Source organism: Micrasema longulum, unplaced genomic scaffold, assembly GCF_059751315.1.
Source record: "Micrasema longulum isolate JH-2025_06_02 unplaced genomic scaffold, ASM5975131v1 h1tg000348l, whole genome shotgun sequence".
Lineage (NCBI taxonomy): Eukaryota > Metazoa > Arthropoda > Insecta > Trichoptera > Brachycentridae > Micrasema > Micrasema longulum.
Genome location: NW_028277551.1, coordinates 109517 through 222765, shown reverse-complemented (window position 1 = coordinate 222765; position 113249 = coordinate 109517). Strand labels below are relative to the sequence as shown.

Genomic DNA, 113249 nt, shown 5'->3' with positions numbered 1-113249 from the left:
TAGAGTACTCTCGGGTTCTACAAACAGTTCTGGATTTTTAGGCGCTACGCACTTTAAACCCACCAATTGTTTTCTCATTAAAAACTTTTAACTCTAGGAATACATTTTGTTTTAGAATGTTGCTTGGATATAGGACTTTGTATGATATCATGTGCCCAAATTTGATCAAGGTTTTTTTTTCAAGATCATTAATGAATTTCGAATGTTGAAATTGAGCGTCTAATATTATACTGAAATCATTTAAATGAGGATTATTTTGAATTGATCCAATTATTGCAAACACACTTAATTAAATGTAAGTACAGGATCAAATTTGAAAAATAAAGTTCTACTATTATCTAAAGGGTGAGGTAAACTAGGGAGTAATATTTTATCTGTTTGAAACAATTCAAATGCCTTTTTCGTTAATAGCATTATTATCGGATATCAAAGATATTGTGAAGTAGGCCTTGTATACAAACTCCTGACGTCACTGCAACCTGTGAAGATCTATTGTGATGGATTAAATGAATTAAAAACAACTACTGCACAACATCATTATACTTACAGAGGAATATTTTTCTTTAATGAAATGAACAAAGATAATAAAAAGTACAGTCAGGAATACAATATATTTAAGAAAGAAGTAAAAAATTACATCTATAATTCTTCTTTATGTAACACTGATTGAAAACATCGTTAATATCTTTTTTGTAATTTATTTATGTTATTCTAAAATAATCTATTATAAGACGTCACTCCCCATTATGTACACAAGAATTGTTTATTTCTTTTACGTAATGGGAAACGTTAATGTAAATATATGTATTTGATTCATGTAAAAAAATTGTATTTTTATTTGTTATTAATAAATAAAAAATATACATAAAATAATCTATTGCACCTATAACTTTAAGAAATCCTCTCATACAAAATAAGCCGGATATAACTACATTTGTTCTGGACACTGGCTTCATTATAATATAGTCCGGTGTTTTTCATGACAATTGATGTTGATGTTGAAATGGTTTGGTGACTAAATTCGTGTATATCAGCAGAGTCGTCTTGAATCTGGAAGATTTATCAAAAGTTCATATCTATAGGCATTAAATATCTACGTATTTAAAATTGTCAAATGAATCGACAGAAACGATACTTACATATTGCCAAAATTATTATTCATTACATACCTCATTACTACCCCAGTACCGAATAGCAAATAGGCCCTGGAGTTCTACTGGTATTTTTTCATCTCGTTTGTGTCCTTCCAAATCGAGTTTTACTAGAGTAATTATGCGCCTCATATTTTCCTTCGAAAAACAGTATTTCTCCTTGAATTCACTGTCTTAAAAAGAGTTGACTCTTTTTTTAATACAATTTTCGTGCACGAGAAGGTCGCATGCCTTCGAAAATGTTTAAAATTAAATAAAACTGTGACAAACTATTCATAAATAACGACAAATATGACAGATCGCATTCTAGGGCATATTTTTGACAGATAAGCTGCCGTGGCCGCCAGATATGACAACTTTTTCCTAGGAAACCACTCTCTAGTCACCGTTTCGGCGGCCGTTCACCGCATCACCGTTCGTACGGCCGTTAAGATATCGGCACCGTTTTCCTAGGAAACCCAAGCTTTAGTGCTTTGCAAGCTCCTGACGTCACTGCGACCTGTGAAGATCTATTGTGACGGAAACAAACTGCAGCATAAGACAAGGAATATATCAGTCGTCAGTGTTTTTCTCATTCGGTCAATCAGTCAGTTATTAGCAGCGAGCGTGAGTGCACGCTAGTTAAATGACCGGCATATTCGTGATTTTTTATTTATTTTTCTATAAAGGCCTAAATTATATTACATTTTTTATAAATTATGTAAAAGGAAAAGGGAAATATATTTTTTTTACAATAAAAAATTGGACTTATTTATCATCATCATCATTCCCTTACCGCACCTAATGGTGTATAGGGCACTGCATTGGTAGACCAATCAGACCAAGAGAGGTATTTTTTAGTAATTTTATTATTTAAATTACGAATGAAAACATTTTTAATAACATTTAAAGCATTAACTTTGTGGTCAAACATTTTACTAAATGTTATCAATACTTTTCTATGTCTACCGGTTTCGAGATGTACCCGTCTCTTCGTCAGGACACCAATTAAACCAACATGCAAAACCCACTATACACCTTCACTATAGTTGCACAAAAATACACTTAAATAAATAACTCTAAACCTATAAAGCTCACCTTCTCCCTCCATCCCCTCTACCTTTTTTCAACTATTTCTCAAACAACATAGAATTTATTCATAATTTAATCAGTTCATGTTTGTCCTAATCACTGCATGTGCTTATTAAAATGCATGTCGTGTTGGTTTTATATTCATAGAATAGTTTTATCCAAACCATCAGAGTTCCCCTTGGAAATATTAGTAAAATTTTTGATCACAAAGCCAACATCGGATTCTTTTCTCCTCTGCCAAGAATCCTCAGAACAGTGAACAAAGTCTCATTAAACGGTACTGTCGGTGTGTTCCTACAGCAAAGGCAAGCATTCAAGAAGCAAGCGGTGTTGTCACTCCTGACTCGCGATGAAACACTTGCCATGTCTGTCTAGATTATGCCATAATTATACCTTTGTAAATTTAAATAGACTTTAAAATTGTTTAGCTTATGTGTTTTTATAAAATATATAGTCAATAATGCCAATCTGCTGGGGCTTTCATAAGCCCGTTGATTGGCTTACAAAAAAAAATGTCCAAAGAACTGCAGGATTCTTGAAACAAATTGGCAACTCTTGTATATTCAATAGCCATAAAATAAACAATAATAAACGTCAATTTGACAGCTGACAGACGAAATTCGCTTTCTAAACGTCACACAACTGACAACCGAATTGTATCGTGTAACAATAACAAAATTCAAATCTGTCAAAGCGATAAGTAAAGTTATCTTTTCCTACAAATTATATCTGTCATGAAATAACTTTTGATCCCGGATTAAAATATAAACTACAACTCCCGTCAAGATCGGTGACGGTCGTCTGTGAACGTTGTTTCTGTGAGATGTTTTGAATATTTTACAAAATGCGCGTGTTGTCTTTCGTCTGGCAGATGCGCCACCCGGTTTTGTTCATCAACGACCAGGTCAAGAAGCCGCTGAAGTTGTTTATTAAGAAGTATTTGGACAGCTATCGCGATAAAACGTCGAAAAGGGTCGACAGCGTCAGAGAAATATTGTTCAAGAGTGGAGTGGTGGCCCTGACGACTTCTGTGGTCGTGTGGCTCTCCGTGTTTTTGTACGTGGCGTTTTACTACAGCTACATGCCGAACGTGACGCATTCCAGACCGGTGCACCTTCAGTTTAAGTAAGTTTTTAGTTTACAATATTTTGAGCATGTCCAAATGTTTGTAGACAGGCTGGATTTTAGTGACCGACCGAAACAAGATTTTCAGCTGGAACCTCAGAGAAATGATCCGCCAAGCTATAGAGGAGCCCAAACGTAGGAAAGGCATTCTATGACTATTGGGTTTTAAGTTAGCTACAGTTCGCAGCAAAACAATGGGCCGTTCTTAGGTCGAGTAACGCCAAATGGATATTAATTTGCAATATAAATACTTTTCAAAATGTACCTGTGTATTAATTATTGCAGTGTATTAATTATTGCAGTGTTATTCCAATTTATTTTTCTATAATTCGCCTATATTTATTTTATAAAACTGAAAATACATGTGTGTGTTTATTTTTTTCATTTATTTATTCATTTTATTCACAATATACTTATGTTACATTTGTTGAGAAGTAAATCCCAGCTCCATGGAACCAAAGTCTTGTGTTGAGTTTGTTTGTTTGTCTGTCACATCTCCGAAACGGCGAGTCGTAGCGACCTGAAATTTGAACGCGTCATTTTAGATGCGATTTCAAGGTTAACATTGCTATTTTCGAGTAAAATTGGAATCGACCCCTACTCGATAGAGACTCAAACTTTATATGGATGCCTAGTGCGGCCCCGGCATATTGCCCGTAATCAACTGTCATTATCAACAGTGAACATACTTTAATTCACAAATTTATCCCCTAAATTGAAACAGTATCTGAAGTAAATATGTTGATATAAGGAAAGTTTCTAAGCAACATAATACACGTGTCGGGACAATAAATGTCAAAAATCAATGTGAATCATAGGAAAATATTCAAAATTAATTACCAGTGAAAACTGACTCCTTTAACACCTTTGACGCTCCTACTGTTGTAACCAAACATACTGAAATTCACCATTGTCGGTTTTTATTTATTTGAACGTAAATATCCAAGTTATTTACAAACAATGCCAAGCACAGCGACAAAAGCATCCGATAGAACCGTAACGCATATGTTGTCAAACAAAACAAAATGGCCGCCAATTTGTTGGTAACCAACATTGCTTGCGTTGTATGAGACATGGTGATAGGGCTTTTCTATAGGTTAACGCATTATTACTTTTTAAATATTTTTTAACCCTTAGACTGCTAAACAACGATATATCATTGCTAATCCGGGCAATAAAAGTCTAATCAGATTGATTGACATGTGTGATTATTTGTCTGTTTTTCCTATTACCTACTTTGCTTCCGTTTATTTGGCAAGGTTGATTTTAGCGCTCTGTTCACCCTGTGTCCAACACTCCCCCACCCTCAGATATCTTTCAAAAGAAAAGTACTTGCTGTTTCAGATCTTGCGAGGAAAACAAGGGGATATGTTCCTTCCCCTCCGCCCACGTCCAGCTGACCAGAAAGCAGCAACTGCTGATGGTTGGTCAACCGTACCGCCTCAAGTTGGCGCTAGACATGCCGGAATCAGAGGCCAACAAGCAGCTTGGTAATCTATGTATATAAAAGGCAATGTTTGTATGTGTGTCCCCGACAGACAAAATAACTAGTGGACCGAATTACGTGCGGTTTTTTACAAAATGATGGGCTTTGCTCCGGGTATTTTTATGGCTCTTAAAATCTTAATTTAATCTGTAAAAAAAAGTAAGGAGTGTAAATGTTATATTCATCGACCCACCACGGTTGCATTTGACAAAAATGCATTTACAAAAAAATTGGGAGGATGATAATATTTTGATATTAGTCAGATTCTTTCCTTAAATTTCTGCCCATTTATTTATTTTAACTGGATTTTTGGTTATACTAAAATAATATTAACCGACATTTAAAACATTAAAAAAAAAAATCGTAATCCTACATAAAGTGCACCCCTGTTGGTAAAAAGAGCAGAGTTTGACATTTTGTCACTTCAGTTTGTTTTTATCCAACCGACCAAAACGCAAATCTGCAGAAATAGAGCTTTAAAGATTTTTTTTACGGAATAGGCATCAATAATGTCCACAACTTAAGACGAAATTCGTTAAAATACCCCTTGAACAATTTTTCAAAATATTTTTTTTTCTTTGAATTTTATAAATAAAGGCTTTCTCAGGACTCTTGTACACTTAACTCAATTTCGTTAAAAATGGGCTGTTGGACAAATACTAACTAAAGCGACTATTTGAAAAAAGTATTCTGTATTTGAAAATAATTTATTAAGAATTCAATCGTATACAAGTATCTAGATAACTATTTACCAATGAAAAGCTACACCGTCTTTTTTACGTTTATCCCAACGGTTTTTACACACTTTCAGGACACAATCAGGCATTTTGGTTTTGAATCTTTGGAATCAAATGTCAAGCTCACGTCGAAACCCGGCCGGCGGTTAAAGAACGACTAAATACGCGTTGGGCATGAGTTGACTATTTTTAAAAAACCTAAGATGAACCAATAAAGAAAATTTTATTTTGATACTTTGTCTAAGTAAAATAATAAATCGGTTCAGTTTTGAGGAGCGGAAAACGAAATATTGAATTTGTCAAACTAAATACAATAATTAATATTGAACTTTCGATTGTGTTCATTTCATCTTTATACGACCATATACCCGAATCTAGCAATAGCAAAGCATTGCCGGGTTCAGCTGGTATTCTATAAATACACTTGATATTTGGTGCGAAGGTCCCCTGGAAACGGAACGTGTAAACTTGGGCATCCTGACAAATCTGCAATAGCGGAACACTTTATAGACACCGGACATTTTTTCCCCTTCGTACCGAAAATTTTGCATAAACCCAGTAATCACAGTTCACGAATAATAAAAGAGGCAATTGAAATACACAGACACTGCAAATAACATAAACAAAGACGACGGGCTTAAATTAAACTCAACATGGTTCCCGCCACTACATACTACAAAAATGAATAGAAATGTGCCTACTGTCGACTGCGACACGGTACAAATTACTAGTACTTAACACATACTTTTTTTCTACAAAACACTCAGTTTACCCTGAAGATGGCTCCTGCAATGGTAGCCGAAACGTCGGAACAAATCCAACAGACACGGTATCACCCAAAAAAGAAACAAATTGACACTTTATATTTCTTTAATAAATTTGTTAGATTATGTTATCAAAGATAGTTTATGGCCAAAATTACATCTCAACCTCTTATAGAAAGAAGATTTACATTCTTCTCTAATTTCATAAATATTTTAAACATTTTGATTATTTTCCAGGAATGTTTATGTGCTGTGCAGAGTTGCGAGCTCGCGGCGGTATCCTGGTGTCGGCCTCCTGCCGCTCCGGCCTGCTGCCGTACCGCTCCCCCCTTGTCTCCCTCCTCGTCACAGTGGCCTATGCGCCATTCTTCATATCGGGAATCCGGGAGGAGCGGAGGACAGTGGAGCTCGAACTGTTCTCGCATTACGAAGACGACCAGGTTCTTACTATTTTTATCAATGTTTCGAGATGATCCAGAATGATCCAGAATCGACCTCCACTCGATAAAAATTCAAACTTTATATGGATGCCTAGTGCGGCCCCGACATATGACATATTGCCCGTAATCAACTGTCATTATCAACAGTAAACATACTTTAATTCACAAATTTATCTCCTAAATTGAGAAAAAATAGTATCTGAAGTAAACATTTTAATATAAGGAAAGTTTTTAAGCAACATAATACACGTGTTGGGACAATAAATGTCAAAAATCATGGAATCGAAAACTTGTGAATGCGTAAACAAAAATGGCTAAAACTTTGACAGACGTCTAATGACGGATGAAGCATTTTATGATTGGTTCACATTAGTGCACACTAACGCCATCTCTTAGGATTATTCCAAACTTTTTGATTCACCTAGTATATGCCATGTATCAAACAAAAGGAAACAAAAAACTGAAAACCTAGTTACTGCAGTTTTTTGGTTCTTGCAGGATTTCATGGTTCCTGAAGGAAGACTTAAATAAAGATCGTTTCTTTGCGATTCTGAATCTGTATTCAACAAAATGTCATAAAAATGCTAGACTTATAATATAAGAAGTCATACACTGATTTGAGTCTACTGAACACTTTATTTTATTGTTACAAATATAAAAACAAAAATTTCGTGACAATTGTTTCGCCTTGTTAGGGCATTTTCAAACGAATGTGAAGATTAGATAGATGGATGTCCTCATATAGTTATATAATTATAAGTACATTCAATCCATTGAATCTTCACATTCGTTTGAAAATGCCCTAACAAGGCGAAATAATTATCACGAAATTTTGGTTTTTATTATTACTATTAATAATAATACACTAGTACCTATTAAGCTGATGCGTGTAGATGGTTATTAAATATTATAAATTGATGTGTGCATTAGGGTGGGCTGATATTTTTTTTTTCCGAATTTCAAAATGAAAGTGGCCTGAAAAGTTGCCCTTTGGATTACTCGGAATGCAAAAAATATTTAAAAAAATATTTGATACTACTATTGGCCCTCAACCAGAGCTTGAAGTTTTCAAAAAAGTCAAATTTTCGCGCTAAACCGGCTGTCATTTCGTATTTAAGTAAGAAAATCAGTCCATTTAAAATTTATAATGTGCATTGAACCTTATTAAATAAGCGTCCAAGGGCGTGAGTTGCACTTTGTTTTGTAATAAATGGGTAGAATTGTTTTAATGAGCCATTGTTTTCGTCAATATTAGCCAGGCGCTCAACGGAATCAGTCCTGCAGAGTGTAAAATTATTGCGTTTCGGTAGTTCTTAAACGCATTTGAATTTGTTATGTGATTAAGTTATATCTTCACTAACAAAACATAATTTTATCGATATTGATAATTAACAAAATGTTCAGACAGTTATGAATTTCAAACCTCGGTTAAGGGCCAAAAGTAGTATGGAATATTTTTTTAAATAATTTTTACGTTCAATGTGATCCAAAATGCAATTTTTTAGACCCCTTTAACTTTAATGTCTAAAAGAATAAAAAACTTCATACAACATCGGCCTACCCTAGTGTGCATCTAGGCGGTTATTGAACACATTAACTGAACTAACACCAATCACTTTCTCAGGAAGGCCATTCCATTTCTCCACAACTCGGTTTGTCAGGAAGTTCTTCCTGGGGTTGGATGAAAATTTATATTTGTAAAAATAAAATAAAGTGTTTAGCAGACTTAAATCAGTGTTTGATTTCTACAAAATAAACACCAAATCAATAAAAAAAATTGCTAGATACCGCACTCTTTGTAGGGGCGGCAGAAAGATTTAAACACATTAGAAATATTGTCGACAATAATTTATCTCGTTCTAGACCCAGCCTGTGACCGACGTATACGTGGAGATACAGTCTCGCCACATCGAACTCTACTCCGCCATGTTGTATGTGGACGCCCATTTCTCCGGTCTGCGGTACATCATGTTTCACTGGCCGATGCTTTCTGCAATTATTGGTACGTCTTCATTGCTAAAAGATATTTTAATGGAAAACATCTTCATACAGAAGTTTTTGCATTTACAAAACCAGTCTGTGAAACTATTTTACTAGGTATAAGTATTGTAGAGCGTCGTCTTTGTCATTCATATAGATACCGGACTTGCGCGACAGAGATGACACTCCACAAAGCCGGCAGTCTCTTTCTCAAGCCCGTTGTACGTTATTTGCTGACGGGTACTGCATGTTTATTTCTCCCCTCTGCCTAATAGAAGTTGATAACACTCTTTCTAATGTTTTTCTCGGTTTCTTTCTAGGAATCTCAACCAACCTAATGTTCGTGGCGTTCGTGTGTGCCCTCAGCTGGTACCACTTGCAGTCTGACACCGACGAGGCGGAGAGAAAAGCTCTGGACTTGCCGGAAAAGGGAATCGAATCATACATGTATGATGATGACACGCCTGGCTCTTTGAGCGTCAAAGAAGAAATTAAGGAAGAAGGTTCGGAGTGAATATTTTAAATCTCTTTTGAATTCCGCTTAAAATATGTCGATGTAAGGAATAATTTATATAGCGCCATTTTAGTGAAAATCACGTCAAGGGCGCTGTACAATAAGTGAGGGCATTGGAAGAAAAGATAGCAAACTCCCGTCTTGGTGTTTTCGAGAAAAATAACAAAAACTGCTACACTAATACCAATAGAAATGTTATTTTCACTGAACTTAAACTTTGAGATACTAATAAATTAGCTTTAAAAGAAGTACAAATTCAAAAAACTTTCTTAATATTTGCATGGCACGGCCATTTTGAAAATTTAAATCTCAATCCTGTCATTGTTAGAATAAAATGGCTGATGGATATTGCTGTTTGCTTTCAAACATATTTTCAAACCATCAGAAGTATGATTTTAAACTGCATTTGCAACTCAACTCGTGATTTTTATAAAAATAAAGTTGATAAACTACAGAATGACATCATAACAAAAAAAAAAAAAAAAAATTTTGGAGGTTGCTATCTTTGCTTCCAATGCCCTCAAGTATCCCAATACGTCTTGCAGCTACAGGGCGAGTGGATGGTTGGGATTCTACTTTCTCTTTAGTAACATATAGAAGCTAGATTACAGCACGTCTTGCAGCTACAGAGCGCATGGACGATATGAAATCTAGCCCCCATGTCAAAATGTTTGTAGACACATTTAAATATGAAGTGTGTAAAAAGTTTTCTCTATTCTTATCACATTGTGAAAAAATACGAATGCTTATATATCTGAATTTAAAATTTAGATTTAAATTTACTTCAACAGAGAGGAAAAAAACATTTTGAGAAGGGAATATGGAAGTCTGGGCATTTACAGGGCTTATGACCTGTCATTGGCTGGTTTGAGTGGCCACTTTACGCACTGTAACATTCACCATTCTGCCCATGTTTAAACGTCCACATTTCCTCAACTCTTCCATCTGTTGACTTTTGTGAAGTTAAGGAGCTGAAACCTTTATTATGCGGGCTTAAACATGGGCAGAATGGTGAATGTTACACAGTATGTAAAGTGGCCACTTAAACCAGCCAATGACAGGTCATAAGCCCTGTAAATACCTAGAATCCCATATTACCTTCTCAACAATGATTTCCCTCTCTGTTGAAATAAATTTAAATATGAATAGCTCCCTAGGGAGGAAATCCAGCTAGTCTGCAAGCATTTGGACATACTCAAACATTGTTGAAATTTAGAAACTGGTATGTTGTAAGCATTAGTTATAATCATCAATAGTGACAATGTGCAATGCTGATTGGATTAAAAAAACCTTTATCTGGTATAACGAGTAATGCTTACAACAAGCAAATTCGACCGACCGGTCTCGTCTTCCTCGTAATAACCATGTCCAACTGTAGTTAACAAATATTTTCGTAACAAGGACTGTATTATTCACTCTCCTGGACGCGGACAGTATAATAATCAAACGTAGTTATGCAGAAAGCAGCCAGCCATAGAAAAGTGAAACTGAGATAATAGCACCTTTGTGAAAAGAGTGAATAAACAAATCTCCACAACAGTTGGAATGTTTTTGACTTTAACAAATTTGATTATGTATTTGACCAGTTTTAATAATTTTTAAAATTCGTTAAGATTTTTCTAGTGCTGTGGGTATTTTCTGCAAATTGAGAAATGCCGTTGTGATTAAAACAATTTTTTGTATGAAAGCGGTCTGGCTGTTTTTAGCAGAACATAGAATTGACCTTACTGCACCCGACAACAACAATATATCATTTTTTCAAAATTGTGGACTGTTAATAACTACGTTCAATTTACTGTCATTTTTTTATGTTTCAGAGTCCCAATCTTCGGATATCAGTTATTTAGAAGAATCATCTTTTTCCGGAAAAACAAAGAGGCAATTGGAATAGACACAAAATAAAACCCATGTTATAATGCTCGCGCTGTGTTAATTAGCCTAAATTATTTTTAATTGGAGATATATAAGTTTAGTATTTTTTTAATTACGTACTACTTAAAACAATGTAACGACAGCAAAAAGGGAAGTGACTGATGCGATAAAGTGAATTTGAGTTTCAATTAAAGCCCTTTTCAACTTAGCTTCGAGTATGTCCAAATGTTGATTAACTCCCCCTTCCCGGTGATGTGTAGCTGGTACACATTGCATCTAATAACTTTAAGGGCTCGTCCATGGTGCGGGCCTAACGCGGTGGCGACAGCGGGGGCGTTACTTTCAAACATACGAAAACGTATGAAAAACGCCACGCATGGCCATAGTACGAGGCCTGTGGCGGGCGTGACAAATTAATGTTTGAAGCCTAATATCTCCATTAATATAATAAATGATGGGTTGAGATTTTCGGTATTCCTTCGTTATACATTTACGTATCAATAAAAACGTTTTATCGAAAATCGGAGATATCACCAATACAACTGAAAGTTTGCCAATGTGTAGCATGTTGCATTCGTATTAAAAGAGTAATCCTAATATATAATTGTCTCGCACACTCTTAACGTCTCACTCTCGATTATACGGGTATATTTGGGAGCGAGAGAGATAATTTTTATGCGTCACACGCGCGGACGGCAAAGTTTCTTGTACTTCTCCCAGACGCCCGTTAGCTGTGTTAGTATTAGTAGCTGCTCGGTTTTCGTTGGGGGCGGTTCTTTTGCGCGCACTGAGAGCATGAATTAATATTTTTTTTCATGTTTTTAGCAATTAGATTAAAATACCATCACTTTTTACTTCAACTATATATAATTGAAGCAATTGCCAATGAATATTACACTTTTACGATTTAAAATCTCTCATTTTTTGCATGTGTAGTGACCACACAGCACCGTAACGCGTGGATGTTTTTAGGACGGTAAGGTAAAGTTTAAAATAACTGGAATAAGAAGAAGTATAAAAATTGTGATTTTTTTCATGCGTTGCCTAGTGGGTGAATTGGTTCAGCCGGATAAATCTTACCCGCATGATAAAGGTTTCAGCTCTTTTACTTCACAAAAGTCAACAGATTGAAGAGTTGTGAACCGCATCAAGTCTAATAATATGGCAAGCCACTTTAGATAGCTTTAAAAATCTTGAAAGCCTTGAGGGGTATTTCACTATCTCCATGTAAATCCTAATTAACAAAATGGAATTTAAATTAGGTGTCCGATTTAAATGATATTTGCAACCAACCGATTTCACCTTTGAAATAATGCTAAATCAATCTTTCAACTAGCCAATTGAGACATTTGTCTGGCAACACACACAACACAAGGCGAAAAGTCTATGTCTGTAAAAATCTACGCATTCATTGTCAAAAATCGCGCATCTTTCAAATTCCACTTTCCCACGCACACCCAACAACTTCGTCATTCCACAGTTATTACTTTTAATTTTGTATGTTTCCATAAGTCTAAGATATATCGCAGTATTTTATGTTATTGAAAATTAGAATCAATGATTGAGGTTACTTTTTATGGCGTTTAGGTTAATGTATCTATAGTATTTCTTTACAATATTTGAGTTTGTCCAAATGTTCATAGACAAAAGACTGGATTTCACCCCCTCGGGGGTCATTAAGATTAACAAATTACAACCTGTTGTCCTGGATAGAGAATACCTTAAATAAGGGAATATGGAAGTCAAGGCAAATGCCTGTAAATACAGGACTTATGACCTGTCGTTGGCTGGTTTAAGTGGCCACTTTACACACTGTGTAACATTCACCATTTTGCCTATGTTTGAACATCCATATTTCTTCAATCCTTCCATTTGCTGATTTTAGTGAAGTTAAAGAGCTGAAACCTTTATTGTTGTGAAGAGATTCATCTGACTGAATTATTTCACATACTAGGCAACGCCTGAAAACAATTTTTCAATGTTTAAACTTCTTCTTGGACCAGTTGGTTTCATTACAATATTTGAGTTTGTCCAAATGTTCATAGACAAAATACTGGATTTCACCCCCTCGGGGGTCATTAAGATTAACAAATTACAACCTGTTGTCCTGGATAGAGAATACCTTAAATAAGGGAATATGGAAGTCAAGGCAAATGCCTGTAAATACAGGACTTATGACCTGTCATTGGCTGGTTTAAGTGGCCACTTTACACACTGTGTAACATTCACCATTTTGCCTATGACTTCCATATTCCCTTATTTAAGGTATTCTCTATCCCTGTTGTAATTTCTTTCGTAGTTCGCTTTTAGTAAGTTATTATTTTTCTTATCAATGAAACTTCTTGGTTTAGTTTTACTTTTTATTATTTTGACCAACGAGCGCTTTCGCCTAAGTAGGCATCTTCAAGACCGGTGAATTGTTTACAACGTTTACAGTTTTTGTACTATTCTTAACATATTTTGGAGATAAGATCAAATAAGTATTTTAACAGGGAACAGAAACATAAATATTTACAACTAGTTTGCTAAACGGCTCATTTTTGGGAGTTTTTGGACCGAAATTGGGATTAAGCTTTTATTATTTAAAATGTGGAAAAGGAACACATGACAAAATACAACAGAGTGGAAAATACACATTTTAACTTTTTGATAAAGTTAGCACAATACTTCATTTTCGACAGGGAAGTTTACATACCTATAGATAAATGACGAAATATTTTAAGATACATACTTAGATAATACATCAATATTTTGAGTTTGTCCAAATTTTTGTAGACAAGGACTGGATTCAACTCCCCGGGGAGGTATTGACCAGCCATTGACAGGTCATAAGCCCTGTAGATGCCTGGACTTCTATATTACCTTCTCTTAAATGTTCTTCATCTCTGTTGTAATATGTTAATATAAACAGCTCCCCGGGGAGTTGAATCCAGTCCTTGTCTACAAAAATTTGGACAAACTCAAAATATTGTTGATAAATTACCTGGTCCATGAAGAAGTATAGAAATTGAAAAAATAACATTTTCAGGCGTTGCCTAGTATGTAGGTGAAATAATTCAATTAGTTGAATCTCACCTGCATAAATAAAGGTTTCAGCTCTTTAACTTCACAAACATCAACAGATGAAAGAATTGAAGGAATATAGATGTTCAAATAAAGGCAGAATGGTGAATGTTACACAGTGTGTAAAGTGGCCACTTAAACCAGCCATTGACAGGTCATAAGCCCTCTAGATGCCTGGACTTCTATATTACCTTCTCTTAAATGTTCTTCATCTCTGTTGTAATATGTTAGATAATACATTGGTTAATGGAATGAAGTTATTCATTTTGATAGTTAATTTTATGTTAATTATTTTATTTTAGTTGTAAATAATTCAATCAAAAGGAGCGTAGTTAAATATTAAATTAAAGGAGAGTTCGATAATTCCAATTGCTGGTTCATTAATTGGCTAAAGTTTATTTATAATTTTATCATAATCATTAACTATGGAGTTTTATCAAGAAATATCAACAAAAAACATCAATATTATTATTTTTCGATAGACCAGTCGATCGTGACCAACCGATCGGCCACTGCTCACACAATTCCAACAGTCAGATCAGTCGCTAAACCTTTTAATCGTCGTTATTATTAAAACTTTTATATTATTAATGTATAATTTGGTAATGTATCCAAAATAAAACAAGTTTATTGGATTGTAATTCTACTTTATTTTTTATAAAATAAAGGGTATATTGTGACGCGTTTCGGCTTGTTGGGACATTTTCAAACAAAGGATAAGTGACGAAACGCGTCACAATATACCCTTTGTATATTTTATAAAAAATTAAGTAGAATTACAATCCAATAAACTTGTTTTATTTTGGATACATTACCAAATTAAATATGGAATTCTACCAATTGTCTGCATAAACAATAAATTATTAATGTATGTTAAGTTTTTAATTAAAAAGTTATCTATTTTTAGTGCTCTATTTTATATACAATAAGATACCGCTTAGTGTTGTTGTATTTTATAACACGTAATAAATACACATCGAAGCATGTCGTTTTCTTCTGTCATATCCAATTGTGTAGGAGCTCCCTTCCTTCAACAACCTACTCGAATCCTACGGTTTTATAAAACACTGCAAAATAAAACGAATAAATAATTTTGGAGTATTGTTTAATTGACGTACAATAACATTTTAAAATATAAAATTCTCAAATATCACAATTTAAATATCATAATTTTAAAACTTAACTAAAACAAAAATAAAACAAACCGTCACGCCGTTTCCCCCGAGGGGTAGGCAGAGAGGATATAACATCACACCAACCTTTTCCAGTCTTTGCATATAGACGTCGGTCGCTTCCTCTACATTCATACATCTTGTGCACGCACGCTAATTTTTCTACTTTTGACATATCCGTTTTCAAGTATTTCTTGGACTTGGTCATGCCACATTATTCTCGGTCTTGTTCGTTTTCTACATCCATCAACATTCGCATTGTGAATCTTTTTAACTGTTCTTTCGTTGTCCATTCGCTCTACGTCCAAACCAACGCGGCATGCCTCTCTTGATTTTGTCGATAACTCTAGTCAGCATGATTTTGTCTCACGAGTATCCTGTTTTCAAATATGTATTCGAAATTTTTCCATCATCCTCAGAATTTTGTCAAAGCCATGGACGATACTCCCAGTTTCATGTGCCTCAAACAAAAATTCATCATTCCATATCCGCTCCCTATCCGGAGCATATGGTATCCACAAAGAGACTCTATGCATCTCTCCGCAAGTCAGGTCTCGTCCTGAAGTTCTGACTTAAACTGCCGACGAACAGTCAGCAGTGAACATCCAGAACGTCAAGAATCTGATGCCTTGTAAAGTAAGCAAGCGTGGCGCAGGAGGCATCCGCAGCACATGGCCAAGCCAATCGTATCGCCTCCGCTTGATGACAGTTGTCTCCGGAGTTTGCTGCGTCCGTTCTCTGATTACTTCGTTCCGCACAGAGTCAAACCACCGCACACCCGAGATTCTTCCGAGACACCAATTCTCAAAACTCAGTATTTTGCTGTTTTGGGCCCTAGTGAGATGCCGCGATTCGCATCCGTAGAGGAGAATAGGTGTTATGCAGGCGTTATATAGGCAGCATTTGATTTTCACTGAGTAATCCAATTTTCAGACAGCCTTCATACTGTTGAGTGTAGCGCCTGCTATTCCTAGCCGATGCATTTTTTTTTCTACGCAGGTAACACTTACAACTAGGAAAATATAAGCTATACAAAACAAAAATATTCTTCTTTTAGAATTTTTACCTTAGAGTAACTATTCATTCTTGTAGCTCAATCACAAATAACTATCGACGTGATAACAATTTCTCACCATGGTTGTTTATCGTATTAGCGATTATATTTACGTCTCGAGACGTATAATCCTGCTGCGCCATACATATTTAAATTTCACTCTATTTATTATTTATCATGCTATTTATTGCATTTAACCGACAATTGGCAAGCCAAATGTCAAGAAAAGCAGTCGCCATAGTAGTTGTAATTTAATTTTCAGTTTTTTGTATTAGATACTCCTTACTATTTTGCAAATGCAATGTATTGTATTAATTTTTATTGTAAATGCCGATTTTTCGCTAGTGAACTGTATTTATTTACGACTTGGAGATTACACACGTGTTGACTTATGACTGCGATAACTTAAGCATGTTCAATATTGTTCATTGCGATCGCTCAAATGCTTAGCATGTTTTTAAGCACGTCGATAGTTATTTGTGATTGAGCTACAGGGTAGAATTAGACTACATATTTCATACACAGAAGAATAGAGTATATTATCATCACAATCATTGCCTTTTTGCATCTAATAATGCATAGGGCACTGTATTAGTACACCAACCACAGCGCATCTAGATCATTTTTGTTACATGAAGGTAAGTTGATCAGTCTTACGCTTAAAAAAACCTTTTTTAAATAAATATTTTATATTATATTATATTTAGTTACTAGTAGAGAATGCAAATATTTGGGAGTTGCTGACAGACTATTCGAGTATTTATAAGTGTCGGTAGAGGATGTGAATATTTGGGAGTTGCTGACAGACTATTTGAATATTTATAAGTGTCGGTAGAGGATGCGATATTTGGGAGTTGCTGACAGACTATTCGAGTATTTAGAAGTGTCGGTAGAGGATGCGAATATTTGGGAGTTGCTGACAGACTATTCGAGTATTTGGAAGTGTCGGTAGAGGATGCGAATATTTGGGAGTTGCTGACAGACTATTAGAGTATTTGGAAGTGTCGGTAGAGGATGCGAATATTTGGGAGTTGTTGGTCAAAGTCTATCAACTGCCAGTTCCCACAAATCTGGATAATTCCGGAAGGTAGTTCCCAACAGCCTGTAAAAATAAATAAATTTTTAATTATTTGTATTCTGGAAACTAATCAATTAAGGTGCCTGCACAATCTACAGGTATACACATGTTCCTTACAGCATTTAAAAATTTTCACAGCTAATATAAAAGATAAAGTTTGAATATAAAAAATGTACATATCGTCGACGCCAATTTATCACCGCGTAACTCAAATTGGATCAAATCATACTTTGGATTACCTAAATGGTAAAAAAAAAACATAATTTTTGATCTCTTAAGTGGTCCGATTTGAGTTATGCGATGATAGATTGCCGTCGACGATATTATCCTTTTTGAATACCTCATTCTCAAGTATATCCTCGTCTGAATGATCCGTGGAGTCAATCTGACTGCTGGGGTAGCTGTTTTGCCAGTCATCGCTGGAGCTGATGCTGGAGTCATCATCGTCACTTTGAGTTGAACCTGGTGAAATAAAATATTTTAAAAATTAATTTTTAAAGCGTTATTATCATTAAGATCGTTGAAATAAATCCGATCTGTTGCGAAAACACCCTACTGTGTTTTTCTAAGGCAATGTTGTTTTAAATGACACATTGTGTGTTTTTCTGAGGCAATGTTGTCTTAAATGACACATTGTGTGTTTTTCTGAGGCAATGTTGTCTTAAATGACACATTGTGTGTTTGTCTGAGGCAATGTTGTCTTAAATGACACATTGTGTATTTATTTGACAAATTTTTACAGACAATATTTTGATTTTGTCCAACTCCCTGGGGAGCTGTTAATATTAACATATTACGGCAGAGATGAAGAACATTTTAGAGAATGTAATATAGAAAGAAATATAGAGGTAATATATGTGAATGTTACACAGTGTGTAAAGTGGCTACTGAAACCAGCCAATGGCAAGTCATAAACTCTGAAGATGCCTTGACTTTTATATTACCTTCTCTAAAATATTCTTCATCTCTGTTGTAACATTAAATTTTTATGACTCTTTTTTGAAATGTATGTTTTTGAAACAATTATTTAAGGTAAAATTTCACGGCCTGCTGGGAACTGTCATAGCGGTACCAGGGGTGGTATTCTGTATCTTCTCTACAGAGAGTGGATAATTAGTTTGTTTTTTTTTTTAATGAGACGACACTTTATTTCTTAAAATGACCACACTGATGATGTATAAAACTGCTTAAAAAACGTTAAAAAAAACTAATACGGTTTGGTCAATTTAACCTCACCTAGTGTTTTGGGTAATGCTCAAGGTCACAATAAAGGTCTCAATGAGAATGTTCATATTAAGTTTCACATGCTCGTATTTGTTTGAAACTTAATCACCAGTGTGGCCCCTAAATGAAGCAAAGTTTAGGTGCATGCAAAAAATAAAAGACCTCAAATTAACCACTCTCTAGGGGATAGAGAAGATTCAGAATATCACCACTGGTGGCACAGAAAAGGTTAACCCTCCCTCACCGGTGATGTGCAGCTAGTAAACATTGCGTCTAATAACTATAATATCTTTATAAATATAGTAAATATTGGGTTTGGATTTTCAGTATTCCTCCATTACACATTTACGTATCAACTGAAATAATTTGTTGTTAAATAATTGAAAATGAAAATGATTACGGCGCATCTTTGATCAATTTTAATATAGAATCACTACAAAAAAGGCGCCTTACATATGATTTAATTTTTCTTTTCAAAATTCTCAATAATAGTTGATTTGCCGTATCTTTTACAAAATATTGGTTCCCGTTGTCCTCTTCGCTATACCAGATTAAATTCCCTTTTTTATGTACCAACTTGTAAAAACAATTATACCTCGAATTCATTCATTAGACGTACCTGTAGAAATTATAACGGACTCAGTATTGATGTAGACATTTTTAACTGCACGTTGCATTTGTACAGAAAATTTCTTCATGGGGTCGATTATTTGGGATAGTTGCTGAATGTGCATCTTGCTATGTATATGTGCCGCATGTAATGTATATGTTTGTGTATGTTTTATATGTGCGTTCATGTGTGTGCGTGGATGGCTCGGAGTGTACATTCGGTATTTTTATTTATTTTAATTTATTACCTCCATGGAAAACGCAAATGTCAACAATTATTCTTTTCTCACTTAAAATTCTTATTTATTTTTTATTTCTTTGTCACATTTAATGTTTATATATATTTTTAATTTATGAAAACTTAATTGGTCTTTTTATGTTAAAAAATTGTTGTTTTTAATACTAATTTTGTATGACTGTATGTTTTCTGAATAAAATAAAATAAAAAAAATAAGTACTTATTCGGCCCAAAAAAAGCATTTTATCGGAAATCGGGGATAAATTACAAATATCATCAAAAGTGAGGGTGTATTTAGGACAGTAAGGGAGAGGATAATAGCTGCTGGCATATAAAAAAAAAAATTTACATAATTGATTAAATTTTGTATAGCTTCGGCTTACCGGTGTCCCTTTGAATATTGGCATTGTGACCAGACGTTCCCGGTTGGATTTCATTATTCGGCTGTTGGTCCGTCCTCTTCCACTTGTCGTCTAACCTCAACTCCGGAAAGTGCTAGAAAATATAATTATTTATTTATATATACGCCTGATGGGCATTTTTAAAGACATATTTATGCATAGAAAATTATTATAAAAAAAGTAGAAAGACACAGTGGAATATAGTAGACTCGGTGGGAGTGGAAGCGGGAGAGAGGTGTTTATAATTGAATTTGATTCAGTGATCGTTTGAAAGAAGACAACTTGTTATCAAAGAAATCAAGACTGGTATGTTTGTTGGCAGACCTGAGAATTCTGGGCATAGGGGAATGAAAACCATAGTTAGTTCTATGGTTATCGGTATGAAAGAGTAAGTTTTGTCTGAGGTTTCTAGTTTCTAGTAGTTCATGCGCATCAAAGAGTGAGTTGAGGATTTTAAATAGGACTAGACGATCGAATTTATTTCGACGGTCTTGAAGAGAAGATATATTTAAGTTAGTTTCTAACTCATTATACGTATATTGGTCTCTGGATCAAAGGCCCAACCTCCAGCCTATCTTTCTCAAAAATCGATGTTGAACTGATTCAATATTCTTGATGTGAACATCATAATATGGAGACCCGATAACAGAGGAATACTCTAGGTGCGAGCGAACTAGGGAACAGAAGAGAGTTTTATATATAAACGCATTATTTCTAACCTCAGTAATAATTCTCTAGGGAAGCCATTTAGCTCTATTTTATATGCCCTGGGCCTCGATTATGATGGGAAGATAAAGACGTCATAAGTTCACCTTGACGGTATAGTTGAAGATAAATTCCCTCTAGCGACTATAAAGATATACTACCGACCCCCCACCTTCAAGTTTTGGGTAGGTACATCGATATGAAACAAGAAGAAGCGTACGTCACGGTACACATATCTACGCTCTAAAATGACGTAGATTCAGTATGACGTCATAGTTGAAGATAAAAGTCTCCCGACCGACTACAAAGGTATAGTACCGATACCCCCACCATCAAGTTTTGATGTAAGTACATCGGTTTATACCGACGGGTCTAGAACCCCTTGATACGTTTATCTACGTCTAATTCTGTTCCACCGAGCAATTTTTCCTTTAATAATAATTTATTACAAATTTTAATTGTTTCGAGGTTGGCGCTTTTTTTCTTAAAATCCTATAAAAACTATGAGAGAGAAATAAGTAAGTTTCGGAGTTAAATTAAATTCCAACATAACTGTCACTTTAATAAAACAAACGCCTAGATGTGAAAATAATGTCGCTAGGTTCTGTCCTATTCACAAATAAGAGTATCTAGGCGTCAGACACAGATTATATGCGTCAGAAAATTACCACTGTAAAAAAATCATTTGGTTATTATATTTTTTCCAATCAAATCGATTTCAAATCGGCATGTTGGTGTTATACTTTTGTGCAACATGGTGAAGGTGTACAGTGGGTTTTGCGTAGTTTAATCGATGTCCTGACAAAGAGACGGGTACGTCTCGAAACCGGTAGACATAGAAAAGTCCGTAAGCGGTTATATACAAATGTAAATTGACATTTAGTAATATTTACTAACATTAGTTTTGATAATCATTTTTAAAATTTTTTTTGATTAATAAATTTCATAAAAAGTACATGTTTTTTTAAAATTCTATACATATCTACTTTTATACATCTAGTAAATATTATCACTGTAACTCTCCAAAAAAAGAGACTAACTCTTGTGCTTGGAGAGTGACTTACACTGTTTTAGTTGTTTATTGTTTATTATAAGAGTTTATATCATTTTAAATATGAGTACATGAAAAAAAAAAAAAAACATAGGATATATTATAAAGAAAAAACGTAAAATAGTTACCTTGATATTGTCCGTAAAAGACTTGGTATTCACAAAAGGGTTGTCTCTCACATCAACGTAGACTAGTCGCTTGATACAAGATAAGTCGAGCTTATTTTTTCCAGCAAGGGATATATTTTCAATCTGGAAAAAATATTTTTTTTAAATATTTTTTTATATTTATTTACAATTTTAAAAAACCCGTTAGAGTTACATTAGAAATTTAATATTGTCTAGTCATTTTATGTCTCGTCTAGTCTAGTTAGTTCAGTCATCATGTGCTTTTTCAGATTGATTTTAAATTTGTCTCCAGTAAAAGTTTTCAAGTAGTAAGGTAGGTCGTTGTAGTGTTTAAGTCCATTATGTAGTATTTTTGACTGTCCTGTGTTTGTCTTTGCTTTTTCAATATGATAGTGTTGTTGTTGTCTGGTTTTATATTTGTGTATGTCAGCATTTTTGACTAATATTATGTCGTCGTCTTGTATGTTTCCCAGTGTTATTTTGTGCACAATTTTTAAGGTCTCAATTTTAGTCAAGTAGTTTATGTCAAACTGGTGTGTTTTTTTGTACAGTTCAGTCGTAGAGGTCAGGTAGGGTAGGTTGTATGTTAGTTTAAGAATTTTATTTTGTTGTCTTTGTATTCTTGTTATGTCTGTCTTGTTGCCAGTTCCCCAGAAGGCGATCATGTAACTCAATTTACTTTTGACATAGGCTTCGTACATCATAATTTAGAACAATAACAGATTGCCAGTACCACATACTTATTCACTTTAATTAGAATTTATTTATTTATTCATTCATACAAATACATATATATCAAGGTTGGGGAAAAAGTCATTTTGTATTTCGCGCTCTTTTTTTTAACCAAGTACATCTCGTTCATTATTGGTCACATTGGATCATACGATACAGCGTTGTAAAGGTGTGAGTGTATACTATACAAACGCTTCTTGGACTGTATCGCGCTTGGTCGGTTCAGACGTGAATTATTGACCTTTTGAACGACTGAATATCGCTGAACATACATGAGGGTTAAATCGATAGGCGTTGAGGTCCCCTATCGCTCTGCCATCAATGATCCGTCTTCCCAGTTACAGGCTGTATATAAAGATAATTACGACAATATCAAACCTGGTTGTCTCCCAAGAATAGGTACTGGATCCGTCTGCACTTGAAAAGGTTTCTGGGTACATCTGTCAGTTGGTTCCTTTTAACGTTCAAGTGAACAAGGCACTCCAAACGGTTCACATCCGCCGGCAGCTTATTTAACAAATTATTTTCTAAGGTAAGCCACCTGAAAAAGAAATCAAATTTACTGTCATTAAAAAATTATTTTTTTCACTTTACACACTGTGCAACATTCCCCATTCTGCCTTTGTTTAAACATCCACATTTTCTCAACTGTCTGTTGTCTCCATATAATTTACCAAACACACAGTGAAAGTAGCAGAGTTAAAATCAATTAAAATCGCGATACATGAAATTGAAAATTTTAAAAGAGTAACTCGTTTATTGACAAAAACATCGCTTTTTTTGTATGAGTGAAACGGATAGGAAGCACAACGGTCTTTAAAACGGTTTCGGGTACGTGGAGGAAGCACTTTCGCTAAAATTCATTTAAAGCAGCCAAAAAAATAAAAATTTATTTTCAGAAAGAGTGTACAAGTCTGGATTTTGTCTGAGGGAAGAGACCATTGCAGGAGACTGCTGCGAGATATTAATAATAATAATTATGGATAACTTATATAGCTCCATTTTCGTAATATAATACCTCAAGGGCATATTGCATAGATTTATATACTGTTAAGCGTGTGGTCCAGATTTTTATTAAAAAATGTATGTTTATGTAATAATATTTAATTTTCATTTTTGATATTATTTAATAATAGAGTGAGCCAACGATCTATGAAGCTTTTTATTTTTTTAGACATCAAAGTGAAAGGGTTCTAAAAGCATTTTAAATCACATTAAACGTAAAAAATATTCCATACTACTTTTAGCCCTCAACCGAGGTTTGACGTTTATAACTGTCTGAATGTTTTGCAAATTGTCTATATTGACAAAATTATTATTTTTTTAGTGAAGATATAATTTAATCACATTACGAATTCGAATACGTTTTAAAACTACCGAAATGCAAAAAGTTTACAGTTTACACTCTGCGGAACTGACTCCGTTGAGCGCCTGGCTAATATTGACAAAAACAATGGCTCATTAAAACAATGCTACCCATTTATTAAAAAACTAAGTGCAACTCACGCCTTTGGATGCTATTTTAATAAGGTTTAATGCAACAATGTTTGATTATGTCCAAATGCTAGCAGACTGGCTGGATTTCCTCCCTAGGTAGTTGTTCATATTTAAATTTATTTCAACAGAGGGAAAAAAAAAAATGCCTCTCTGTTAAAATAAATTTAAATATGATCAACTCCCTAGGGAGGAAATCCAGCCAGTCTGCAAGCATTTGGACATAATCAAACATTGTTGAATTACTACCTGGTAAAAGAAGAAGTATATAAAAATTGGAAAAATTGTTTTCAGGCGTTGCCTAGTAGGTGATTTGGTTCAGCCGGATGAATCTCACCCGCGTGATAAAGGTTTCAGCTCTTTCACTTCACAAAAGTCAACAGATGGAAGAGTCGAGGAAATGTGGATGTTCAAACATCAGCAGAATGGTTAATGTTAGTGTATAAAGTGGCCACTTAAACCAGCCAATGACAGGTCATAAGCCCTGTAAATGCCTAGACTTCGATATTCCCTTCTCAAAATTTTTTTTCCCTCTCTGTTGAAATAAATTTAAATAAGGTTTAATGCACATTATACAATTTAATTGGACTGATTTTCTTATTTAAATACGAAATGACAGCCGGTTTAGAGCAAAAAATTTACTTTTTGGAAAACTTTAAGCTCTGGTTGAAGGCCAAAAGTAGTATTGAATAATTTTTGCATTCCGAGTAATTCACAAGGCAACTTTTTAGACCCCTTTCATTTTAAAATTCGGAATAAAAAATATCGGCCATCCTATGTTCAAGCTTCCACTTTACATTATGTTTTTTTTTTTTTTTTTAAAAAAAAAGAAATATTTGCGTTCTTATGATTTACCCAAATATTTAATTTTGAGGGCCATTTTCAACGAGTTGTAAATAACTCACTATTAGAAAATGGAATCGAGTTGGGGTAGAGTGGGATTCGAACCACGGACCTTCGGTCCGTGAGTCCGAGACACTAGCCACAGGACCACAACCCGATTTCCCAACTCAACGCAGGGCCCTTGGCCTTTATGAGTTTGAGATACGTGATTATATTTTTTTTGTAATATGTATGTATTTGTATGAATAAATAAATAAAAAATGTAATGACAGGCCTAGGACCTCGATGATCCCTTATTGAAAATGTTTCCCTTCCGTATTGGAAATAATTTCATTTTCATGTAAAATTTCGTCTTGACCATGTCAGGAATCAAACCCGAGACCTCTAGCGCGGCAGGCGAGCGCCCTGACCACCGGTCTACGAGGCAGTTTAATAAAAAGTAGGTCACAATTCGCAAGGCTGACTATCCTAACCTTGTCTGCTACGCTCGAATAATATTTTCGCAATGCGAAGTCAAATTACTATTGAAACATTTTGCATTGCGATATCACTGATGCCATTGCAACAATGATGGAGAACATTTTTGAGAAGGGGATGTGGAAGTACGCGGATTTACGGGGTTTGTGACCTCAGTTTCACTGCTGCAGAACAGCATTTATTTGGTTCCTTTAAAAACATATCTGTACCTTGAAGCTGAAAGGCTGGATTTCCCATTTTTTGCAAAATTGAGTTATGAATGTCATTTTGTTTATATATTCAGATTCTACTGATGCTAAAAACATTGGAGTCCTCCGGTATACCACTACTGAAATAGCTTGTTCTAAAAAACCAGTGGTGCAGTAATAATACTCTGCTTTCATCAAAATTCAACAGTTTGCTGGTATTAAAGCAGTGGATAAACAAATAATAAATAATTACAAACTAATATAACTTTCGGACAAAGGGATTTTGAGTATTATTCAATTAAAATCTATAACCTACTTCCACTATCTATTAAAACAATTAATACCTAACGAGAAAATGTTCAAAAAGGCTATAAAAAGTGGATAGTGGAGCTAAGTAGAAGTAAAATGGATTGTCTCATTCGCCCAATCCAATATTGAATCAACTTCTCCACAAGTGAATAGCTTATGTTAGGTTTTTGTTCTTTCATTGTGCGTTTTGTAATATAAATAATAAAGATGTCCATAAATAAATTATAAACATAAATACGTACTGTTTAAAACTGTATGAACATTTTGTTAATTATTTGTTTGTTTTCTTAGGTTATTCTCAAATGTAAAATTTATTTGTAATATTTATTAAAAAAAAAGTATATTGTTAAATGTCCTCGGCACAGGTAACCCCCAGCGAGGTTACATTATTTTTATTATTAATTATAGTTTATAATGGAGAAAATATGAATAAATAAATAAATACCAAATTAATTCCACAATTTTTATAACAAACTGCCTCTGACGCAGCGAGGGATTTTGCGCAAGATTAAGTCTTATTGTCACAATCAACCATACTTAACCATTATGTCATTTTTTTGCCGCTAATTTCATTATTTTACTTTGCTTTTTTTCACATACCATTTACTTTCAATTGCTGTTTTATTGCTATTAATATCATGTCATTAAATTTATATTTATATTTACCTGTTATTTTCATAAATAGTTAATCTTTTAACGATGTTTGATTATGTCCAAAAGCTTGCAGACTGTCTGGATATCCTCCCTAGGGAGTTGTTCATATTTAAATTTATTTCAACAGAGGGAAAAAAAAAATTGAGAAGGGAATGTGGAAGTCTAGGCATTTACAGGGCTTATGACCTGTCATTGGCTGGTTTAAGTGGCCACTTTACACACTGTGTAACATTCACCATTCTGCCCATGTTTGAACATCCACATTTCCTCAGCCGCTTAAACCAGCCAATGACAGGTCGTAAGCCCTGTAAATGCCTAGACTTCCATATTCCCTTCTCAATTTTTTTTTCCCTCTGTTGAAATAAATTTAAAGTTAATCTTTTAATTAATGGCACATAATTAAATGTTTTTTGCCTAAAGAAAATTTTATATTTTATTTTGTATACATTGTTTTTCATTCAATATTCTACATTACTTTTTATACTGAAGTCTGAGGAAGAATTAGGACGCGGGCCGGGCGTTTAGAACAAAAAACATTGAAGTCCCATAGTTATTTGATAGTCCATATTTTAATATTCTTATCAAAGCCTATACTCTTGTCCGTCTGTGTTGTTCTTGTCCCATAGAAGGGAAATGGTAAATTACAAATCTAAATAGTAGACTAGCTCGAGAGAACCACGCGCCGACCATGCTCTAGGACCCGTTTCGTCTGCTTTAAGGTCTGAGAGATTGTTAGGACGATTAAGGTCTTTGCATAGGATTGTTTCTACTGTTGGTATTAGGAAAATGGTTTTTGCGAGGAATTCAGTACTATGACGAAAAGTAATTTCGCCTGAGTTCGATAGGGATCATGTTAGGATCTATGTTAGGATTTTGCCGGTAGTGTCTTGATGATTTGATGTTCCACTGTGATTTGTTATAGATACGTATTGTTTTTCTTCTGTTGATTGAGTGCATGTTGTATAGGGCAAATTATTCTAATGTTTCTCATATGTATTTGGGTTTCGTGTCGTTTGATTGATTTGTTTGTATTACTACGTTCTTCTTCCTTTCCGATGCGGGATCTGGAGTCTCTCTCTGCGGGGTCTCAATTTGGAACTAACACTGTGTTCCTCCACTGTCATACTGGGAAATTAGAAAAAGGTGATTGTGCTGACCATGTGTATTTGATTGATGCAGTGACGGGTACAATGAAAGTTTTTAAAGTTTATTTGTTTTGTTATTTTCGCGGTTTGATAGTAAAGAAATATTAAATTTTCGCTTAATTAGTTTTAAAAAAAAAAAATTGATATTGATATGCGAATCTGAAGAAAGACTCAAGTCTTTATGAACAGTTTCGGGGAAGGGGTGGATGCTTTCATTGTAATCTATAAAAAAAAGCAACAAATTGTGGTTTTACTTGGAGAGATACATTTGAAACAGTTTTACAACTTCAAACCGCCCTCCTCAACAATTTACCAAATGTGACTTCCATCATTTCAGCTTTAAGGTACAGACATAATATCTGTACATTGTAATAGGCAGTAGTGCTGTATTGTACATTTAAATAAATAAATCAAAGTGATAATTTTAAGCTCACCGTAAGTTTTTGAGGTTCGTAAAGCTGGCGGGGAGCTGCCTGATCTTATTCCCTCGCGCTCCAAAGGTGTCCAGGCAGACGAGATCTCCCAACTCCTCGGGAAGGCTCTCCGCGTCGATGCTGTTACACCACAAGACTTCCAGCCTCCTCAGCAGACCTGAAAACACGCAAAAACATTATTTTTATCCAAAGTAAAATCAAATGCTTGTCTATGAAGTCTTGGACAAAGTCAAAATATTGTTTCTGAAAAGGCAAATACACGGACTCCAATTTCACAAATAAATATAATTGTGAAATTTTCTTTCATTATTGAAGTGTCATACAATTTTGCTCCTTCCGATTGCCGCTTGTTCACAAAAAAACAAACACAGTTACATATACTTATATGTATAAAAAAATGGTATCAACAAATTATTGTTAAAAATAAATAATGAAAATTAGTTGACAGTAAGTATATATAAGATAATAACATAATATCTGGTACACAAAAATATTTGATACATCAATTTCAGAAAAAGATAATAATAAATAATAATACACATCAAAAACAGAGAAAGAATTGTATAAAAAAGAAAGTTTTATTACGACATTAATAATTAGTTTCAAACAGTGCATTTAAGAACGTTTTAAAATGGATAATTGTCGTATTAAAAATGTCTATTTCACAAGTAAATTTGTTGGCTAAGGAATGTAAACGCGGAATATTGTGAAGAAGTGATAGAATGTGAGTGTTTCTTCTATGCCTGATACTGAGCCAGGGTAATCAATTAATAAGATTGAAATTGGATGGGGGGGAGTTTATAACAACCATATTAAACCATTTGAAACTGTTCAGAATGTGTCTGGTTGTAGAAGTCGAGGAAGGCCGAGAAAGACATGGCATGATCAAGTACAACAAATTCTTGAAAGTGGTCATGTGAAAAGTCGGAATAATCGACGTGCGTGCATGAGAAGATGTATGAATGTGAAGGAAGCAAAGGAAGTGTGCCAGGACAGAGTGGTGTGGCGTTCTATCCTCTCTGCCTACCCCTCTGGGGAAATGGCGTGATGGTTAGTTAGTTAGTTAGTTAGTGAAACTGTTCAAAAATTTATCTTAAAAATAATGCTTCACAAAAATTGCACTTTTCCCTCTTAAGCTAAACTTTTAGATATGAGAAAAATATATTGTTTTCGATGTTTCAAATATATATTTAAGAACCAAAATGTATTTACAAGTAATTCAAATAGATTAAGTCGAAGAAGGAATTGTGTGTTAGAAATACAACATTGTAAAACGAGGCTAACCTGTGTCTCTGTAGACATGCATATTTTATAGGCCCAAAAATTTTTAATTATTTTTTTACTGATAATATTTCATTATCATCATCAATCCCTTTCCGTACCTAATGGTGCATAGGGCACTGCATTGGTACACCAATCGCAGCGTATCTTGATCATTTTTGTAACACGAAGGTAAGATGATCAGTCTTACGCATCAGGTACCAGTCCAGAGACTGTAAAATATTCTAGTGTGAAAACACCCTTTTAAATAAATATTTCATATCAACCATGTTGGGAGTCAAACCCTAGACCTCTTGCATGGCAGGCAAACGCTCTGACCATTACACCACAAGGCCGCCTAGATAATATTTTAACATATTACAACAGAGATGAAGAACATTTAAGAAAAGGTAATATAGAAGTCTAGGCATCTACAGGGCTTATGACCTGTCAATGGCTGGTTTAAGTGGCCACTTTACACACTGTGTAACATTCACCATTCTGCCTATATTTGAACATCTATATTCCTTCAATTCTTTCATCTGTTGATGTTTGTGAAGTTGATGATTGTTGATGATTGTTTGTGAAGCTGAAACCTTTATTTATTATATATATAACTTTATATTATATTTATTTACTTCATATTTATATAACTTCACAAACATCAACAGATGAAAGAATTGAAGGAATATAGATGATAATATTTCATTGATCCCAAACTTTCAAAATTTTCTTTCTTTTAAAAAACCCGCACAACTAAAGATATTAACTCTTTTTTTATATGATATATTTTGATGTCCTTAATAATAAGGAATATTTTTATGTTTTTTTTTATTTTCCATTTCCTTTTTTAATTACAATAAAATAAAAAAGAACCTTCAAATCTTTTACATAATATTTTCTTTTCTCTTTCTTAATAATAAAAAATATTATACCTGCCTATTTATTTTTCCCAAAAATTCATAGGCAGGTATAATATTTTATTTCTTGTTTATCTTGATATTTTTATGTTTTTTCACTATGTATTTTTGTATTATTTAATTTAGTACTTACTATTATTTGGCATATTATTTATTAATCCTATTTCTTATATTTCTTACTACAGTGTAGTTTCTAGAAAACATATCTCAATTTTCATTTCAATTATGTTTTCATAAATACATTCTTTTTCTGTTGATTTCAATGCTACTATTATTTTGTTTTTTTAATACTACTATATTTTACTATTATTTTGTTGATTTTAATGATACCATTATTTTGTATATTTGATTGTGTGTGAATCTTAAATTGTATCATTTATATTTTTTTAATTATTTCTGATTATCTTTTTTGCATTGTATTCTTTGGAATTTTATTATATTTACTTATGCCTTTTTTTTCTAGATTCTTATTCTATTGCATCACATGTCATTATAATTTAATCTAATTAATTTTACTATGTATTTTTATTGTTAATTATTATGGCTTGACATGGGCACAGCCTAAAAAGCCTTAATAAGTTAAATAATATTTAAACTAGTGTAATTATGAATAAATAAATACCCATGAACAGGCCAAGCCTTTGTGGGATTTTTTTGTTTGCTATTTTTACTGTTAATATGTATTTCATTGCCATGTAATTATCATTTTTTGTATACTCTGTTTTAACTCTTATGTATATTGTAAAAAAAACAAAAATTTTAAATAAATATAAAAAATAAATTCTATAAGTTATTCACGAATTCAATAAATAATAATAATTTCCACTTACTTATTTCCGGGGGTATTTTCTTCAAAGGATTGTGGCTAACATTTAAATTCTGCAAATTGACCAAATGGCCGATCTCGGGCGGAAGACATGTCAGAGAATTATAGTCTATCGTCAAAGTCGTTATGTTCACAAGCTGCACAAAATCTCCTTCCAACTCTTTGATTTTATTCCGATGCAAATACACCTTCTCGACATGGTGGCAATCGAACAACCCTTTCGGTATTTTATCAATCTCGAAATAGCTAAGGTTGATTCTACGCTTGTGGTTTTCGGCAGCGTCTTCAACGATGGCCAGAATGTGGTTCTTCCGGATATAATTGTACAAAATACTCATGTTGCGAATGTCGAATTCGATTCTTAAATATAATTCCACGCTTGTTTGTATTGGTTATGCATTATATTGTGTGACGGGCGGACCTTTGGCAGGTCTTCGAGGCTAAAATTGGATGACAATCGCTACATTCGTATATTTTTTATTTTGAAATCGCGCCAATTCACACATACGCTTGAATAATTCACTGATATTTTTAACGCACTTCAATATCGGTATTTTTACCATTCAAATCACTTTTACGATAAACACTAGTATTTCTATCACGGGTAACAGTACTGACGCCTGAGGCAAGCGTTGAATTATTTTTAAATATTTAACCTTAACCTGCATTTGACTGTTTTCACTAGTTTTCCGGGGTCGAATCTGTCAGGTGATTCGGTTGAGAAAAATAATTCGAAGACAGCGCAGTAGAGATTTGAGCTTTAAAATTGAGATTGCCATTTGACAATTTTGCCATGAAAATTTTCATTGGTATTGCCATAATAGTAAACATAATAACGCGTTTAAAACGGGATATGTTGTGATATTCCTAGAATTTTTTGTCCATCAGGCATCAGAATTCGAATTCCAAGCACTCTCGGGGCCGTAATATCTCCTGTATTTACATCCAAAATAAAAGAGATAATACGGCCACGACATATGGAATACCAGTCCACGACAGCTTTTTTTGGCTGATATCCGTTTTATTTTTATTTTTCCCAATGCTAAAACCTTGTTATGCACCGTTTTAAAATAATACAATCCAAAAATTAAATAAGCAATAATTTGAAAATGCGAAATACTTAAATAATTTTATGATTCGTTATTAGAATGGCCTGCATTGATCTTTTACTTGGCGAATAACATAATATAGTAATATTGAGTTACATTATGTAACTATTTATGAATGTATTTTATTAACATGCTACATTTAAGTACCACGTTCAGTATTTGGTTCAAAAAGGTCAAGGTACCCAATTACTTCACAACAAACAAAAAAACCATTAAGCCGTTCCCACGCGGGGAAGGCAGAAATGATCAAATGTCATATCACTCTGTCTTTGCACACAGATTTCGCTTCCTCTGCATTTATATATCTTCTCATGCTCGCGCGCCAATTATTATTTAGGCATTTGTTGAATTTGATCACGCCAATTCGTTTTCGATCTTTCTCGCTTCCAAACCAACGAATAACTCCGTGAATATATCGATAATGCTTACTCAGCCTTATGTTAACCGTACGGATCTCAACATTTGTGCACCTAGAGTAGATAATGCATAATTAATAATAAATTATCAAATAGATGCGTAAACATATTTTCAAAATAATAAAAAAAAACTTTATTTCTGATACTTTGATAGTAAATAATAATACTATTAAATGTCCTTATTTTCATTTTTTGTATACTATGGCAACACCAGCTTTGTTTATGACATTTCCAGACATTTCCGAACAATCCCGAATCCCGCCGGTCGAACATTTCCGAATTAATATCGCCGGCATCCTTGTTTACGATGGACGCTTTTTGTCGCTTTTCGTCTGGTTCGCTTGACAGTTGACTGCAGTTGGCCTCGCAACTCCGGGACATGCTCACAAAAACTTATTGAAACAAACGCTACGCAGTTTGGTGATGTTTGAAAAGTGATTTAATACAATATTGGACAGAAAAGTGACAGTGAAAATGATCGCGAAAGCTTGCGTTGCCTGCGCTCTGCTGATTTTTTTCACATGTAAGTCTGGGTCGTGTCTGGCCGTTTTTTCTTTGTTTTTGCCGGCGGGGGCACTTTTGTTTTAATTACAAGTTATTTATAGTTTGTTTGTGTATCTCCAGTGCACGCATTGTACGAAAGGTGCGTATTATTATTCAAATCAACACGCAAGCGTCGCTTCCTGTCGATTCTAGATTCAAGTTTTTGTTTATCTTTCTGTACGGAACACAAACAGAATCTTCTGAGCGTTCACCGACGCTCTAGACTTTTAATAAGCATCTGTGAGTGGGAATGTTTATATTTAAACGTTAATGTTTTCCAGAACTTGCACATTCGGAATGCGTCGGCGGCGCTTTGTGATATTTTTGCAAAAATAAATTCAGTTCAAACTTCAAACCTGTTTGTCGGCAGGAATTCCTGTTTGATTTTAATTACGGCCGCATGTGCAAGTTTTAACATGTAAATATGACTATGGAGAATCGTAAATTTTATATTTATTTATTAATTTACCATTCCCCTTTAGCGCCCAGTGGTGCATAGGGCAGCGTATTTCGACCATCTGTTACAATAGATCCTGTTTACTGCACACCAAAATAAAACAGGGATGAGTTTGAGTATCGTCTATTGTCTTGTTAACCTTAATAATAAGTTAATAAATGCTATCTTTGTTTAGTTTTTTATATATTACTTTTTGTGCTGTTACAGGTTCACTTAATTGCCATACTTACTAGTTCTTTCCTCGATGTATTATTATTGCGTTTTTTAAAATTATTTTATATTATTAACTTTTTAAAATCATTCTTATGTTGTTGAAATTCCATTTGTCAATGCGTTTTGAGAAGCTGCAAGAGTTTTTGTGATGTTAGCTATCATATTATTTTTATCATATTATGTAAATGTTATCAACTATCAAATATCTAAATTTAGTAAATGGGGTCTAGAATTTCAACCGTCCATGCGCTTCAGTAGCTGCAAGACTTGTTGTTATCCAACTTCTAATTTTATAAATTTGCTTTTTATTTCGTTTTTAAAATATAACTGTAACTCTAAACTCCATTGTCAAATAAAAAAATTAAAAATAAAAATGTAAATAGGGGCTAGATTTCTTATTGTCCATGCGCTCTGTAGCTGCAAGACGTTCTGTTATCTTACTCATATATATCATAATTGTAATATAACATAATTGGAGACGAGGAACTAGAATCCCAACCGTCCATGCGCTCTGTAGCTGCAAGACGTGTTGGGATATTTATTTATTGTACAGCGCCCTTTAGGTGATTTTCACAAAAATGGCGCTATATAAATTATCTAAACATTATTATTATTATTAAGATAAGACATGGTTTCTCAAACTATGGGTCGCGAGCGAATATTGATTGGGCCTTGCTACTGCATACATGAATTTAAAAAAATAGGAAGTGACAACTAGGAATCACAAGAGATCACTATAACCATACCGACATGGAACTTTTCCTGAAAATATCCAGTCTCTCACAACGTCGATTTAATGCAGATTTCATTTGCATGCTTATTTGACGGACTTATGCAGTCCATTTTAACGCTGGTAAATACAATTTCTTATAATAAATACAGGCACTTAAAAACTAAAATACAACGAAATAAAATTAAAGCTAAGACAATAAATAAAATAAAATTACTACCTCAAGACAAGCTCCGGTCTATCTTAGTGATTTTTTAAATCTATAAAGACTTTCACCCAAAAAGTCCAGATCTTGTCTCGAGTTTACAATACGACACAACCGGGACATTGGTGCATGCGAGCCATAGTTTGTGCTGTGTTGATCGAGGAACAGCACATTATTATTTCGCAACCGGCGGATCGGAACATTGAATGCCACTTGTTCCAATAACGATGGTACATCAATTAAGCCATTCAGCAAATTAAACAAAAATATGGAGTCAATGTTATTTCTACGTTTTTGTAGACTTGAGATTTTTAACATTGACTCCGTTTAAGATACTCTTAATATTTATTTATTCAATTTCAATTTATTTATTTTAAATATAACATATACATTACAAAAATAAATTCAATACGTACAATTATAAAAAAGAAAAAAAAATACACGAAAGAGACTCATGTCAAAGTAGTCGAAGAATCCTGCTCCGGAAAACCCCTTCGGATACATGGAACAGATCAATATCCAGAGCGATGTTGTTCAGCATAGCAGTAGCCCTTCCAACAGGCATAACCATAGGCAGGTTGGTCCTGAATATCGGAATATGAAACAATCTATGCTGACGCTGTCTTAGGTAATTATCAGGAACATACAAACCAATGCTCATCATAATTTCAGAATTATCGATCATACCGCGCAACAATCGATAAAAATGTGTGGTCAAATACACATTCCTTCTAGTCTCTAAACTGTTGTAGCCGAGCATACCCTGGAGAAACTCGGTCGGGTAGAGCCAAGGATAATACCCGCACTCTCTCATGTAGAGATATCTCAGAAACTTCTTTTGGATTTTCTCTATCATAAGAGAGTACTTCAGTTCATGTGGCCCCCAAATCATCGAGCCACTCTCGAGTCTACTTCGCACCAAGGAGTTGTAAAGAGTTCTCAGTACGCGGGTATTTTCGAAAACCCTGGCAGTACGCAGAACAAATCCTAACATCTTCAATGCATCACCACTGATTGTCTCTATGTGTTCATGAAATGTCAGAGTGCTTACAAATCTAACGCCTCTTACAAATCTAAATATCTCTTAATTTCCTTCACGTAGACTCAGAAATAATGAAATTAATTCTGTTCTTCGGTCATCATGAGACTAATTTTGGTTTCCATGCGCCTCTACACAGAATGATTAGATTTGTAAATGAAAATCAAGATCTAAATTATTTCGATTGTAAATTGAGATTTTTTACAAATAGGCTGAAGAAATTCCCAATAAATTGACTGTATATTTGTAGAATGAACCTGGATTCCATAACGCCTGTCTAATCTATTAACTTGTCTTTGCTTTTCTTTGTGGTATTCCTTTTATTATTTGTTACTGTATTATTATTGTTTTTCGTTACATAATTTGTTAAATTGGACATTGTCCGTGAATTTGTTAAATAAAATAAAATATTCCATTCAGTTGGATTTGTTACCCATTTCAAGACGACTTACCAACTAGAAGTGGTTCTTAACCGGTGCTCCGCGAAACTCCAAGAAGAACAATAAATTACTCTCAACAGTTCGTACTCCAAAAATAAAATTCTCAAAAATAACTCTGGACGAATTTCGGGCTTTGTTCAAGGCACAAGGGCACCGAAAAATTTATTACAATTTTCAGCCTCATATTTGTGGGAGCTAGGTTTCTCGACATTAACCAATATTTAAACGAAGAAACGCGAAAGACTTAGCAATTTGGATGAAGAAAAGAGAGTAGCCATATCAAATATTAGGCCTAATATCGCTGAAAGCCGCAAGCTCAGATGTCACATTAAATAATTTAAGCCGCAAAAAGTTTCGTTGGAGTATTCATGTATTTTTTAACTTGTCTGTAATAAAATAATCAGTTTTATTTTTAATAAAAGTTATCTCTGTATGTTTTTTGAGTCTTTAGTTTTGGTGTACGCAAATTTTCCTTATGATTAAAAGTGCTCCCTGACTTCAAAAAGGTTCAGAACCACTGCTTTGAATTTTAATAATAATAATGTTAACAAATTACAACAGGGATGGAGAATACCTTAAATAAGGGAATATTGAAGTCTAGGCATTTACAGGGCTTATGACCTGTCATTGGATGGTTTAAGTGGCCACTTAACACTTTATACTGTGTAACATTTACCATTTTGCCTATGTTTGAACATCCATATTTCTCCAACTCTTCCATTTGTTGATTTTAGTGAAGTTAAAGAGCTGAAACCTTTATTGTTGTGAAGAAATTCATCTGACTGAATTATTTCACATACTAGGCTACGCCTGAAAACTGTTATAATTTGTTAATCTTAATGATTCCCGAGGGGTTGAAATCCAGTCTTTTGTTTACGAACATTTGGACAAACTCAAATATTGTAATGAAACCATCCGGTCCAAGAAGAAGTTTGAAAATTGTAAAATTGTTTTCAGGCGTTGCCTAGTATGTGAAATAATTCAGTCAGATGAATCTCTTCACAACAATAAAGGTTTCAGCTCTTTAACTTCACTAAAATCAACAAATGGAAGCAAATATTGTAATAATAATGTTGTTTAAAAATAAACGGTTGAGTCGTCTATTGAAATAGACGACTCAAATGTATTTACGCTAACTTGGTTCTAACATACCATATTTTATTTATACAATATAAAATAGTATACCGTACAAAGATATTTACATTCGTGCCATTATAGAATTGTATGTTTACAAAACGTTGGATTATTCGCAAAACATATTGTACATAATCAATTAATTATTTTACATAATTAACTTAATATTTTACATTATTCTTTAAATCTTTTACGTAATTAATTTCATGACGCTATTTTATTTTTAAAATGGTGAGTAAAATATTTTAAATAATTAATTTAATACTTTTCATTGTTAATTTAATATATCACACAAGTAACTTAATCTTTTACATAAAAATTATTTAAATATTTTACGTTATCAATTTAATCTCTTGCATAGTTAATTTGATCTTTTGCACAGTAAATTAAATATATTACTTTTTTTATTTTTATATTTTACTTACTAAATTCAATATTTTACATAAGTATTTTTTTTTGCATAACCAACTTAATCTTTTATATAATAAATTTGATATTTACAAAAGTAATTTGATATTTTACAAAGTAATGTAATTCGTGTTTCACAAAAGTATTTCAATATTTTACAAAAGTAATTTAATATTTTACAAAAGTAATTAAAAATTTTACATAATAAATTTAATAAATAAAACATTAATCGCAGCGTATCTTGATAATTTTTGTTGCATGGTGGTAAGATGGTCAGTCTTACGCTTCAGGTGTCAATCCGAGAACTTTGAAATATTCTAGTGTAAAAACACAATTTTAAATAAATATTTCATATCAACCATGTCGGGAATTGAACCCTAGACCTCTTGATACAATACATTATTTTTATATTCCTGAAAATCGTTCCTTATTTTTTTTTTATAAAAATAAATATTTGCGGTCTTATGATTTACCCAAATATTTAATTTTGAAGGCCATTTTCAACGAGTTGTAAATAACTCACTATTAGAAAATGGGAATCAAGTTGGGGTAGAGTAGGATTCGAACGACGGACCTTTGGTCCGTGAGTCCGAGACACTACCCACAGGACCACGACCCGATTTATTATTATTTTATATTTCTGATATGATATATTATTACGAGTATATTTTTAATCCCAGAAAATGATATTTATATTTTTTTTATGCCCTTGATAAAATATAATAGTCGGCCTCGTGCATTTGTCTACCATGCAAGAGTTCTTGGGTTCGATTCCCGACATGGTTGACATAAAATATTAATTTTAAAAATGTGTTTTTACACTATATCAATTCATAGTACCTGGACTGGCACCTGAAGCGTAAGGCTGATCATCTTAATTTCATGTGACAAAAATGATCAAGACACGCTGCGATCGGTTTACCAATGCAGTGCCCTATGCACCATTAGGTGCGGAAATGGAATGATGATTTTATAATATTATGTTTTTGTGTTCCTTATGTGATGTTGTATTTTCATTATTTATTTATTTATATATACGCCTAATGGGTATTTTTAAGGACACATAAATGCATAGAAAATTATTATTAAAGAAAGTAGAAAGACACAATGGTATATATTTGACTTAGTGGGAGTGGAAGCGGGAGAGAGGTGTTTATAATTGAATTTGATATACTTAATGTTATTAAATATTTGTATATAACCACTTGCTGACTTTTCTTCTTCTTATGGTTTCTCTCCCCGATGGAGGTTGGAAATCATCATTGCGATTCCTACTTTATTGGCAGCTGCCCTGAACAAGGACTGAGTGCTGCAATGGAACCAGTCGCGCAAGTTCTTAAGCCAAGAGATGCGCCTTCTACCTGCACTGCGTCTCCCTTCAATCCTTGTAGAAAGACTCTCATCACATGCCCAAAGTACTCAAGTTTTCTTTTCTTTGTGGTCTTCAGTACCTCTTTATCTTTTTCCATCCGTCGGAGAACATCATCGTTTCGGACTCCATCCACCCAGGAGATTTTTAATATCCTCCTGTAGCACCACATTTCAAAGGCTTCGATCTTTTTTGAAGTGTTTTGGGTGAGTGTCCACGTTTCGACGCCGTAAAAAAGTAAAGCTTTAAAAAATAATGTTCCTTTGATCAATAATCAAACAACCTTTCAATATAGTCCGTTATACGACGTTCCACTGTAATGGTCACCCTAAGCCTATTAAGCTCACCCCCTCCCTCCATCCCCTCTATCTTTTTTTCACTATTTCTCAAACAACACAGAATATTTTCACAATTTAATCAGTGCATGTTTGTCCTAATCAGTGCATGTGCTTATTAAAATGTATGTCGTGTTAGTTTTATATTTTTGTGAAACAACTATGGTGAAGGTGTATAGTGGGTTTTGCATGTTGATTTAATTAGTGTCCAGACGAAACCGATAGACATAGAAAAGTCGGTAAGTGGTTACATACAAATATTCAATAACATTTAGTAAAATGTTTGAACACAAAGTCAATGCTTTGAATATTAAGAATTTGATATAATTTATAATTGATTTTAATCATCCCGATATAAGCAATATTAAATTGTGTCTGTGTGTATTACCCGTATGCAGAGACAAACCTTAAGGTGAGGAAAGTACATTCTATTGTCTTCACCTTCGGGTTATTCTCTGCATTTGAAATTAGAATGAACTTTCCTCACCTTAAGTTTTGTCAAACCTTAAGATGAGGAAAGTACATTCTATTGTTTTCACCTTCGGGTTATTCTCTACATTTGAAATTAGAATGAACTTTCCTCACCTTAAGTTTTGTCAAAAACCTTAAGGTGAGGAAAGTACATTATATTGTCTTCACCTTCGGGTTATTCTCTGAATTTGAAATTAGAAAGAACTTTCCTCACTCAAAGTTTTGTCAAATTAAGGTGAGGAAAGTACATTCTATTGCCTTCACCTTCGGGTTATTCTCTGCATTTGAAATTAGAATGAACTTTCCTCACCTTAAGTTTTGTCTCTGCATACGGGTATATGTCTCTGATTTGATATAATATTATATTTTTATGTTCCCAATATTATATGTTTCTAAGTACTCAGTTGTTACGGCACACCAATCAAAGAGGGAAAAAACGAAATCCTATTTAGGTGTAAGATTTAAGGCACCCAATAGTGGCAAACGAACCCCATTTTTTCGTCGGAAAACGGTTAAGGAAAATTCTAAGAAATACGACTGTGAGTCATGTCTCATATTATGGTAAAACCAAGATTAGTTGATAGAAGGATTCCGCACAAAGAAAATACCCGTACGCCCTTCAATTTTGTGTAATTTATTTATTTATTTCATTTTACTAGTAACACTCGCAACAAATTACTAGTAACACTCGCATAATCACAAACAAAATAAAATACAATATATATACATATTATATTATGTTTGGATAATTTGTATAGCGCCATTTTTGTGAAAATCACCTCATGGGCACTGTACAATAAATATCCCAGCGCGTCTTGCAGCTACAGAGCGCATGGACGGTTGGGATTCTAGTTCCTCGTCTCCAATTATGATATATAGGAGCTAGATAACAGCACGTCTTGCAGCTACAGAGCGCATGGACAGTAAGAAATTAAGGCCCTCATTTACATTTAATTTTTTAAAAATTTTATTTGACAATGAAGTTTAGAGTTTAAGTGATATTTTAAAAACGAAATAAAAAGCAAATTTATAAAATTAGAAGTTAGATAGGAACAATTCTTGCAGCTACAGAGCGCATGGACAGTAAGAAATCTAGCCCCTATTTACATTTTTTAATTTTTTTTATGTAATCCTTTATAGGTATTACGCGAGTTTCAAAATTCATAAGATACTAGCGGACCCGACAGACGTTGTCCTTCTGAACGTTGGCTTGCCTGCTATTAGCTTGGGAAAAGACTTCATTGATTAGTAGATACCTAGGTACTTGTTAATGATTAAATTCCAAAAATAAAAATTGATAAAATTCAAATTTTGAATTTAAGTAGGTACCTATAGTCCTTAAAATATAGCTTGATTAGAATGATAGCAGCTATCAAAGTTTTTTTAAGTATACTTAATGTTCCGGACGCGTAAAAGTCGAATAATTTAAAATAATACAATAACTAGAAAGGATCCCCGGTAAATGTATAGAACTGATGGCTGGGCTCTCAATAAAGATAAAATGGTCACTTTCGAGCCTGGCCTCAGTATTACCGGGGAAAAATAGCTAGGTTAAAATGAATAAAATGTATAAAAATATATTATGTAAATGTCATGTTGCGCGCGTCGCGGCTGCCGACGAAATGGCCCGTACGGGCATTGAGCGCCCGTATTTACGCCACCTGCGGCCGGCGGCATGTAGCGAGTGGCGGGGAAAGATTACCCCCACCACTCCGAGGCAGCCGGCGCGGGTGGGATGGCCGACTCACGGAGCCCGACGCGCACCGCTTTATAAGGCGGTCAATTGGAAATATTAAATCAGTTGAGTTCCTAAAGCTAGGGTTTCCTAGGACAGCGGTGCCCGTGTTTTAACGGCCGTAGTGAACGGTGATGCGGTGGACAGCCGTCGTCGTGGTGACTAGAGAGTGGTTTTATTTTTTAACGGTGTTATCAACACCATTTTTATAGGAAACCACTCTCTAGTCACCGTTACGACGGCTGTCAATCGCATTAATGTTCACTACGGCCGTTAAAATACGGCCACCGCTGTCCTAGGAAACCCGAGCTTAACTCTGAACAGTTCACACGTGTTTTATTCCGTTCTCCGCCCTGTTCGCCTTCCTGCACTTCGCTCTTCGCTCCGCTCTGCCTGCTGACTGCCTTCGCCTCTCTGCACCACTTGGACCGGGTGGAAAGTCCTTTTCAGGGCTATTGAGGTTGACTTGCGGTCGGCGCAGCTGTGCTCCTACCTTCCGACTTTGTCTTTGGCTCTGTCTGGGAGGGCGGCTTCCCACTTACGCCGGGAAGCTTGACTGCGGCAGACGCGGGTGACGAACCGGCGAAACTTTCATCGTGGTAACGCGTACGTTACACTTAATAATGTTTTATTTCAAGAGGAAACGCGGTCTGACTTTTCTTTATACAAACTTATTCCCGTATTTTCTTACTAGATAATGGCACTAGAGCAATGTTTTTTTTATTATACATACTATAGATATTTACCATTAGCGTGTCTCTATCGTTTTGCTTTTTTGATAAATTGTTTCTTATGGGAGTTAGGACTATCCAAAAACCACGAATAGTGCCCAATTTTATATATTTAAAGTGTAAATGAATCAATGAACTTTAAACTTAAAAAATAAAACAAATTTTATTTTACATAAAAAGGATACTTTTAATGTCACGTAAATAATATTTGATGTTTTAAAAATAAAGTGTCAAATGTCCACCACGGCGTTGTTTAATCCGAGAGGTCCAATTTTCGTTAGTAGTCTCATTAGATGAGAAAAACATAAACCACAATTCCACTTAATCAATTAAAACCAATGTTCTTAGTAATAAAAAGTAGTGTAAAAAATGGACCAACCCACCTTGGCAACACTAACAAAATGTCCATTTTGTTTTCTTTGACCATTTGAAAAGTAATACTTTTTTTGAGTGATGCATTTGCTACTTACACATAAAATGTGATCCCATCCTGTTTATTTTTTTATCCCAGCAGCATTTCTACACTTTTAAACGACACAGCACGACATAGTTGAATTCAAATTGGGAGTTGCGTACTAGACGACGTCTACAAAGAAACTAATGGGTCAAAACGTAAAACTACTCCTTTAAGAGTAGTTTAGTCGCCTTCTTTTTGATGCGCGTATGTGGCTTCTTGACTATTCTTGATTCTATGGTTTTCACATTATACGGTCCAGAAGAGACATTTGCGAGAGAGTGACAGAAAAATAAACTGTCTGCCATCGCAGGCAGTCTGATAAAAAGAAAGGTAATGATACGATTTTGCCATTTGAAAACGCCGTCCTTTCAACAAAAAAGATTCCCAGTGAGGAATACATTATAAGCAAATCATGTACGCTTATATTATATTAAATGCTTTTTGTTTCAGCCGTCAGGTGCGATCTTTTGCCCGCGGACACCAAGGCGGCCGCTACTTCTGACGTCACCGTTGGCCAGAAATCAGTGCGGTCCGTGAAAATCACATCGGGAAGAAATGGTAGGAAAAAATATTTACGAAGCAAGAATTGTACTGGTCTTAAATGACAAGTTATAAGCCCTGTAAATGCCTAAACTTTCATATTTATTTATTTATACTTTTACATTGTATTCTTTTTTTTTATACAGAAAAATGTTCCCTCACTGGGGTGTCCCGTGCCGAGGGAAACATTTTACAAAATGTGAAAAATGCCTAAGATTAGCTATTAAACAAAGTTAACATAATAATAACAGCTTGCCCACCACCAGGGGCGAATCGTCAAAGTATGCGATTATGCACAGCTTACCATTATATTTGACTTTAAATAATAATAAATTATAGTAACCATGTTTATGGGAATAAAATCTTTCTACAAAAAAATATCTATGAAGCGCGCCCAGCCCATTCTTACTGAACGATGAAACTAGCCGATTACCTCAGCTTATTCTTCCATACAAAAAAGTACACTGTATTTTTCGTCTTTAACCCAAGACGGCTTTTTTAGTACAAAAACAAACTTGCAGATTACAAATATTTTTAGAAGATTCTCTATTTGGAAACTAGTATTTCGAACATTATTTCCGAAGGACTATTTTTCTTTGATGGGATACCGTTGACATATTATGTATCACATAGGACAGGTGGCGTTCGCAGTGGCCGTTTTAGTCATTATTCATTTTAAAAGAAATCGGCCAGTGCTCAAGTCTTGACAGTACTGTCAATGACAGATCATAATGGAAATATCTGCGGAATATCATTGTGGTATTTGTTAATAAACTTTTATGCAAGTATTGTATTAAAATAGTGTAGAATAAAACTACGTTTATCGCGTGGTTAATAATAATTGTTATTTGAGTTGATTTTCACAGAATTACAAAAAAATAGTCATTTATAATTACATTACTTACATGTTATGTAAGTACTTATATGTAGTGCAAATTAATGAACATTTTTAATAGATTACCTATAAAATAAATCACGGCTCGCCACTGCCCACCACATACCGCTCACCGCATCTGAGGACATAGGTCTCCTTGGGGGTGCCCACATACACGGAAAATTTGCTCGTTGTCAAACGAGAAAAGCTGCCCGAAGGAGCTCTCTGAAATCTGGTAGCCTTAGCATCTTTTTGCTGAAAGAAAGTAATCCAGAAGTACATAATATGTACTTCATTGGATTGAGAAGAGAGGGAAGTGAATTCTTCACTGACTGGGATTAAATTGATTGGACATGATCAATTCGCCGAAATGATTACAAAACTTTTTAAAAGCCTCGAATTTTTTTTAGAAGCCACCAGATCTGTATATCCGACAGGACCTATAACAGGGCCACGGATAGTAGCGAGAAGCTCCATTCGGTAATCATAGAGAAGGGGAAAGGGACAAGACAAGATATCCGCAGCAGCACGAAGGGGAGCCAACAATACTAAAAACAAATAATTTTTGATTAAATTTACCATGACCTGATAAAAACTGCGTAGTCCAGTGATCGGCATAATAATAACAATAAAAAACATTATTAATCCAATGAACCTAATTATAATTAACATAATAAACAATAAAAAACTAAAATAATCATAAAAAACATAACCAATTTATATAGACCAATGACCAAATTTCATAAACAGTACACACATTTTACCTGTCTGGCTTGATCCACTCATCGATCCGTGCGCAACCCACCTCCACTATCCATTTCTTAATAGCAATTTTATATTGTGAGAACTTACTGATTGTCCTTATGGATAATGGAAGTAGATTGCACACTTTAACCGAGTAGTAGGCCAATCCTCTTTGACCGAATGTTTCCTTGTCGAAATAGTCTCAATCTCGAACAAAACAACAACAAACAAACCATCACACCGTTTCCCCCTTGGGGTAAGCAGAGAGGATAGAACGCCATATCACTCTGTCGTTGCATGCAGTCCTCGCTTCCTCTACATTCATACATCTTCTCATGCACGCACGTCGATCATTCCTACCCTTGACATGTCCATCTTCAAGTTTTTGACAAACTCGATCGTGCCATGTCTTTCTCGGTCTTCCTCGTTTTCTGCATCCATCAACATTCGCATCTTAGATCCTCTAAGCCGTTCTTTCGTTGTCCATTCGCTCCACTTGTCCGAACCGACGCAGCACCCCTTTCTTGATTCTGTCGATAATGCGTGTCTCCGCCTTGCGCAGTTCAAGGATCTCGACATTTGTGCACCTATCATACGTCGTTTTACCACACATTCGCCTGAGGGATCGCGTGTCGACAGCATTTAACCTACTTTCATCATTGTTTTTCCAATGCAATACTTTGCTCCCATACATTTGAGTTGGCACTAGAACTCTACTGTGAACTGCTAGTTTTGCCTCCTGCGATAAACATTTGTTTGCCAAAGTAGATTTCAGTGCACCGTTCACCCTGTTCCCGGCACTCACCCCCCTTTCAATATCTCTCTCAGTTTTACCGTACCTAGTAAACATACTTCCCAGATATACAAATTCTTCTACCGGATTCAGAATATCTCCGTTCACACTGATCTCACATTTAGTTATATTTTCATCCCTTTCAAAAACCATCACTTTGGATTTATCAACATTCATAAGCAAGTGGCTTTTCTTGCATACATCGTAGACTTTTGTTACCAAGAATTGCAGGTCTTATTTTTATTATTTATTTATTTAACACTTTATATACATATACAATATATATACTTAAGGCAATTTCTTCCTACCTACCCAAACCGTTCAGCTTCAGAAAATTACAAGCACATGGACTTATTGAATCTTACAATTTCATACAAAAATTAAATACAAAGATTAATAAAATAAAAATATATAAAAAAATAACACTATACTATGAAGAGAGGAAAGGGGATGGGAAGGAAAGAAGAAGGATAAAGGAACAATTTAAATATTTAGATCGTGATCTTGACTTAAATGTAAATAAATAAGGGGTCTCTAACATTAGTGGGTAGATTATTCCACAATCTTTCGGGTTCTACTGTGAAAGAGATGGCCAGAAAATTAGAGCGATGGCAGGGTATTGAAAGGTTTCTCTCGTTACTAGAACGAAGAGATAGTCGTGTTGTGAAAGAAGTTGGATGAGCTCTCTCAGATAAACAGGCGAAGTGGGATATTGTGAAGAAGTGATAGAATGTGAATGTTTCTTCTATGCCTGATACTGAGCCAGTGTAGTTGCGTGCGATACTCGGTTACGTGGTCAAATTCGCTAATAATATAATTGGTACACATATTATTTATATATTATACTATATTATTTATGTTTAAGTAACATGCATTCTTGGCACATATATATACTATATTTATATTTGTATAATAACGATTTTTAATTTCTTACATTTGATTGGCATTTATAATTAAGTAGTTTTAGTTTTTCTTTTTCATGTTATTGTTTTATTAGTATAGGACTACTTATGCTCTAAAGATAAAAAATCTCCATCTTAGAACAGGCAGAGCCATCTTAGATGGAGACTATCATAAACAGAGAACACTCCGTTTTCATTTTACATTAATTGGTTTTATATACGAGTAGATTCCCTGTTATTAAGTATGTATATTATTTTTGCAATAAATTTATAAAATAAAATAAATATCCATATTGATTTTGAAAATACAACTAATTATCTTTAATCCATTTCATATGTTTTTATCTGTATACGTAATATGTTATATTTCCCCATTGTCCATATTGAATGTCTGGCTATTTTTAGTCCCATAAATTTAAAATGTTCAATTTTATGACATTTATTTCTGGATTGAAAATGGATAACATTTTTATGAATCTTCGCCGTACGATTTCATTATCTATTTTTTACCGCGCGTAAGAATACATTCTTCATATACAATTTCCCGTGGGGCTGAAATTCGTCACTCGGCCAGATGAATCTCGCACACTTTAATAATGAATTAACCTCATTGTTTTCCCAGATACTCCGGCCAGTACGGTTCGCTGCCTGCCCAAGCGAGTTAGTGGCAACTCTCACCAGTTGACCATCGCGCTGGAGGGTCGCGAGATGGACCCCGGGGTGGTCGCCTGCGCCGTCGTCGACTTGGAAGATCAGCCGCCGACCACCGCGCTGCCGAAGCCTGCCGACACTTGTAAGTTTGAAATATTTTCCGTGAATTTACAATGTTTTTTCTCAAGTAGTAAAAAAAAGTAAAATTCTTTGACATTTACGTACAACAGACAGCCCGATGATACATTACAGATATGAGCTATTCTCAAATTAATTTGATTTGAAATAGATGACGCGTTGATGTTTATGTAGACATTGTTTATTCATTATATTGTATGGATGGTGCGCGTGAATTGATTTAAGGTTAAATGAGAAAGATGGATAATAATTGAAGTTATTTATTGAACAGATACACTCGAGTTACAACCATACAATTTTGTACAGAAGGAATTGACAATAGCGAACACTGGCGAGGAGCTGGTGGACGGGCGAGACGAAACGCCAAGATGGAATGTGCATATTCTTTCGCTGCACGACGTTTAATTACTTGTCCGAGTTGACGTTGCGTCGGGTTACGCGTTGCGGGCCAAAACGGTGTTCGGCCCTGTCAACTTTACGACTTGATGGTGATGACCTCTACAATATATAGTATATATTATATATAGTGGTGGTATTTGAAAGGATAAGTGAGGTTACTGACTGCATAATAAATGTAAACAACGAATGTCTCGAGCAAGTAGAAGAATTTGTGTATCTGGGAAGCATGTTTTCAAGACATGGAAGAGTAGAGAAAGATGTTGAAATGAGAGTGAATGCGGGCAGCAAAATGAACGACGCACTAAGCACAGTAATTGCTAATAAAAAATATGTCAATCGAAGGTAAACTGGCAGTGCACAACAGAGTTTTAGTCCCAACACTTATGTATGGAAGTGAAACGTGGAACTGGCAGCGGAAGGATGAAAACCAGAACGCGGTTGAAATGCGATCTCTTAGACGAATGTGTGGGAATTAATGTATGACAGGGTTACGAATGATGAAATCAGGCGTAAGTGTAAATCTGAGTATAATTGATAAGATTAAGAAAGGGTCTCTGAAATGGTTTAGTCACGTAGAACGAATGGACGACGAAAGAATGGTTAAACAAGTATATATGGCGAAAATAACGGAAGACGCGGCATGATCAGATAAACCAAAATCTTAAGTCTGGTCATGTCAAAAGCAGACAGAACCGAAGGGCATGCAAGACAAGATGCATGAATGTGGAAGAAGCTAGGAATGTATGCCAGAATAGACGTGTGTGACGGTCCATTCTCTCTGCCTACCCCTACGGGAAATGGCGTGATGGTAGTAGTAGTAGCAGTAGGGACATACATACATACATGAACAATTTTATCGGGATAATTAAAATCAATCATAAATTTTATCAAACTCAATTATAAACACCTCTCTCCCGCTTCGAGGACGACCAAGGAAGACGCGGTATGATCAGATAAACCAAAATCTTAAGTCTGGTCATGTCAAAAGTAGACAGAACCGAAGGGCATGTATGACGAGATGTATGAATGTGGAAGAAGCTATAGTCCTTAAAATATAGCTTGATTAGAATGACAGTTGTCAGAAAAAGTGAGGATATAACTTTGTAGTAACGTCTAAGGAGTGATTTATATTGACACACGAAAAATCATACGTATCTGACATGTTTTATTTTGTTTTATTTTATTTGGGAAATCAACAGTTCTACATACATATTTTTAGTAAACAAACAGATATAGTGTATAAACTCAGAACTAATAACAGATTTCCACATAGTATACAAATTTAGTAAAGAAAATATATTACATATCAAATAAATACATACAATTTATACAAATAAACATGTTATTTTCATGTACTCAATAATCAAAGATTTTTTAAATATTTATTTTAAGAATATTAACTTACTGTAAATTGGGCGGGATAAGGACAAAAATGCTTGAAGAGAGGATAAGGAGGGGAGGAGAGATGTACATATTTATTATTATAATGTCTACTAAGTTACACAATACATTTTTAGTGTAAATTTTAAATCTGACAGAGTTATGTTTGTCTAATCTATATTTTTAAATTTTGTATTGTATATTGAAAAAGTCCTACGAAAAAAAGCATTTTTAACATACGATGTTTTACTTATTGGTACATGAAACAGGTGGTACCGTCCACAAATCCTGATTGGCACATGTATTGTTATTATTGTTGTTAATTTATTTTTTAAATACATAATGTGAAAGGACATATAAATTAACATAAATGTATAAAATCCGCTTTAAAACTAAAATAAACCTAATTATTAACGACGTTCTTACAAGGTTATATCATTGTGCAAAAATGTTAGAGATGGAACTGTAAATTGATCGAATAAAAAAATCATTCATGTGATGAAGTATAAATTCTTATTTTTTTGTGAATAATTGTCTTTAACACACTATAATAGGCTTGTTTTTGCGTTATTATATCAATTTTCGGAAACAGAGCTTTATAGTTGCATGAAAAAAACTGATAAAATCGATTTGATTAGTGATCAGTAATTTCTCATCACTAGTGACATTGGTTTGACAGCTGTCATTTTAATCAAGCTATATTTTAAGGACCATAGGAATATATGCCAGGATAGACGTTCGTGGCGGCCCATTCTCTCTGCCTACCCCTACGGGGAAATTGCGTGATGGTAGTAGTATATAACTAGCTGGCGGCTAACTGGCGGCCTCCGTGGTGTAGTGGTCAAGACGCTTGACTCACGCACGGAAGGTTCCGGGTTCGATTCCCGGTGAGAACACAAAAAAATTAAAAATGTGATTTTTCTCAAGCCTGGTTGTTCTGTAATGTAATTCACCACTGTAATTGGGTCTCCTGGCCTGTTGTGGTGCAAAAAAATATATAAATTTTTTTTTAAAAAATCAATGAACTATGTAGCAAAGACAAACAAGGCTAATAAAATAATGGTATTTTTGCTACATAGTTTTATGTCCGTTTCTTGTTTCTTCATATAACTGTTGTAATTAGCTTAGGCCGTATACTATGCACAATTAATAAATAAACTTATGTCTACAAAAAACATCAACGCGTCATCCCATCGAAATCAAATTAATTCGAGAACAGCTCATTTCTGTAATGTATCATCGGGCTGTCTGTTGTCGGGCATGGGCGTCGCGGCGCTGTGACGTGGCGGGGAGGCGTCGCCTTGGCAACCGGCGTCGTAAAATTTTACGACCCGAGTATCGCCTTTATACTGAAGGGGCGAGCCGCGAGCGTAGCGCGCTCACAGCGCGGCGTTCCGAATTCCGTACAATGTAAATAGGCGAGCGAAGATTACTATGCGCTGCGAGACACTTTCTTTATGAAAATTATTTAGGGAAAAAGATCGTAAAAACTTCGTTCGCAAACGATTTTACGGTCATAAAATCGGCTTTCTTATTTTTACATACTTGAAAATTTTGCCCTTCGGACCGCAATCACACAGCCCTACTGGCCTCATTGTGTTATTTAATCAATTTAATTTATGGTTCTCATTTTCAATTTTAACGTGTATCAAACTCTGAAAAACTTCGTTCGCAAACGATTTTACGGTCATAAAATCGGCTTTCTTATTTTTACATACTTGAAAATTTTGCCCTTCGGACCGCAATCACACACCCCTACAGGCCTCATTGTGTTATTTAATCAATTTAATTTATGGTTCTCATTTTCAATTTTAACGTCTATCAAACTCTGAAAAACTTCGTTCGCAAACGATTTTACGCCAGTAAAATTGGCATTCTTATTTTTTACATACTTGATAATTCTGCCCTTCGGACCGCAATCACACACCCCTACAGGCCTCATTGTCTTATTTAATCAATTTAATTTATGGTTCTCATTTTCAATTTTAACGTCTATCAAACTCTGAAAAACTTCTTTCGCAAACGATTTTACGCCAATAAAATTGGCATTCTTATTTTTTACATACTTAATAATTCTGCCCTTCGGACCGCAACCACACACCCCTACAGGCCTCATTGTGTTATTTAATCAATTTAATTTATGGTTCTCATTTTCAATTTTAACGCGTATCAAACTCTGAAAAACTTCGTTCGCAAACGATTTTACGCCAGTAAAATTGGCATTCTTATTTTTTACATACTTGATAATTCTGCCCTTCGGACTGCAATCACACAGCCCTACTGGCCTCATTGTGTTATTTAATCAATTTAATTTATGGTTCTCATTTTCAATTTTAACGTGTATCAAACTCTGAAAAACTTCGTTCGCAAACGATTTTCGGTCATAAAATCGGCTTTCTTCTTTTTACATACTTGAAAATTTTGCCCTTCGGACCGCAACCACACAGCCCTACAGGCCTCATCGTGTTATTAAATCAATTTAATTTATGGTTCTCATTTTCAATTTTAACGTGTATCAAACTCTGAAAAACTTCGTTCGCAAACGATTTTACCGTCATACAAAAAGTAAACAATGAAAACAGCTGGAAATTTAGCATACTTAAGGGGCATGTATACCAACATAATAAAAAAAAAATTGACAGTCGGACTCTCCAAACCCGCGAAATTTAAATATTCCCGTTATTTTCTTCGTACTAAGGAACCGCCCATAGAATTAAGAATAGTCCAGAAACCGCATACGAGCATCAAACAAAAAGGCGACTAAACTATTCATAAATTAGTAGTTTTATGTTTTGATTCATTAGTTTCTTTGTAGACGGCGCTCAGTACGGAACTCCTGATTTGAATTAAACTATGCCGTGTTGTGTCGTTTTAAAGTGTAGATATACTGCCGGGATCCTAAAGAAACAGCGCGGGATCACATTTCGTGTGTAATTAGAAAATGCATGCGCCAGTAGCAAATGCATTACTTAAAAATTTAATCATTTTTCCGTCTGTCAGATTGTCGAAGAAAACAAAATGGACATTTCGTTAGTGTTGCCAGGGTAGTAATTTTTTTACCCTACTTTGCTCATCTAATGAGAGAGCTAATGAAAATTGGACCTCGGATTAAACAACTCTGTGGTGGACATTTGACCGACATTATCTTAAACATCAAATATTATTTTACATGATATGAAAATACCTGTTTTATGTAAAATAAAATTTGTTTTATATTTTAAATTCAAAGTTCATTAATTCAATTACTCTTATTAAATGACCCTTTACTTATCTACTCTGTTGTGTCAATCAATATTTCCGCGTGCACAATAAAATTTTAGGAAAATTAACAGATTGATTTTTTTTTTTTTTTAACCTTACATTTGTGTTATGATTGTATTTTTTCCCACCGTGCAACATTACGCGGTGACATCACGAATGCGCGCGGCGAAAGTGGGGCATCGTGGGGGCATTTTTGGACACAGTCCGATGTATTCAAATATGATTCTACGCTCCTTCTGGACTATTCTTAATTTTATGGAACCGCCTCTGTTTTAAAGCTCAAAAATTAAACGTGGCCGATTTTTTACTCGGTTTCTCAACTATGATTATTTAGAGGGTTTTATCACTATACCAAAGCGACCATATGCATTTATTTTTATTCCCGAAAATCTCATTTTTGTTAGTACAATAATAAAATGGAATGCGACTAGAAAGATCTTCGCTTTTACGGCTTCGGGATGGATCGTTAAAAGCCGAACTGTTGCGATCTACTTATAAAGCTTTTTATTACTTTTTATATGGCGTTCTAATGCATTTTTGACTGTCCGGATTTATTATTATGGATAACTTATATACCGCCATTTTCGTAATCAAATACCTCAAGGGCGCTTTACATAGTGATTCTATTGTTAAATTAATTTAATTGAAGCTTTTAAATTTGTAATTTAATTAAAACAATTTATTTTGCTGTCACGTGCTACGGATTTATTCAAATGATTTAGAGAACAAGTGGGTTTTAAGTTTTTTCCGAAACATCACTTCACTTTCACAGCCGCGAGGCCAAATCGTATGATTTTGAAAAAAATAGTTTAAAAAATCATACGATTTGGCCATTTTGAAACGCCGCGCGCCGTTCATTCAAAATTGCGCCATTTAAACAATAAATAAAATTAAATTTATTTCAACAGAGAGGGAAAACATTTTTGAACGTTTTCCCTTCTCTGTGAAAATAAATTTAAATATGAATAATTCCTAGGGAGGTAATCCAGCCAGTCTGCAAGCATTTGGACATACTCGAACATTGTTGAAAGAAAATTAACTTTAGAAAAATATAATGATTTTCTAAGGTAGGTATGTCTGATAAAAAAATACACTTAAATTTTTTAAACAGGTTCCTCATTGTGTGTTCTGATAGATTTCCGGTTTCCGGGTAGCCGTGTTTCGCGTGTTTTGAAGGGTACAGGATTACTTTCTCAAATGTCAGGAAAACTCACCGCCTCGAACACGTGACGTCACGGGCGGTGTAATTTAAAAATTACAAAACTGAATAAAAACATAGCGACAATGATACGTTATCATCATCATTCCCTTTCCGCACCTAAAAGTGCATAGGGCACTGCCTTGGTACACCAATCGCAGCGTATCTTGATAATTTTTGTTCATAAATGTAAGATGATCAGTCTTACACTTATACCCGTATGTAGAGACAAAACTTAAGGTGAGGAAAGTACATTCTAATCTCAAATGCAGAGAATAACCCGAAGGTGAAGACAATAGAATGTACTTTCCTCACCTTAAGGTTTGTCTCTGCATACGGACTATGAAATATTCTAGCGTGAAAACACCCTTTTAAATAAATAATTCAAATCAACCATGTCGGGAATCGAACCCGAGACCTCTTGAATGGTAGGCAAACGCGCTGACCATTAATTACGCCACGAGGCCGACAAAATATATCTTCCGTACGCTGGAAAGGGGCTTTAGTCATAAAATGGTTAATTTAAAATTAAATGCAAAATTTTGAAAATCCGAAACGTAAAGGATAATTTTCTAAGTATGTTAAACAAAAAATACTTTAAACAGTTAAATCCTTAGGATTTGGCAGCTTTATTCTCGATTTTAAGACACACTCAAAAACTTTGTTTGGCTACTACTACTCCTACCATAACGCCATTTCCCCGTAGGGGTAGGCAGAGAGAATGGACCGCCACACACGTCTGTCATGGCATACATTCCTAGCTTCCTCCACATTCATACATCTTGTCATACACGCCCTTCGGTTCTGTCTGCTTTTGACATGTCCAGACTTGAGATTTTGGTTTATCTGATCGTGCCACGTTTTCCTTGGTCGTCCTCGTCTCACGTTGCCGTTCATTTTCGCCATATATACTTGTTTTACCATTCTCCTGAAAAACCGACTATTTTGATTTAAGCCTCTTTTCCCGCGTACGGAAGATATAATTATGATGCGATACACCAAAATATATAATTAACTTTATGTTCTTAGTTCGATTGATTGTACGAAAATCTTTTTTGGTTTTTTTTCTTGCAACTAAAAAATCGAATCCGCGACGCCAGATTCACAGTCGGCCGTTTAACCGACTGCGCCACGGCGCCTGTCTGCGTAACTCTAAGCTTAGCAGAGTTTTCTTATTCCACAATTTTAAATTATCTCATTTGAGTTCTTGTTTATGTCGATCTGTCATCGCGCGCAACCAGATGTCGCTGGCGTCGATTGATGAAAGGCACACCATCCGGAATCGGATGCACATTGCACGCCACATCAAAGCGAAAGGGCGGGCGACTCCACAGACCGGCGTAATATCTCTTTCGTAAATAAACTGTTAAGAAAATGCATTAAGAGGATGCGCGGTCTGACTTTTCTTCGTGCGAACGTATTCCTGGATTATGGCACCCGAGCAGTGGTCCTTAACCGTTCCGAGCCCGAACGTGTAAAAAATCCGAAAATCAAAAAATATCCAAATCACCCACACGTATGTTCCACGATTTGGTGTAGTTTTCGAGTTACAGCAGACAAACAGACCAACAAACAAACCATCACGCCGTTTCCCCGTAGGAGTAGGCAGATAGGATATTTATTTATTTATTATATATATACGGCCTAAGCCAATTACAACAGTTACATGAAGAAACGTAAATGCAAGAAACTGAACAAAAAGAACATAAAACTATTTAGCAAAGACAAACAAGGGCAAAACAATAATAGTATACAATATATTAAAAAAAGACGAAACACCAAAAACTTTGAGCTAAACCATGCCAATCCAACTTCATCCCACACTGTTTAGTCGTGAAGAGATCTACGAAAGGCCGGAAGATCTATCCCAAAAATTCCAAGTCGTGTGATGAATTGACTAATCTACACATTCTGGAAATTGGGGCATAAAAACCAAAGTTGCTCTTAGAAGATTTTATAAATAGCAGATTTTGACTTCTGGTGACACGGTTGGGAACATGAAAAGAAATTGAATGCAACAGAGATGGGACATCACTTAAAGCATTAAGTATTTTGAAAATGCATATAAGGTCCATCTCAGTTCTACGTCTCTCCAATGAAGACAGATTAAGTAAGAGATTGCTCTATTTCAAAATAGGAATAATTACCCCTTTGTAATCCGAGCAACCATGCCACTTTTCTTAAAAAACGGTATTGGACAGACTCGATATGGTCAATATGAGTCCTGTAGAACGGAGACCAAATAGGAGAAGCGTATTCTAGATGGGGTCGAGCTAGTGAGCAATAAAGAGTTTTTATGGTATTAATATTTTTGATGTCCGCCGTCACTCTATTGATAAAACCGAGAAGTTTGAGAGATTTGTTTACAATAGTATCAATGTGTTCACGATAGGAGAGTTTACTATCTAAAGTAATGCCTAGATCCTTTATTGATGAAACCATTGAAAGGGAAGTATTTTTTAGTTTGTAGTTGAATTGTAAAGGTTTTTTTCGTCGCGAGAAAGATATTATTTTACAGTGTGTCAGTATTAAGTTGAAGACAATTGATGTCGCACCATTCATTAAAACAATTAATATCGTGTTGAAAAAGAAGACAATCATTGGGAGATTCAATCAGTTTAAGTACCTTGTTGTCATCAGCAAAAAGCCATAATTTTGTATTTCGAAAAACATATATAACGCCATATCACTCTATTTATTCATATTTTTTCTCTTACAAACTATAATTTTTAATAAAAATAATGTGACCCCATCACTGTACCCGTAACAATATACTTTAAAAAAATATATTTTTACATTTGAAAATAAACAAAGAAGACTAACTTAATAAACAGAGATAATTGACAAAATGTTCAGACAGTTTTGAACACTACGTATTTATGTTTATAATTAATGTACGTACATCTATATTATTTATATTACAATGTTTTTTTTTAAAAATATTGTTAAGTGCCCTTGGCACGGGTAACCCGTAAGTGAGGTCACATCTTTAAAAAATATCAATTATAGTTTTTAATGGAAAAAATATGAATAAATAAAAATTAAAAATAAAATAAAATTACAATGAACTTCCATCAAGAATTTTCACCTACAAACTTATTATTATTATTTTTTTTTATTTATTTATTAAGGAAAAACAACAGTTGTTTTATAATTGTGACAGGAATGGTTGACTGTACAGAGCTGCTTGGTTTAATAACAATACATGTGCCAGCCAGGATTTGTAGACGGTACCACCTGTTTCATGTACCAATAAGTAAAACATCGTATGTTAAAAATGCCTTTTTTCGTAGGACTTTTTCAATGTACAATACAAAATTTAAAAATATAGATTATACAAACATCACTCTGTCAGATTTAAAATTTACACTAAAAATGTATTATGTAACTTAGTAGACATTATAATAATAAATATGTACATCTCCCCCCCTCCTTATCCTCTCTTCAAGCATTTTTGTCCTTATCCCGCCCAATTTACAGTAACTTAATGTTCTTAAAATTAATATTTAAAAAATCTTTGATTATTGAGTACCTGAAAATAACATTTTTATATGTATAAATTGTATGTATTTATTTGATATGTAATATTTATTTTCTTCACTAACTTTGTATACTATGTGGAAATCTGTTATTAGTTCTGAGTTTATACACTATATCTGTTTGTTTACTAAAAATATGTAAGTAGAACTGTTGATTTCCCTAATAAAATAAAATAGGAATACACAATATAAAAAAATGGTACATACATCCAGTTAAAGTTTTTCGCAAATGTAATGAGAGAACATGTTACACAGTAAAGAGAAAAATAATATATTATATAAGACATGAGAAAAAAAAAAAGAGCTCTTAAGTAGGTTAAGAGGTGAGGAAATAGAGAGGAGGAGTGGAGGAGAGGGATTTTCATAATATAGTTGACCAATTCTAAATTTTGATATTATAATAAAATAAACATCACTGACAAATGTTTGATTTTACAGTGTTTCAAAACTTCAATATTTTAAGAGATATTTGGCCATATCGGATCTTCTGTAATGTCGCTTGGGAACTTTTTCCTTTCCTTCGTCGATATAATGTATTGTATGTGCCTATCGTTACGAGGAAACTGTTTGTTGTTTTCCGTCTATATATCGATAAAACGCGGCGAGTCTAAATAAATCTTTCTAAGAAGTGTTTTTACTGTCGCGCGGTTGGCTTGGGTCATTTTGCGCGCTGGCGAAAGACATCTTAACAAGATTTTACTCACTGACTTTCATATGTATTACGGTGCCAGGGCCTCGATTATGACGGGAAGATAAAGACGTCATACCTTAGTCTTGACAGTATAGTTGAAGATAAATTCCCTCTAGCGTTTATAAAGACATTTTTTTAAATTTATTAATAACAAATTAAAATACAATATTACAACTAAATACAATTTTTTACATTAATCAAATACATATAATCAAAAACAAATAGATTCAATGTGCAAAAGACTAAGAAAATTATTCCACATATTTTTAAAGCTTAGAGGTATTTTATCGACGGATCAATTAAAGACAGTTTATTATGCTCTAGTACAGTCAATCATTCAATATGCAATAGTTGGATGGGGGGGGGGGGGGCTTATAACGCTCATCTTAGACCCTTAAAAATTCTACAAAAAAATCATCAAAATAATACTTTATAAACCATCCTTGTTCTCAACTACCGAACTGTTCAAAGAATTTAATGTTTTAAGAGTGGAGGATATCTACGGAAAGTGCTGTATGCTCCGGGTGCATAAGGAGAGCCTCCCATCGGACCGTATTACGGGAAGGTTGAGAACAGGATGCCTCTCTCTACCAAGAATCAAAACTACCACGGCCAAACATCATTATACTTACATAGGACGGAAGCTTTTCAATAATTTACCACAAAATCTACGTCAAGAAATAAATTACGAAAAATTTAAGGATAAATTAAAGAAAAGCTTCTTGACATAACTCTTGACATCTTGACATTAACATTAACTGTATTTTTAAAAAAGAGATGTATGTTTAATATGTGCCCGTGTTTACAAATTTTGTGTTTTTATTTAATATATATATTTTTTAATTTTTTTTTTTTTTTTTAGTGTTATATTTTCTCAATTTTTAAAATTGTTTAATTTTTTATTTATTTTATTATTTTGTTTTGCATTTTATGTTTTATTTTTATGTTATTTTGTAAACTTGCCAAACACAAGAGCTAGACTCTTTTTTGGCAAGTTCAACCTTAAGTGTTTCATTTTTCTACTGAATGTATTGTTTATTTATGCTGAAATAAAGGTTTTAAAAAAAAAAATATATACATATAAATATTTACATTAACTTTTCCCATTACGTAAAATAAATAAACCATTCTTGTGTACATAATGGGGAGTGACGTCTTACAATAGATTATTTTATTTTAATCAATGATATTTTTAAAATAGCATATATAAATATATAAAATTCGTATATAAAATTCTTACCCATTAGTACTAAATGCACTCTTGTACAAGCATCACTACTACCCATTCTAGATTACGCTGATGTTTCCATGACTGATTTAAGCTGCGAGCAACTCGATAAACTTGAACGACTTCAGAATACATGCATAAGGTACATTTTTGGTCTTAGGAAAGATGACCACATTTCTGATTATCGTAGGCAACTGAAATGGCTCAAAATTAGACAGCGGAGAGACTATCACTCCCTCTCACTTCTGTTCAATGTACTTCATAGTCCTAACGCTCCTATATACCTGCGTGAAAAATTTCAACGCTTATCAGTTCATGGTTTACCTCTTCGTTCTCATTCTCAAGGCACTCTCTTAATACCCATACACAATTCCTCTTTCTTCTCTAACTCATATAGTGTCCATGCGGCTCGACTGTGGAATCATCTCCCATCCACCATCAAATATGTTACTACAGTATCTCTGTTTAAATCACGTCTGAAGAAACATCTCCTTTCTCTTCCTTAATCTCTTCTCCTTTCCTTTTTCCTCTTTCCTCTTTTTTCCTTTTTCCCATTTAGTAATAGTTTTGATTTAAGGTAATTTATAAACAAATACGTTTATTTCTATTTTTATATATTTTTAACTTTTTAATCTTTTTTTTTTTCCTATTGAATATGTTCTGTAACTTGAATTATAAAAATAAAACTTTTATTTTATTGGTTGGTTGGAAGAAATTGCCATTTGGCAATAAGCCCGCCAATGTACAAATAACATTATGTACAAAAAGTTAAATAAAATAAAATAAAAAATAAATTACAAAAAAGATATTAACGATGTTTTCAATCAGTGTTACATAAAAAAGAATTATAGATGTATTTTTTTACTTCTTTCTTAAATATATTGTATTCCTGACTGTACTTTTTAGTATCTTTGTTCATTTCATTAAATAAAAATATTCCTCTGTAAGTATAATGATGTTGTGCATTAGTTGTTTTTAATTTAGGAATTAAGATATTACCACCATCAAGTTTTGATGTAAGTACATCGGTTTATACCGACGGGTCTAGAACCTATCGATACGTTTATCTACGCATTAAAAGTGTCAAAAATTTTGTTCCACCGAGCAATTTTTCTTTTAATTATGATTTATTACAATTTTTAATCGTTTTGAGGTTGGCACTTTTTTTATTAAAAGTGTATTGAAAATATGAGAGAGAATTAAGTAAAAGTCGAATTAAATTCCAACATAACTGTCACTTTAATCAAACGAACGCCTAGATGTGAAAATAATGTCGCTAGATTCTGTCCTATTAACTAATAAAGAGTATCTAGGCATTAGAAAGTTATCACAATAGTAAACGCTATCTTCATCTATATATATCGAGACGGTATACTTAACTTCTGTACTATCTGTATGTTCTACCTACTTGTCATATCGACATCATATGATCGAATCAAGCCAATGGAATGACCGCAAACAATTAGTCCGCGTTCCTCACGTCATTAACATTTAAAATAGTTCTCATTTATAGTTTAAATAGGCTTCTGTAATAAAAAGTGCTCACTTCAAAGTGATTATAAACTCCAAAAAATCCCAATTCAAGCAAAAAATGCTCGCTTGAACATGAATTTGGTATGACTTTTGGAAATCACCTAGACGGTACGCTTAACAATTGTCTGTATGTATCTACCGATCGACTACAAAGCCGGCTCCTATAACGTCTCGATACATACACTCGGAAAGATAGTAAAACAGATGGAAAAAAATAATAACTATTATATTTTTTTTAGAGTGGTAACTTTCTAACGCCTAGATACTCTCATTTGTTTATAGGACAGAATCAAGCGACATTATTTTCACATCTAGGCGTTCGTTTGATTGAAGTGATAGTTATGTTGGAATTTAATTCGACTTTTATTTATTTCTCTCTCATATTTTTAATAGACTTTTAATAAAAAAAGTGCCAACCTCAAAACGATTTAAAAATTGTATAAATCATAATTAAAGAAAAAAATGCTCGGTGGAACAAAAATTTTGACACTTTTAATGCGTAGATAAACGTATCGAGGGGTTCTAGACCCGACGGTATAAACCGATGTACTTACATCAAAACTTGATGGTGGGGTATCGGTAGTGTACCTTTGTAGTCGGTCGGGAGACCCTTATCTTCAACTATGACGTCATACTGAAGCTATGTTATTTTAGAGCGTAGATATGCATACCGTGACGTACGCTACCCTTTGTTTTCGAAAATACCCGCGTTCTGAGAACTCTTTACAAGTACTCTCTTATGATAGAGATAATCCAAAATAAGTTTTTGGGATATCTCCACATGAGAGAGTGCGGGTATTATCCTCGGCTCTACCCGACCGAGTTTCTCCAGGGTATGCTCGGCTACAACGGTTTAGAGACTAGAAGGAATGTGTATTTGACTACACATTTTTATCGATTGTTGCGCGGTATGATCGATAATTCTGAGATTACGATGAGCATTGATATTTATGTTCCCGATAATTACCTTAGACAGCGTCAGCATAGATTGTTTCATATTCCGATATACAGGACCACCCTGCCGTTGGAAGGGCTACCGCTATGCTGAACAACATCGCTCTGGATATTGATCTGTGCCATGTATCCGAAAGGGTTTTCCGGAGCAGGATTCTCCTACTACTTCGACATGAATCTCTCTTTATGAATCCATGTATTTTTTTCTTTTTTGTTGAATATTGATGTAACCCACCCAAAACTTGAAGGTGGGGGTCGGTAGTATATCTTTATAATCGCTAGAGGGAATTTATCTTCAACTATACCGTCAAGGTGAAGGTTATGACGTCTTTATCTTCCCATCATAATCGAGGCCCTGGACGTCCACCGCTGACTGTTCGCCGGCAGTTCGTGACAGAACTACGGCACGCGAACCGGTCGACAGAGATGTGTCTTCGTGGACACCATATGCTCCAACTGGGGAGCGGACATGGAATGATGTGACGTCAATTTTGGTACATCCGCAACTCTGCGCTATGCGACTAATCGATTATGCGCATAGTCAATTTGATGTACCCGGGAATCGAACGCGGGACGGCCGGTAAACATGCAATATGCACACGGCTCCTTTACAAGTTGAGTTTTTCCGCGGCAGCGTACTCGTACGCTCCATTGTCCGCGCATCGTTTAGTAAACTGCCATTGTTGGAAAATGTTCGCTATTTTTCCGCCATCGCGTCCGCCGTGTTGACTTTTCGATACAAAAATGCCCGCCTCGTCAGAATATTGGCAATTGCCACGTATTGTTCGAAGCCACTGTTGTCTCGTATTATTTTTTAAATATTTTTTTATTTAATTGTTTTTAAAATATCCGTATTTATTTATTTTAAAGAAACAAACAGTCGACAGTGATATAGTAACATAAAAAATACAGTTTAAAGACAGACCAGCAAAGTTTCTAAATAAGTATCATACATATTATTAAATTGTGTTACAACAAAAGGGTGTGTTTATGTGTATTTGTATGAGAGTAATACCCGTATGCGGAGACAAAACTTAAGGTGAGAAAAGTACATTCTAATTTCAAATGCAGAGAATAACCCGAAGGTGAAGACAATAGAATGTACTCTCCTCACCTTAAGGTTTGTCTCTGCATATACCCGTATGCAGAGACAAAACTTAAGGTGAGAAAAGTACATTCTAATTTCAAATGCAGAGAATAACCCGAAGGTGAAGACAATAGAATGTACTCTCCTCACCTTAAGGTTTGTCTCTGCATATACCCGTATGCAGAGACAAAACTTAAGGTGAGAAAAGTACATTCTAATTTCAAATGCAGAGAATAACCCGAAGGTGAAGACAGTAGAATGTACTCTCCTCACATTAAGTATAGATGTGTGTTTATGTGTATTAGTGTGGGAGTAAGTGTTCGGGTGTGTGTAAGTGTGAGCATCATTAAATAGTAAGTGGGATCGTATCGCAGCCAGAAATAAGCAGTCTTAATTTATTTTTAAATAAATTAAGGGGCATGTAAAATATATCAATAGATGAAAAAAAGCATTATAGTTAGAGCAAGAACGATAGAGGAAAGAGTGTTGTGCAAAGTTAGTGCTACAGACTGGCAGATGGAATAAATACTCATTTCTTGTCACGCGAAAGGGGACATTGAGATTAATTTTGCAAAGTAGGTTAAAAGAGTCTACTTTATTATTTAATAATTTATGTAAATAGCATAACTCAGATACAGTGCGTTTATTTTCAAGGGTAAAAAATCCATTTTGTTTGGCAGATTGGCTGTAAGTACAAAGCGTTTTATTGTTTTTATAATCTAAAGCTAGGGTTTCCTAGGACAGCGGTGCCCGTATTTTATAACGGCCGTAGTGAACGGTGATGCAGTATACAGCCGTCGTAACGTCGACTAGAGAGTGGTTTCCTAGGAAAACGGTGTTAAATGGTGTTGATAACACCGTTTTCCTAGAAAACCACACTCTAGTCACCGTTACGACGGCTGTCCACTGCATCACCGTTCACTACGGCCGTTAAAATACGGGCGTTGACTCATGTTTTCTGTGAACTGTGGTCATATTTTAACATAAAAAGTATCTGACTTAAGTCACAGTAAGTCTCTTCGTCTTGTAAAGATGGAAAGAGTAGTAGACAGGAGTGGACTTAAGGAAATATTGTTCATTTGTTTTTTCCTTCTTATTATGAATCGCTTTTTTAATTTCTAAGATTTCTTACTTGTCTAAATTCAATATTTTATTTTCAACACGAAAAACTTTGAATCGTCTTTATTTATGATGAGTAAAGCCCCTGTTTTACCTTTTTCTAGGGAGCAACGAAAAAAATGTAAAACTGAGGAAAACGCTAAAGTTAGAAAAAAAAATGCATGGAAACAAAGAAATTACATTAAAATATAATTATTATATAGTTGGATAATTTATATAGCGCCATTTTTGTGAAAATCACCTCAAGGGCGCTGTACAATTAATAAATATCCCAGTACGTCTTGCAGCTACAGAGCGCATGGACGGTTGGGATTCTAGTTCCTCGTTTTCAATTAAGATCAGTAAAAAATTATAACAGATAGGAGCTAGATTACAGGACGTCTTGCAGCTACAGAGCGCATAGACAGTTAGAAATTTAGCCCCCATTTACACATTTTAAAAATTAACAAATAAATTTAGTGTATTAATGATACTAAAAAAAAATAAAAATAATATGAATAATAAAAAGGAGTAAGATTACAACACGTCTTGCAGCTACTAAGCGCATAGACGATTGGAATTCTAGACCCCATTTATAATATTTAGGTATTTTATTTAATTATTGTACTAGACTTTACTAAATATATTGCAGAAAAATTGTCAAAACTGTCATAATTGGGCATTATTATTATTATCTATGATATGATTTCATACCTATAATTTCATTTAAAATATTTTGTATTTTTTTAATCAATACTATAATGTGTTTTTTTAGTTGAATTAAACAAAACATGTTTAAATAATTTTACGTAGATACTTAACTTTAAAAACACGAAAATAAAAATGTTCATTTGCATAAAATCCATACAATGGTTTTTCCCCTAAATATTGGGAAATTTTATTTATATGGTATCACTTTTTTTAGTATGGCACCACGGAATTTCAACTGTCATTTACATCGCGGCAAAACTGTTTCACACTTTTATGATAACTGTTTAAATATCTTCTTTTCATTTTAAATTTATTTCAACTGAGAGGGAAAACACACTGTGTAACATTCACCATTCTGCCCATGTTTTAACACCCACATTTCGTCAACTCTTCCATCTGTTGACTTTTGTGGAGTAAAAGAGCCGAAACCTTTATCACGCGGGTGAGATTCATCCGGCTGAACCAAATCACCTACTAGGCAACGCCTGAAAACAATTTTCCAATTTTTATACTTCTTCTTTTACCCGGTAGTTAATTCAACAATATTTGAGTACGTTGAGTATGTTGAGAATGTTACGCAGTGTGTAAAGTGGCTACTTAAACCAGCCAATGACAGGTCATAAGCCCTGTAATAAATGCCTAGACTTCCATTTTCCCTTCTCAAAAATGAAATAAATTTTAATATGAACAACTCCCTAGGGAGGAAATCCAGCCAGTCTGCAAGCATTTGGACATACTCAAATATTGTATCTTCTTTTGACATTATGTTTATAACTTCAAATTATATTTCTATTGCCAAATTTTTAAACTTTCTGCGTCGTAATTTATTGATGCATGTCACAATTTAGTCAAATGTCAAAATAGACACTTAAACAAAATGTTCAATTACACTGCACCTACTTTAAATTTAGTTTGAGACAACAATTTACCCTTTTTTTTATTTACCTTGATTTTACTCACCATTTTGGGCAAAAATTTGGACAATCTCAAAACATTGTAATATTTTATTTATACTTTTACATTGTTTGTATTCTTTTTTATACAGAATAATTTTCCCTCACTGGGGTGTCCCGCGCCGAGGGAAACATTTTACAAAATGTGAAACATGCCGAAGATTAGCTATTTAACAAAGTTAAAATAATAACAACAATAAATAAAAAAAAAACGTAATTCATCCATTTCACCTAATTATGATAAACAATAAAAAAACTAAAATATTTAAAAAAAACATGACCAATTTATACAGACCAATAGAAAAAATTTCATAAACAGTGCACACATTTTACCTATTTGGCTTGATCCACTCATCGATCCGTGCGCAACCCACCTCCACTATCCATTTCTTAATAGCAATTTTATATTGTGAGAACTTACTAATTGTCCTTATGGATAATGGAAGTAGATTGTACACTTTAACCAAGTATTAGGCCAATCCTCTTTGACCGAAGGTTTATTTATGTTTTTATATTTTTGCAGCATCAGGGTGGAGTATCCAGTAACTCTTGTATTTGTAACGGAAGGTAGAGAATAATGTTTACGTGCGTTTAGTAACAAAGCTTTTACATAAAGTTGTTTTATAGATTTGACATTAAGATTTTCAAATATACCGAGGGAGCTAGTTGATTGGGACTCTTAAGATAATTTTTATCAAAAGCTTTTTGTGCAATTATAATTTGCTTGATCAGTGTGTCGTTTGCACATCCCCATCCAATTATCCCATATTCTAAAACTGATTGAGTTATTGCATTATATATTTTTACAAGTTCTTTTAGGTTAATTATATTTCTTACAGTTTTAAAAAAGTAAATATGCGTTTTCAATTTATTTTTAACATGATCGATTTGATTAGTCCATCTTAATGTTTATTGTTTTATATCCATTATTATTAGCAATCTGTTTTATTGTATCAAGTTCTTTTTTAAAATAAGTATCAGCTAGTGGAAAGTTAATTAACCTATGTATCATTGATTTTTTGTTTTGTTTCAGGGATGGACAACGTAAGGGTGGTTCTAGAATCACCGAAAACGGAGTCTCACATTACCAAAGGTGGGGATTTGGTTCTTATGTGTGACTCAGACGGCGGCTATCAAGAGTTTGAATACACCTGGTTTAGGTAGGTAACATAATGCACCCCTCGAAGTACACTCTCGTAAGTCTAAATTTGGCTGTTTTGAGTTATGAATCCAGTTAAACAATTTCCTTATTGTGCCGAAAACATCCTCGCATTCCGGGGATGTGGCTGGCCGTGAGTTTTTTTATAGGTAATCTACAAAAAATGTTAAATAATTTGCACCGACATGTACACATAATATTAAAAAAAACTATTTTTCCGTGGTTCTATGAAAATAAACTCAAACAACAATTATTTTTCTTGATTTTTTTATTTTCCAATAATATTTACTGAACTTTGAAGTTGATTGTTTAAATGTGCATTTATAAATGTTAACATAATAAGGAACTCTATGGGAAATTGGATACAAAAAATGATTTCATGCGCGTGGTAAAAATTGGAGCATTAAATTGTACCGCAAAGTTTCGTGAAAATGTACGAAAAAAAATTAAATATTTGAATTAAAATGAACTACTTAGAACGGCGTCACTAGTTCATATGAATCAAACAATGGTAAGAGAGTTGTGGAGGATTTCCGGTTTGCTTACCATCAACCGACCCAGAAGAAGAGGATAAGAACTTGAGACGTCACACGCGGAGTAGTTTAAAAAATACAAAACTTTAATAAAATGATAGCGCTGATAATACGATACATAAAAATTAAAAAATACATACTACTTTGGTTAATAGTCTATTAACAAAAAAAAATTAATTAAAATACCACTATAGCCCTTAAAATATAGCTTGATTAGAATGACAGTTATCCGCAAATGTTACGACATAACTTTGTTGTTACGTCTAAGGAGTGATTTATATTGACACGAAAAATCATTAGTATCTGGCATGTAAATTAATTTTTTAATACAATACTTGACATATAAATCAAAATAATTATATAAAATCAGCTTGGAAACTAAAAAAAAACTAAAATAAACCTAATTATTAATGACGTACTTACAAGGTTACATCATTTTGCAAAAACGTTAGAGATGGGACAAATTGATCAATGTAAGTTGATTGAATAAAAAAATAGTTAATTTAATGTTGTTTATGAAAAAAGTATAAATGTCTTATTTTTTGGTGAATAATTGTCTTAAACACACTATTATAGGCTTTGGTTTTACGTTTTCATATCAATTTTCAGAAACAGAGTTTCATGTTTGCATGAAAAAACTGATAAAATCGATTTGATCAGTACACGATCAGTGCTCGGTAATTGCTCATCACTATTGACATTAGTTTGGCAGCTGTCATTTTAATAAAGCTAAATTTTAAGGATATATAAACTTTCTCATTTCAAAGATTATTATAATTGATTGTACGAATACTTTTGTTACAGGAATTCTGAGAAGTTAGTGAATAGTCCAAGAATTAACATGACCAGTAATCGGCTTCATATAAAGAAAGTGTCTGCCGCCAGCGATAATGGAGTATACAGGTATGTTATATAGGTACTTTAAAAAAACCCAAATATTCATACAAATGTGTATGGGTGAGTGTGCTGTGCTAGTGGATAAGCAAATGGATTAGTCGATGAGTGGGCGGATTGATTAAAAAAGATTGTATCTTTTTTGGGTGATACCGTGTGTGTTGGATTTGTTCGGACGTTTCGGCTACCATTTCAGGAGCCATCTTCAGGGTAAACTGAGTGTTTTTTTTTAGAAAAAAAAGTATGTATTTTTTTATCAATATTCCTACAGAGATGAGGTAGAATTTTTTCAAATTCAGGATTATCGATATTCAAGCGTTTACAGGGCTTATGACCTGTCATTGGCTGGGTTGAGTGGCCACTTTACGTTTTTTACAACATTCCCCATTCCGCTTATTAGCGAATATCGACACTGGTACCATTTTGATTCTTGTATATATCTTATTAAATGAGAAAGCATTCACTAGCGTGTTGGAGCACCATCTATGTATTGATATTGAAGTTAAGTATTTTTAATTAGCATATTACTTTATTTTTATGTATTTAAGACTCTTCCGAGTTAAATTAAGTACTAGTAATCGCCTGCAGATGATTCTGCAATTTATTTATACTTATATTTTGACCAGATCTTATTACACAACATTATTTTTTGGTATGTGTATTTTTGTACATACACAAATCTGGATTTCTCCCGAGGGGGAGTAGGTATATATTTTTTTATCAATATTCCTACAGAGATGAGGTAGAATTTTTTCAAATTCAGGATTATCGATATTCGAGCGTTTACAGGGCTTATGACCTGTCATTGGCTGGGTTGAGTGGCCACTTTACGTTTTTTACAACATTCCCAAAAGTATGTGTTTAAGTACTAGTAATTTGTACCGTGTCGCAGTCGGCAGTAGGCACATTTCTATTCATTTTTGTAGTATGTAGTGCTGGGAACCATGTTGAGTTTAATTTCAGCCCGTCGTCTTTGTTTATGTTATTTGGGTGTCTGTGTATTTCAATTGCCTCTTTTATTATTAGTGCACTGTAATTACTGGGTTTATTTCAAAGGCGAAAGAATGTCCGGTGTCTATAAAGTGTTCCGCTATTGCAGATTTGTCAGGGTGCCCAAGTTTACACGCTTTTTTGTGTTCGTCAATCCTTTTCTTTGCCGTGCGCCCTGTTTGTATGTATACTTTATCACATCCTTGGCAACTTAGTTTACAAATAGCTTCCGTTTCCAGGGGATTCTAATCTTTTAGGCTCAATAAATGGTTCTTTATTTTTCCCACAGTCCCAAACGTTGTTCCAATATTATGTTTCTTCAGCACTTTGGCTATCCTGTCAGCTGTCAGAAACATTCTGTACATATGGTAGGTATGCAGTTGCTCTGGTAATATCTTCTTCTTTGTAGCTTGCGATTTAATAATGTTGTCAATTTGCTGCTTCTTCTCCCTTTTCGGCATCTTCGCATATCATCCTCAATCCTTTTATAAATGATTTATTTATTTATCAATGGCCTAATCCAATATTATTTTTGGTATGTGTATATATATTTACATATTTATACACACAATTCTGGGTTTTATCCCAAGGGGGAGTAGGTATATTATTATTTATATCACTACAGAGATGGGTAGAATTTTTGTTTCAAGATTATGGATATTCGAGCGTTTACAGGGCTTATGACCTGTCATAGGTTGGGTTCAAGTGGCCACTTTTATGTAGAATTCTACAACATTCCCCATTCCGCTTATTAGTGAATATCCATATCGGTGACATTTTTGGTTTTTGTATATATGTCATGAAACAAGGAAAGCTTTCGCTAGCGCGTTTGGAGCGCCATCTATGTATTTGATATTGAGGTTAAGTATTAAAGCAAATTACTTTATTTATGTAGCTAAGACTCTATCCGAGTTAAATTAATTACTAGTAATCGCCTGCAGATGACTCTGCAATTTATTTTTACTTAATTTTTGACCAGATCATGTTTACACAATATTATTTTTGGTATGTGTATATATATTTACATATTTATACACACACAATTCTGGGTTTTATCCCAAGGGGGAGTGGGTATATTATTATTTATATCACTACAGAGATGGGTAGAATTTTTGTTTCAAGATTATGGATATTCGAGCGTTTACAGGGCTTATGACCTGTCATAGGTTGGGTTCAAGTGGCCACTTTTATGTAGAATTCTACAACATTCCCCATTCCGCTTATTAGCGAATATCCATAATCTTGAAACAAAAATTCTACCCATCTCTGTGGCCTAATCCAATTTGCGAGAAGCAATCTTGAAGAGAGAACCAGGCGAGTTTCTTGCTCGGTAGGCAGTGGCGTGCGTTCCATATGAGCACATAAGCAGTGCCTACCCTACTAGAATTTTATTAAAACAATAACAAAAAAAAATAAAAAAATATACGATTTACTATTTGTAAAATTTGAAAAATGCGCCAAATGTATTTCGGTTAAGTCGCATTTCGTTCCGATCGGCGCGCCGCTAACGGCAGAGGCACGAACTAAATATGCCTTTTTTTTCAAGTTTAGTTTTGTACACATGATCATTGCGTGTGTAAGGTTATTTTTCAGTTGTAATTACGCATGTATGGGTTAGTTTTTAGGCAGTGCTTATTTTAGAAATTGTTTTAGAACGAAAAACGAACACGTTACTGACATCTAGCGTTTTTTTCAATTATTATTTTAGACAGTCAAATATCAAATGTCAGATAAATAACCTTAAATTTATTTCCTTTTTACATCCGAGAGTCCATGTTTATTTTGATGATGAAAAAATTGAAATAGAGTTTTGTGAAACTTGTGATAGTGACGGAAATGTGTTTAATCAATGCATATATTTTGGATTTAAAGCGTTCTGGTAGTTTTTACGATGATGTTACGAAAGCATAATATTTAACAAAAGAAAGGCGCGTAATTTTGACATACAAATAAGTTAAAAACGGACTTTATTCTTTTAAATTTGTAAACAAAGTTAAGGGCCACTTTAGGTATCCAACACTTGGCTTGTAATATATAATATAAATTTAGCATTTATTTGGATATTCGATGTGGCTTAGGTAATTTCAACAATAACTACAAGTCGACAACATAGTGATTCAAACTAATGCGACGAGTGAAGGAAACTGTTTGGTAAAGCTCGGGTTTCCTAGGACAGCGGTGCCCGTATTTTTACGGCCGTAGTGAACATTAATGCGGTTGACAGCCGTCGTAACGGTGACTAGAGAGTGGTTTCCTATAAAAATGGTGTTGATAACACCGTTAAAAAATAAAACCACTCTCTAGTCACCACTACGACGGCTGTCCACCGCATCACCGTTCACTACGGCCGTTAAGATACGGGCACCGCTGTCCTAGGAAACCCTAGCTTAAGATATATTACTTAAATAAAACGTACTTTTTTTTCTACTGCCTACCCTAGTTTAAAACTCTGTGCACACGACTGCCGGTAGGTCATGGCAGGTTGAAATCATATCCACAACATTCGCTATATTCTACAGAAGAACAAAGAATGGCTTCGTGCTTCGCAGATCACAAAAAAGCGTTTTTTTTTTGCATAGGGATAGCTGGAGAGGTGAAAAGTAAAATGGGATACTTATTTTTCATCCTGAATTTAAAAAAAATATAATGAAGAAAAAAAATGATGTATCAACAATGAGCAACATTATTTGAAAATGAATGAGTTGGCGGTAAGGGGGGATGTTAAAGAATTAATTTTCAAATTATTTCTTTAAATTTCTATAATAGAGAAATATATTTTTTTCAAAGTTATGTATGAAAACATTTCTCCGCAATATCAATATTGATTTTGAAAATACAAGTAAACGTCGTTTTGCGCCGGTTCGATTTACAATTACGCCGGTTCGGCCGACACCAGACGACAGTAGGCGCCGCGATTCTAATAGCAGACACACTTTTACATGTTGTTTTATTCTATTGCCGTTAACGCGAATTTGACGTTTCCGAGTTAGTTTCCGTTTTGTTTTTAAGAAAAATAAAAAGGTATGATTATATTTTGCATCTTATTATTATTAAAATTAAAAGAATATTCAAATATATGTAGTTTATGCTATGATTCTGCAAGAAAGGAAGCAACAATTAATGCAAATGAAATTGGATGTTTTTTTCAAAAAAGCGTGAGAATTTAATTTAGTACTGACGAACTGGTGAGTTAAGTATTTATTGTAAAAAAATAATTATTTATATTAAGAGATTATTATTCATTTTGTAAACGAATTTGAACTGTATTTATTAAATACATTTATAATTTATTTTGAATATACATATACAGGGTGTTCTTTTAACCCTGTCACATCCGAAACCACGATGATCAGTATGAGCAAGAAGACATATTGGCACACTAAAATATTTTTTTAGAACGAATAAATTCAAAAAAAATATATATATCAAAAAAAGCAAATGGTTGCTTACTTCTGCAGGGGTGAAACGAGGAGGGGGAAGGGGGAGTCTGACTCTGCGCCGCGCTCCCCTCGCTTCTCTCCTGCAGAAGTAAGCGACCATTTGTTTTTTTAAATATTTTATTTTTCAAATTTTTCTTTGTTCTAAATATTTTTAAAAATATGCTAATATGTCTTCTTGCCCATACTGATCATCGTGGTTTCGGGTGTGACAGGGTTTAAAGAACACCCTGTATATAGGAAATGTATTAAATAAACGTGTTAGATTTTTTTTAAATTTTGACACAGAACCTAACCTTATCTTTCATTATATTTGTGTTCAATTTACACCGATTTTTTTACGCCAGTGTCTCTTGGAAAGGAACTCTAGCGTAAAACGACGTTTACCTGTGAAATTATTTTTTCTAAATCCTTTTCCCATATTTTTATCTGTATTCGTAGTATGTGATATTTCCGTATTGTTTTCAATTAAATTAACGAATTTTTAATGTTGTTTTTAGATGCAGTGTTCATCAAAATGGGGATAGAAAAGATTGCTTCGAGAATTACATTTTGATCCTAAAAGGTAATTTAACTATTACAAATCTATCCACATATATTTTTACAATACAATTGAATGAATTTATTTGCACCAATCAAAATGTTCTCAACAAATTTTATAGGCATTTTGGTATAATCACTTTCCAAAAAAGAGACTAGCTCTTGTGCTTGGAGAGTGACTTACACTATTTTATTTATTTAGTAATTTGAAGTTACATAATTTCGAATATTATTATTTATTTATTTATTAATTACATTATACATACATTTGTCAAGGACAGAGACACAGTTTATAGCGACACAATTAGGAACTATCCATGTCTGTGAACTTGCTCCGACTCGCTAGAAAATCCGTGTTGAGTCGGGGCACTTGTAATGCATTCATAACCATACATTCACACACATAATATATACATATATATTCGCACATACATATTTATATTATATTTTATACATACATATACATATCTATTAAGTTTATACACATCATTGATACTTTATACATTATTACATTTTACACGAGAAAAAAAAATAAAACCACCCGAAATAAAAAGAAAAACAGAAAATAATAATACAATAATAAAAATTGAAATAGAAAGCAGTTTTTACTCTGGTTAAAATTTTTAATTTAAATTTGTTTACTGATACGAGGTGTGTTCAGAAAATAGCGGGAATTTTGAAATTTGATTGTCATTTACTGACTTAAAAATATTTTAGCCATAATCCATCTTTTTTGGCCTCAACATCGGTTATCTTATCAAATATTTTAGCCATAGCAAATCTTTTTTGGCCTCAACATCGGTTATCTTGTTAGATATTTTAGTCATAACTGATCTTTTTTGGCCTCATCTTTTATCTCATCAAAAATTTTAGTCATGATTTATTTGACCTAAACATTTGTTACTGTAATATTCTTCCCTTAACTGATCTTTTATTTATTTCATTTAATTTAATTTTGAATCTTGAAATAGGGCACACACAAACATATATTTAATTTATAAGTTGTGAAACACATTTTTCTTTAATTTTTTTTTTTCTTCATGAATGTTTTTTCCCAAATTGAATTTTGTGACTTCGCCTTTTGTGACCTCAACATCAGTTATCTTGTCAAATATTTTAGTCATAATTTGACCTGAACATTGGTTAGCTTGTAAAATATTTTTACCACAACTGATCGTTTTTGGCCTCAGCATCGGTTATCTCATTTAATATTTTAGCCATAAATTATCTTTTATGGCCTCTACATTGGTTGTCCTATCAAATATTTTAGCCACTATGAATCTTTTTTGGCCTCAACATCGGTTAGCTTGTCAAATATTTTAGCCATAACCGATCTTTTTATGTGTGTATTCCAGATGAAGAATTCCCGCAGATTACGAAATACCCAAAAGACATGCTGGTCACCCAGAATTCAACTGTCACGTTTGATTGCACATACATAATGGCGGACTATGTGGAGTGGTATAAAGGTGATCAAAATATACCGCTGGATAATGGAGAACGGTTTGTTTTTGTATTAATCTATATTTTTTAAAATTAATATTTGCATTTACTTTGTTGTCAAACATTTTACTAAATGTTATTAAATATTTGTATATAACCACTTACCGACTATTCTATGTCTACCGGTTTTGAGACGTACTCGTCTCTTCGTCAGGACACCAATTAAACTAACATGCAAAACCCACTATACACCTTCACCATAGTTGTTGCACAAAAATATAAAAACAACACGACATATATTTTAATAAGCACACGCATTGATTAGGACAAACGCGCACTGATTAGATTATGAAAATATTTTATATATCAACCCATTGAACTAAAGCTCCTTCTTCCATCCCCTCCTCTTTTTTTCAACTATTTCTCGAACAACACAAAATATTTTCATAATCTAATCTCAGTGAAAACCAAATGCCACCTATATAACGCCTGCATAACACCTATTCTCCTCTACGGATGCGAATTGCGGCATCTCACTAGGGCCCAAAACAGCAAAATTCTGAGTTTTGAGAATAGGTGTCTTGGAAGAATCTTGGGTGTGCGGTGGTTTGACTTCGTGAGGAATGATGTAATAAGAGAACGGACGCAGCAAACTCCGGTGACAATTGTCATCAAGCGGAGGCGATACGGTTGGCTTGGCCATGTGCTGCGGATGCCTCCTGAGAGCCTTAACCACGCCTGCCTACTTTACAAGGCATCAGGTTCTCGACGTCCCGGACGTCCACTGCTGACTGTTCGTCAGCAGGTCGCGTCAGAGCTCAGGACGCGAACCTGACTTGGGAGCATGCACAGAAGCTGGCAGCCGACAGATATGCTTGGAGGACCTTTGTGAACATTTAAACATCAGTGCGTGTGCTTATAAAAATGCACGCCGTGTTGGTTTTATATTTTTAACAACTATGGTGGAGGTGTAAAGTGGGTTTTGCAAGTTGGTGTGATTGGTGTCCTGACGAAGAGACGGGTACGTCTCGAAACCGGTAGACATAGAAAAGTCGGTAAGTGGTTATATACAATTATTTAAAAACATTTAGTATGATTTTTAAAATAATTTTGTGACTGGCTCCATGGCGCAGATGGTTAGACGGCCAAGTGCAAAACTGGTGTCGCCAGTGGGATTCCCGCCAGTTACAACAAAAAATCCAAGAAACATTTTTTTCTCAATTAGTCTGGATGTTGTGGTGTATTCTTCACAACCTCCTTCCATGCTCTCTCTTTACCGCCTGCTGACAAGCCTCTAAAACAGACGCTCAACAGGTTCATCTTAGTTTATGATGATGCTCCCGAGCAGCTCGGGATATTTTATTATCATGTATTTTTTTCAGGATTATCATGCATCGAAATGGTTCTCTTGTGATAACCGATGTCAGACAGCGGGACAAGGGCTTTTACACCTGCGCTGCTTATAGAAAAAAATCCAAAAAACCACTGCAGAAGTACTCCGCAAGGTTGTTTGTCGCATGTAAGTGTTTTTGAGACATACATACATTTTTATTATTATGGGATTACAGGCGAGCAACCCATAGAATTAAGAATAGTCCAGAAACCGCCTACGCACATCAAACAGAAGGCAACTAAACTACTCATAAATGAGTAGGTTTAAGTTTTGACCCATTAGTTTCTTTGTAGACATCGCTCAGTACGGAACTCCTGATTTGAATTCAACTATGCCGTGTTGTGTCCTTTTAAAGTGTAGAAATACTGCCAGGATCTTAAAGAAACAGGATGGTATCACATTTCATGTGTAATTAGCAAACGAATTACTTAAAAATGGAATTATTTTTCCATCTGTCAGATTGTCGGAGAAACAAAATGGAAATTTCTTTAGTGTTGCCAGGGTAGTAAATTTTTTTTACCCTACTTTGTTCATCTAATGAAAGAACTAATGAAAATTAGACCTCAGATTAAACAACGCTGTGGGGGACATCAAATATTTCAAACATCAAATATTATTATTATTACATAAAAATATCAGTTTTATGTAAAATAAAATTTGTTTTATATTTTAAGTTCAAAGTTCATTAATTCAATTACTTTTATTAAATGTCCCTTTTCTTATCTCCTCTGTTGTGTCAATCAATGTTTCCGCGTGCACAATAAAATTTTAGAGAAATTAACAGATTGCTTTTTTTTTACCTTACATTTGTGTTATGGTTATATTCTTCGCGATCTGGCAATATTATGCGGTGACTTCAAGTATGCGCGCGGCGATAGTGTGTCTAAGTGGGGGAATTATTGGACACAGTCCGATGTATTCAAATATGATTCTACGCTCCTTCTGGACTATTCTTAATTTTATGGAGCAACCTTTACTGGCCTTTATCTTATTTCTGTATTAACGGTGACCAAGGCCTCGATTACAATGGGAAGTTGACATTTATACGTATATGTGAAGCATTTAGCAAGAATTTTAATAGTCTCTATATATTTAACACTCCATATATTAGGTACTTAGTGCTCCGTATGTATGTGCTCCTAGAACGTATGATGTATGCCTGGAGAGCGAATTGGCGATGAACGAAAGTAAGTCAAAAGTGATGGTATTTGAAAGGGATAGTGAGGTTACTGACTGCATAATAAATGTAAACAACGAATGTCTCGAGCAAGTAGAAGAATTTGTGTATCTGGGAAGCATGTTTTCAAGAGATGGAAGAATAGAAAAAGATGTTGAAAGAAGAGTGAATGCGGGCAACAAAATGAACGGAGCACTAAGCACAGTAATTTCTAATAAAAATATGTCAATCGAAGCTAAACGGGCAGTGCACAACGGAGTTTTAGTCCCAACACTTATGTCCGGAAGTGAAACATGAAACTGGCAGAGGAAGAATGAAAGCCGAGTGGAATGCGATCTCTTGTGAATACGAATGTGTGGGAAATCAATGTATGACAGGGTTACGAATGATGAAATCAGGCGAGAGTGTAAATCTGAGTCAAGTATAATTGATAAGATTAAGAAGGGGTCTCTGAGATGGTTCGGTCACGTAGAACGAATGGACGATGAAAGAATGCTAAAACAATTATATATGGCGAAAATGAACGGCAACGTGAGACGAGGACGACCGAGGAAGACGTGGCATGATCAGATAAACCAAAATCTTAAATCTGGTCATGTCAAAAGCAGACAGAACCGAAGGGCATGTATGACAAGACGTATGAATTTGGAAGAGGCTAGGATTGTATGCCAGGATAGACGTGTGTGGCGGTCCATTCTCTCTGCCTACCCCTACGGGAAATGGCGTGATGGTAGTAGTAGTAGTTGTATATTAGGTACAGAAGAGAACTAATAGGCTTGATTCAGAATAACAGAGAACAGACGTTTTGTCTCTTTTCTTGCTCTTTATCATTGAATCAAATGCAATTTTCCACTCCTACTTTCCTTCACCACTCCTTAACTATTTTCTTCTTTTCCTTCCCACTATCTCCCTGTTTTGTCCATACTTCTTTTATTTTTAAATATAGTATATTTATTCTTTATATAGTTTAAACCGTCGTCGCTTTATTGCAGTATAATTTAGTGAATACATATAATTGGATGGCAGGCCCTACTATGTAGACATTTTTTCAAGTTTTTTTTTATATTCATTTAACCTGTACATCTGTTTGAATTCGAAATAAATAAAATCAAGTAAAATTTATTTTATTTATTTATTTATTTATTAACGGACATTGTCCATGCATACAATTTATAAGGTTTAAATATTACAATAAAAGAACATTTAAAAAAAAAAAAAAAGAAGCATTGACAAACATAAGGGACATCGAGACAAGATCTGGACTATTTATTTAAATCGTTGTAAACTTAAACCAAAAAAGTCCAGATCTTGTCTTGAGTTAACAATACGACAAAGGCGGGTAATTGGAGAATTTAGGCCATAGTTTGTTCTATGCTGATCGATGAACAGTACTTCATTGTTTCTCAATCTATGAGTCGGAATACTGAATTTTACTTGTCCCAGTAATGATGGAACATCGATTATACCATTTAGTATGCCGAACATATATATGGAGTCAATATTAGTTCTACGTTTTTGTAGACTAGAAATATTTAACATTGACTCTATTTCAGCATAAGAATAATTATCTCTCTCTAGTCCAAGCATCCACGCTATTTTTCGAAGCAAGCGATGTTGGACTGATTCAATGTGATTTATGCGATTGACATAGAATGGAGACCAGATCACTATTCTAGGAGGCATATTCTAGAAGAGGGCGAGTTGAGCAATAAAGAGTTTTGATTGTACGGACATTAGTAAAATCAGAGGATATTTTGTTAATGAAGCCAAGTAATTTCAGTGATTTATTTACTGTATTATCTATATGCTCGGTGTATGTCAGTTTATAGTCCAAAACAACTCCTAAATCTCTGACGGACTTGACTACATCAATTTTGGAGTTTTCTAATAGGTACTCGAAGGAAATTGGTTGTTTTGTTCTATGAAATGACATTATTTTGCATTTTTTATTATTTAGTTCTAATTTATTGACTTTACACCATCGGTTAAAAGAGTTAATGTCTGATTGAAGAAGAAAGCAGTCTTGTAAAGTTTGAATTATTTTGAGAATTTTGTTGTCGTCCGCGAAGAGCCAAAAACGAGAGTAAGAAAATGTAAATGTTTATAAAAATCTTATATTATAACTTTCTTTGCCTTGTTGCGATCGACTGTTCTAATGGCTGCGATCGATCGGTTTGCCGCCCCCGTTATAAACCTAACCTCATTTATATTTTTTGCAGATTTGAAGCCTTTGGGAGGGAAGGATTTCAAACCACCGCTCGAGGAAAACCGAATAGCGTACGCTCAAATTCACACAAGGTTCAGCTTGGCCTGTACCGCAAGTCGAGAGTCGTATCCCACTCCGTTTGTTACCTGGAGAAATAGAAAAAAGCATTTGGTAAGATTATACCTTCAAGTAGACGTATGTGAAAACAAAAAAACAGGAATAAACTATGTTTTGAGTATGTTTTAGACAGGCTGGATATCCTTCCTAGGGAATTATTTAGATATTATTGTTATCAAAAACATTTTTCACTTTGTGGTATGACATTTTACACTTATTTGTTTATAAATTTGTATAAACCACTTATTTAAAAAAAAAAATTTTTTAAATTATACTTCGACCGGTTTCTTTCAATTTTCTATCTCTTTCATACAATATTTTATCATATAAATAGCAACGCGTGTAATTATAAGTTAGTTAAATTCCTGACGATGAGGTAGTAACCTCGAAACCGGTCGAAGTGTAATTTAAAAAAAAAAAAATAAAAGTGGTTTATACAAATTTATAAACAAATAAGTGTAATTATTTAGATCTTATGGTCCTTAAAATGTAAGATGATTAGAATGACAGCTGCCAGAAAAACTGACGACATAACTTTGTAGTAACGCCTAAGGAGTGATTTATATTGACACACGAAAAACCATTCGTATTTAATGTAAGTTAATTTTTTTTTTTAATACAATTCTTGACATATAAATCAACATAAATATATAAAATCAGCTTTAAAACGTAAAAAAAAACTAAATTAAACCTAATTATTTACGACGCTCTTACAAGGTTATATCAAAAAAATTTAAATTTATTTCAACAGAGAGGGAAAAATTTTTCGAGAAGGGAATATGGAAGTCTAGGCATTTACAGGGCTTATGACCTGTCATTGGCTGGTTTAAGTGGCCACTTTACACACTGTGTAACATTCACCATTCTGCCCATGTTTGAACATCCACATTTCCTAGTAAAAGAGCTGAAACCTCAACTTCACAAAAGTCAACAGATGGAAGAGTTTAGGAAATGTGGATGTTCGAACATGGGCAGAATGGTGAATGTTACACAGTGTGTAAAGTGGCCACTTAAACCAGCCAATGACAGGTCATAAGCCCTGTAAATGCCTAGACTTCCATATTCCCTTCTCGAAATTTTTTTCCCTCTCTGTTGAAATAAAGTTAAATATGAACAACTCCAGGAAATCCAGCCAGTCTGCAAGCATTTGGACATAATCAAACATTGTTGAAGGTTATATCATTTTGCAAAAATGCTAGAGATGGACAAATTGATCAATATAAATTGATCAAATAAATAAAAAATTCATTTGATAATGTTCACGAAAAAAGTATAAATGTCTTATTTTTGGTGAATAATTGTATTCAAAACAACACTATAATAGGCTTATTTTTGCGTTTTTTTTAATCAATTTTCGGAAACAGAGTTTCATGATTACATGAAAAAACTGATAAAATCGATTTGATCGGTACATGATCAGTGATCAATAATTTCCCATCACTAGTGACATTACTTTGACAGCTGTTATTTTAATAATCTTACTTTTTGGGACTATAATTTGTTGCAACAGACAGGGAAAACATTTTATTTATTTATTTAATGAACGCCCAGAGGGCCCTTACAATGTAAAACCCTCCAGGGAGCAACAAAAAAGTGTAAAACTGAGGAAAACTTCAAAGTGGGGAAATGAAAAATGTATGGAAAAAAATAAATTTCATTAAAATATAATTATTGTACAAGACTATACTAAATTTACTGAAGAAAAAATGTAAGAACTGTCATGATTGGGGATTATTCATATTTACCAATGATATGATTAAAAATATTTTGTCTTTTTTCAAACAAAACGGCAATGTGTTATTTTTTATTGAATTAAAAAAATACATGCATAAATAATTTTATCTAGGTATTTAACCTTAAAAACACGAAAAACAAAAGTTTAATTTGCATAAAATGCATATGAAGATTTTTTCCCTAAATATTGGAAATTTTTATTTATATGGTATCACTTTTTTTAGTATGGCACCACAACATTTCAACTGTCATTTACATCGCGGTCTGTTTTACACTTTTATGATAACTGCTTAAAATATCTCCTTTTCACATTATGTGTGTATAACATCAAATAATAGTTATATTGCCATTTTTTTAACTTTCTGCATCGTAATTTATTGATGTAAAGACTTTATTCTTCCTAAATATGCGTCAACTGCATGTCACTATTTAGTAAAACGTCAAAATTAGACACTTAAACAAAATAGTCTATTTCACTACACCTACTTTGAATTTAGTTTGAGACAATAATTTACACATTTTTTTATTTACCTCGATTTTATTCTCCATTCACGCGGCGGCGAGCGGCTCGACTTTCGACAGATCGAATGAGTTATGAAAAAATTCGACGTAAAACCGGGGTTATGAAAAACGTAAAAAACGTTAATTGGGGGGAAAATTGAATGAGAATGTATGGAAAAAATGGGACCCAAATATTTCGGTGTAAAAAGTGGGAAAACGTAAAAATGAGGAATGTAAAAACGAGGTTTTACTGTAAAATAAAATCATAACTATTACACTAAACGTGTAATTAATTATAATAAAAGACAAAGGAAATAAAGTGAAGATGAGTAGAGGAACAAAGAGAATTGAGGGGATGGCCATTCGATGGATTGGATAGCTGATTTGATTGCAGCTGGAGATAAACTAGATTAGTAGACTCAAGTCAGTGTTTGATATCAAAATTACAATCTGAAGTTCTACAAAATAAACCCCAATTCAGTAGATAAATGAATTTTCTTTTTATAGATATCTGACTCTGGTTCTCCTCGCGTCGAGGACGAGGTCCTCGTAATAGACAATGTGACGCTGGAACACCAGGGGGCCTACTACTGTCAGCAGGAGAATATGGCCGGACTTGAAGAGATTGCCGTTTATGTTCTGGTCATTCGTAAGTTGAATTCCATCTTCTATGGCAGATTTAAACACCTTATGTTTTAATGTATCACACATAGAATTAAGAATAGTCCAGAAACCGCATACGCACATCAAACAGAAGGCGACTCAACTACTCATAAATGAGCAGGTTTATGTTTTGACCCATTAGTTTTTTTGTAGTCATCGCTCAGTACGCAACTCCTGATTCGAATTTAACCATGCCGTGTTGTCCTTTTAAAGTGTAGAAATACTGCTAGGATCTTAAAGAAACAGGATGCAATCACATTTCATGTGTAATTATCAAATGAATGTGTTTGTCAAAAATGCATTACTTAAAAATTGAATTATTTTTCCATGCACTAAAAGTTTATAATATTCAGTGTTATGTTGGTGAATGGGTGGGGGTTGGGCTTTGGGAAGGGGGAGGGGCTATGAGATTGAAAGTCATACGATTGGTTAATTTTTAAAGCAAAAAGTGGGGTATATTGAAAAGATATATTAAAGATATTATTTTTTAATGTGAAATGCCTCCTGCTCCCTACTATTTTCTTTATTTTTTCTAGCTCTTCCGAAGATAGTCATCGGCCCAGAATCTGCCAATGTCAAGAAAAACGATTCAGTATCTTTTAAATGTACAGTGGAAATCGACAAAGATCCCGATCTCGAATCCAAACTCAACAAGTTCTGGAACATGATAGTCAGTCAAAAATACCTGGACACCCTGGGAACAAAACTGCATTCGGAAAATCATAGCGGGGAGCGTGGTTTCCCTCAGAACCTGAAAAATTCCCAGTCTGACGCTGGGGCCGAAGAGATGGAAGAGAGCAAGAAGTTGTCGGATATTATATGGAAGTGGCTGTCGGAGTTCGGTACGGATTTATATCTTCGAAGATGGATCAAGGAGCCAACCAGTCCTAACAGGCTTGACATGGGTAATATTTTATTCATCACATATATTTATTCGAAGCATTAACTTTTATATTTTGAGGTTTATTTATTTTATTTATTTTATTTATTCACTTTATATAAGGGTATGTATTGACCATGCTCGGTCCGTCCATAGGTTAGATGGAACCACGCTTCTCTGAACATTTGATTTCTAAACAATCAGTAACTACCTACAGTAAAACCTCATTTTTACGTTCCTCGATTTTACGTTTTCCCGCCGAAATGTTCAGGACCCATTTTTCTAAATACATTCTCATACAAATATCCCCCCCAATTAACGTTTTTTACATTTTTCATCACCCCGGTTTTACGCTAAAAAATTTTCGGAATTTATTTGATGTGTCAAAAAAGCCAAAATTATGCCGTAATAATGATGCCACGGCCCGCGCGCCACCGCGTGTGCCACGCGACTGAAGAATATAAACAGGTAAACAACTAATAAAGGATAAATTATTGTCTTAACCTAAATTCAAAGCAGGTGCAGTGTAATTCACCTTTTTGTTTAAGTGTCTTCCTAAAGGAACCCTAAAGGGTTAGTCTTAGTTTTCATTGGAATAAAAACGTCATCTTGACTTGTACAAATCATGATACGCAGTTGACAAACGTTTAGGAACAATTAAGTTTTAGTATCATTAAATTGCGATGTTTAAAACATAACAATAGAAATATTTAAAGTTATAAAAAAGGCGGTTTAAAAAGTTGTCATAAAAGTGGAAACAATTTTACCGCGATCTATATGACAGCTGTTTTTAGTGATGCCATAGAAAAAAAGGTGATACCGTATAAAAAAAAATTCCCAACATTTAGGGGAAAATTATTTTATGTTATTTTATGCAAATTCAAAATTCTATTTTGTTTTTTTTATTAACACATAAAATAATTTCAACATGCTGTTTTTAAATCAAATAAAAAAACAGATTACATAATATTTTTAGTGAAATCATTGAAAATAGGTAAAAAAAATTGGCAATTTCCACTTATCACTGTTTTTACCATTTTTCTGGAAGTATATGTACACTATAGTGTAGCCAATCAATTTTATTTTTATGTAATTCTCATTTTTTTCATACATTATTCATTTCCTCACTTAAGCGTTTTCCTCAGTTGTTCACTTTTTTTCTTGCTCCCTTAAAAACTTAAAAAGGGGGTTTTACTGTATTTCAAACAGTTGTTAATAGGTGTGGTGACAAGCCCAAACACATCCTTTCTCCTGCGCAGTTATGCGTGAACTGAAGTAAAAATCGCCTTTGATTGATTCCTTTGAGGCGGGGTCAGTACTGAATTCGCAAGTCGCACATATGCAAATCGAGATCTTTAGTAGAGCTGTGGAAGCAGTTCTAACAAACTAATCCATGTTTGAAAACAAGACTAGATTTTTGAGTTGTATTGAATCGATTTTCATCCTAGGTCAACTGCTTATCGGCCTCGGAGACGGGAGGCTGCAAATTCTGCAAGTGAAGCCATCGGACAGGGGGGATTATTGGTGTGAGCTCACTACACGCGCCGGGTATAAAGTTAGATCAGCGAGAGCCGTTCTGAATGTTCAAGGTAAATTTATTTTAACCTGTCCTCCCGGACAGTTTTAAAACTTTTTCTTTTTATAATTTTACATCTTCGTCTATTTTAAAAACCGGAATTTGACACTAGATGTCAGCATTTGTGGATACGCTGCAGCAAATCATTAACATGTATGTCATTTTGAAGCTCTACTCGTTTGTTTCTCGCTGGAGACTAAACTAGCAGCTCACAATTTTTAGTGCCAACTCTAATGTGTGGGAGCAAAGTGTGGAATTAGAAAAATGATGATGAAAGTAGGTTATATGCTGTCGAAATGCGATCCCTCAGGCGAATGTATGGTAAAACGTGTATGATAGATGCACAAATGTCGAGATCCGTGAAGTGTGTACGGCTGAGACATGCATTATCGACAGAATCAAGAAAGGGGTGCTGCGTTGGTTTGTACCTGTAGAGCGAATGGACAGTGAAAGAACGGCTACGATGCAAATGTTGATGGATGCAGAAAACGAGGAGACCGAGAAAGACGTGGCACGATCAAGTCCATCAAATACTTGAAGATGGGCATGTCAAAAGTGGGAATAATCGGCGTGCGTGCATGAGAAGATGTGTGAATGTAGAGGAAGCGAGGTCTGTATGCAAAGACAGAGTGATATGGCGTTCTATCCTCTCTGCCTACCCCTACGGAGAAACGGCGTGTTGGGTTGTTTGTTTTGAAGCTCCATTCATAAGTTGTCAAAATGTAGTGGTCAAGACGCTTGACTCACGCACGGAAGGTTCCGGGTTCGATTTCCGGTGAGAACACAAAAATTAAAAATGTGATTTTTCTCAAGCCTGGGTGTTCTGTGATGTAATTCACCACTGTCATTGGGTCTCCTGGCTTGTTGTGGTGCAAAAATAAAATTAAAAAAAATAAAAAAATCAGTCAGCAGTGTTTGATCTGCTTGTGGAAATGGAAAATTTTGAAAATTGGCAAAAAAAACAGCATTTCCAGGAAGTTTTGCTGAGTCACTTTTTTGCAAAGAAAACAACAGCCAAAAGTCATCGTAGAAATGTAAGGCGAACACGCTTTTGCGAAATCGCAGTGTGGTTTCAACACTTGAAAAGTGGCGATTTTGATATCAAAGACAAAGAGCGGCCTGGACAGCTGAAAAAGTTTGAAGATGAAGAATAGGAAGCGTTAGTTGATCAAGACTCGTGTCAAACACAAGAAGAGCTGGCGGAATCATTGGGCGTGACCTCAAGCAGCCATTTCCAAGCGCCAAAAGCATTGGGATTCATCCAAACGCAAGGAAATTGCATGATATACTAAAAGCAGGAAACACAATGATTCACAAAGTGCTACAAACATCTGATTAACTTTGAAGTAAAGAATTGGGCGTATTTTAAACTTAGAATCAGTCATGAATTTTTTAATTACGATTTTTCACTAAAAACATTAAATTTGTTAAAACTTAACGATAGAAGAAAAAATATAGACCTTTTAAATTTATTCAAAATTGTAAATTCAATATGGGATTGCCCTGAACTGTTATCTCTCATCAACTTCAGGGTGCCTGGGAGAATGACTAGACAGGTGCCACCGTTTTGTAGCAACAATTCACGGACAGTGTATACTTGTAATGCCGTATTGAATAGACTTCACGTATCGGATATATTTAGTGTAGGGTATTGTTCCTATAGAAAAAACTTTTTCAAAGATGGTGAATGGTAATTATATTTATTTATTTATTTATACATTTCATAATAAAGACATTTTTTTGTTCACTCTGCCCAGCTGTACTTTAAAATATTTTATTTTTTAATTTGTGTTTTTTTATTTATTCTTAAATTGCTTTAACTTTCTACTGAATATGTTGTACAATTTTCAGGTTAATTTTTTTTTATAAATCATGTATAATTTTTTATAAATCGTGGGTTAGAGGAAATTTGTGTTTTTAAAAAAATATGTGTTAAGCCAAAAATGTTAGTATCATAAATTTTTGTAAAAGGCAGATTTGCCGTTTATGTTAATAAAATAAATAAATAAATATTAATTGATTATATAAATAAAAATACCGGTCTAGCTATCTCAAAACAGGTATACCGTAAAATATAGGCCGCTGTATTTAATTTTGACAGCATTGGAGGAGTGAAATACATAAATAATAGTGGTCCTAAATGTGAACCCTGTTGGACTCCCTTCAACAGATTGGTTGTTATTTTCCAGAACCGCTGAAGTTTTCTCCTCCCCCTGTGAGCAAGCGCTTGGAACTGTACTCCTCCGCTAAAGTGCATTGCAAGGTACAAGGATATCCAGCACCGACTGTTGTTTGGCATCAGGTAACAGATTTCTCGATTGATAATAATATGGTCTCAAAGGAAAGAAAATAAAATATGTTGTTGTTAAAATCGCTGACATGCGAGTAGTAAAATAAAATTAAGATTTGGGGTCGCGTATTAAAAAAATATACATAATAAATAAAGTAATTAATGTTTTCAGGTATCATCACCGACCCTTCCAACAGATGTCCAAACTGTAAATGGCACCCTCCTGTTCAACAGAATCACCAAGGAACATGCTGGCAACTATTCGTGCAATGCAACCAACACTGAAGAATCTATACAAACTACAATACAGATAGATGTAGTGGGTGAGTATTTTAACCTTTGCCTTACTGTCCCAAAAACTTCCGCGCGTTACGGTGCTGTGTAGTCACCACACATGCAAAAAATGAGAGATTTTGAATCGTAAAAGTGTAATATTCATCGGCAATTGCTTCAATTATTTATAGTTGAAGTCAAAAGTTATGGTATTTTTAATATATTTGAAGATGTTAGGATTTGTTTTGCGTACTGCCGGGGTTTTCGAAAGTACCCGCGTACTGGGAACTCTTTACAACTCCTCGGTGCGAAGTAGACTCGAGAGTGGCTCGATGATTTGGGGGCCACATGAACTGAAGTAATCTCTTATGATAGAGAACATCCAAAAGAAGTTTCTGAGATATCTCTACATTATCCTTGGCTCTACCCGACCGAGTTTCTCCAGGGTATGCTCGGCTACAACCGTTTAGAAACTAGAAGGAATGTGTATTTGACTACACATTTTTATCGATTGCTGCGCGGTATAATATAACGTGTAATTGAACCAGTAGTTTGAAGAAGGGAATAAATCCATCTGATGTGATTTTTCAGGAACTCGAAAAAACTGTATTACTTCTATATATGTCCTTAAAATTGCCCATTGGGCGTATATATAAATAAATAAACAAATAAAAATAAATAAGAAAATCTCTGAACTTCCTCAATTTTCTCTTTCGACTATCAAACGCTTTTTGCAGATCGACAAATGGGCAGAAAAACTTTTGGTGTTTATATAGAAATATTTCTGTCATATTTCATATTTGATCCATACATCATCTTCCATTGATAAAGTCACTTAGTATATCCCACTCTATCTTAAATGACTTTTCTTGCTCTTTCAATCAGTATTCTACCATATATTTTGTCAACAGCGCTTAAGAGGCTGATAGTTCAATACTTTCCGCATTCCATCTTCGAGCCGTGTATGCAATTCAGGCATGAAAAAATGTGTTTTCCTTACTTGATCTAGATTTCTCTTCTAGTGTCGCCACATTTTCTGTCCCCACTGGTGGAGAGATAGTGGATGTGAGCGAGGGCGACCCCGCGTGGCTGAACTGTGTGGCCGCCGGTGACCCCACTCCGCTGACTCTGTGGGACCGTAATCTAGAGAAGATCGGAGCCGACCCAGATGACCAAGACAGGTGGGCATTACAACAGAAGCGCTCCGCTCCTTAATAACTGTTTAGACTACTATTTCGACATCGCACTTCCGTTTTACATGGTTTAAAAAAATAATGTATAATTCCAGTACTCCTATGGATGCAAATCCTGGCACTTTACCAAAACTCAAGACACTAAAGCTCCGAGTTTTCAGAGTAAGTGCTTGAGTAGAATATTGGGTATAAGTTGGCTCGATTCCGATTCCATAACTAATATTGAAGTCTGGGAATGGACCCAGCAACCTCCTATAGCGAGCGTTTTGAGGGTACGGCGGTGGACCTGGCTTGGACAAGTGCTGCAGATGCCTCAGAAGAGTCTCAACTCAAGTTGCCTCTTCTTCACACCTGTGGGCTCCACCATCCTGGAAGACAGTCGATGATGATCTTTTGGCTTTATCCGGTGGAATTACGGAAAGCGGTGTAGTGGGCATTGTGTAGTCGTTGGAGCTTCCGCCTACCATTCTTGGGGTCCTGGGTTTGATTCCTTGCAAGGTGGACATAAAATGTTGATTTTAAAGGTTATTTGAACTGCAATGAATAATTCCTAAATTGGCACCTGAAGAAATACACCATATTAGTTTTCAAATGCAGATTTCAAATGCAGTTTCAATGCCCCATTCACCAATAGGTGCTGAAGGGGAAATGATAACTACCTACTAAATAAATTGAAAAAAATATTGTGGTCCGAAGTGCAAACCCTGTGGAACTCCTTTCAGTGTCTCAAAATATCATCTAACTATTTATGTGTTTTTTAGAGTCTTTATTCTGGATAATGGTACTTTATACATTAAAGTAGCTCGCATAGAAGACAGTGACCACTACGGATGCACAGCCGGTAATTCGGCTGGCTTCCGAAGACAAGAAGTCATATTAGTCGTTCATGCTGGGGGTATGTATTATGCAATTTAATAACACCTTTTTACGATTGCCCCGCTTGATAACAAGATTTAACTACCCTGTCCCGTGCACAAATCACGTAATGTTCAATTTAAATGTCTTCTTCTTCCACTTCTCTGCATCAAGTTCCCTCTTGAGAGGTGGACTGCCAGCTGTCCCTCCATCTTTTTGGAGGCCGTCTTCGAGTTTTTCTAAAGTAAACTGTCCCTTGCTGTATTTCTGATCCTCGATTCTGCCATTCTGGTCACATGCTCATTCCAGAACCTCCGTCTCTGCCTTCCCCATCTTACAATATTCTTGACTTCCCATATTCTTCGGGTCTCAATGTTTTGTATTCGGTCACGAAAGATTTTGGCAGCAAGGTTTCTGAGTACCTTCACTTCGCTGATTCGAATGCGGCTTTTTTAAATTTCAAACTTTATTTGAACAAATGGCGCCCAACGAGGAGCCTATTTTCTTCTTCCAATAATTATAAATTAGGTAGGGTCAAACACTCCTCATAATAACATCCTCAGGTTCAACCAGTGGTCTACTGAGGATGTGAATTCTTTTGTGATATAAAGCATCATGTTCACGTAGAATTTGTAAGGTGTTTCCTCATCTGCACTGCAGAACCTACAAGTTTCAGAATGGTGCATTTGAAATTGTGTGCACGTGAAACACCTCCATGTTGTTTAATTCAAGTCCTCTTTTAAGACATTAAAAAGGCTTTGAAAAATAATATTTCTCTATTAAATAATCAAATATCTTTTCAATATAGCCCACTTTTTGATTTAAAAGTTGACCAATGAGGAACTTCAGCCCTACGGGAAATTGGATACAAAAAATGTTTCCTTACGCGGGGTAAAAATTAGAGCATTAAATTGTACTACAAAGTTTCTTGAAAATGTACAGAAAAAATAATAAAAAATACTTTGATAAAAACGCACTACTTTAAATGACGTCACTGGTTCATGTGAATCAACCTATGATCTGAGAGCTATGGAAGATTTCCGGTCTGCTTGTCGCTTCTGGACCAATAGGAAGAACTGAATGAGAATAAGCGGAAATGAACCTCTGACGTTACACGCGGAGTTATTTCAGAAATACAAAACTTTGAAAAATCGTAGCGCCGATAATACGATATATAAAAATTAAAAAAATTTTTTTTTCACTTAGTTTAACAGTCTATTAACAAATAAAAAATTCAAAAAAAAACACTGAACTTCCTCATTGTGTAACTTTCAAACTCCTAGCCCCTCCCCTTTCTAACCTCAACCCCTATACATTCTGCAACATATAGCTAAATATTATTAACCTAATTTTAGTGCATGTTCAGACATGGTGGTGTTTGCATCCCCTTTAACTCTATGTGTAATATATGTATTTTTTCGCAAATACTTTGCATTTTGCAGTGATGATAAGGGTAAAAGTCTATTTTAATATTTGCATGTTGGTGTAGTGAGTGTCCCGACAAATAGACGAAGATAAAAAATCGGCAAGTGGTTATATACTAATATTTACTAACTTATTATTAGTGCGTTTGGCAAACTGAAATATAATTTACGTAGGGTTCTCTCATCACCAGAATGAAGAGATAGCCCCATGTTGTGATAGAGGTTGGAAGAGCTCTTTCAGATAAAAAGGCCAAGTGTGGATTTTGATTTTGGTGTTTGATATTTCCAGCTGGAATGACGGCGACGAGTGAAGATGGTGTGATTACTAAGGCTATCCTGATTACCATGAGTGTTGTCGGAGCCTACATTCTGCTCGTTGTGGGACTGATGCTCTGGTGCAGAATTAGAAGGAGGAGAAAACTCGCACACATCCTTGGTAAATTTCATAATAATTTGATAAGGACTCTTGCAAAACTATTTACAAAGCAATTATTGAACCACACGTTAACTACTGTAGTAGCATTTTATTTTTATCAAACAAAGAAAACATAGATAAACTAACTGTATTACAAAATAAAGCCTTTAGAATCATTTTGAAAAAAAACAGATACACGAGGGTAAAGTCGATGGTAAATGAAATGAAATTATTAACATATAAACAAAGAATATTTTACAATACAATGATATTTGTTTATAAAATTATAAACTCTAATAAAAAAACAGAATTTTGGAAAAAAATTGATAGGAAGCAGCATGAACACGATCACAATACTAGAGAAAAGAACAAAATTAGACTTCCATTTAGGAAAAAGGCAAAGTCACAAAATTCAATTTTATGTAAAGCAATTAAAAAGTATTACGAGATGGAAAAAAATATTTATGAAGAAAAAAACATATGTGTGAAGAAAAAAACCTGTGAAGATATATTGCGACAGGTCCCCGTGAATAGTTCTCGCCCTCCAAGCCCAGGTCTAAAAAGACCCTGGCCACTGTTTAGAAGGCGATAGTTCTCAAACAATACACCATTAAACCATCACGCCATTTCTCCGTAAGGGTAGATAGGCAGAGAGGGCAGAACGCCACATCACTCTATCTTTGCATACAGATCTCGCTTCCTCTATATTCATACATCTTCTTATGCACATGCGCCGATTATTCCGGCTTTTAACATGTCCATCTTCAAGTATTTATTGCATTTGGTCATGCCATGTCTGTCTCTTTGCTACGGTACGGAAACTGAGCTGGAATACCATTCTTACAGCTAAGGAGAAGCTGGAGCAGGGCGAGGTGGAGCTGAAGGAGAAGGACGCGGAGGCGGCGGCCGACGGGGACGACAAGGACAAGGAGTGCGACCTGCTCATCTCATGCAAGGGCAGCGTGCAGGTGCTGAGCAGCGGGGGGGACCACTCGGAGACCGGGCGTAAGCTGACTCTCGCGCCCAGCAAGGTGGTGGTGCCGCGGACCGCCCTCGCGGACTTCCGGCAGCTGGGTGAGACGAGCAATATTTTACTTATCTGTTTGTTTATTCATTTTATTAAGAAGGAGTTCATTCATATCTACATATTCAAAAATGAATCGCCGTTTTTAGTCTTGCAAAAACATGAAAATGGCTTGACCGATTTACGTGTGGTTTTTTGAAAAATCTTCTAATTTACGTCCTTAAGATTTATAAATAATAACATCTTCAATATGTTGAGTGGAAAAAAATTTAGAAGCATATATGTGTTTTTTATCGATTTTCATCTACCGAAATGCATATTTTAAAAAATTCGGAGAATGTTGTTTTTTTGTGTATTAAAAAAGTTAGTATTTTAACCTTTACAAACAACAATTATTTTGAATGGATACTAAATTGATTGACTTTATTCTTAATGCGTCAACCGCATGTCACAATTTAGTAAAATGCCAAAATTAGACACTTCAACAAAATGGTCAATTACACTGAACCTGCTTTGAATTTAGTTTGAGACAATTTACACGTTTTTTTATTTACCTTGATTTTATTCACCATTTTGGGCTAACGCGGCAGCGCGCGGCTCGGCGTCTTTTGACAGATCAAATCAGTTTCGAAAAAATTGCAACGTAAAACCGGGGTTATGAAAAACGTTAATTGAGGGGATATTTGAAAGAGGACATTTTGGCGTAAAAAGCAGGAAAACATAAAATTGACGAACGTAAAAACGAGATTTTACTATATTTGCCTTTGTACATTGGTGTAGTGCCGGCAATTATTGCTGCTGTAAAAATTAATTTTTTTTTTTTTTTATCACCGCGCTGAATACCCATCTTCTTCCCCTTTCTCTCCAGGGCGCGGCGAGTTTGGCGACGTGTTCCTCGCCACGATAACGTCCCCCTCCGTCCTGCCCTCCGAGACGCTGCGCACGGTCATGGTGAAGGCTCTCCAGCAGCAGAACGACGACACGGCCCTGGCGGAGTTCCGGCGGCAGCTGGACGGCTTCTCGCGGCTGCAGCACGAGGCGGTTGCATCGGTGTTGGGGCTCTGCAGCGACCAGGATCCGCACTACATGCTGTTCCAATACACGGATTGGGTGAGCAAACCGACAACTGAGTCCAATTTTTTAATACGCCTTTATGAGTTGAAAAAGTGTACTAGACTACAGAGGCGAATCGTCAAAACAAGCTATTATGCTCAGCTTACCATTATATTCCGCTAGTCCGCTAGTTTTTACATATTATTCAATTTTGTATTAATTATCTTTAGACATCTCTAATGAAAAAATGCGCTGTATTTTATATTTTAAAAAAAAAACACTGTTTAAAAAAATAACATTGTTTTATTATGTCATCTCCAACTGGTGTAGGTGCTCCCTGCTCCACAAGCAATACACCCTACAGTTATAATGCAGAGCCCTTGCAACAACAGGCGCAATTATAAAAACTATCTGTTTACTCGTCGACTTTTCTGATCGTCTCTTTTCCCCCAGGGTGATCTGAAGCAGTTTTTGCTGGCGACCCGAACTCCCGATGAGGTGGTTTCGCACCTGAAGGGCGAGCCCAGCTTGCCCGAGACCAGGGAGCCCGCCGCCCCTCTCACCCTCTCCCAGCGCCTGGCCCTGGCACACCACATCGCGCGGGGGATGGAGGCCATCGCAGACACGAGGATGGTGCACAAGTTAGTACTGTATTCCTTTGCCATCATTTGGGCAAGAATAGGGTGAATGTATTGGCCATGAGTATAATGAAAGCCATTATAGATTTCTACGTTTTGTTATTTTCAGTTTGATTGTAAATTTTTCAATTTGATAGCTTGCCCACACACTGCATCTGACTGAGGACGTAAATCTCCTTTGCGGTGCCCACATATACGGAAAAAAATGCTCATTGCCGAACGAGAAAATCTGCCCGAAGGAGCTGTCTGTAATCTGGTAAGCTTCTTATTCTTAGTGGTGGGGGTCAGTGCTATGCAAGCTCCTGACGTCACTATTGTGACGGATCCCCGTGAATAGTTCTCGCCCTCCGAGCCCGGGTCTAAAAAGAGCCTGGCTGCCGTGTGGAAGGCGAGAGTTTACATTTTGCTAAATCTCCCTCTCCAAGCCCAGAACGTAAAGTATCAGGCTATTAGGTAGGGCGCGAGCTCTTTAACATCCTTAGGTTTAACCAGTGATCCCCCGAGAATGAGGCTCCTTTTATGATGTAAAGCATCACATTCACATAGAACACGTATAGGTGTTTCCTCATCTGCGCTCATCTGCAGAACCTACATTTAGAAGTTTGGGAAAGGTTCATTCTAGCGCGGTGTTCGTTTAATCTGCAGTGCCCTGGGCGGGCTCTAGTGATAAGCCTCACTTGATGAGGCTGAGCTAAAGCTCGAATTAGGTCAAAAGCAAAACTTTGCGAGTACCCTTTTATCAGTTCCTTCATTACCTTCCTAGAGCATTACACTCTGCTTCCTGGCCCATGACCTAAGCTCGTTACGAGGAGCACATTTGGGCAACCCACAGTAGGGCTCAGGGCCTATCGGGGCTGGCTCAGCTCCCAGCCTCGCCAATTCATCAGCTGCCTCGTTACCGTCGATGTTTGAGTGTCCGGGTGCCCAAATTAATGTCACACTGTTACACTCACCGAGCTCCCGTAGGTTACGTGAATCTTGTACATTGAACTGAATTTAACATTGCTTTCTAGGGATTTGGCGACGCGAAATTGCCTGATAACATCTCGTCTCAGTGTGAAAGTGTCCATCCCGGCACTTACCAAGGACACGTACAGCAAAGAGTATTGCAAACACATTAATCAGGTAAACCAAATAACATAGATTTAAGAATAGTCCAGAAGGAGCGTAGAATCATATTTGAATACATCGGACCGTGCCCCAAAATCCCCCCACTTTCGCCGCGCGCATTCGTGAAGTCGCCACGTAATGTTGCCAGATGGGAAAAATATAATCATAACAAAAATATAAACTAAAAAAAAAACAATTTGTTGATTTCTCTAAAGTTTTATTGTACACGCGGAAACATTGATTGACACAACAGAGTAGATAAGTAAAGGGTCATTTAATAAGAGTAATTTAATTAATGAACTTTGAACTTAAAATATAAAACAATTTTTATTTTACACAAAAAGGATACTTTTATGAAATGTTAAATAATATTTTATGTTTTAAAGATAATGTCCACAACGGCGTTGTTTAATCCGAGGTCCAATTTTCATTAGTTCTCTCATCAGATGAGCAAAGTAGGGTAAAAAAAATTACACCCTGACAACACTAACAAAATGTGCATTTTGTTTTCTTTGCCAATCTGACAGATGGAAAAATAATTTATTTTTTAAGTAATGCATTTGCTACTTACACATGAAATGAGATACCATCCTGTTTCTTTAAGATCCCAACAGTATTTCTACACTTTGAAACGACACAACACGGCATATTTGAATTCAAATCGGGAGTTGCGTGCTGAGTGACGTCTACAAAGAAACTAATGGGTCAAAACGTAAAACTACCCGTTTAAGAGTAGTTTAGTCGCCTTCTGCTTGATGCGCGTATGCGGTTTTTGGACTATTCTTAATTCTATGCCAAATAACTAACTGCATTAAAACCCTTAAATTATGTTTAGTTTGGTGATTAAAAAATTAGTAAATTAAACCTATCAAAAAAAAAAAAAAATCAACAAACTAAAATCAATAAACACAAATCTAATGCCAAGCTGCCTTGTCCTGCAAATATTCTTCAACTCTAAAGTAGCTCTTTCCAAACAGCCTGTGCTTGAAAAAATCTTTGAATTTTTTTGTTGGCAAAGCCTGAATTTCAAGAGGTATCTTGTCGTAGAATCGTATGCAGTTTGAACCATTTTTTGATAGCGACTTTTTTAAATATCATTTTCATAAATAATAAATGTCCATAGAACACAATAGACCATTTTAAAATGATAACTAAAAGACGAAAATGGTGGCAATAATTGTTCGCAAAGCAGAAACATACAAATTGTCTTTAAAATTAAAACAAAAAAAAACACAAAAATGGCGGCAATTAATGTGAAAAAAAGGATTCAAAAAATTTGCAACGCTTTTGTTCTGTGCTATACAGCAAAATGGCATCTCTATAAGCGGGTTGCGCATTATTACTCTGAGGTTTTACCACACATTTGCCTGAGAGCATTTAGCCTATTTACTGCTAGATAAGTTAACACCATCCTACCTTTCTTAAAAATCCATTTGTATCGCGTGTGGTCCCGTGGCTAGTGTCGCAGACTCACAGATTAGAGGTCCAAGGTTCGCACCCTGCTCTACCTCAACTCGGTTTCCATTTTCTAATCGTTATTTATAGCTCGTTGAAAATGGCCCCCAAAATTGAAATATTTGGGTAAATCATAAGAAAGCAAATATTTATTTTTATAAAAAAAAATAAATGTTGAACTGATTGAATATTTGATTATAATTATCGTATTCGACATATCGTTGCTTTAGGTGACTTTATTTCTGTGTAAGATTCACCATTTTGCCCAATGTTTGTGACTTCGATACGCTCACGCTTGTTTTCAGGTGATTCCCCTAAGATGGCTGCCTTACGAGTGTGTCTACGATTCAGATTACTCTACCAAGTCTGATGTGTATATGTTTGCTTGCACTGTTTGGGAGGTAATTATCAATCCTTATGACCTATCTAAGTTTTGTTGCAGGAGATCTAGTTGGTCTAAATCTGTGTTGGCAATCTGATATGGCATTATTGACCGGATTATAGAGATAGGAGTGAATAATCATCTCGAAAACTTCTCCTGGAGCCGATTATACAACTGCTGCCTTTCTCCAGCCCGAGACGGTGGCCTCGAAGTCAAGCGTCTTAGTTTAGTTCGAACGTGAAATCCAAATTAACTGTACCATATACAGTAAAACCTCATTTTTACGTTCCTCGATTTTACGTTTTCCCGCTTTTTACACCGAAATGTTCAGGACCCACTTTTCTTCATACATTCTCATGCAAATATTTCCCCCAATTAACGTTTTTACATTTTTCATCACCCCGATTTTACGCTTAAAAATTTTCGGAATTCATTTGATGTGTCAAAAAAGACAAATTATGTCGTAATAATGATGCCGCGGCCCGCGCGCCACCGCGTGTGCCACGCAAATGAAGAATAAAAACAAGTAAACAACTAAAGGATAAATTATTGTCAACCTAAATTCAAAGCAGGTTCAGTGTAATTGACCTTTTTGTTTAAGTGTCTTCCTTTAGGGTCGTCTTAGTTTTCATTTGAACTAAAACGTCGTATTGACTTGAACAAATCATGATATGCAGTTGACAAACGTTTAGAAACAATAAAGTTTTAATATCATTAAATTGCGATGTTTAAATCATAACAATAGAAATGTTTTAAGTTATATAATTCCTATTTTTTCCATACATTTTTCATTTGCTCACTTTAGCCTTTTCCTCAGTTTCCCTTGAAAAACGTAAAAAGAGGGTTTTACTGTAGATTGAAGACTTCCTTACAGAATGAACATACCAAATTCGAGTTGGTGATGGACTGTCGCGTGAAGAACCAGTATTAACCGGCGTTCCGCAGGGATCCGTACTTGATTTACCAGCAGTCATACAGTCAAAGTCCAAAATTTTTGCAGATGATACAAAGCTGTATGCAAACCCACTCACTCACTCAACTCAACTACAGCAAGACCTGAACAGTATTCATAAATGGACCAAGAAATGGCTTCTCACACTCAATGTTAACAAATCTACAGTTCTTCACATCGGCTTGAAAAACCCCTAACTTATATATAGTCCAAATGGTGTAGATTTGAAAGCTGTGAAACAACAAAATGACCTCGAAATAACAATTAACAGACGATTTAAAATGGGAATGTCACATATTCAACATACCAAAAAAATCCAATTAAATTATCTGCTTGATTAATAAAACAGCGAATATGCAACTAAAAATATACAAAATTTATATCAAACCTCCTCTCGAATACGGGTTTCAGATATGGAATCCCTATTTTGTTAAGAATATCAACTTGTTAAAAAGAGTCAAAGACGAGCTACAAAGTTGTCGCCGAGCCTAAAACGTCTTCCATATGCCGAGAGACTGGAAACTCTTGGTCTCACAACGCTGCAGGAACGGCGAGAAAGTGGTGACCTGATAGAGACATACAAGATACTCAACCGCCACTATAGCTGCCCAAATTTGGATCCCATGTTCGATCTTAAACAAGATTCTCGTCTTCGAGGCCACAGTCTTAGGCTGGAGAAAACGAGATTGAATCTAAATCCACAGAAGCATTTTCCGAGCAATAGGGCTGAAACGTGGACAATGCGTGCCTACGAGAGGAAGAGAGGAGGATGCATTCGAGATGTGGTGTTGGAGAAGGCTGCTGCGTGTGCCTTGGACAGCCAGAAGGATGAATGCATCGGTACCGGAAGAGCTGCATAGTACAACTCGTCTATCAGTGGTGTGTTTGAGAAGGATACTGTCTTTCTTTGGACATATTGCTAGACGTGAGCCAGACAATCTAGAAAAGGCAATAATGTCTGGCTGAGTTGAAGGTAGGAGAAGCCGAGGTAGAATCCCATATAGATGGAATGACCAAATAAAGGTGGCTACGCGGCTAAAATTTGATGAGTCAGTTCGTCGGTCTGAGGACAGACCGGAGTGGAACAGACTAATCAGAAGTGTTCATGGTGATCACGATCTTCAGCATTAAGGGACTGACTTGGAAGAAGAAGACGAAGGGTTGTTGATGGTTGGAATAAGCTGTCACAAGAGTTGATCTCAATGTGTAGTCTCAATGGGTTCAAAAATGGACTAGATTTGTTTCGGAAATGTTTAAGTGTGCCAGCAGCTAACTTTTGTTAAAATAGATTTAAGCATATCAGCTTTAAGCTGCTCTCTTAAAATTAATAGTGTATAGCTTATGTTAGGTTTTTGTTATTTTCATTGTGTGTTTTGTAATACAAATAATATGGATGTACATAAATACCTTGTTTTTAAAACTGTCTGAATATTTGTTAATTATCTTCGTTTTTTTAAGTTAGCCTTCTTTAATTGAATCGGCATTCACTTCGTAACACTTCATTATAAATTATTATGAAAATAAAACTTTGTTATCAGTGTTACACAATTTTATTCTTTTACAAGAACACAACTATAGTTTCGGGAGAGCACTCCTCCCATCGACGGGTGATATAAAACACCCGTCGATGGGAGGAGTGCTCTTCCGAAACTATAGTTGTAGCCTTCTTTGTTTATTCTCAAATGTAATTTGAAAAAAGTGTATTGTTAAGTGTCCTCGGCACGGGAAACCCCAGTGAGGTCACATCATTTTTATTATTAATTATAATTTGTAAGCAAAAAATATGAATAAATAAATAAATAATATAATAATTGACTTGAGTATTTTACGTCTTCAGAATAGTTATTGTATGTAATTATTGTTTCAGATTTTTCACAAAGGCGAGCTGCCGTTTATAAAAATGAACGATAGCACTGTGTTGTCCCATCTCAAGAATAATACTCTAAAGTGGAGGTCACACGAAGAAATGCCAGCAGAACTCGACGAGCTATTGGTAATGTATATTTTCTATCTATGCACATCTCTTCTGTGTCCAAGCGGGTGTAAAATACAGTTCCGTGAATCACTCGACAGCTGCTCTCAGGTAAAAATCCCAAGTAATGAAATCGAGTGGTGGATAAATCCGCCTCGTATAGACACTAACTACACCAAGATGCAAACAGCACAATACTTTTTTACCTTTACCATGACCGTAGTATGCATAGTATTTACGAAGAAATACACAAATTACGAAAAAAACCTGGGGCTCATCCAATAATCTACATCTCAAGTTAAGTAAGTCCAAGGTTCTGAGATTATTTCCTCTGAAAAATCATATACGACTACTCACTGAACGATGAAATATTATCATCTGTGAAATCTGACAGGATCTATAACAGGACCACAGACAGTAGCAAGAAGCCCTGTAAATGCCTGGACTTCCATATTCCCTTATTTAAGGTATTCTCCATCCCTGTTGTAATTTGTTTATGCAAGAAGCTCCATTTAGTATTTATAGAGAAGGGGAAAGGGACAAGGCTACAGGTGCGTTCAAATGATTACATAAATAAAATTGATTATTCAATTGACCAAAGAAAAGAAAGCTATACAGGAGAACTATAAGATTTCCAAATAATTTTAATGAGGAAGTTCAGTATACGAGATTTGGGTATTATACTTGACACTAAACTTTCTTTTACAATTCATACTGAACATGTTTTCAATAAATCTCTAAAACTTCTTGGATTTATCAACAGAAGCACAGCTGACTTCAAAAATATCAATACCCTTTAAGCTTATGTATCTTTTTTGGGTGATACCGTTTATGTTGGATTTGATCCGACGTTTCGGCTACCATTGCAGGAGCCATCTTCAGGGAAAACTGTGCGTTTTGTAGAGAAATGTATGTGTTTATGTACTAGTAATTTGTACCGTGTCACAGTAGTTGTTGTTACCAACAATATACCTATGTTCCTTACCAGAATATTTAGTGATATGTTGCAGAATGTGTGGGGGTGGGGGTTAAGAAGAAAAGGGGCTAACATGTTGAACATTACACGAATTTAACTCTTTAAATTTTAAGTATTTGCATGTTGGTGTAGTGAGTGTCCTGACAAAACCGGTAGACAAAAAAAGTCAGTAAGTGGTTAAATACTATTTAATAACATTAATAAACTTTTTTTTGCAGGTCAAGTGCTGGGACGAGTCACCCAATACGCGGCCGGTGTTTACGGAGATCACGAAGGTGGTGCATAAGATACTGGCGGATGTGAAGAAAGAAGCGGCTAAATGAATTACATAACTATTTATACAAATATTAAAAATTATGGTCTCAATTTTAAATTGCGTACTAGCAACAAATATGAAATTTTTCAAAGGCAATTTAAGTACACCCAAATCTTTCCATATAGATTTAACCCTCTGTTTTTAACGGTGGTGTACAATGAACCGACTGGTACCGTTATTAATGTTTATGAAACGGCGGTAACCGGACGGTACATTAACTTGTTGAAATGCTGTAAGGCGTTTTATAGGCTGGGCTTCTTGGACAGTTGGGTCTGTGGCTCGAGTTATTGGTTTGAACTGCTTCAAGATGTGCGAGCTGAACTGCTTCAAGTAGCTGAGATGAATTGTATCGAATATTCAAGATGAACTGTTTAAAAACCTCGATACGAACTGCTTCAACTAGCCAGGACGAACCGCTTTAGGCAGTCAAGACGAACTGTTACAAACAGTCAAGATGAACCATTTCAAACAGTCAAGACGAACTGTTTCAAACAGTCGAGATAACCATTTTAAGCAGTCAAGATGAACCATTTCAAGTTGTCAAGAGGAACTGTTTGATTCAGGACTGCTTCAAAAAGTTGAACTAAACTGCTTCGGCTAGTCGAAACAAATACTGCTTCCAGAAGTCGTTACGAACTCCTTCAAGAAGGTAACCTAAACTGCTTCAAGTAGTCAAGACTGTTTCAAGCAGTCAAGACTAACTGTTTCAAGCAGTCAAGACGAACCGTTTCAAGCAGTCAAGACAAACTGTTCAAGCAGTCAAGACGGACTGTTGTAGTGCACGCCTAGCCTTACAAACGTCTATAAACCCAGGACATTAATGAGTTAAAGTGTATTTTTTCTACATTGAAAACAAAATTGCATTGTAGTGTATATTATGTTTAATCAGAGCCGGACCTACCATAGGTTCAGTTGGCAAATAAAACCAGACACTTGCTAACAAGGGAGGGGAGAATAATATGCAGTATTGATTTACAAACATGTACATTCATCCCTTTCCAGTAAGTGACGGGCGCTAGATCCGGCGCTGTGTTTAAGTCTTTTTGTATTATTTTTACATGATTTTTTTGTATCTATGTTGACAACGCCATTTATGAGACTGTCTATAACTAATTTTATGGAAAGGGAAACGAATTGTATATAAATTAAGCGAATAGATTGTACCAAAATGCATTTATTAATATTAGGCGTCTTTACATTAAGACCTATTAATCCTTAGGAACTAATTATCTATGTTAAATTGTATATTATATAAAGCTAGATTGTAAAAGTTTTGAATTCGCAACGGTGGCCGAAAATTGGTATCTTTTAATTATTTTGTAACATTTAAGGCAACAGCTGAAACGGTTTTTTGAAACAAAAACCGGTTTCAGCTGTTTTGGAAGATCAACAGTTTTAAAAGAACAGTTTCAATTGTTTTTTACACCTCTAATTTAAAACCAATACGTCACGCCCACCTTGCCAGGAATCGAACCCCGGATCTCGAGAATGGTAGGCGAACGCGCCAACCGCTTTACAACGAGGTGGACTTATTTCCACTCGATTTTCACCCGAGAGTAGCCATCGAGTGGAAAACGCTCGTCCAAGGTTCAGGTTCTGTATTCTTACTCCGCCGGGACGAAGAAGTAATACTTGTTTGTAAGATTTTAGATGTTTCGCACCTCCAGAAGTACACGGTCGTAAGTCTATATTTGGCTGTTTTGAGTCATTAATCTGGATTATATCTGGAGCAGATCATCCACAGTAAAGTTTTGTTAGTAACATTGTTTACAGAAAAACAAAACATTAATAAAAATATTAAAAGCGCCCAGCGCCAGTGAGCCAAGAAACTAGCCAAATTATTCCAGCTTATTTCTTCATGCAAATAAGTATGCTATATTTTTAACATCTTAAACGCAGTTGCGGTTATTTCCTCCTAAAGTAAGCTTGCAGATTACACGAATTATTTAAAAAGTCTCCATTTGGAAAACGGTATTTCAAACATTTCCTAAGGACTATTTTTCATTGCGATAGTACTGTTCACATATGACGTCGCCGTTTTTGGCATTATTCCTTTCTAGAACGAATCGGGCAGTTGACATTTAAATCTTAATGGGAAATGTGTATATGTACTGAATTCATTGTGGATTTTTTTTATTTTAATTTCAATTTTATCTATCTTTATCCATTCATATACAAAAAATATTAAATAGTCAACAAAACTAGGTACAGTAAAACCCCTTTTTTACATTTTTCAAGGGAGCAAGAAAAAATATGTAAACTGAGGAAAACACTAAAAAGAGAAAATAAATTTTTTTGGAAAAAATAGGAATTACATTAAAATAAAATTAATTTGCTACACTATTATAGTGTAAATATACTTCCAGAAAATTTGTAAAAACGGTAAGAAGTGGAAACTGTCAACATTTTTTTTTCAATGATTCCACTAAAAATATTTTTCAAACAGTATTTGTAATCTGTTTTTTTATTTGATTTAACAGCATGTTCAAATTATTTTATGTGTAAATAAAAAGCAAACGAAAATAGAATTTGAATTTGCATAAAATAACATACAATAATTTTTCCCCTAAATATTGGGAAACTTTATTTATATGGTTACTTTTTTTTCTATGGCATCACTTAAAACAACTGTCATATAGATCGCGGCTAAATTGTTTCCACTTTTATGACAACTTTTTTAAACCATATTTAAATATTTATATTGTTATGTTTTAAACATCGCAATTTGATGATATTAAAACTTTATTGTTTCTAAACGTTTGTCAACTGCGTATCATGATTTGTACAAGTCAATATGACGTTTTTGTTCAAATGCAAACTAAAACAAACCCTAAATGAAGACACTTAAACAAAAAGGTCAATTACACTGCACCTACTTTGAATTTAGATTAAGACAATAATTTATCCTTTATTAGTTGTTTTCTTGTTTTATTCTTCATTCGCGTGGCACACGCGGTGGCGCGTGGACCGCGGCATTATTACGACATAATTTTGCCTTTTTTGACACATCAAATGAATTCCGAAATTTTTTAAGCGTAAAACCGGGGTGATGAAAAATGTAAAAAACGTTAATTGGGGGAATATTCGTATGAGAATGTATGAAGAAAAATGGGTCCTGAACATTTCGGTGTAAAAAGCGGGAAAACGTAAAATTGAGGAACGTAAAAACGAGGTTTTACTGTACATTACGAGCATCAATAATTTTTCAAAGATTTTAACGACTAAGACATTCCGCAGTCTACTTCTGGGAGTGCGATTTTCTGATAATATATGGAGGTTTTTTGAAAATATTTATTAGACGAGCCCATGTTAGTAGATTTGAAAACAATTTCTTAGTGATATTACAGTATTGTATTGTATTTGTACCAATATGATAGTAAGCGTTCAAAAAATATATTTAAAAGGATGTGTTTAAATTACAAAATTAAGTTTCCTTAAAATTGTATATCAATTAATGATGTTCCGCCCGATGATTATTTAATTATAGAAAAAAACGTACTTAAGTTTTACGACTGATTTCGTAAAATAACTGCCATTTTAATGCAAATGTTAACTTAAAATAGTTCATTAAGACTGGGTCAATTTGACATGTTTGAACTTGTGTGGTTCTTCTTCTGGCTTCATTCCTCTAGTGCGATCGGTTGCGATCCCCCTGTGGTGGTATTCTGAATCTTCTCTATCCCCTGGAGAGTGGTTAATTTGGGGACTTTTATTTTTGCATGCTCCTAAACTTTGCTTCATTTATGGCCACACGGATGATTGAACGTCAAACAAATACGAACACTTGAAACTAAATATGACCATTTTCTAAATTTGTATTGGCTGGATTAATTCACCTACTGTAGTCCTTAAAATATAGCTTGATTAGAATGACAGTTGTCAGCAAAAGTGACGACATAACTTTTTAGTAACGTCTAAGGAGTGATTTATATTGACACACGAAAAATCATTCGTATCTGGCATGCTAACTTATTTTTTTAATAAAATACTTGACATATAAATCAACATAATTATATAAAATCAGCTTTAAAACAAAAAAAAAAACTAAAATAAACCTGATTATTAATGATGTTCTTACAAGGTTACGTCATTTTGCAAGAATGTTATAGATGAGACAAATTGATTGAATAAAAAATAATCCATTTGTTGTTCATGAAAGTATTTAATGTCTTATTTTTTAGTAAATAATTGTCTTAAGCACACTATAATAGGCTAGTTTTTGCGTTTTTATTTCAATTTTTGGAAACAGAATCTCATGGTACATGATCAGTGATCAATAATTTCCCATCACTATATATCAAGGACTAGGTGGCAAAGCTATATTTTAAGGACTATAGGTGAATTGGTTCAGTCCGATGAATCTCACCCACACAATAAAGGTTTCGGCTCTTCACAAAAGTCAACAGGCGGAAGAGTTGAGGAAATGCGGATGCTTAAACGTAGGCAGAATAGTGAATGTTACACAGTGTGTAAAGTGGCCACTCAAACCAGCCGACGACAGGTCGTAATCCCTTTAAATGCCTAGACTTCCATATTCCCATCTCAAAAATGTTTCCCTCTGTTGCAACAAATTTATATCTGATCCAGCCAGGAGGAAATCCAGCCTGTCTGCAAACATTTGGACATACTCAAAACATTGATGAAAATTTTCGTTTAGACCGTTATTGTGGCCTTAAGCATTACCCAAACACTTAATTATGTTGAATTGACCAAACCGTATTCGTTTTTTAAACTGTTTTATACATAATTTGACGTTTAATCATAAGTGTGGCCATTTTATGAAGTAAAATGTTGTCGCATTAAAAAAATAAAAATCCCTCTAAAGAAAAAAACCACTCTCTAGGCGGTAGAGAAGATTCAGAATACCATTCCTGGGGGTCGCTACCCACTGCACTAGAACGTTTACTGAAAATCTCGCTATGTCAATCAAAAGCCCATGTAAATCCTTTCATTAAACCATAGTCTTTTATCCTCCAAAATCTGGAGTTCTTTAATCATTCTGAAGTCATATTACGAGGCATATTCAGAAAGTGACAGTACTCAGTTTTTGCATTTAAAAACATAAAAAATACAGTACATTGTTTGTATATATATATTACTTATTTTTCCACGTAGTCGCCTTCTCGTTCTATGCAGATTGTAAGCCGCGGCACAATCTTTTTAATGCCCTCCTCACAGAACTCTCCCGCCATCTCCTTCGTCCACTTCAAGACCTCTTGTTTCACCTCCTCATCAGTTAGATTTTTTTTCCATCCATGTGAGTCTTCAGGAAGATTAAAATCTGAAGGTGCCAAGTCAGGGGAGTATGCAGAGTGGTTCAAAATGTTCCGACCAAACGAGTTCAAACGAGCCTTGGTGGCGTTAGGCGTGTGCGGGCGGGCGTTGTCGTGCAACAAACACACTCCCTTTGTCGACATTCCCCTCCGTTTCTTTTGAATTGCTCTTTTGAGCTTTTGTAGGGGTCTCACCGTACCGTGCTGCCAGTAATCGTATCCCCGTGAGGCAAAAAATCAATCAAAATTATCCCTTTTCGGTCCCAAAACACGGATTCCACAATTTTCTGCACCAACTCATCGGACACAATTGAAGGTCTTCCACTCCTTTGCTCATCATGAGTATTCATTCTTTCTTCATTAAACTCACGACACCACTTAAATACGTTTGTTCTGTTCATAGCACCTTCGCTACAAACAGTTTTGACCCGTGCAAAAATTTCAGTCGGAGTTTTTCCTTCTGCGAGAAGGAACCTTATGACAGCGCGGACCTTGCACTTGGCGGAATTTCTTATTGACATATTTCACAGAAACGAACACTACTAGGCGAGTTTTGGTACTAACGAGGGTCGTTGGTGCTCGTTGTGTTCAGGAGACCCCCCACTACCATCAGTGTTGCCATATTGGAAAAAAAATCTCGCACGAGAGCCAAACAGTACTCTTACTTTCTGGATATACTTCGTACTTTTATCTACCAAAATCCTATGTCCTATCAACAACTAAAATCTTGATTTGTTCTGTCAACCAGAAGCCGGAGAATCCTTGTATCAACAAAAAGCTGGAATATAAACTCCCCAAACTCTTTTAATTCAATCAAAATCCACGGGGCCTTACTCATAAACTTGGCGTAAAGTTACACTTAAGTTTAGTGGTATAATTGGATGGGAAAACCATACTTATTACAGTGGTAGAATAAGGATGGTATTTCCATCCGAATTATACCACTTAGGCGTAACTTTACGCCGTGTTTATAAGTAAGGCCCTCTATGTTAGACTTTTAAGGTTCCAAATATATCATTTTCACCCAGTTTACTGTTAGGAATAAGTAATCCAATTTAACCTGTGGAGTTCGGTTAGCATCACAGGACTGATAGCCATAAGAAACTTACTATAAAATAGTCTCTCTGCAATAATTATAGAACCTTCGATGCTTTTTTGTATTTTTATACTTTTGTAATATATTTTCTAGTCATTTTTTTCTTCATAAATGTCTTTTAGGTTTAGACTATATGATAATTATTTTACATTTTCACAATCAGTGTTATTATGTTTAAAATACGTATTATTTTTAAGATTGAAAAAATTCATTTAAATTGTCGTTTTTTAGGTGTACCTCAGGGAATAATTTTTGTTCCCCGATAATTTTTAAAATTATTTTGCCATATTTTCATCATATTGTACAGTGGAATCAGCTTATTCTGATCACTATGGAGCCTTTAACTTATGATAACAATAATCGGGTGGTAACATTAAGCGGATGATTTAAAAAAATATTCACAAACATTGCCGAACCAAAATTTTAATCCTGTCATTCCCAGATCGATCTCTTTCAATCTAAGTTCCTATACTTGCTCTATTTTTAAGATTTTGCCTATTTATGTATTTTTTTAATTTTTTTTTTATATGTTAGTTGCATTATTCTTTTACCTTGCTTGTAATGTACAAGGTTAATATATACTTAAAAACGATAGTTATTTATTTGTTTACTTAAATTTTTTTTTTTTTTTTAAATTTTTATTAAATATTTATGTATTTAACTATTGTCTAAGAGTACACTGTTGGGCCCATAGAATTATAATAGACCAGAAAGAACTGAAAGCCGACTAAACTACTCATAGATGAGCAGATTTACATTTTCGCCATTAGTTACTCTGTAGACGTCGCTTAGTACGCACCGCCGATTTAAATTAAATTACGCCGTGTTGTCATTTGTAAGTGTCAAAATACTACTGGGATTAAACGGGAATATGGTGAGATCACATTTCACGTGTAAGTAGCAAATTCACAAAAAATATTATTTAAGAATTCAATAATTTTACCGTATGTCAGATTATAATAAAACAAGGTGGACATTTTGTCGGAACAGTATATTTTTTATTACCCGGCTTTCTATTAATAAGCCTTAGTATAACCATCATCATTTCCTTTCCGTACCTAATGGTGCATAGGGCACTGCATTTGTACACCAATCACGGCGTATCTTGATCATTTTTGTTACATGAAAGGTAAGATGATCAGTCTTACGCTTCAGGTAACCAGTCCAGGGACTATGAAATATTCTTGTGTAAAAACACACCCTTTTGAATAAATATTTCACATTCACATTTTTTTTTGCACCACAACAGGCCAGGGGGCCCAATTTCAGTGGTGAATTACAGCACAGAACACCCAGGTTTAAGAAAAATCACATATTTTTTTTATTTTTGTTCTCGCGGGAACCAAACCCGGAACCTTCCGTTTGTGAGTCAAGCGTCTTGACCACTACACCACGGAGGCCGCCGCATTTCATATCAACCATGCCGGGAATCGAACCCGAGACCTCTCGCATGGTAGGCAAACGCGCTGACCATCACACCACGATGCCGACATGAAATATTTAACGGTATTGAGTTACATAATTACTTAATTATTATTTAATGATATTTTTAAAGTTTGCCTAATAAAAGCACCCTTTTTTTTTACAGTCCAGTAACATAACACAAAATCATCTTATATTTGTGTTATGATAATATATTGTTCGCGGTCTGGCAACATTTCCCACGCATGCGCGCAAGTCTGCCGTTCGACCCTCATGCCTAGAAAGTTTTGGATGATAGGATCATTTTGTAGAAAATTCACAAGAATATATATTTTGTATTATATTATCCGCAATTCCAATATCCTGATTCCACTGTACATTTTTTATTGGAGTAGAATCGTAATCGTCTGTGCGCTGTGTAGCCGCAAGACACGTTGCGAGGAATCCGTTTTACAATGAATAGCGTCTTTGAGGTGATTTAAAAAACGACGCTGCATAAATCTTCCAATAATTATTGACCCTTTAAAAACGAATAGCTATGTGCCAATGTTTTCAAATTATTTGCCATAATTTGGCTTTAAATTTCAATACTTGAAAAGTGCAGCCAAAAATAATAATAATTATTTAGTTTTTTTTTAATTATTATTTTTAATATTTTAGCAGCTTTTTTGAAAAAGTAATGCATACATATATAGTTTACATATGAAAAAAAATATCCCAAAATAGAAAAAAAACTATTTTACATTAAGTCGATTTTTTTGTATGAAAAGGTAAATGTATCATTAATTTAATATTATAAATGTCTTAATAGAAACAGAGAATGTGATTTTTGATAGCTCATATGCCCTATAGATGCCTAGATTTATACCACATACGCTTTCTAGTTATAGCGTATGGCGTCCACAAAAATTATAGCAGGCACCGAGGCATACATACACAGTTTGATAAAATAAATACGCGGAATTTTATATACAGGGTGTTCTTTAAACCCTGTCACATCCGAAACCACGATGATCAGTATGAGCAAGAAGATATATTAGCACATTAAAATATTTTTTTAGAACGTATAAAATTAAAAAAAAAAAAAAAAAAGCAAATGGTTGCTTACTTCTGCAGGGGAGAAACGAGGAGGGGGGAGGGGGAGTCTGATGCGCCGACACTGCGCGGCCGCGCTCCCCTCACTTCTCCCCTGCAGACGTAAGCAACCATTTGTTCTTTGAAATATTTTATTTTTTTAAATTTTCTTTGTTGAAAATATTTTTTTAAATATGCTAATGTCTTGCCCGTACTGATCATCGTGGTTTCGGATGTGACAGGGTTTAAAGAACACCCTGTATATATATTTTAATAATTCCTCAATATTAATACTGCCCCCTTCAAAGTGATCACCATTGGATAAAATACCCTTATGTCGGCGTTTTTTCCGATCCCGAAACGTTTCTGAAATGCACTTTTTTACGAAGCAGGAAAAAGTCGCAGGGGGCCAAGTCCGGTGAATACGGTGGCTGGTCATCAATGCGGTCTGATTTTTTAAAAATTCGTCGATCACACCAAAACGCGTCTTGCTAGTTTGTCTGTCAATAAATAAGTACGCCTACAAAGTGGCCGAAAATTGACAGATTGAAAAAAAACGTGTGTTCCATTCTTTGTAAAATAAAACGGAACTTAAAATTACATAAAAGTAAATAAATATAGTCAACTTAAGGGCCACTTGCATCAATAAAAGTTAAGTTAAATAATTGTTGCGTTTTTGTCAAAATGTGAAAAATTAGTTGATTTATTTTACTTTTTCTTGCGAACTCTTTGGGTCCATTGCAAAATGCATTATTCTGATTCTTAGTGGTGGGAGTCAGTGCTATGCAAGATCTTGACGTCACTGCGACCTGTGAAGATCTATTGTGACGGGTCCCCCCGTGAATAGTTCTCGCCCTCCGAGCCCAGGTCTATAAAAGATCCTGGCCACTGTGTGGAAGGCGAGAGTTTACATTTTGCTAAATCTCCCCCTCCGAGCACAGATCCGTAAAATATCGGGCTATTAGGTAGGGGGCGAGCTCTTTAACATCCTCAGGTTTCCCCCAAGAATGAGGCTCCTTTTATGATGTAAAGCATCACATTCACATAGAACACGTATAGGTGTTTCCTCATCTGCGCTCATCTGCAGAACCTACATCTAGAAGTTTGGGAAAGGTTCATCGTAGCAAGGTGTTCTCTAGTGATAACCATCACTTGATGAGGCTGAGCTTCATTAGGTCTGTTAGAAGGCAAACCTTTGCGATTACCCTTTTTTTACAGTAATTAAACTTTATTAAACTTAACCTTTTTTCATGCAACTGGCCCAAAATTACCTCTGATGGCAATTGTCACGAAGTTGCTGCATCCGTTGTATTTCACCTCTACATTCTTAACGGCGCCAAAGGCGTGTTTCGCAAGCAGCAACCAACCGTGACTCGCCTCTCTGTTTCTATTGAGATATTTTATGTTGATAATATTCATGATTATTTTCTACGCAGTTTTGTGAATTTTTACTGGCTAAAATTTGAATTTTTCTGGGTTATTCAATCCTGATGTTGGGCGCTTTAATGCGATCTGAAACGGCGGCGAAGAGCGTCATCGTGTCTCATACCCCAATTCGCACACAGTGGTGCATTGGGCTCTGCTTTAGAATACCGAATGCGGCGTATTTGGATCATCTGTCAAATGGTACGTAACTGTAATTGGTTGAACGCTCCGAGTCCCAGTTCATAAACAGTGAAATATTTCGGTGTAAAAGCATCTTTAAAACAAAAATTTCACATGGATCCTGGAATCGAACCTGGTGCGCGAATGCTCCAACTACTGTACTATGGGGCAGACTTAATCTCCACGCAATCTTTTTTAGTTCAGGATTTGAAGTAACCCAGAAAAACTCAATAGGCAAATATCACATACTACGAATACTGATAAAAATATATGAAATGGATTGAAAAAAATCAATTGTATTTTCAAAATCAATATGGATATTGTGGAGAAATGTTTTCATACATAACTTTCAAAAATAAATTATTAAAAAATACGTCCCTACAAAAACGCGACATGTTTCGCCTTGTGACGTCAAGATTCGTGACGACGTTCGATTTTAATTTAAACGGTCTTCTTCACATTCTTAGTGGTGGGGGTCAGTGCTATGCTAGCTCCTGGCGTCACTGCGATCTGTGAAGATCTATTGTGATGGAGTGAATAGTTCTCGCCCACCGAGTCCAGTAGCTCAATCACAAATAACCATCGACTTGTTTAAAAACATGACAAGCATTTGAGCGATCACAATGAACATGCTTAAGTTATCGGGGTCATAAGTCGACGCGTGTGTAATCTCTAAGTCGACGCTCGTGTCGGTTTGTTTTTTGTTTTCCTCGTAAATAAATATAGTTCACTGGCGAAAAAACGGCGTTTACTATAAAAAATAATACAATATATTGATTGCATTTGCAAAATAGTAAGGAGTATCTTATACAAAATACTGAAAATTAAATTACAATTACTACGGCGACTGCTTTCCTTGACATTTGGCTTGCCGACCGCCGGCTAAATGCAATAAATAGCGTGATAAATAATAAATAAATAAATAAAAATAGCATTTTTGGAATATTTACCATATTTTCACCGGTGAAATTCAAATATGTGATTACACAGCAGGATTATACGCCGCCAAACGTAAATATTTTGACATTTAATATTAGGTGTTCACGGATGTTCCATTGTGATCGCGAATACGATACACAACCATGGTGAGAAATTGCTATCACGTCGCTAGTTATTTGTGATTGAGCTACTGGTCTAAAAAGCCTGGCTACTGTGTGGAAGGCGAGAGTTTACATTTTGCTAAATCTCCCCCTCCAAGCCCAAATCCATAAAATATCAGGCTATTAGGTTAGGAGGCGAGCTCTTTAACATCTTCAGGTTTAACCAGCGGTCCCCCGAGGATGAGGCTCCTTTTATGATGTAAAGCATCACATTAACATAGAATGTGTATTATAGGTGTTTCCAAAATTTAAACGGTCACAAACAAAGTTCAAAATCTACACGAATCGTGACGCATTAGGGGCGAGGCCAATGCAATCGTTTTCGTGGGAATTCAGAATTAAAAAATAAAAATATTTTTTATGCTACTGATAAGTAGCAAATAAATATTTTTGACTCGACAGTATTATTTCATAGACCCTTATTAATTTGAAATTGTAAAAAAAAAGTTATATTTCTCTATTGCCTCCGGAACGGCCGTGGAATATTTTTTTTGTGT

At 34.9% G+C, this 113249-nt stretch overlaps 3 protein-coding genes across 3 annotated transcripts; 2 read left to right on the top strand and 1 right to left on the bottom strand.

Moving 5' to 3' along the window:
- Positions 1-2830: 2830 nt before the first annotated feature.
- Positions 2831-11348, top strand: Seipin (lipid droplet biogenesis associated protein seipin). Its single transcript, XM_088225368.1, has 6 exons — positions 2831-3347; positions 4692-4837; positions 6572-6774; positions 8638-8776; positions 9075-9257; positions 11086-11348. Exons 1-6 carry the CDS (start codon positions 3067-3069, stop codon positions 11157-11159), a joined length of 1026 nt encoding a protein of 341 aa, XP_088081494.1. The 5' UTR covers positions 2831-3066; the 3' UTR covers positions 11160-11348.
- A 5814-nt stretch (positions 11349-17162) lies between these two features.
- Positions 17163-31872, bottom strand: LOC148282257 (uncharacterized). Its single transcript, XM_088225367.1, has 7 exons — positions 31150-31872; positions 28140-28296; positions 22974-23136; positions 21864-21986; positions 19962-20073; positions 17848-17969; positions 17163-17531 (listed from the first exon to the last, which is right to left on the bottom strand). Exons 1-7 carry the CDS (start codon positions 31481-31483, stop codon positions 17478-17480), a joined length of 1065 nt encoding a protein of 354 aa, XP_088081493.1. The 5' UTR covers positions 31484-31872; the 3' UTR covers positions 17163-17477.
- Positions 31873-32901: 1029 nt separating this feature from the next.
- LOC148282256 (tyrosine-protein kinase-like otk) lies at positions 32902-103466 on the top strand. The gene is made up of 24 exons (XM_088225369.1): positions 32902-33193; positions 43388-43495; positions 47413-47583; positions 66645-66771; positions 68108-68206; positions 73125-73189; positions 74520-74667; positions 75990-76126; positions 79397-79554; positions 82243-82384; positions 82935-83303; positions 84727-84867; positions 87044-87156; positions 87317-87467; positions 88427-88598; positions 89372-89505; positions 91179-91325; positions 92151-92378; positions 93197-93438; positions 93835-94022; positions 95033-95144; positions 96890-96985; positions 99786-99911; positions 101085-103466. Exons 1-24 carry the CDS (start codon positions 33145-33147, stop codon positions 101187-101189), a joined length of 3528 nt encoding a protein of 1175 aa, XP_088081495.1. The 5' UTR covers positions 32902-33144; the 3' UTR covers positions 101190-103466.
- The last annotated feature ends 9783 nt before the right edge of the window (positions 103467-113249 follow it).

Coding starts and splice junctions, on each gene's coding strand:
- Seipin (XM_088225368.1), top strand. CDS start 3,067: ATGCGCGTGTTGTCTTTCGTCTGGCAGATGCGCCACCCGGTTTTGTTC. Junction 3,348..4,691: donor CCGGTGCACCTTCAGTTTAA/GTAAGTTTTTAG, acceptor TTGCTGTTTCAG/ATCTTGCGAGGAAAACAAGG. Junction 8,777..9,074: donor GATGCTTTCTGCAATTATTG/GTACGTCTTCAT, acceptor GTTTCTTTCTAG/GAATCTCAACCAACCTAATG.
- LOC148282257 (XM_088225367.1), bottom strand. CDS start 31,483: ATGAGTATTTTGTACAATTATATCCGGAAGAACCACATTCTGGCCATC. Junction 17,970..19,961: donor CAATATTCAAAGGGACACCG/GTAAGCCGAAGC, acceptor TTATTTCACCAG/GTTCAACTCAAAGTGACGAT. Junction 17,532..17,847: donor AGGATATACTTGAGAATGAG/GTATTCAAAAAG, acceptor TTATTTTTACAG/GCTGTTGGGAACTACCTTCC.
- LOC148282256 (XM_088225369.1), top strand. CDS start 33,145: ATGATCGCGAAAGCTTGCGTTGCCTGCGCTCTGCTGATTTTTTTCACA. Junction 33,194..43,387: donor TCTGCTGATTTTTTTCACAT/GTAAGTCTGGGT, acceptor TTTTTGTTTCAG/CCGTCAGGTGCGATCTTTTG. Junction 95,145..96,889: donor ATTGCAAACACATTAATCAG/GTAAACCAAATA, acceptor GCTTGTTTTCAG/GTGATTCCCCTAAGATGGCT.